We start from the raw sequence: 144179 nt of genomic DNA on the forward strand, positions 1-144179 counted from the left end.
GAGGGAGCCATCTGGCAAGGAGTGTCACCCCTGCAAGCTTTCTTTTCAATGTTTTCCAAAGCCACTGTCCCAAGGGGCTGAAGACTATCTGGCCTTTGTCCTCACCTCGTTCGTAGGCAGCAGTCAGGCTGGATGTGGCCTGGCCATCCTCCTGAGAGTGACATCTTCAGTATCAGAGAAAAGCTTGCCAATCAAGTTAAAAATTCCCCCTCAGTATATGTCATGGGCCATTTCAATGAGTATTGGGTAGGGAGAGTCAGGAGTCTGGGCTAACCCCTCACTTTCATCTGAAAGTGTTCTTGGTTATTTATTGCCTCATAAAATAATACCTAGATTTTGAGGTATGAAACAACAGCAGTTATCTTCTACTGTTATTTCTCATGATTCTGGTGATGGACTGGGCTCAGCAGGTGGTTCTCAGACTGTCACCCAGCTGCCGTGAGACAGGGATGAATGGTGCTCACGCTGGAGTCGTCTTGAAAGCCTCCTCATTCACGTTCTGGCACTGGGACTGGGAAAGTTCAAGCGGCTGGGGCTGGAACAGCCAAGGCTCCCCAACCCTCTCTTTATCTTCCTGTGGTCTGTCCAGGTCCTCTCTGCAGCGTGGTGGCTCAGAGTGGCTGAATTTATCATGTGGTTGCTCAGGGCTCCACAGGCATATGTTCTGAGAGAGAACTAGATAGAAGAGTGTCACCTTTTAAAACCCAGCTTTGAAAGTCACACAGTGTTACTTTTGTTGTGTAGTCAAAGAAGCCCACCCAGAAAGCCCACTCAGGTTCAAAGAGAGGGGTCAGAGATGCCATCTCTTGACTTGAGGAGAGGGGCAGGGTTTCAGAAGATCATGTGAGACAGAATATATTGTAGCGACCAATTTTGAAAAATACAATCTGCCACTGGAAGTTCAATACAATTTTGTTCAATTAAAAAATGATTGTATACCATCTACAGTAATGAAACCAGAAAAGCCAGTGTTCCTGCTGCCTTTCACCTACCAGATCCAATAAGCAGAGACAGGGAGTGAATCTTTATGGGCATTTTATTCAGTGATCTGAGAAGACGGTGGGTTTGTACCCTAACAGATCATCTTAAGTTACATTTTAAACCACCTCCTTTTTAAAAAAGATTTCATTTATTTATTTTTAGATAGTGGAAGGGAGGGAGAAAGAGATGAAGAGAAACACCAATGTGTGGTTGCCTCTCATGCACCTCCCACTGGGGCCTGGCCCACAACCCAGGCATGTGCCCTAGGCTGGGAATCAAACCAGGGAAACTCCAGGGCTAAGTCAACTCTTTTTTATAAGGAGAAGAAAAGTGTAGGAAAGGAGATTGGAATTCAGGGGAAAAGTTAATGAGATAAAAAGCTGCAGCATTCTTTCATCTGTGTCCTGGGCAGTGGGCCTCTCCCCCTGGAGCACAATGGCTCAGATGCCACCCTGATTGCCGCAGTCCTCCTGAGGCACACAGGGGGAGCTGTTCGGGGCTCCTGGAGTCAAGGTGGGTCGTACCTTCAGTTCCTGAAACAATAGCTTTTTACGTACTCTGATTACTAAGCTTATTAGTTATTACGTGAAACTTAAATTTTTCCAACATATGAATCCTCCATCAGTAACAGCTATTGATACTGATGTTGGGGGTCCAGAACGAGTTATCCTACAATGTAATGTATCTCTATGGTATGCAGATTGTTTTGAGCTAAGGGCAACTTTAGCCTCAGGCTCAGGAGAAACTTCTGTCCCTCCCTTGACTACTAGGAAGAACTTAAATTAGGGTCCTGGCCCATAATGGGAGATTATCAGAGATAAATTCTCTTTACTAAACATCTGCTTTCCTCAAAGCCCTCAAGGAATCTTACCTCATCCCTAGCTCGAAATGTCTTATATACCTGATCTCCTTTCCATATCTGAACCTTTTCTGTATGTGGGGTCTCTATGCAAAGTTTCCATGCATACATATGTATCAGATTTGGTTATTTTCTTTTGTTAATGTGTCTCATGTTTATTCGAACATTATATCAGCCAGAAGAACCTTGAGGGTAGAGGAAGTTTTTTCCTCTCCTGTACCACTCTATGCAAGTCTCTAACTCATAGAACTATTGTAAGGATTAATTGATTATATGTAAAGCACTTAGAATACTGACTGACACCTAAGGATGTGCATTATACATGGGTATGATGATTACATACCATGGGTATAATAATGGGGTATCATCCTGTGTATAATGAGCACAAAAACGTGGGTGCACATTATACACAGCAAAATACAGCATATACAGGACCCAGCACAAATAACATCGCTTTTTGATTGCAAAATCTTTTATTATAAAATCACAAGCATGTAATTCTATAATAACAATATCACTCAAGCATGCCATATGACATTTTAGGTGAAATATTCAAATTGTTGTCCATCTCATGTGAGATATTCATGTACCCCACCAACCACACTCAAGCAAGCTTTACTTCTGCCAGATGCTTTATATATTAGCTATATTCTACAGTAAAGAAAAATGAGAAGTAATTAACCCTAGTGCTAAACAACTACCCTTCCCCACCTTCCAATTTTCAGTTGTCCATTCTGCTATTCATTTTTTTTTTAAACATTCTTGGTTTATCTTCTTGTTTTGGTGGAAAACACCATCTGAAAGCTTCATAAGAAAAGATAAATGGGAGATAAATTATATAAAATCTTGCATGCCTGAAAATATCTTTATTCCCACACTGGAATGATAGTTTAGGTAGGTCTGAAAATCTACATTGGAAATAATTTTCCCTTACAATTATATAGGCATTATCACATTGTCTTTCAGTTTCACGTGTTGCTAAGAACCACCTGGTTCTTGATCCTTTGTGTGAAACCTCATTTTTTCCCTCTGGGTGCTTATAAGACCTTCTCAATATTTTCAGTCATCTGAAATTTTATCATGAAGTCTTTGGCATGGTTTGTTTTTGACCACAGTGCTGGGTTTGGCAAGTACTTGCAATGTGGAAATGTATGTCCCTTAGTTCTAAAAATATATAGTTGAGTTATTCAATTGATTTCTTCTCCTCTGTTTCCCAGATGTCCTGAGCTGACTTTCCAATTTTCTTATTTTCTTTTTAGGGGCCCAACAGGCTGCCCCAAAGGACCCACAATGGCATATTGATTTCTTTGAATTACAGCTACTTGACAAGCAACCAGTGCCAGAAGGGCACTTTGATCCTACCCTTGATTCCTTCAATGCAGAAATTAAATTTCCCATGAAAAATGTGTCCTCCTCACTCCTGAAAGATACACCTTTTGCTAAAGTTAAATAACTCAGAGCCAAAAAAATCTATATAAACAAATCTTGTCTCCTCTTTTTTAATTTACTACTTTGTTTAAATTCCTCACTAAGAATAGTCAATATTGGACTTCCAGTCAAGATGGCAGCATAGGCAGACACTGCTCGCCTCTTTGCACAACCACATCAAAAGTACAGCTAAATGACCTTTGCTGATGCCACATGAAACAGAAGAATTGCCCAGCCAAGCCCAGTCCAAGTTCAGACCGCCAAAATCACAAGACATAATAAAATGGTCATTGTTTTAAGTCACCGAGTTTGGGGATGGTTTGTTAGGCAGCCCTAGACAACCAAAATGGTTGAACTATACCTGAAATGTCCCATGCTGGAGAGCCTCTGCTTTATCCTCTGCAAAGAATGTTTCCAATTTTCCGCCCACGTAGGAGAGAGGCAGTGGCAGCTGCGCAGTGTGGGAAGGAGTTGGAAGAGTCTCGCGGCTTCCTGTCCAGACCTAACAAAAAGAGCCTCTTGTTTGTAGTGCTAACTGTACACACACTTTCAGAACTACCTGATGCAGGAAATTCCTGGGTATCCTGAGAAATTCTACAATACCAAGTTGTGTCTTGGCTTTTCCTACTACTGGCTTAGAAGTCAGGTTTCTAAGGTCTGTGGAAGTTCATTATCACCTGTCAATCTGCTTTCCAGATTTCCAGAATTTTGTTATTTTTCCTCTCTTGGTCCCTTGTCATTGTGAGATTAAAAACAAAACAAAAACAAAACGACTCTTTTTTTAGATGGATTTCCAGGGGGAGCTGAGGCAAATGCATGTGTTCATTCTGCTATCTTTAATTTCAAGTCTCCTTTGAGTCTTTAATTTCAACAATTACATTAATTTTTAAAACACTCTATCTTAGGTCAGGTTCCGCAAAGCTGAGCTTGAGAGAGGGATTCTCTCGTGTAAGTGCCTCAGTGAAGGAATATTCTCAGGAGAAACTGTCAGTGAGAGAAGTAGGATATGCAGAGGAGGGAGCAGAACAAAGATGTGGTTTCTGCTGAATTTAACTTCAGTCTAAGCCCTTGGGAACTCTGGAATAGGAAGGGTCTCACAGGTTTATTCCTGGCCTATTGTACCCTGTAAAAGTTAGCTTCTGACTGTGGTTTCCCAGCCTGGTCTGGGGGGAAGTTATGGGGAGAAAAGGGAAGCTGGGAGCTGGGTGCCCCTGTCCAGAAAAGGATTTGAGCAGGGTGCTAACAGCATTTGCTTCACTCCTCACCTTTCTTTCTTTTTTTTTTTTTTAGGTTAGGCTAATTGTTATTTTTAAAGGGATGTAATAGTCTCTGATCTCTCTATGGAAATGAACTATCCTTTTTAAATTTTTTCCTACTGTTTGTCATGTTAATTTTGCTTCCTCCTTGTTTCATAAACTGAAACTCAGAAACTTTAAGTTTGCAAGCAGAGAAAAGGAGCAAAACCAGGTTTAGAATCCGCATCAGCCTGATCCTTGCTTTGAAGTGTGTTGTACTCCCTCCTTTAGCTACATCTGAATGAAATCACTTAATATTACCTATCCACCTTTAAAGGTGCTAATAGCCACTTGGATTTTGGTTTGTTGGATAGCAAACACACTTCCCAAAGCTACGTACCCTTTGTTAAAATCAGAATTTGCCTGTGGACTTAGTGGATTCATTCTGCAAGCATTCACTGAGCACTTACTTTGGGGAAGGGGAGTGGGGAAGGGGGTGGAGAAGGGAGTAGGGAGAAGGGCGGTGCACAGGTATTAGGAGCAGGTGCAAAGATGACCTAGACTCAGTGCCTTCAGGAGGCCTGTGTCCAGTTGAGGAGACAGATAAAAACACATCCAGGGGTGTTCAATCTGCGGCTCAGCATGTCTATGAATGCGGCCCAACACAAAATCATAAATTTACTTAAAACATTATGAGATTTTTTTGTGACTATGTGTTGCAACGTATTTAATATGGGGCCCAAGACAGCACTTCTTCCAGTGTGGCCGAGACACCGAAAGGTTGGACACCCCTGTGGGGAATGCTGCGCCACGGCTGAACCCAGGAGCTGCTGACCAGTACAAAACCCTGGGGACTTAACAGGCAAAGAGGAAAAATCTTGGACTGCTGCTAACTCTGTCTCCAAAGGTTTCCCCAAGGGAAGGAACTCATTTTTCCTCAAGAGAGAAGTGGAACTCCTGGGAACTTTTGAAGTGTATGTTTTAATGTACACGAGTGAAAAGAATTGTGCCATTCTGTTATGACTTTCCACTTTTTCGGCCACGGGCTCGGCGTGAGCCCTGCAGTGAAAGAGAAAGCTCAGTTTTTCCAGGAAGAAGCTTTGACTCGCAGCGGGACTCCCGGCTCCAGCGCAGAGCTGGGTGAGGCGGAGAGAGGCCCGGGGACTCTCGGAGGTTGTGGGGTGCCCCCTCCTGGGAGACGCAGAGGGTACAGGGGCTCCGATAATGCCCGGCAGCAGCGGGGCTGGGCGGTGCCGGTCGGGCTGGGCGATCCGGACGCCAGGAGAGCACAACCTGCCACTTCCCGGGGAGCAGGCACGTGCCAGGTGCGCCCTGGACCTGGACCTGGGAGCGACGCCGTCCCAATCCCTGGCTCCAGGTGCGCCTCGCCCCGGACGACTTTCCGGTCTCTGAGTAGAGAGACAACCAGGAACTCGGGCTCAGTCTCCACCCCGAAGTGGGGCGGGTCCACCCGGGATAAGATCAGCTGCCCAGCCCTGACGAGGGTGTGACCTCCCTAGCCGCTGAGGAGGAGCGCAACCACGTCTTGGCACAACCGGTAAGGGGACTGCGGACCCCGGGGTCCTGCACAAAGAGGAGGGGGCGCGGCAGCCCAAGGGCACCTCGCGGGGCTGGCCAGGCTTGCGCCGTGCCCAGGAGGGGGTTCCCGTCACTGGCCTGTGGGCGGTCGGGCTCGTGCGGCACTGGGTGGAGCGAGAGGCCTCGGGTCGGCACTCGCTCCCGGTGGACAAGAGGCAAACACGGCCTTAATCCAGAAAGACCTCCAGAGCGGTGTATACAGCTCACTATTCCAATGAGAGACCGCAGCCGTTATTTACTGAGTGCATGTGCCAAGCACTGTGCTGGGTTTGGGCGTTAAAAACAAAGGATTGAGTTCATATTCCCTGGAGCTGACTCATTCCAACAAGTTTTACTTATTAATTCTTTCCTTGCTTCTTTTAAGAAACTTACTTCATTCTCCTACTTTCTTAACCATTCTCTCCTTTTTGTGTATCTAATGCTCTCAGCACAATGCCTGGTATAGGGGACTCTGTGATTATTGTTATTTAATTTGTAATTATTTTGAGATCCATGACTTAAATCTGCCAGTGTCTCAGTCTTGCTCTTTGTCATGGCTTTGACCAGTTGGAGACTTTCAGATCAAAGAGATTATTGCTTTTCAACTATGTGTCCAACTTTTGTGGGAAGAATGGATAGAATCACCTCTTCTCAATGATCCATCCCATTGTCCATCAACTCTAGAAGCTTCCATCTCCTTCATACATTGCAAGTGACTATTGATAGCCAGGCCAGGGACTTCTCAGATGACAGAGAGGTGGAAGAGCAAGCAGGAGAAGAAGGAGAAAGGATTTAGAAAATGAGTAACAATAGCCACCTGCTTACTTCCCAGAGCCTTGTCTGGCCAAGGCCAGATCCCTTACATGGATCTTAGGTCAAATTTCTATTGTTTTGGGGAACACACACATAGACACAAGCATGCACAGACACACAACTACTGAATCAAGGGTGCCTAGGATTTTCCCTCCTATATGGTCTTGCCTTTGTTAGGGATAATTGTTCTCCAAAATTCATTTTAAGCACAGTCCAATTGAATCATGCCAGCTTTCAGTGTCTGAAGACCAAGCCTCCTGGTCATCCCCACACTCATATCCTGTGGCCCGTTTCCTTGCTTATGTCTAGTTACTCAGTTGTTTTCTCCATCTTGCTCATCTGTTTGTAAACTAAGCCTGCTCCTCTCCAAGGGAGGTGGAGGTGAGTGGCAGGCACTGGGGGTGGCAGGTGGTATGCCAGGGAGTACCCAAAGCTTCAGAATAAATAAGGCAGGGAGGTTTTCCTTGGGTGTCAATTTTACCCAAGTACTTGGGGATAAAAGCATTTTTTAAAAATATTTTATTTATTTATTTTTAGAGAGGGGAAGGGAGGGAGAAGGAGAGAAACATCGCCGTGTGGTTGCATTTTGCACACCCCCTGCTGGAGACAGCAACCGAGGCATGTGCCCTGCACTGGGAATTGAACCCATGACCCTTTGGTTCTCAGGCCAGTGCTCAATCCACTGAGCCACACCAGCTGGGGCTAAAAGCATTTTTCCTACAGTCACAGATATATTTGAGAGTAGAATTCAAAGTTTAGATACCTTTTTAATATAAAACAAGAAACTTCAAAAATATTGTTGCTTGGCTTTTCAGCTGTGATTGGCCCAAATCTAGCCATCGAGGGTTTGCTTTCTATTGCAATTAGGGCAATTAGGGCAGCAGTTCCATAGGCACTCCAGGGTCTTCCCCCAGGGACTTGGAATAGCAGTCATCCTAGGTTACTCATTTAATCTTTATCTCAACCTGAGGTGGGATTATTAACCTGGTTTTACAGATGAGGATCCCAAGGCTCCGAGCTGTGGTCGCTGGCCAAGGTCAGGCCACTGTAAACAGATCTAGTCTCTCTGCCCTACTGTGGCTCCATCAGTGCTTGTTTCATGGTGATCTGAGGTTTGGATTTGTGGCCTCCAGGCTTGACCAAATGATTTTTCTCTTTCTCTTTAGCTTTATTCCTGTCAAGCTGACATATGAAATGTAGTTAAAAGAACTGAAGCCACTAGAGAGGGTAGATTGAGGTGGGTGCGGGGACACCTGTTAATGGCCCTAAATGCTTGAGAGGCTTGGCATGTGAATGTGGGAATCAGCTCACACTTTGTGGTGCTGAGCAGAGCTGGTGAAGAGTTTTTGGGATGGTAGCTTCTGGTCAAATTCAGGGAAGTGACTTGAAACCCATAGGCTAGGTGGGCTTGGAGTTTACAAGAGCTCTCTCACCAGAGATATCTAGGCAGAGGTATCCACAGCCCCTTTGTGATGAAGCTGTGAAGGGCAGAAGGCTAAATTAAGACAACTTTTAAAGCCGTAGTTTCCAAACTTCAGGTACGTCCCCCAGGAAGCTTGCACAACATGCTGATTTTTGGCCCCCCCCTACAAATTCATACCTAGTATGACAGGGTGGGGCTCAGAAATCTGCATATTTAAGAGGCTCCCTGGATGATTGTAATTCATGTGTTTCTTGGACCCTGCATTGACAAACTAAGCCTTAGAAACACTTGTATGAATATGTGCATGCTTGACAAGTAAACATAGTAAACAAAACATAGGCCTGTCATTATGCTATAAATTCTAGGTAATGTGGTAAATGCTGACATTTTCCCCATTCTCAAGCTCTTTATTGTACCTCTTTAGTATACCATTATATCCCATAGCTTTACAGTGCTTAATACCTCTAAACCAATAAGGATCGCCAACAAAGGTTTTTTGTTTGTTTTGAAACGTAATTGAAACTGAGATGGATTACTATATTAAGATTAATTTTCCTAAAATAAGTAAGTACTAGGGATGTAAAGTACAATCTGATGACAATAGCTCAGGGGTTCCCAATCTCCAGACCACAGAGGACCAGTGCTGCCCCAGGCCTGTTAGGAACCAGGCCACACAGCAGGAGGTGAGCTTGAATGTAATGTGCTTGAATCATCCCTAAACCATCCCCTTCCCCCGCCCGGGTTCGAGGAAAAATTGTCTTCCATGAAACCGGTCCCTGATGCCAAAAAATTTGGGGACCGTTGCAATAGCTAACACTGCTGTATGATATGTAAGAAAGATGTTAAGAGTAAATCCTGACTTATCTTCACGAGGAGAAAAATATTTTTTCTTTTCTCCTTTTAAAAAATTTTATCTATTAGATGATAGGTATTAGCAGAACCTATTGTAGTAATCATTTCACAGTATGTGTAAATTAAACAAATAAAAATAAAGTTTAATTTTCCAAGGAATTGAGGATTTCTATTTAAGACCTGTTGGTTTTATGGGAGTAACTTGGTGTTCATTTGTGTTTGAACTGGACTGAGAGCTTTTGCTGTGGAAACCTGAACCACCACCTCTGAAGAATTCTTTTTAAAGGTTCAAGATGTTTGAGGTTAGGCAATTGCCATATTGCTGGTGTTCATTTGTGTTTGAACTCGACTGAGAGCTTTCGCTATGGGAACCTGAACTACCACGTCTGAAGAATTCTTTTTAAAGGTTTAAGACATTTGAGGTTAGCAAATTACCATATTGCTTCTCAGTCCAGGCCACTAGACATAAAAATCATAGTGAATGTTTTATCCATAATCAGCAGCAGAGATAAATTACAGGTAAAGGCAAGACTGTAAATTACTCTGAAAAGACCTTTATTTTGCTTTTTTACCACTTTTGTAATTTTAATTTTGAATCTGTAAAGTTAACATAGATATTAAAAATTGCCATTTGTTTCTTAATACAATGTTAAGTTCTGGAAAAGACCTTTAACTTTCTACCTCAACACTATTAACCCTTTAAGCCTAGACGTAATGTAGCATGAGCAGCCTGACTTGTAACAGAGAGAAGTTCCCACGAATGACCAGAGTCACTGCGGATTCAAAACTCTGGTTTAGGGCGCTCACCTCCCCCCTTCCAAGAGGTAACAGTAAGTTACCAGAAATAAATGTAGAGAGGCTCTGTGGTGAGCAGGAGCAAAGTCCTTGACTTAAGTGTAATTGAGGCTTCTCCCCCGGGGCAGATCTTTTATGGGTACAAGCTTAGTGGCATAATCAGCCCTAAGCATCCTCCCTCTCCCTCCAGGACACTCAGGAACTCGTTTTCTAGGCACCGTTTAGCTTCAACTTCTGCTCCTCTTACTTTTTGATGCTGAACAAAGGCTCATTGACTCGGTGATTCTTATCCTTGTTAGAGTCACAGACCCCTTTGAGAATCTGATTAAAGCCATGAATCCTCTCTTGAGAAAAACACATTTGACATTTTTCATACAGTTTCAAGGGGTTTAAGGATACCCTTCTAAACCCAATCATGGACACATATTGGTTACGTAGACATCTTGTTGGGAATTGCCCTGGCGCTGGCCAGGTGGCTCAGTTGGTGGGAGCATCGTCCCTACACCAAACGTTCGCGTGGTTCGATCCCAGGTTGAGGCATGTATGGGAGGCAACTGATCAATGTTTCTCTTTCACATTGATGTTCCTCTCCCCCCTCTTCCGCTCTCTCTAAAATCAATAAACATATCCTCAAGTGAGGATTAAAAAAAAAATTACTCTGGACAGCCCAGGCTGTGGGCTGCTGTGCTGATGGCCACCACCCTCGGCCATCACAGATGACATCAACAGTGGCGCAGCAGAATGCCCAGCTAGTTAAGAACTACAAAGGAAAATATTTCAATTAAAGATGATTTGATATATCTTCTCAGCCATTTGGGTAAGATCAAGTGTAAAGATCACTTGATAACCAAAAAAAAAAAAAATTCTCTAAAATTTGGCAATGTTTGTCAAAATTTTTAAAAATGTATTTACCTTCATTCTACCAATTTGAATTCTAGGAATTTATTCCGAAGATAGACATGTGTGTAGAGACATGTATACAGGGGTATATGCATTGCAGCCTTGTTTGTAGCAGCAAAAGGTTATAAAGGACTTAAATATCTATCAGTAAGATGTTGATTAAATTATGGAATACCCATTGCAAGTGCAATATTATGCAGCTCTTAAAAAGTGGTGCAGATTGTTAGGAATAGGTATAGCATGATATAGAAGATACTTTTTTCCTTAAAAAAGCAAAATGTAGGTTTGCATGGTATGCTACCATTTCTGTAGATAAGAGTAATAGAGGCTGTCTATATTCTTATATGCTTATTAATGTGTTAAATATTCTGAAACGATATACAGGAAGATTATAACAGTGATTGTCCCAGCTTGCGGGGTGACGTTCTTAGAAACATCACTGTATACCTTTTTGTACTAGTTGAATATTTTTATCACGTGTTATCAATTTTTAATTAATTTTAATCCTCACCTGAGGATATTTTCTTTAATTGATTCTAGAGAGAAAGGAAGCAGGATGGGATGCGGGGAGGGAGAGAAACATCAGTGTGAGAGAGAAACATCAATCAGTTGTCTCCTGTACGTAACCTGAGTTGGGATCGAACCTGCAACCTGGGTATATACCCTGACCAGGAATGGAACCCACAACCTTTTAGTGTATGGCACAAGGCTCCAACCAACTGAGCCACCTGGGTAGGGCATGTATTATCAATTTTTAAAAAATAGAGAGTTACCAATATCAGCTGTTCATTTTAATATTGTGAAGAGGAAAAATGAAAAAGAAATGAAGAATATGTAATTATCAAATTTTCCAACCTGAAAATTAATGTATGATGACATACTTTATTATTTGAGTACAAAGAGCTAACATGCAGTTATGCTTTAGTTTCCAATGGGATGAAGTAGCAATCGCTCATTCTTGTCATACATTTCAGTTGGATTATTTATTCATTTGGCTTTACTTAGCTGGTTCCAAAAAGACCCGTAAGGTCCTTGGAACTGCATGGTGGGGACAGCTCTGTATTTAAATGATCTGATTGGTTCTACAGGTCTTTAGCTGCAGAAGCAGAGAGAGGAAGTAGATGGGATAAGTCACAGCCTGTAGACAAGACAGACCTGCTAGGGCAGGGCCCTTTGTTAGAGAAAATCCTAGCACTGATACAGGTCATGGGGCCCTGAGGGATTGGCCTTGACTCAGAGCCTGGACTCTCCTCTTCAGTCAGACTGTAGCTTAGTCTAGCGATTTCCAAACTTTTTCATCTCATGGCACCCATAAACTAATTACTAAAATTCTGCAGCACACCAGAAAATATATTTTTTGCCGAACTACAACAAAAAGTAGGCATAATTTTAATTCATTCACACCGGGCGCCTATTGTGTTGACTGTTGTCATTGTTTTATGTGGGGGACTCCGTCGTGCGGAGTCCTCCGATTCGTTGCAGATGAAATAACAGGTCGTTCCAGACACTCTCGATCTGCCAGGAAAAGGGGATGGAGATTCCCTCTAGTGGGGAATGCCCCGAACCCCTGTGCTCAATGGCTTATATTGAGAGGATTGCAGGCCAGGGATAGGCAGCAGGAATGTATAGGTAATCTATCTACATCAGCGGCTTCAGTTTACAGAGAATAGATATTGTTTAAAGATGACAGTGGCAGGAACACACCTAACTGCTCCAGGACAGAGTTGAGCAAACATGGTGCCAGGTGGGTTCTGAGTCAGGGTCCAGGAGTTTTGTAAATTTCTTTCCCAGCCTTGAGCTGGTTAACTGATACAAGATTAACAGAGCTTGAGGGAGAAACAAAGCATGGTTCAGGGGGTGTAATTTACTTCTGATTTCCCCTGGGGGCCCATGGAGTCATTATGTTGCCTTGCCTGCCTCCAGCATTACCGGTATTCTGGCCAAGGCTTATGGGTCCTTTCCCAAGCCCCAGCTCGCATGGGGCCACAGTTCCCAATACCACTCAAAGCGGCTCCCAAAGTCCAGGGGAAAAGATGTCAGTGTCCCTGACTAAACAGTCAGGTATTGCAGGTTTAAAAATTTCTTGTGGTGCACCAGTTGAAAACCGCTGCCTTATCTGTGAGGGCTTTGCCTTTCTGCATGCTGGAACCCCATGCTGCAGGTATTAATAACTGATTCACCAAATGTGTCTATGAGTCTGCCCCTATGCAAAACACCTGAGATGTTATTTTATTAAATTTCCATCCATTTTAAGCAGTTGCTACTAGTATCATCCACATTGTACACATGAGGAAACTGAGGCACAAAGAGGTTGAGTAATTTGCTTGAGGTCACATACCAGCAAGTGGAAGGGCTAGGATTGAACTTGGCAGTCTGGTTCTATATCCTGTGCCACCCTGTTAAAATGTATAACGGGTTAAAAGTGGAGAATCAACCAGAAAAGGCACATCTGGGAGATTAAGCGGACTATGGGACTGGAATCTTTGAGGGGGTAAGAGTAGAGTCTACGTCCACACCACTTGCCCAAAATGAACTTGATGTTGACTTAGGTCATTTTAAGTACCTAGGAGGTCCCAGCTGATATCTGAGAGTGAAAAGCAGACTTTGAACCAGGATAATGTGCTCATGATTCTAGCGGCCCATCCCTGTGGAGCAAGACTTGGGGAAGCATCTAAAGGCAGGACAGGCAGCTTGGGGACAGGTCTTTGGGATCATAGGACTGCATGATATGTGATTTGATACATTATGTACAGGCTGCCCTGGGGATATACCTGACTTCATCATGGGTGGCCTGCAAAGGCTTGCTGGAAGGGAAGCCTTTACATTGAGGGTGGGATGAGAGAAGAAAGGCTTATACACAGGCACGGGGATGAGAAAGCAAGACCTGTCCATCAGAGCAAGGCTGGCTCCTGAGGGCAGAGCAGGAGGGCCCTTAGAAATGAAGGTCATTCTGTAGGCTTCTGGAAGACAGAGTCCTGGAAGGGAGACAGGTCCTAGAAAGTCCAAGTCCCCATATTAGGAACTGCAGGCCTGGATTGTAAATCCTATTTTATTTTGCATCTGCTCCAGTGCTTAGCACAGTTTTGTAATAAACATGTTTTTAAATGAAATGAGGAAAAGAGTTTTCCTGGGTACCACCACTGGGTACCAGGAAGGACCTTGAGGCACAAATTCAGCCTTGGAGAAACAAGACATCCTGCTTCCCGGTCCTCTCCCTGGCTGACTCTTTAAGGTTCAGCTTGGGTGGTTTCCTTCCCTGATTGACTTAGTCTGGGTGAAGGGCCTGTTCCGTGTGCTCCTGTCTCTCTCTGCAATTCCTCCATCACAGGCATGTTCATACCTTACTGTGTCTTAATACAGCCCCTGAGACTTCCACTCAGCACTGAGCTCTTCTGAGGGCCGGGGCCATAAGGCACCCATCCCCTGGCCTAGCACATAGTGGGTGCTTACCAAAGGGGTGCTGAATGAATGTACAATTTCCCATGGATGGAAAATTTAGTCCAACCTTCAAGCTCAGCCTTCTCCAACATGACCCATTTTTGAAAATTGCTTTTCCAGCCTTTGTCTCCTCCTGCTCTCTCAACGTCCTTAGTCTCCCGCCCAACTCCAATCTAAGTGCTCTTTTCCAAGTAAGTCTTGCCATTCGCGATCTTAGCTGATGTTTCCTTTTTACTGTCCTCTCTGCTTGCAAAACTCTCTTCCTCTTGAATTCTTATGGTCTTTCTAAGCCTTAATCGACTGAGAGCTCTTTGAATCTCTGGAGGGGGGAGGAGATGACTTGTTTCCCCCACACTCTGCAACTCTGATAATAGTTAACCACTTGATGCTTTTGTCATTGGATTAGTTATATACCTGTTTTGTTTCTTTTACTAGCTTACATGCTCCTTGAGAGCAAGATCATGGCTGCTTCTTCTTTGTTTTTTTCACAATGTCTAGTACCTGATGGGAGTAAAATAAATATTTAAGTAAGGAATCAGAGTGGCTGTACACGGAGTGACCTGCAGTTTTGGAAGTGGGGTCTCATGCAGAGACCACCTGTGTGAGACTCAGGGTCTGGAACATGGTGTGAGGAGAGTAACTGGGGGTTCTTACTGAAACCTGATTAAATAAGACCTCTGGAATCAACCCAAGATTTACTCAAGCTCTATAGTGTAGCATCCCAAAAATCTGTAGTATTTCTAAATTCCCCCCGAGTGATTGTTGTGCACAGTAAAGTTTGAGAACTTTTCCTAGATATCATGCTAACAGTCTATATTAAACAGGATCTTTTTGAAGCCATAGCTTCAGCCCAAGTGTCTCGATAATATCCAAGCCCAGCAGAAAGGGGGGAGCTGAGTCTGTCTTTCAAGGGAAATTCTTTCTCAACACCTTTTGGTAGGGTTGTCTGTATTTCTCATTGGCCAGGAGTGGTTCACGTGGCCACTTATAAACCATGGGTGGTAGTTGGAAGGGGTTTGCCCTGGAACAATCATTTTTCTCCTGGGGTGAGTGCCAGCTTCCTGGTTTGCCAAGCCCAGCCCCTAAAGTCATTAAGGGTCTCTCAGTGAGGAAGGAGGCTATAACGTGGTTGACATTATTGCTAATGTCCGCAGAAATCTGGCTCTATGGTGACTACTGTCTCAATTTTATGCCAGAATAAACTAGCCCTGCGGGTGGAGATACACCGGCCGGGCAGGGCAGGGCCAGGGAGTCTGCCCTTCCCCTAGGATCCCCAGCCTGCCTCCTCCAGGGCTGAATAATCTCCTGGACGGACTGCCAGCTCCCCCACGTGGGAAGAGAATTGAATTCGGAGTTTCGCAGACATTGTGAAATAGCAGATCAGGCCTACCAGGAGTGATGCACGTTTGCAGGGGATGGTTTTGAGAACTCTATACTGTTTAAATGATTTTTGGCAAACACATTTCCTGAGTCATATTTATGCAGATATTTTTAATGTTAATGATATGTCTCCCCACCTCCCATTAATATAATTCTCCATGGATTTTTTGGTTTGCTTTTATTTTTTCCCCCATTCCTTATACTTTATGTAAGATCATGAATGGAAATCTACACTTATGAAATGCCATGGGGTGGTTTCGTCACAGGGGGGCACAGGTAACCAGGTCCTTGGTGATCACGGACAAAAAAATTGAACAGAACGTAAAAATTTATAGCAAAAACCAAGAAAAAGCAGATTTATTAAGCCACACAGAACATGGGAGCAGGCCAACTCTGAGCAGAGCAGAGCAGAGCCTAACAGGGCCTGACCTCAGGGAGCTATTTAATAAAAGCCAGAAGGCTTTTATTCTTTTAGGGCAGGTCTCTCCTGGCTAGTTTTGGCAGGCTTTTATTGCTCATGTACAAGTAGTTATATTGTTACTGCGCATGTGGTCTCCCATGATTTCCTTGATTGGCCATCGGGAAGCGGGGGGGGGGGGTCCCCACAATGCTAATTTATTACAATGATATTATAATGAAGCAGGGGTCAGGTAGCATCTTCTGTGCAGGTGCATTCCTGATTCACTAGGATTCAGTGCTTTTCCAGTAAGCAGGAACTATCAGTCTTAGAACAGGGTCTCCATCCTTTATCTTAGCCCTGGAGCACCTCTGGAATTTCCTCCTTTCTGACTGTCTCCTGCTTCAGTTTGGGAACCTTTTCAGGCATCAGTAGCTGGAATCTAGAAATATTACAACAGAGCAGTGATTCTCAAATTAGGGACTTTGTAAGAATCACCTGGAGGGCTTCTTAAAAAACAGGTTGCTGGGCCCCACCCCCAGAGTTTTGGATTCTGTGGGTCTGGGCTTGGTTTGGAGAATCAGCACTTTGACCAAGTTCCCAGCTGATGCTATTGGTCAGGGAACCACTTCCACAGTGGTGGAGTTGTGTGAGCTTTTAGGTTGAAATACCGTCCTGGATGTATTGAAAAGATAAACATTACGAGATTTTAATCTGTTTATGGTACATTCTATCCTTTCCCCGGTCCTTATTAACGGTGCCCCGGGGCCTCACCACCAGGTCTGTCCTTTGAGTGGATGGGATTCCCATCTGTTGCACTTTGGAACCTGGGCTACACTTATTCCTTGAAAGCGAGTAGGTGGAGACACATCCACATACTCCCCCTCTAGGCCAAGCATGATTGTCTGAGCACCAAAGGTGGCCCTAAATGTTGGTCTTTAAATCCAGGTTTTAGCCCTGGCTGGTGTGGCTCTGTGGATTGAGGAGCACCAGCCTGCAAACTGAAAGGTCACTGGTTCAATTCCCAGTCAGGGCACATGGCTGAGTTTTGGGCCAGGTCCCCAGCTGGGGGCATATGAGAGGCAACCGATAGATGTTTCTCACTCACATTGATATTTCTCTCCCTCTCTGTCTCCCTCCCTTCCCCTCCCTCTAAAAATAAGTAAGATCTTTAAATCTGGTTTTCACCTTAAAAAGAAATGAAATTCAAATATGTGCTCAAACATGGATGAACCTTCCAAACATTATACCAAGTGAAATAATCCAGACACAAAAGGACAAATATATAATTCCATGTATATGAAGTACCTAGAATAGTCACATGCATAGAGAGAGAAAGTAGAATTATGGTGATTAGGGGTTAGGATGAGGGGGAAAAGGGGAGTTAGTGTTTAATGGGTACAGGGTCTCTGTTGGGGATCATGGCAAAGTTCTGGGATTTGATCGTGGTGATGGTCGCATGCCATTGTGAATGCAATTAATGCCACTGGGTTGTACACTTAAAAATGGTTAAAATGGTAAATTTTGTTATATGTATTTTACTAGCATTAAAAACAAATCATGCTTTTGTTAGCGTGGTTGGTAATGTGGTCTGTGAAAAAATTCACAAAGAGAAGAAAGTGCTCTGTAGAGAGTAAATATTTTATTCACTCTCCAAGAAAGGAGCAGGGCATGGTGTAGAGACACCAGCATCGAGGGGTGGGGGCTTTGAGCTTTCATTGGATTGTAATGGGATTAAAAATGGGAGGGGGGTGTCATTGTGTGGCCCCTGGACTGTTAGGACTTCGTGACCCGAGGCTGAGGTTTGTTCCAACTTTATCTTTTACCTGTGGCTGTAGGAAGCAGTCAGTCACTAGTCACTCTGTTCTTGCTTTCCAGTAATTTCCAGTCCTGGAGGTGTAAGCTCAGAAGAGTAAAATGACAAGTGTCATGTTTAACAAGGTCATAGGCCTGCTCCACAAAAGGGTAGCAGATGGCGCTGACTTTATCCGTTCAGCTTTCATTACTGTCCTGTGTCCTAGTGGTGTGCCAGAGTGTCTTTTGCAATTCTTGTTATCAGCCCATCAGAGCTGATTGTTAAATTTGCAGGGGTTTGTCTATTATGTCTGTGTGGTGAAAATACTATATAATGGTTTACTACTGCCTATCCGTTCCCACCTCCAGGTTCAGTGTCATCACACTGAAAAGCAGTTATGCTGGAAGTATCTACCCCAAAGAAATAGCTGTAAGTCAGGGTTTTCTCTCCTTGGAGAGCCGGCGGTTAATTTATCAGCTCACCCTTCCTCTTACCATGTCACATTGGTGGGGCAGGGTGGGAATAATTTTGTAGAAATAGAGCCCCAGCTATTTGGGATCTTCTGTCTAAACATTCTTTCATTGAATTCTAGCCTTTTCTAAATAGCTGTGCCTTTGAGTGTTTTTGAGGTTCCTAAAAAAAAAGTTGTGGCCAAGTTTAGTGGGGCGAGGGGGACAAGTGAACCAGGTGTAAGAGAGTTAGTTACTTTAACCTCCTGGGCAAAGAGATGCCTCAACTGGAACATGAAAAGGGTGGGAGAAAAACTAGTAGAAATAAAATTCACTCTTCTAGCAATGGGAAGAAGACACTTTAAAAAAAGGTTTTTTATGGACAATTTTTAACATATATCCAAATAGGGAAAACAAAAATTAATTCCCCTTTGACCTATTCATCATGCAGCTCAACAATTATCAACATTTCACCAAAAAAAGGATTTTTCTAACTATTGAGGTAATGAGTACAAAGAAAAAGATGAGTAAGTGTGATTTAAAATTTTTCCACTAAATTTTACTATACTAAAAAGAGAATATTAAATTAGAAAAATCATAAGTTTTAGATATAAAATATTAAATTTTATAATAGATGCATGATTTCTATAAATGTTAGCAAAGCACCAAGATCTTAAAAATGGGCACAAAATGAAAACAGATAACTTATAAATCAGAATACGAGCAGAAAAATAAGAGAGATTCAGCGTTACTACAACTATTTTAAAGAAAAATCAGATTAAACCCATAATAGGGTTCAATATTATATCTAAACATTAAATTAAGAATAAATAAAGCAAGCAAATTAATGGCTGGCTGGGTTTTGGATATCCTTATAAATTTGGAGGACAACTGGAAATATTTATAATCATCATAATCATGTCACAAGGAATAGGTCTAAAAAATAAAATATTTACAAAGGTAATTACTGTAAAGATTATTGTCATGGTATAAAAAAATACCCTAACAACCAATTGTAGGGACATTGAATAAATTATAATACATCAGTATGATGGGGGAGTATAAAATTAGTAAAATGATAAATATGGTGATTGTGTGGAAAATGGAAAAGAGGAGAAAGTAGGACATAAAATTACATACATACTGTGATCACAACTGTGCTACAAAATTGGAACAAACAGAAAATGCAAGTAAATGATCTAAGGTTACATTGTTTTCAAATGTCCTTTTCAGGGCTTAAAGTTGACTTAATCATTTACAAAATAAAATGAAAGGAGGAAATAGATGATTACAAAAGGCCTTATTAGTCTGTAAAATTCTATGAAAGTTAATCTTTTCCATTTGTAGGCAGTGGACAGATCCATAATTTTCAGCCTTGAAATGGAAAATTCTGCCCCCACCCACGTTCGGCTGGGCTTGGGAAACAAGTTTATCAGACATCCAGGCAACTTAAATAAGAACAGCTGAACAAAAGGACAGTTAATAGTAACAAGTAAAGTTCGCACAGATTGTCCAGGGTCTGTACTTAATTGTTACCATCATAAAATCCTGAAGCTGCTCAAGCAGAAATTAAACCAGACAATAAATTTTCTGCCATGTACATTTTTTACTCCTAATTAAATAAAAGATATTTTAAAAAAAGATAATCAGCATTTTCCGTTTCATCTTTTTTTGTGTTTTCTTGAGGTGCTACTATTAAATTTCCTATGGTTTCTGCAGATAATCTGTACTCTTTTAGGATTCATGCTAAAATTTTATTTTTATGAAAAAAAATTTAGTTGAAACCAAACAGTAGTGAAAAGAATGATGTTTAGATATAATTTGTCAAGCTCTCTTAAATACACATGTGTGTTTTAAAATCTAAAATCTCTTGCCATCTGATTTAATAGAGAGAGGGATGAAGAGGGTGACCGTAGAAAATTAATCTTCAACTCGATGTGCTGAGTGTAGAGTAAGTAAGCCGAAGTCTTTAGTCTCAGAGGGTTTATTGATATTATTGTGGTAATTTTTCTTCTTCTATTTGGAATGTTTATGTTATTGTGTAAAATATTGAAGATGCCCAATAGTTTCCTGAATCTTTCTTTTGTATTAGGTGGATTATTTTCAGGAATAGTCTTTTCCTTTAAATACTCTATGGCTTTATTCCCTTCTCCTTATTCTCTAGCATTTTGTCATAGTGTGTTTTTCTTGTTGGTGGAGGAAGCTGCTGGAGCCCTAAGCAGTTCCTCTTGGGGAACCCACACATGGACTCACCTACGCAGATTCCCTCCCTTTGAGCTCCAGCACCAGGGTCCCAGCTTGAAGGGCACCAGTGGCATACAGGGAGAGACAGGTGTCTGGCATCAAGACGAGCAGAGGCCACTGTCCCTTTGCTGAGCTCTTCCTTTCCACAGAGCCAGTAGACTGGTGCCAAATCTGAGACTCCATCAACCTGGCTAACACTGTGTGACCCACCTTGGAGATCCACAGAAGCTCTACCCCACCCAACTATGGGCCTACCCGCACTGCTTTTCCATAAGAATGGCTTGTCTTGGCTCCTAAATCCTCTCAAACAAGCAACAGCTGGCTTCAGTGAACCCTGGCAGCAGCCAGATTAGAGTCACAGTTTGGCTTTACCTGGGGATCTCCAGGCCCAGCACAAGTAGCAGCCATCTCAGATTGCTTTACAGCTCAGGCAGGGTGCCCTGGGAAAACAAGGGGGGTGGCTAACCTTGGCCTGCACCCCAGGGCCAGCGCACCCAGTGGACAGCTACAGACCACATCTGAGCACCACCACCCTGCCCCTGCACAGCTGATCCTCCATGGAGGACAGAGATTGGTGGTCAGTGGTCACAGCCAGTCCTTGCAACTGCCTGGCCTGGGTAAATCCCTCCCATTGATTTGCCAACAGCAACCAAGTCTCAAATACAAGTGGAGGCTGTACTCAGCCCACACGAAGGATGCATCTTGAGTACCCAGCTTGGGTGATAGGGGAGGCTGTGCCACTGGACACTACAGGACACCTACTATATTAGGCCACACTACCCAGACACAGAGTCAAAGCAGTTCTACCTAATACAGAGAAACAAACACAGGGAGGCTGCCTAAACAAGGAGACAAAGAACATGGCCCAAATGAAAGAACAGATCAAAACTCCAGAAAAAAGAGCTAAATGAAATGGACATAAGCAACCTATCAGACACAGAGTTCAAAACACTGATTATAAGGATGCTCAAGGAACTTAGTGAGGACCTCAGAAGCATAAAAAAGACCCAGTCATAAATGAAGGATACACTAATTGAAATAAAGAACAGTTTTACCGGGAAACAACAGTAGAATGGATGAAGCTGAGAATCAAATCAATGATTTTGGAACATAAGGGAGCAAAAAACAACCGTGCAGAACAACAAAAAGAGAGAAGAATAAAAAAAGTGAGAATAGTATAAACAGCCTGTGGGACGACTTTAAGAGGTCCAACATTTGCCTCATAGGGATGCCAGAAGGAGAAGAGAAATAGCAAGAAATTGGAAATCTATCTGAAAAAATAGTGAAAGAAAACTTCCCTAATTTGGTGAAGGAAATAGACATACAAGTCCAGGAAGCACAGAGAGTCCCAATTATGATGGATGCAAAGAGTCCCACTCCAAGACACAGCATTATTAAAAGGCCAAAGGTTAAAGATAAAGGGGGACTGTTAAAAGCAAGAGATAATAAGTTAGTTACCAGAAGGTTGCCAGATGGGGACGGTATGGGGGAAAATGGGTGAAGAGGATTAAAAAGTACAGATAGGTTGTTACAGAATAGCCATGGGGATGTAAAGTACAATAAAGAAAATGGAGATGCCAAAGAATTTATAGACATGACCCATGGGCATGAACAATGATGGGGGGACTGCCTGAGGGAGTAGGGGTTGCTGGTTGGAGGGGGGCAAAGTAGGAAAATTCAGGACAACTGATTTTTAGCATAATCAATAAAATATAGTTTTAAAAATTATATATATGTATATGTATGTATGTATAGTGCTTCCCATCATGCATTTCTGCCAGTGTTCTTCAGATTGGTCATCTTTCCCTGTATTTACCACCACAGTGTCCACCGCAACACCTCTTGGTTGGTTTGGGAGCGAAAAGGGTCAGTAGCAAGTTAACCTCACAGCTCCTCAACTCAGGCGATTTGGCAGGGTTGGGGTTTTCTTTATGGATCCCCACATCTCATTATATAGAGCTGATGGAGGGGTATAACCCATCTCCTTCCGCTCTCTCTGCCTTAAGTTAGTTTCAGTTCCTCTCAGCTTCTCACATTATCTCATGTCAGTCCTAGTCTTTTTGGTTTTGTCTTGACTTTCTTCTTTTGCCTTCCCGTGCCTTCATGAGGTTTTTAATGAAAAATTGGGAGAGGCTGCATCAGAAATAGCAAGTTCCTTATATGAAGCAGAAATCTCCCTGTGGAAGATTTTTAACAGTTCTGTTTTTGTATCCTTCTGCCAGAGTCAACTGGGACTCTGGAAAGATTTGGAAATAAAACCCTGCCCTGGCCCACTGAAGGAGCAGCTGAATCAGGCAGAAGGGGAACTGCCCACAAAGCTAGAATATTTGCAGGGCATAGGAGGCTTCAGAACAAAATGGAACATTTGAGAGCAGTGTTTATTCTCAGCTCACTGCCAGATCTCCAAGGCTGAGGCAGTGTGAATCTATGAAGGTAAACTCAGCTGCTTTTCCTGTTCATTGGGGAAGTGTTTTCTCCCCTCATGGGCAAACTGAACTGGTGGATTTGGTAGGGAAATGACTGAACTGCATAATACGTGTTTTCCTACCTACAGGCAAATAAGACCTAGCAGGACAACAGGAAGCCTGGCTGCATGTCTGACTTGCTCACTGGCTCACTGCAAATCCCTTCCCTACTACACAGTAACTGCCTCCTTTCCACGAGGGATATGTTCCAAGACCTCAGTGGATGCTTGAACCTGCAGATAGTACTGAACCTGATACACCTGCATACCTACCTATGATAAAGTTTAATTTGTAAATTAGTAAGAGATTAACAATGACTAATAATAGAACAGAACAATTACAACAACATACTGTAATAAAAGTTATGTGAATGTGCCCCCTGCCTCTTTCTCATAACTGAGATAGCAACTACGTGACTAACAGGCACATAGCACATAGAACATGGACACCCTGGACTTAAGGGTGATTCACGGCCCGGGTGGGACAGAATTGGACCATGCGAGGTTTCATCGTGCTGCTCAGAACTGTACAAAATGTAACACTTATGAATTGTTTATTTCTGGAATTTTCCATCCAATATTTTTGGACTGCGGTTGACCGTGGGTAATTGAAACCTCAGAAAGTGACACTGTGGATGAGGGAAGACAACTGTACTTTAGTTCTTTTTATGCAGGTCTAGTCTGTCTGTTCCCTTCCTGCACCGTAAGATTTCTTTGTGTGCTTATATCTCAGCCTTGGAATTGCTCTCTCACCTGTGGTTAGCTTAACATTTCGATCTTATCAACTCTGAGATCAAAAGAATAGTTGCGCTTTAAGTCCGAAGGGGCAGTGCCTCTAACAGCCTAAGCCACTGCCATCTAGGGCTTGAGAAATCATGCCATAGCTATGCCGAATCCATAGCTTTGAATGAAAGCCCATCATGTTTTTGATTTGTAGGAAAAGCTAGAAGAGCTATTTCTGGCATTTCTTCTTTGACATGCTACCAGTGCATGCTGCATAATATGGTTATATTGATGTGGCTAGGATAAACGTAATCAAAAGAGTTGTTGCCCTGGCTGAATGTCTCAGTTGGTTGGAGCATTGTCCCACACCCTAAAAAGGTTGCAATTCAACCCCCAGGCAGGGCATGTACCTAGGTTGCCAGTTAGACCCCCAAGTCGGGGCATGTATGGGAGACAATCTGTCGACGTTTCTCTCTCACATCAATGTTTTCTTTCTTTCTCTTGCTCTCTCTCCCCCTTCCCTTGTCCCTAAAACCAGTAAATGTATCCTCAAGTGAGGATTAAAAAACTTTTTTTAAAGGATTATTTCTAACCCCCTTTGACACTATCTCCAGAGCACAGAACAAAGAATACAAGGCGGGCTTTCCTGATGCTGAGCCATTTAGCAGTGGCCAGGCCTGTCCCAGGGAGGAGTGAGTCCCATGAGCAGAAGGAGAATGACTGAAGCCTGGGAGGTGACATTAAGAAGGGTGTGGAGAGCCTTGCAATAGGAAGACAGTTCAGCTGAGTCATCGCCAACAGCCTCCAGGATCTTTTTTTTTTTTTTTTTTGGACAACTTCCTGTATGAAGGGTAGATAGGTGGAAATTGAAGTGTGTGTTTTAGTGCCTGGAGAGGTACCAGGCATGGGTAGGCATTGACATAATGTTTGTTGAATGAATGAACAGGAAACATTAGTGAAACTGTCTTACTGGTCTCATGATCGTGAGCAATAATCAGCATTACCAACACATCAGCTTCTTGTTTCTATGGTCACTGACCTAAGAGGAGGGGAATCCAGTTTGCCTGCAATCAAAAGACAGAATAGTTCAAACACACAGACACCAACAAAAAACCAGCTCACTGGAATTCCCAAGATCTCCAGTTCACATGTGGTCACTCAGATAACAAAAGAATATCACTTTGGAAAATGTCAAGCACTGACCTCTGTGAGTTGACTACAGTACCCAGAGAAACAAGGTAGGTTAGCTAGATATTTATAAAGTGTATTAGAATATGCTTTGATTTGTGCCCTACAGGAAGCTTCTGTCTGTGGAAACTGAGGTACCATGTGACGCAGGAAGACGGTTAGCAAGGCAGGCATTGAACGAAGAGTGCGGGACCCACCCAGCACTCCGAGCAATCGTTTGGGTCATCTCGTCACTCCTTCTATTTTTCTAATTTTAGTGACTCCAAAATGTATTGAGTAGACTAATTAGGATAATGCGGAGAAGTATTTAACAGATGTTCCTTCCCTCCTTCCCCCTGCCTTTTAGACAAAGGAATCATTGGAGTAGAGTAAAAACTTTAATAGACTGGTATATGTGGAAATGCTGGAAAAGGAATGAGGATACTTTTAATTATATGTAAAATATATTTTTAATATTATTTGTGGATCAAAATTGCTATTACTGTTGTCCCCACACTGCTGTGAATAAGTGGCTAAAATTTGGACAAAAGTCTCAGTAATTTACTTGCCAGGTACTAGGCTGGGATAAATTCTTTCCTAAGATTACTTAGGCAGGTTTCCAAATTCGTCTGTATTGATTTAGCTTACACACTTTGCCTTTGATCAAATGTTTGCAATTCCTTATTTCTCTAGACTCAAACCCCACCTCTGCAACTTCCTTTACTTTTAGAAGGATCTTAAGTTCCAAGGAAAAAAGTTGCTTTCATTAGTTTTGAAAGCCTTAGTGCATGGGTGGGGCCCAGTCACACCCTCCACAAATCTGCAGACTAGAAGTTTAAATTTATCATGCTGTGGGATGTAAGATGAAACCATGTACCAAAGAAAAATGGTGAATGACTCACTCACATGTGGTCTTCTGAGAGAGAGGGATTCAGTATGAGTGTGCCACAAGGACAGCAAATCCCTTCGTAGGGAACGCTCTGATTGCCTGGCCAGGGACGTGGGTCATGTTATGGATCTGAATGGAGGTCACCAAGTTAAGCTGGAATCTCAAGAACCAGTATATGGTACCAGGATGCTGCCATAGTGCCAAATCCAACAAGACCAGGGAAAGTGTATTCATCAGCACATCAAGAAGGGGTTCAACGGTTAGAGACAGATTTATTTTTACAGGCTTACTACACACACACACACACACACACACACACACACACATACACATGCACTCACACACAAATACACACTGCTAATTTATTAATTTGCATTGAGAAATATATTTGTTACTTAGTCAAAAATCTTTATGCTCCAGTACATTGTAGACAGGTGCACATGGAACCCTAGTCCAGAGGTTGCTTGGCATACATGCAAGTAGAGCAAAGCATTTTAGATGGGTAAAATTCATCTTCACAGTGGGCCATTGGATCCTGGGGCCAAACCACTCTTTCCTTAGAACAGGGCTTTGAATAATATTTCTGAGTAAGTCTCTTTGAGGATTTTGTATGGAGCTTGTGTTGCACATGGACACAAGTTCTTTAAAATACGCTAATACCTTTCAGCAAGTTGGCTTCAGCTCAGGAACCAGTCTTTCTCATTGAAATGCGTTTGTATATCTTTGTTTTGATGGTTATTTGCTGATTTTACTAGTCTAATGCTCAGCAAACAATCTCATTTTCCTGCTTTCTAAATTCTGGGTGTGTGGGGAGGGATGCACCATGTGGCTGTCTCCATGTATGGTCTACTTTAGTATTACCTGAAACCAGAGGTTCTTGTTCCACGTACCTGCTGTCTGCCATAGGGACGTAAGAAACTTTATACTTATAGAGTCAGCACATGGCTTTCAATTTCTGGCAGTGATACAATAGGGCAATTTGTGCGATGGTGTAATAATTATCCTTCTAGACATTCAACCTGAGAACAATATGGATATGCGCTCAACATACCAAATTTTTCTTTATTAATCCGCCATAAAATATTTCTGCAAATTTTTGTAATCCTACCTGAAATAGGTTGACTGTATATACAACTTATTATTCCTTTATGTAACTGCTGTTGAAATAGTTCTCTCATGTTTAGTTCCTAGCTTTTTTTCAGTTGCTCCAAAACTGTATCTTAAGTCCTGGCCATGTAGCTTAGTTGGTTAGAGTGCCGTCCCCATATGCCAAGGCTGCGGGTTTAATCCCCAGGCAGGACACTGGAGAATTGACCAATGAATGCATAACTAAGTGAAACAACAAATTCATGTTCTTGCTCTCTTCCCTCTCTCTCTCCAAAATCAATAAATAAAAAAATAAATAAAAACTTTGTCTTAAAATCTTCAGGAACCCTACTATGGGTCCTCATTGCAGAATTCTATAGCGTAAAGAAGTGACAATTTTCCACCCACATACAGTGTAACACTTGAGTTTTTTTAGACGTCACAGACATATGGGCCCTTCAGCCTTCATCTGTGTACCTTGAAGAGTCCTGATGCTTTCAGGGTCATTTGAACCACACCCAGGCCTGAGTATGTTTGTGCTTTACAGGTGCCAAAGCTCAGCCACAGTTGTTAAATACTTTGCTCCACCTGTGAGCAGCAAAGGAGTTTTTCAGACCCTGACAAAAGTCTGAGTCACTGTGAATTTGGTCATACTGTTCAGCTTATGGAACTGTAGGCTGGCCTTCAGAGAGAGAGAGAGAGAGAGAAAGAATGAATCGAGGAGGCTGAGGCAGAAAAGGATTCCTGTAAAGAATCCCTCGCTCTGCAGGGCGATGGACGTGTGGGAGGACTTACAAGTGGATCTTCGCGGGGAGAAGGGCCTCTCATCATTTGGGGCGGACCATTTTGTGCAATTAAGCAGGGGTCTGCTTAATTACTTTTATTAGAGGAGGGATATGTGGGGTTCCTTCCCCTCTTTCCACTGCTGCGCCATCCTTGCCAAGAGTTACTGAGACCTTCCTGGGTGCCAGCCACTGCGCTAATAAACCTGTGTATGGATCAACTTTACATGGATTGTCTGATAATCCAATCAAAGAACCAAGGAGTACCATTTTTTACATTCATTTCTCTGAACTAATTAGAAACTACTTTGGTACTAGTAAATAATAAATATAACAGCTGTCTCTATATGAATGGGCTTATGTGTGTGCTGTCCAAGTTTCAAAATAAATTGTCTGGCTAAAAGTACTCTGTTTAAGTATGATACATTTTTTCCTTTAGTAAAATGTTTCTAGCTCATTGAATAATAACTCTCAGTTATTTCCAGGAAGCTTTGCTCAAGCAGTCGTTCCACTCCTTGATGTAGTCAAAGGGACTGAAAGTATTTGTGTTGAAGGCTGGCTTTTGTGGGAGGTGTCCCCTTTCCCTGTCCCCCCACTCATGTCATTTAGTCCAAAACTACATGGAAACAAAGCGAGGGCCCTTGCTCCTAAAAGCCGTGTCTGCCAGGTTATCAACCAATCAGCAGCAATTCAGTCCAACTCACATATTAATTACATTAATGATGAATAGGGGAGCATTTTGATAACTTGTATGATGTGAAACAGAGCCTATAGATGAAAGTGTGGCTAAAGCCCATGAAAGTCTCAAAAAGCCCTGCCCTTGGCTTACCCCAGCACATCCCGGGCAAAGGTGACAAAGGCACCCCTTCCTGCCTCCACAGATGGTCTTGGCTCTACTCCATCCCCATCGCATGCCACTCTGGCCCTCGTTCTTGCTCCTTCTGTTCAAACACAGCAAGTTTCCTCTTGCCCCAGGGCCTTTGCACTAACTGCGCCCTCTGCCTGAAGCCAGTCTCCAGAACTTTGACTAGCCCCTTCTTAGCTAAATTTCAGCTCGATGTTATCTCCTCAGTAGCCCTGTCCAGTCCAGCTGCTTCCCAGTAATCTGATCACATCACCCTCCAAACCAGCGTTCGGCAAACTTTTTCTGCGAAAGGCCAGGTATTAAATAGTTTCAGCTTTATGAGCAACACAGTCTGTCACAACTAGCCTGTTCTACACTGTAGCATGAAAGAAGCCATAGACAATGTGTAAACAAATGGGTGTGGCCATGCTCCTGTAAGTCTGTCTATGAAGACTGAAATTTGAATTTCATACAATTTTCACATGTCATAAACTATTCTTCTGATTTTTTTGGTCAATTATTGAAAATGTAGAAACCGTCCTTAGCTTGTACACTGTACAAAAACAGGATTTGACCCATGAACTGATTCCTTCTCCATATCATGATTCTATTGTATTTCCATCTTACTGGTATCTGAAATTATTTTATTTACTCATTTGTTTATATGTTGTCTATCTCTCCTGGCAGACTGTAAGCCTCCCTGAAGACAAGTTCTTTGTCTTATTCACTGTATCATCTCTAGCAACTAGAGTGGTACCTGGAATGTGAAGGTGCTTTATGAATATTGGGTGATTGGATGAATAAATCTATATTATTTCATGAGCCACTAAATCCAACAAAGTCCTCCTTCCACATCTTTCCCATGTATGTCCTCTTCCAGGCACCACAACCTACACAGGTCTTTGCCTCTGTCTGTCTGTCCCTATAGTAGTATTGAAACTGAGGGCAACCAAGTCTGGGGCTCCTGCTGTCTGCCACTGCTCAGCCAAAAAGCAGAGACAGGGATTGGGCTATAATTGCACTTTTATTAATATCAGCAGTCTGAGAAGGTGGCAGGTAAAAAAACCCTAACATCCACCTTACCTTGAGCTTTCAGAAGCAAGTTTATGTAGGGGAAATACAGGGATTTGGGAGGAGGAATTCCTAGGGGGAGCACAGACCTGCTGTCTCTTTTGGGAGGGGAAGCTGAAAGGGGTGTCACACAGCTTCTTGTTCAGTGTTATCTCCCCTGTTTGCATTCGCCTTCCTCACTTCCCCAGACATTTGTGATTTATGGTGGGTGGGGTGGGGGGCGGTGTTGGGAGGGGAGGTTATATACTCTGGTCAGGGAGGAGAAGTAAGAGGTATAAACCATTTCCTCTTAAGTGTCCTTGGTTAGGAGAGATGAGGTCTTGGGATTCACCAGCTGGCTGTAAATTGCTCACATTGCTTGACGTTGTTTAATTTTCTTGGCTCAGTTTCCCCATTCCACTTGCCCAGGAATTTTCCTAGGTTCTTATTGTCTTGCCTCAGTACATGAGCCTTCTTGACTCCTTGTCTCCAGGCTACCCTATAGTATAGTTCCTTGCTTAAATAAAGTATGTCTTTTACTCTATCGTTTCTCTGCTAACACCAAAACCTTTTCACACCTTTCCTATTACCACAGTATAAAGTCCAGCTCCTCAGAGGGACCCTTACTGATCAGTTCCCTGCCTGCTTTTCCAGCCATATTTCTGAGCCTTCCCTGGAAAGAGCCCTCTGCTCCAGCGGCCTCACCTCCTCACTGTCTCTGAAGCCACTGCACCTTCCCACCTTTGCCCAGGCTGTGTGCCAGTCCCCGTTAGCATTCCCCTCAGACAGGAGTTATATTCCCCTGTGTAATATGCGGTAAGTCTGTACTGAGTGATGGGGAACAGGACGGACGGACCTGAGCCTAAGGAAAGCCAGAAGATGAAAAACGAATATGGCCAAATGTGACCTAATGAGTAACAAAGTGGGTTAAGGAGGATTTAGTTATTTTGAGAATAATTGAAAGGTGCTGCTTGGTAGGGTTGCCGAGGCTAGTGCTTTTGAAACTACTCTGCAGACAACTATTTAAGGACTCTTGTTAAAATGCAGATTCTGTCTTTAAATGTGGGGTAGGGCTTGAGATTTTTGCATTTTTAACAAGCTCCCAGGTGGTGCCTATGCTTCTGACTCTAGGAAGATTCTTTGAGTATCAAGAATCTAACCAAATGCTTAGGAAATAAACTTTTCCATAGGACTTAGATATGGAAACAGGAAGTCAGTTGGCCTGTCTGTATATCATGAGAACACCCAAGAGTCCTAGACAACAATAAAGACATTTCTTGCATTCTGAATGACTGAACCAGTGTGTGATGATTGAAGTCTTCTTGGTGAAGGAGGGGTTGCTAAAGGGAACTAATGAGTGTGTTAGGCTGAAGCTTAAAGGGAGAAGCACCTTGCCCTGGCTGGTGTGGTTCCCTGGATTGAGCGCTGGCCTGCAAACCAAAGGGTCGCTGGTTCAGTTCCTAATTGAGGCACATGCCTGGGTTGTGGGCCAGGTCCCCAGTGGTGGGGCGTGCAAGAGGCAACCACACATTGATGTTAAGAATAAAAAGAAAAAAATAAGTAAATAAGAGGAAGAAGCACGTTTAAATCGTGAGATGGTGGCAGTGAAAGTGGCCATTGAGAAATGGCCTACCATCTCTCTCTCTCTCTCTCTCTCTCTCTCTCTCTCTCTCTCTCTCTCTCTGTCACACACACACACACACACACGCACGCACGCACGCACACGCGCATGCACTGGTGTAAGCTGGAGTGCAGTACTTTCCACTTGAAGTAGCTGGATTATCTCTTCTCTCCAAGGAGGCACCTCTTCTCATCCACTGGAATGTACAGTTCAGAAATCTAAGTTTTACTTGAGTACAAGTAATGTACTTCACTGCAACAAAATAATAGGAATCATTTCTGTAACGTGTGTCTCCAGACAGAAGAGTGGTTAGGGAAGTATTTTGCTGGTATAATAAACTTGCCTGTTTCAACAGTTTCTCTTTAATTATTAGCCTGGCCCTTGTAGCTTTGACTAATCAATAGCTGGCCTTTTGATGAAACTGGGTGTTATTTCCCTGTGGTTTAACCTCATGCAAATTGTGAACTATCCAGATTGATGATTTTCCATCATCACTAATTTTCCCTCTGCTTTTATCACAGAAGAACTTCTGCTTGGGTGACTGAACTCTGATCTCGTCAGAGAGACATGGCCATGGTAAGTTGCGGGGTGCCTCGCCCTACCTGGTGCCAGCCGCAGACAGGTACAGGATGCTTACTCAGTGACAGATGGTTTACTCAGAGCCTTGTTTGCTCAGCAGGGGGGAGGGAGGAAGAAATGAAAGGCAGTTCCTTTTTTAAAGCATCATTTTGATCTCTTTCATGGGTGGTGAATAACTGGACCCTGAAAGTTCATTCAAAGAGAATCCTTTGAATCCTTCTAACATCCTGCAATACAGAATCAAGTTGTAGTTCATTATAGAAAAGTTAGAAAAAGAAAAAATGAAAATTCTGTCGATTACCACCAGCACACGAGTGCCATCTACATTTTGGTGTAACCCCATCATTACGGATTCATCAAAAAGGGTGCATCTCTCCATGTGGGCTTGTCCTCTGCCCCTCTGCTTTGGGCTGTGATTGGACTCCTTAGAGCTTGGTTATCTGATCTTTGAGATAGGCAGGGAATCTGATCCCTTTGAGAATTCTATGAAGTTCAATGCTGAAATGGAAACTGAGCTTCTTAGCTGCAAACCTAAGGCTGGTCATCTGCTCTTCTCCCACCCAAATAAGGTTTCTGAATAGGCAGGTAATTCTGATCCCTGCTATTCTTGGAGGGAATAATAGAAGCAGAATCTTATACCTGGAGAGAAACTAGAGATCCTGCCAGATATAGATGCCTTCCTTTAAGAAGATAGATGTGTAAACTATCCTGAACAAGTAATATACTCTTAAAATTTTTTTTTGTGTTAGACATTCTAGAACTTTCTTCATCATCCCTGACAGTCAAAGACTTACTCATGTCTGCTGCAAGTCACTTAACGCTTTAATTTACAATTCATTTCTTCTTGATAGAGTCTCCCTGAACATGGAGAACATTTACTCAGAAATGTTTACGGTGCCCTTACTTTTTGCCAGACGCGGTATTTGGCTCTGGGGACTCAAAATTCATGGGATACTCTTCCTGTCCTTAACAAGCTCACAGCTTTCCTGCATGCGATGACTATAATCAAGTGATCCTTTGATGTACTTTCCACTCGAGGAAACTTGCCTCAGTGATCTCACCTTCCCTCCTAGGACCTGTTTTCCCATCATTGACTGTTACTTATGGAACAGATAAAGGAAATTTTTAAAGGAAATGAAGAACACTCAATAGTCACAATATTGTAATTCCCAATTATTTTCCATCATTTTATTTTAGACCCTACTCACATGTATAATGGTTTTTAAATATTGTATTAGTAATAAAAGCATAAATAACAGTTAGGTATGTATTTTTACTCTTCACGATGTTAACATGTTAATACATTTTGTAGCTTATTACAATTTACTCTAGATGGTGAAAGTATGGCTGTTTTAAATTTTTTTTTCTTTTATTTATTGGTTTTAGCAAGAGAGAGAGAGACAGAGACAGAGACATATCGATTTGTTGTTTCACTTATTTATTCACTCATTGGTTGACTCCTGTACACGCCCTCACTAAGAATTGAACCCACAATCTTGGCATATGGGGACGACGGTCTAACCAACTGAGCTACCCAGCTAGTGCTGAAAGTATGGATAATTTAATTTCCTTCTGAAATTAAAAAAATTTGTTTACTGCCTTGACCAGCGTGGCTCAGTTGGTCGGGCATCGTCCCACAAAGCGAAAGGTTGCTGGTTCCACTCCCAGTCCGTGCACGTGCCCGGGCGGGGCGCATATGGCAGGCAGCCAATCCATGTTTCTCTCTCCCATCGATGTTCCTTTCCCTCTTTCTCCCTCCTTCCCTTCCTTTCTAAAAATAAATAAATATATAAAATATTTGTAAAAATGTTCCAAATCTCTACAATGATTAAATGTTCCTAAAAGAAACACATGCTTTAAAGCCTCCTGTACTGAAGTATTCTGTAAAAATTTTATAGAGGTATAATTTACATGTAGTGAAATACAGAGCTTTTAAGGTTACTGGTAGATGAGTTTTGACAAATATGTGTCCTATATAATACATTCTTTTATCAAGATATAACATTTCATCACTCCAGGGAGTTCATTCATGCCCCTTCCAGGTCCCCACTCTGTTCCTCACCCCACACCAGAAATGCAACCACTTTTCTGATTGTTATCACCATAGAGAGTAATTGTTTTACCTGTTCTAGAAGATCCCATCAATGGTAACACAGAGCATGTACTCTTTTTGCCTGGCTTCTATTACTGAGCATTATATTTGTTTGCAATCCATCCGTGTTGCTATAATTATCAGCAGTTTGTTCCTCCATTGCTTTTATTGCTGATTAGTATCCCATTATATTGTATTCCAGTCTTTTTGACTTTTATCATCTTCATTATCATTTTAATAACTGAAGAATATTTCACTGATTGTGATGTAACACCCATTTTAGCTATTCATTTTTTGTCACTCTTCACCACATCCTTCCTGTTCCCTTTGCCTGCTGCCACAAGAAACTTTCCTGAGGTGGAATCCCCTGCCTTCCCAGAACAAATAATGGTACATTATGCCCTGGGATTTAATCAATATGGATAGTTTAGAGGTAACAGGAATAAATTTCCCAAGCTTATCTTTTTCCTGGAAAAAAAAGAGACTAAGAGTGCTAATTGATAAGCTGAACCATGTTTGCAAATTTCTCTTATCAATTCATCTTGTTAGATATTAATTTAAATCCCTTAGTAGTGTCCCTCAGTAATACAGTTTGCTTTAAAGCTGAATGTAGTGTTTGAGTATCATCCAGGTGTTTTCCAACACTGGAGTTCCAAAAGAACCTTGTGAAATGCTCAACTCAAGAAGCTGTTTCATGGTAGGGCCAGGGGCTGAATTAGGTCATGTTGGAATTTTGATAGCAAATCACCATTATGCTTATTATTGCTCATGTGTAGTAGAAGAAAAGAAGTGCCTGTGTTAATTCCCTAGGGTTGCATAACAAAGTACCACAACCTGGGTGACTTAATAGAAATTTGTTTCCTCACAGTTCCAAAGCCCAGAAGTCCAAAATCAAGGATTGGCACAGCCACAATCTCTCTGAAACTTATGGGAGACTCCTTCCTTTTCTTTCTAGCTTCTGGTGGTTTGCTGGTAATCTTTTTAGCTTTTTTTTTTTTTACTTTTATTTTTAAATCATTTTTATTCTATTACAGCTGTCTCAATTTTCCCCCCTTTGCCCTCCAGGTTTGCTGGTGATCTTTAAGTGTCCCTTGGCTTGCAGCTGCCGAACTCCCACCTCTGCCGTAATCGGCATGTGGTGTCCTCTCTGAGTGTCTCTGTCTTCGCATGCTGGCTTCTTATAAGGGCACCAGTCATATTGGATTAAGGAATCAATCTACTCCAATAAGACCTCATCTTAATCCAATCAATTCTATTTACAATGGCCCTATGTCCAAATAAGATCACATTCTGACTTACTGGGGTTAGGACTTCAACATATCTTTTTTTGGGGGGAGGTCGGGGGGTAGGGAGTACAGTTCAACCCATAACAGCACCCAAGGAAGTTAACGTCATGGATTTCTACTTTCTTCTGTCAGGTGTATAAGAATGATACTAAGTGCTGGATGCTGACCATGTCTGGGAGGTGAAATCCTGGTCTTTCAGCAGATGAGGCCCACACTCTCTGGTACCCGAGGCCTTTGGATGGACTTGATGTGGACTAGAGCAAGCCCGAGAGGTGTAGGCCAAGGCGGACTAGCTCAAAGAGCTCAAGTCTGATCAGACTAGAGAACTAACGGCCTTTGGGTATAAAAATTCTTCATGCTTTTAGATGGTCCATATTCCATCGTTGGATCAAATTTAATCATTAGAAAGCCTTAGATCTATCCTACATGGTTTTTGCCATCTTGTACAAATACTCTATTCTGGATCCTGCTTTTAACATTATCCCATAGGCTTGCCTTAGGGATTTTAACAGAAATACACACACACATACACGAATATCACTATTACTGTTTATTGTGGAAATGTTGTTGAAGTTATATTTGATGATGATGATGATGATGATGATAGCCACTGAGTGTTTTCGAGTTTACTCTTTGCTGGGTTCTGTGCTCAGTACTTTGCTATATTATCCTGCTTCATTATTACAACAACCCTCTGTGTTGATATCATTATTCTTAATATACAAGTGAGAAAAATTAAACTTCCCCTAGGCCATACAGCTAAAAAAAGTTGAAGCCAAGATTCAAACTCTGGTCTATCCTACTCCAATTTCTGTGTTTCTTCCTGCTAAGCTTTACTACTTCTCGCTATAGTCTATAAAAAAGTAAAATAGCCTTGGCTGGTGTGGCTTAGTGGATTGAGCACCAGCCTGTGAACTGAAAAGTCACCAGTTCAATTCCCAGTCAGGGTTCCCGGTCAACATGCCTGGGTTGCAGACCGGGTCCCTGGCTGGGGGCGTGCGAGAGGCAACCAACTGATGTTTCTCTCGCACATCGGTGTTTCTCTCCCTTTCTTGCTCCCTCCCTTCCCCTCTCTCTGAAAATAAATAAATAAAATATTTCAAAAAAAAAGGTAAAGTAGAATACATTACCATCATCAGACCTAAAAATGGTAACACTGATTTTTTAATGTCATCAATATCATCGGTTTTCAAATTTTCAATTGTCTCATAAGCGTCATTTTTTTTTACTATTTGATTCAAGATCCAAATAAGGTTCACCTATTATGATTATTGATACACCTTTTTAGTCTCTTTTTAGCTGTAGTTCCTCTCCATCTCTCTTTTTTCTAATTCTTCTTGCAATTTATTTGTCTACAACCCTGTGGGGTGCGTGTTAGCATTTTCCTCTCTTCAATTCACTGTAAGTCGATATTTGGCTCCAGATGCTTGATAGGATTCTGGTTTGATTTCCACCCCCATCTTCTGTGTGTGTTGGTGGGGGGCAAGGACAAGGTTACTGCATAGGTTGTTGTGTAACTTATTTTACCTTCTTCCTCTTTGCCCAGCAGCTTGAGCCACACTGGCCCCTGTCCTGCTGCTCCCATGAAAGCTAGTTCCAGCCTCAGGGCCTTTGCCTTAGCTGCTTCCTCTGCCTGTGGCACTCTCCCCCACTGATCTTTGCATGGTCAGCTGCTTCATGTCATTCGGAGCTCAGCCTAAATGTCACTCCACAGAGCAGCTCCTCCAGGACCCCTCTGTCTACTCTGGAGCACTTCTCGCCACCAGACACTAGGCGGAATATTTATTTGTTGACTTGTTTACTATCTGCCTTTCTGTCCCTCCCTCCTCCCTCCACCAAACTAGACTGTCAGCTCCACGGAAGCAAGAGCTTCATCTCTCATGGTCCCTACTGTATTCCTAACACCTAGATAGTGTCTGGCCCACAGTAGGTGCTCAGTAAATTTTGCTGAATGAGATGCCTCCGTGTTGGTAAGATGCTGCCTCTTGGTCACCTCTTTCTCTATCTTTAGGAAACCAAAGGAGGCACCATCAAAGCTGCTTCAGTATTCAATGCCACTGAAGATGCCCAGACCCTGAGGAAGGCCATGAAAGGGTTTGGTAAGTGCCCTGCTCCCTTGTCTGTTATGCATCACAGTGTCACACAGAGAGTGCGGTGTCCACTAGCCATTTGTGAATAGGCCTCACTCTAAGAAAACGCAATGGGAACAAGTTGGCTTTCCAGGAAAAATTAGAAGGGCCTTAATTACTCATTTTACTACAGAACTTTTAACGTAATGTTCTCATTCTCTATTTTCCCAATTATTTCAACCTGTTTTGTATTACCAGATTTTGAAATCTATATATGAATATTTAGAAATGTGTTTGTTTTCCAGTTAGTGCTAGATGTGTATAGTGCCATTAAGGTTTACACAGCACTTTCACAAATATTGCCTCAGTTGTTATATACAGTGACCCTGTGACCTAGTGGAAGCAGCTATTGCTACTGTTATTTTCAGCCCATTGTACAAATGGGAAACTGAGACCCAGAGAAGGGAAGTAACACAATAAGTCACATAGTAAGTAGAATGGAGCCATGAGTCACACTCAGCAGAGCCCAGTGCCAAGCTCAGGCTTGCCACTCCAGTCCACATTCTTTCCCTTGAGTCCCTCTGCCTGTCGCTGTGATAGGCACAGCTGCACAGTACTAGTGTGCAGCGCGTGGGGATTCATGGGAGAAGGCTGTATGTACACAACCAGAAGGGCGTATCATCCAGTGAACTACCTTCCATTTAGCTCAACCAGGGCACAGGCTTCCTGCAGCTGAGCACATTCATGCAGGGTGCACGGCAGGCTACCTTGGCTTAGGTCCTTGCCTGAGGGGACCTTTGGCCAGAGAAGTGCTCCCCGGTTGTAGATGCTATATAGAATCTCCTTGAGGTTTTGATTAAAATCTTGACCATGAGGCCTTAGTTCTCAGTTTTTCTATCTAAGAAGTGTTCATATTACTTAGCCCCAATGCTCCTAACTGCGACAGCAACAATAACAATAATAGTGAACATTTATTAAGCTCTACTACGTGTCGGACACAATGTGTTCCATGGATTATCTGTTTTAATCCTGATAGCCATTTTACTGATGAGAAAGTTGAGATTTAGGGAAATTTGCTAACTTGCCCAAGGTCTTAGAACTAGTCAGTGTTAGAGTCAGGATTCTAGGCAATTCCAGGTAGTCTGACCTCAGAGCTGGAGTTTGAGCCACTGTGCTCTCGTGCTGCCCAGCTCTGAACAGGACATTGTTCTAGATCTATGTATTTATCGCCTCATTTTTCCTTTTTCATAAATAAAATGGAAAAGGTACTTGGCCCACTTTTTATTTTCAGGTTAATCTGATTCTTTGGTATATGCCAAGAACAGCATAATTCAGAACGTGGACCACATGACATTCAGAATTCTCAAAATCAGCCGGTGCTTTTCAGTGCCTGCTGTGTGGAGGCAAACACAAGGTAGATGGTTGGAGAAGACAAGGGTTGTAAAACTTAATCCTTGTGGTCAACTAGTCCATGGATGCTAGGTGGCTAAGGCAAATAGAGACCAGTTCATAATATGAGAGATACAGAAGGGGCACAAATAAGATCCGATTAGGATTCAGAGAGGAAAGCTGAACCACCACATTGTACTTGGAGGCTTCAAGAAAAACTTCCTGAAGAATGTCGAATTTAAGGTGGGCCTTGGGAAATAAGTTGAGTTTTAATACACAGAGCTAAGAGAGAATGTGTGTCAGCTGAAGGGAATAATAGCAGAGACATGGGATGTGTTTGGATCATCCCGTTTTCCAGTTTAGCTGAGGCCTAGGGGAGTCATGGTAAATACATGGAAAGGGGGCTTGTAGCAGGAGGTGCTTGCAAAGCAGGAGTTGGCTGGTTGGGAACTTTCTGGAAGGCCAGCTATAGAATCACAGACACGGAGGGTAGGATGGCCCAAAGGCATTGGCCAGGAAACAACCAATGCCAGAACCATGATGCTAAATGGAGGGGGTTAGTGAGACATAAACCAATAGACTGGTAGTGAAGTAGGTCAAGAGAATGGAGTACAGTACAGCTGGGTCAAGTACAATAATTCAAGAGCTTTGTCTGTGGATTTGGCTGTCTGATATCCTTTTATATGGATCTTTATTTACAGTACTGAATGCAATGTTATAGAGAGTCTCAAATGTCAGACTGCAGTGCCTATAATAAAGCCAGCAAACAGTGGAGAGCCTTTGTGTATTCCTGGGCAGGGGAGGGACACTGTGAGGTTTTCTTTATAGGAAATTAATCTGGCCAAACTTTAGAAAAATCTGTTAGTAAGAATACTAGTTAGCAGAATTTTGCAGTTGTTTAAGAAAAAACCCTGAGCCCTGGCTGGTGTGGTTCAGTGGACTGAGTGCCAGCTGTGAATCAAAGGGTAGCTGGTTTGATTCCCAGCCAGGGCACGTGCCTGGATTGCAGGCCAGGTCCCCACTAGGGGATGTATGAGAGGCACCCACACATTGATGTTTCTCTCTCTCTTTTTCTCCCTCCATTCCCCTCTCTAAAAATAAATAAATGAAATCTTTTTTAGAGTGAATTTTCTAAAAAAAAAAGAAAAAGAAAAAACTCTGAAATCCTGAATGGTAGTGGTAGTGGTAGTGGTAGGAATTCAAAAGAGGGAACAGATGCAAAAAAGATAGCATGGCTAGAGTTTGCATGATTTAGCAGGAAATTTGAATGTGGAGGAAGAAAGAGGGTAGAAAATCAAGCTATTTCGAGAGTTTGAACTTGACTGACTATGAAAAGGGTTGTGTCTCTCACAGCAAATAGGGTAAGCAAAAGGCAATGAACCCTCTCTCCCCAGCTGAGATTTCTGAAGGAGAAAAGAATGGCTGTATCTATTACCCTCCTTAAAAAAGAGAGAGAACAGAAAAGTGGGTGCCGACAGTATGTAAACAAAGTTCTGTGGCTTCTTCCCTACACCTCACATTTTTCTGGATTTCTGATCTTTCAAAGAATAACCCTGGAGAATCTATATTGTTTAATTTCTCCCTGAAATGTTTCAGTAGAATTTCTTCTGTAATCCATCACAAATCCCCACACAGCACAATAAGGAAGCAGAAAACTCACAAAATGTATACGAACATCCACCTGTTAACAAAGACGAGGGACCAATTTGAGAAATCAAAATAAATTACCCTGTAAAAAAGCTGCTGCTGCCAAAACAAATGGGCAAACACAGCTTAGGACACTTCTAATTTGTAATTCATATTATAGTTTTGGTATTATATTGCATCATGGAAATTTATGGGCAATCATTAAAAAAAGGAGCCATCTGAGATCAGGAAAGACAGCTTGGAAATGAAAAACACAATTACCAATGTTAAAACACAGTAGATACAGTGAGCAGCCAATTTAGACTCTGCAAAGTGCCAAATCAGTAAATTAAAAGGCAAATTTGAATTGCTTTACAACTCAGAGAAAATTATAAAGAGGTTAAAAACAAGAAGAGAAAGAGTTAGAACATGAAAACAGACACACGAGATCCAAAAAACAAGATAAGAATTTCCAGAGGAAGGGGAAAAGCATGCTCCCAGTCAATGCTTATTGACTAGTAAGTGCTAGGCATTGTGCCAAGTCAGCGATTTCCAACCAGTGTGATCTCATGGCACACAGAAACTAATTACTAAAATTCTGTGACACACCAAACATATATATTACATTTTTTGTCTATCTGACAAAAACAGATATAATTTTTATTGATTTACAAACAAAATAATAGCAATCACCTACCCTTTTTGCTGTAAAGTGACTTTTTAAAAAATCAGGCGTATGTAAGGATTTCTGGTACCAAGAATTAACCAGACTCAACCTTATTCAGCGTGACCAATAAGATACAGCTGTATTAAATGACCTATGTATTCATGGTTCAAGACAGGGCATCCACACCCAACAGATATTGTTGTATTGGCTGTTGTCATTTTTTGTTTGACGATCTAAGGGAAAAAAGGTCAGTGCCCCTGACTAAATAAATAGTCAGGTATTGCATGTTTTAAAAATCCTTGCAGCACACTGGTGGAAAATCACTGTGCTAAGTGATTCACTTAATTGTTCTCTTTAACACTTGGAGCAGCCTTATGATCACTCACATTTATAGATAAGGAAGAAACTAATGCTCAGAGAAGTTAACTATTTTGTTTGGTGGTATATAGCTAATTAAAGGAGAGGCTGAGACTCAAACCTAGTGTCTGTTTCCCCCCAAAATGGATAAATCCTCTGAGCAAACCTCTTCTTTGCTTAGAAAGCTCGCTGCATGTGTTTGGGTGACTTCAGTTTCCACAGAGGAACCCATTTTCTCACTCCTCTCTCAAATCATACTCACTCACTGCCTTTACTACATTGCCAGGCACCGATGAAGACGCCATTATCAATGTCCTCGCCTACCGCAACACGGCCCAGCGCCAGGAAATCAGGACGGCCTACAAAACCACCATCGGCAGGGTAGGTCAGTCTCTCTGATCTAGATTCAGGATGTGGCCCTGTGTTTTTGAAAGAGGAATGCTTTGCCTTGTTTGAAGATACTCTTGAAATAAAATGGTTTCAACATCTTCCTCACTTGTCCTTAACAAGAAGTGATTTCAGGGATCTCTGGATTCACAGAGCTCAGGGCCCAGCTTGGTCTGTCCCACCCAAGTCCTCTCAGGGACCTGGCTGTTGAATGGACTCAACCAACACCCTCTGAGCACCGGGCAGGGCTGAGCTTCCAGTGTTGCTTCCTTAACCCTGATTAGGCTTCTTTTAGGCAACTGTGGGTGAAGACCCTCCACACTGACTAAAATATTTAAATCCAATTTGTTTTAAATAGGCTCTCCTAGGATTAAGGGTCTATTAAACCCATTTGTAGCATATATGCATTCCTTTGATGATTCCCAATTGGGGCTTATCTGTGTGTGTACTTGTCTGTGTGTAAATTATTAATGTATGCAGTCAGAAGTTGTCCACTCACCACGGTTTCCCCTTCTGGTTTGAATCCCACACCCCTCAGGGGCCCTCCCTCAGTCTCCATTTTCAATGACTCACTTACCTGAGTCATTACACCCTATCTCCCCATATCACTGAGCACCTATCTGTGTGATTAGCAAGAATCTTTTTATTGAGGAAACACCAAGGAGTTCTCCATGTCTCAGAATCCAGGACCTCTGATAAGTAGTTCTTTCTTGAGATAATTTACAGTCAGACTGTGGCTACTACTCAAAGACAGTCATTAAACTGCTGGGTGGGACAGGGATAGGGCTGGCTCAGCCGTCCAGGGCACTGCATGCAAACCTTGCTGACCACCCCGTAGGGAATGGGATTACCCATAGCCCAGACTATCCTCTGACCATGTGAACTCTTCCCCATTCCCAAAGACATTTAATGAGCACAAGTAGGCATGAATGTGCACGTGACATGGGAACTAGAGACCTAAAGCATGTTGCCACACACGTTCAGGACTGATTATTCCAAACTTCAGGACTAAGTCAATCCAATGGCAGTTTGTTAAAATGACCAATGTTAATGGATTAAGCACTAATTCATTCATTCATTCATTTGATGTGTGGATGTAGCATAAAAATATTCACAATAGATTGAAATACTGTGTTATAGAATCCGGTTTGTCGGGGTCAGAGATCTGCACGTGAATAGCAACTTCACTCCCTATTTGTTGGTTGCTCTTAAGCTGGTTATTAAACTCCCTGACCTAGAAATGTGAATAAATGTCTTTAGAATTCATTAGTTTGTCCAAATAATTACATTTTTTTTTTAGGAATTGAGCCTTAAGAAATAATTATGAATGACGAAAGAGATACAACTAAATGCCTGTGCATACAACACTAGAAAGGAAAAACAGGAAACAGGTTAAAGAAATTGTATTGCTTCTACATATGGAAATTTCTGCAGCTATTAAAAATGTTATAGGTGAAGACTCAGACACAGAGAACAGAATGACAGTTGACAGGGGTGGGGATTGGGGGACTGGGTAGAAAAGGTGAAGGGATTAAGTACAAATTGGTAGTTACAGAACAGTCACAGAGATGTAATTACAGCTTAGGGAATATAGTCAATAATATCCTAATAATTATGAATGGGGTCAGGTGAGTACTTGAAATATCAAGGGGACTACTCTGTTAAGTGCATGATTGTCTAACCACTATGCTGTGTATCTGAAACCAATACAGAATGATATTGAATGTAAACTATAATTGAAAAAATGTTGTAAGTGAATATTGACTTGGAAATATATTCAGAATATATTGTTTAAGTGTGCAAATACATTTAAGTCAATATCTATAAACTTTTTGATCACTTTTTGAGCCTTTATAGTCTTAAATTATTAAGGATTTTTTTTTGTTTTGTGGATTATATTTATTGATATTTAATAAATATTAGAAATTAAAAGTTAGGGCATTTTAAAATATGTATTTGACCTGTTGCTCAGCTAGCTCAGTCGGTAGAGCATGAGACTCTTAAAATATGTATTTGTTAATTTATTAATAACAATGCCATCACATGTTAATATAAATAACATTCTTATGAAAAATAGCTACAAATTTCAAAAAAATGTTAGTGAGAAGATTGGCATTGCTTTATATTTTTCAGATTTCTGTGTTGTCTGGCTTGGCAACTGACTTCTCTGTCTACTTTGTCATTGTTTGCTACATGTGGTTTTGTTGAAGTATATGAAGAAAACTTGGTCTTGTACAGATATGTAGTTGGAAAAGGGAGGATTATTTTAGTAGCCTTTTAATGTAATTATAGGTTTGTAGATATATGAAATATTCTTTGGAAAACTTAACTGTATGATTATGAGAGAATGACAATGAAGAGGTGAATAATGTCTTAGCATTATAATAAAGATAGTTTTGACCGTGCAGGTCCCCTGAAAGGGTCACAGAGACACCAAGGGCCACACTTTGAGAGTGGCTGGTTTAAGTTACTGTAGCAGTCAGTCAAGCAAGTGCCTTTCTTGCATTGCAGGACCTGATAGATGACTTGAAGTCAGAACTGAGTGGCAACTTTGAGCGTGCGATTGTGGGAATGATGACGCCCACCGTGCTGTACGACGTGGAGGAGCTGCGCAGGGCCATGAAGGTCTGTGCGTTTCTCCGCTCATATCCTCTCTGCTGCCAATGCAGACACTGACCAGCTTTGTCAAGAAACCATGACAAAGGCCCTCTGAGAGTGGGAAGGATGAGGGATAGAAGAAAGATTTTCCTTCATTGATGACAACTTTAAAACATGGCATTACATTATAGCATTAGTGATTTGCAAGTTTTTTTCCAAAAAGTTACTGAATCATTCTTTCTTCCCTGTGGCTCCGTAGGGAGTGATTACGGTGCTTCTCTTGCAGTTTCAAGAAATTTTCTTGCCATGTCAGCTACTTTTGAGATATGAAACTTTACAACTGACACCTTAGAGGCCACTGGGTCTGCTGTAGGCTCAGAAGTGGAAAAAAAAAAGGTTCTCTGCCTTCCTAGATATCAGATCCACTACTCTCCTCAATCATGTCAATAAATACCCAGCCTTATGGATAGTTTGGTGGGACTAGGCTCTTGAAAAACAATGATGTAACAGCCTTTACCAGAAGATTCTGCCCTTCAAGGAAAAGTACAGGGGAGGTCAAGGGAAGAATAAGCACTCAGGGGGCAGAAACTGTGCCTAGCCTGGCACAATAATCAACACTTAAAAACAGCCCATAAATGTTTGTTATTAATAATAATGATTACAGTAAATACACTGGAATTTGGGACAATTGAAAATAAGCCAACCTGGTAGCTAGAACCCTGTGGGTTGTCTTGATTCTTTGCAGATTTCTGGTTATATTCCTTCTCTGTCTAAGACTCAACTTTGTGAACTGACTCACCAAGGCCTCTCCTCTGCATTTCCCGATTAGGGAGCAGGCACAGATGAAGGCTGCTTGATTGAGATCCTGGCCTCCCGGACGCCCGAGGAGATTCGGCGCATAAACCAGACCTACCAGCTGCGTATGTAGCATTCTGAAGGGGCCTTGGCTGAGGTTTCATTGTGATCTGAGAACTAGACTAGCAGCAGAATGTTACCCACTGATCAGACTTCTTCATAGAGAGAAACACTGACTGAGGGATCCTCAGGTCTGAGCTATGCTTTTAGGCAGATCCCTGTTCAGGCAAATGATTGTCTGTTGGTTTCTCAAGACTCCTCAAGTGAACATGCTACTCTACCTGGGTTTCCCAGTGACTAAGGTACCTCATACCTGTTATTAACCTGAAAGCTGGAAAGTTGGTCCTTATTATCAGAGAATTGAAGGCGCTTGTTCAAAAATGGTGGCACCAGCGAATCTTAGCCTTCCAGGGAATGGCCCAGCGGCGTCATCTCACCCAACTTTCTGCCTTCATTCAGACTGGAGTGTATCATGTCCTCCAGCTATCTCAGAACGATAGCTATTATTCCCCTCTTGAAAATCTCCGGAGGCTGATACATATGAAGAGACTTTAAAAGATGCATGCTTTTTTTTTTTTTTTTTTGTCCTAGGAATATAATAAAAAATTTATAAAGGTTTCAATCTCACAGTGTTTATTCAGTATTTATTATATTAGCTAAAAATGTCCAACAGTTTAGCATATTAGCTAAACAAAATATGGTACACCTTTGCAGCAGACTATTATGTAGGCATCAAATGTATATTGAAGGATATTATTAAATTACAGTAAATAGTATGATGTATGGATAAGTGAAAAAGACAAATCATAAAATAGTATGCGATGATTTCATTGTTTTAAAGAAAGAAAAATAATATGGGTATGTGGGGCAAAATTAGGAAGGGTATTCACCAAAATATCCTCAATAAGTATTGTATCTGGGTGATTAGATTATGGTGAGTTGTTTTATTTTTAATTCCCCCACTCCACCTCTGCATTTTACTTATTTTTTCCTACATTTTCTGTAGTAAACATGTATTACTTTGGTAGAAAGAAAACAAAAAAAGATAATAGTAGTTTGGTAAGTGTTTAGAGAAGTCTATTCTAAATCTTGGGATTTGGGCTCTGGCACCGATCCCCATATCTGCTGAATGCGGGTTTTCTGCCCCGAGAAGCACATCTAGAGGGCTGTGAAGGGTTGGAGCTTCTCTTGGGGAAGCCCTCAGGTGAAGGACATGGCAGAAAAAGCACATGCTAGAATTTGGGCTTGACAGCCCCCAGTTTGTTGCAAAACACACTTCTAAAACTCCAGTGTATTCGCTTTCCAATGGTTACTGTCCTCTGCGTCACTGAAAACTACGTTTAGGACAGACTCCTAACAGTAGGAACAGTAAGGCTTACATCCCCAGCCTTCTCAGCCTCCCATTTCAAGCAACCAGAACATCTTGTTTTCACTATGATGACAAGATAGACTTATCTTGACCATTTTAAAAGAGTTTTCTTCGAAAAACCTCACAAGGATCTGCTTCATTAAACAGGCTGGTCCTGGAGGTGACAGAAAGCGCTGGAGTGTGACACAGTGTTGAGCAGGACTCTTTATCCTGATATGGCTAATTATACTCTCTTGCCAGAATACGGGCGGAGCCTTGAAGATGACATTCGCTCTGACACATCCTTCATGTTCCAGAGGGTCCTGGTGTCTCTGTCTGCTGTGAGTGGCGCCCTCTGCTGGCTGCTTCTGTTTGGGATTTGGGTTTATTGACATGCTTACTCTCTACCCCCTTTTCTGGGCTTTCTTTTCCTTTTAACTTCCTAAATGTTCCCCAGGCGTTTTCTTGAGCCTTGCTGATGTTTTCTCTTCTCTTTAGAAACTCTGGTTAGTCGTGTACACCATTTGTGCTAATTTATATATACAAGTACCTAATGTCTGCCCAGTCTCCTTATTACTTAGTGCATTGAGAGTTATGAGGATGATTAAGAGGAAGTTCCCAGGCTTTGGGGGTTTATATATCATCATAAGGAACTATATCAGGTACACAGTTGCTATAATAAAGGCTTGAAACATAAGAACCTAAGGAGAGACACAGAGTAAAAGGACGGTTCAAGGAGAATTTTGGTTGCAGGAACCAAAAAAAGGCTTCATGGCAGAGATTCAGGACTTGGAGGCTGCTAGAATTTCAAGAAGCAGAGGTGTGGGTGGGCACATTTCCAGGCAGGAAGAAGGCAAGAAGGAGGCAAGAAGGTGAGAAACAAGGAGTGTGATCTGGGATCAAGGGGCTAAGCAGCCAGGCCGGTTATTATAGAAGCGACGTGGAAGGATGGGCAGGGATTCTACGTTGGGAGGAGTTTACACTTTCTTTGGAGAACAGTAGGGAGCCACTGAAAGTTTGGGAGCAGTAGAATCATGTGATTAGAACCACATTTTTAGAAGAAGAACATAATAGTCATGTGTAAGATGAACTGTAATAGCAAGGAACTAGAGACTGGGAGACCAAATAGAAAGTTGCCTCCTTATCCTATAGAGAAATAAAATGGGACGGGGCTAGTGTGGGGTCAGGGGTGCAAGAAGGGAGAAGATGGTTACACAAGATATTTCACATAACTTTCCAACTATGTCTTTATCCCTGACCTCCTTCCTCAGTGTGAGACTCATTTCTCGCTGCTTTTTAGATGTTTACTTGTGTATACTCTGCCGTCACCTCAAAAGAGTCCTCCTTAACCAAACCTGAACTCCAAATCAGCTCTTCCTGACTTGTCTTTTTCTGTTAATGTTGTTGCTGTTCAAAGCAAAACCCTGTAAATCATCTCCCACCTTGCTCTGCCTCTGATATTTACTTAATAATGCAGCCAGCTTTTCTTACTTCTTACCCATTTTTCCTCCTGGACCTACCGTTTCGCTGTACCATGCCTAGACCATAGAATATTGAAACAGCACAGCAATAAAAATAATCCAGCAAACCAGAGGAAAGTAGCCTGTTTTGCTGCTGTTCAGATTCCACCATGATATCAACCCTACCCTCCCCGTGAACTGGTGATGGTGAGGGGTGGGGGTGTTGTCATGGGTCCTTAAGCCCCATTGCTGGTCCCAGACACTCTTGATTCTCCTCTGTTCCCAGCTCCTGTTTGGCAGAATTTATCAATGTTGACTTGCTGGTTCCAAAGGCATGAATCAGCTGGAAAGGGGCAGGACAGGGGGCAGGCAGGGAAGGGGAGAAGAAGTCAACAAGCAGCGTTCATTCCCCTTCCCTTTCTAATGTTGCAGGGATGGTGCAGCAGGGGCTCTCCCCTGGTAATGTTCTCTAGGCTCTATTCAGAGCCATGGGAAAAATGCAGGCACACTCAAAGGACAGCTGTCCTCTGTCACTAGGCTGGAAGTGTGACCCCTTGTGGCATTCTGTCTTAGGATGTCGTTGCGTTCCCAGGCTTTCTGTGTACCCAGATCTTCATGCCTACTCTCTCATTCTCTTTGGTTTGTTTTTCTCATCCTCAGGGTGGCAGGGATGAAAGCAATTACCTGGATGATGCTCTCGTGAGACAGGATGCTCAGGTGAGCAGAACTGCAGCTGCTTTCTTCTCTTTTGCCAGTAAGACAGTCCTTAGTTGGTGGACCCCCACTTATATTTCAGTGTAGCTTGGTCTGTCTGGGATATGTTATGAAGAAGATCCTCACAGATGACCTTTAACAGCAGAAGTTTCTTTCAGAAGTACCCAGGGCTTGGGGATAGTATGAGGCATCATTATATAAGCACCCCTGGATTCTAGATTTCTCGACATTGGGACCATGGTGTTGTCACCCCAAAAAACCGTGGAGTGTTTTCTGAATCTCTTGGAGGTGAAGAGAGCTGCCTTTGTTTTGTTTAACTTGCATTTTTACTTCCCCAAAGAGAACAAAGAGGACCTGTGTGAAACAGCTTGGCTCAGTGTGTACCCTGTTGAGTAAAATTAATACCAAACCCGAAGAGGCAGGTGCTTCCTTGGTACCCAGTCCACTCATGACTGCTGTGGCACCACCTCCTGGTTATTCACTGTGGCCAGATAACACTGATAATAATAGCTAATAAAAAGTGGGCCTTTTACCAGGTACCAAACACCGTTCTAGCTCTTGATATGAAGTATCCTTGTAGTAACCCTATAAAGTAGTATTGTTATCGCCATTTTGTGTACAAGGAAACTGAGGCTCGGAAAAGTCAAATTCATTGCTCAAGTTGGTACAAATAATAAATGGCAGAACTGGGATTTGAACCTAGGCAATTTGGACCTAGACCTTGTACTCTTAACCCATATACAACCATTCAGTATGCGGAGGTATGAACCACTATGGATTACGCAGGAAGGAACCTGTTGCTTTCACTAGAAGAGAGAGGGGTATGTCATAAGAGTTCTGAGGACATGCCTGGGTTGCAGGCCAGGTCCTCTGTTAGGAGCATGTGAGAGACAACCAGTGATGTTTCTCTGGATACATCAATGTTGCTGTCCCTCTCTTTCTTCCTCCCTTCCCCTCTCTCTAAAAATAAATAAATAAGTAAGTATAATCTTTTTAAAATATCCCCTTCAGCCCTTTTGCTAGATGGCACAGATTTGAATCCCTTCTCGGGGGAAAAGCCAGGAAATACAAAAATAGGGAAAACTCTGCATCCACGCTGGAAACTATGGAGGAGGGCCATTCAAATGAAGGAGCACCTAAAAAATCAGCATTCCAGGAGAACCAAAGCTGCCTGACCTGTTATCACCTAGCCTCAAATCAGTGTTGCTTCCACCATACTTTCGTTGATTGAAGTAGACAAGGCCTGCTGAGATTCAAATTTGAAAAACACTGCATTAGGTGAACACTTCATGCCCTCCCAGCTTTAAAATTTCATGATTCTGTGAATTGATACTGAAGCAGTACGGGAATTAAAGAAGTGAAGAAACAGAGAGGCAAGCCCAATGAGTGACAAAATGTGTAACTTGAAGGGCATTTTGAGAAATTTAACAAGCTAGCTGCTGATTGTAAATGAATAATAGGGTTTTAAAACTTTTTTAAAAGTAAAATACAGATAACATAGCCCTGGCTGGGTGGCTCAGCTGATTGGAGCATTGTTCTGTGCATCAAAATGGTGCAGGTTTGATTCCTGGTCAGGGCACTTACCTAGGTTACAGGTCTGATCCCCATTGGGGCGCATATGGGAGTCAACTGATTGATGTTTCTCTCTCACATCAACGTTTCTCCCTAAAATCAATAAGCATATCCTTGAGTGAGGATTAAAAAAATAGATGTAACAAAATTTATCATCTTAACCATTTTTAAGTGTACAGTTCAGTAGTGTTAACTATATGCATGCTGTGCAAACAATGTCCAGAACTTTTCATTTTGCAAAACTGAAACTCTACCCGTTAAACAACTCCTCATTTTCCTCACTCCCCAGCCAAATACTTTGTGTTTCTATGTGTGACTTCTACTCTAGACACTTTGTGTAAGTGAAATCATAATATTTCTCTTTTTGTGACTGGCTTATTTCACTCAGCCTAATGTCCTCATGGTTCATCCATGTTGTGGCACATGTGAGAATTTCTCTTCTTTTTAAGGCTACATAGTATTCTGTTGTATGTACGTAGCACATCTTGTTTCTTCATTCATATGTTGATAGACATTTGGGTTGCTTCCATCTTTTGGCTGTTGTGAGTATGCTGCTGTGAACATGAACATACAAATATCTTGTTAAGATTCTGCTTTGAATTCTTTTGGATATACATCCAGAAATCATATTGCTGGTAATTCTTTTTTAAATTTTTTGAAGAACAGCCATAATGTTTTCTATAGAGGCTACATCATTTTACATTCCCACCAACAATGCACAAGGATTCCAGTTTCTCCACAACCTGGTCAATACTTGTTATTTATTTTTAAATAGCAGCCTCCCTAATGGGTGTGAGGTGATATGAACAGTAGTTTTGAGCTATCAATAGTATAGTTAGACTGACAAGAATCAATTTCTTATACTCCTACCTGGTTGGAATGTAAGCAATTACTGATGGACCTCAGCTCCACTATGAGAACTTTGTAGCCCCAAACAAATCACAGCTCATTTCACTTTTTTAAAAAAGATTTATTTATTTTTAAAGAGGAAAAGGGAGGGAAAAAGAGAGGAAGAGAAACATCAATGTGTGGTTACCTCTCATTTGCCCCCAACTGGGAACCTGGCCTGCAACCCAGGCATGTGCCCTGACTGGGAATTGAACCAGTGACCCTTTGGTTAACAGGCCAACACTCAGTCCACTGAGCCACACCAGCCAGGGCACACAGCTCATTTTAGAGCAGTATTATACAATAGAACTTTCTGCAATGTGCAAAATGTTCTACACCTGCACTGTCTTTTATGGGTAGCCTCTCGCCACATGTGGTCACTGAGCACTTGGAATGTAGCTAGGATACTAAGGAGCTGAATTTTATTTTTTATTTAATTTTAATTAATTAAAATTTAAATAGCCACATGTGGTTAGTGGCTACTGTATGGGATAGCCCAAATCTAGGGCATTTCTTTTACCTCTTAAGGTAGAACAATGTAGTCTGCATGTAGGAAGCCGCTGGTGTTTGCCCTGACTCAGATTTTATAGGGTCTCACTAGGTGTATACCTAAGGAAAAACCCTGAGTCATTATCACTCACTGCCAATACCACTTCCACCCCCAGCACTAGCAAAATAAAATTAAGCCAGTTTGGCTCTTTAAAGTTCTGGAAATATGTGGACATGTTCTGGCACCTTCTCTGTGGTGTTTTAAACTTGTGCTTTGTTTGGCTTCAGGACCTGTATGAGGCTGGAGAGAAGAGATGGGGGACAGATGAGGTGAAATTCCTAACTGTTCTGTGTTCCCGGAATCGAAACCACTTGTTGCATGGTAAGGCACTTGGGTCATCTTCCAAAGGAACTGTTGGAAGATGGTGAAAACTGTATTGCTCATAATTAATTAATAACCTTTCCCCTTTTTACTTCGTACAAAAACTGATTGTCCTGAACTGTCTTAGATGTTTCACCTTGGAAATGTATGAGTGCAATGATGTGCATGAGGGCCAATTCCTGAAAGATTAATTATGAATAGTTAGCAGACATATTCCCAGAAGTGTGGCATTCCTGATTAGAGGAAACTGACCTTTATAGTCAATCCATTTCCTAAAGTAGCTCTATTTAAATTGAGTTACATAAAAAACAATCTTCAGTACATCAGCAAGCAAGAAAATAGAAATGTTGGTTGACATTTATTCCTATTTAACATCCAAGTTGTAAAACTAATAGAAATGATCTCTTTAGGGGGTATGTTGCATCAGATGAATAGTGGATAATTTAAATTTTATTTCCTATGTGGAATGTTTCTAATTTGCTTCTGATAATGCTAGTCCATATAATGTGCTTTTAACTTCTTTGGGAAAAATATACCAAACAATTGCAGAATATTTGTTGTCAAGTTTATTTTCTTCTTGTAAGCAGCAATAAGAGTTTAATAAGATATTTCATTTTTTTTATAAGCTCTTTAGGTCTTCATACTATGTCATAATTGTATAAATCCACCACACCCTTATAATCACAGTTTACAAAACTTGTGGGAAATTTGAGAATGAGTTTGCTAAATTGAAAACAGAGTAATTGAAAAATTACAACCCATTGGGAAGTTGCAATTATTTCAAATATTCCACAGTGGGAAGAAACAGGTGATTACTCCTGTTAATAAATGTCATGCGCTATATACCACCAAATGCATAGGTTTCTGACTTCCTATTTCTTTTTCTTTCCTTGCCTGATTACTAATAACACAAATCTCCCCCTGGTGGTATTTTCTAAGAACTACATGTCCCCGTAAATCAATTTCATGCAAATACATTTGTAACCAAGTTCACTTCCAGGCACAAGTCAATAAATAGTTGAGTAGTTAAAAAATAATCTGCTCATAAACCACTGGAAGAAAAATCTTTTTAGCACTACTTGGATAAAGAAAACTTTGTAAGTTTCTTACCAAACAACAAAAATAGAATTCATAACTAAGGTTTTGTTCCCTCTCTTTCTGGTATCGTGCTAAGCATATTATTAGCATTGTTTGTTGCAGCATCCCAGTGGAGCCGCCATCATTATCCCTGTTTTGCAATGAAAAAGACTGAGGCTTAGAAAATAGTTCAATTAGGTGTTTGTATTCCAAGCAATATACACTGACTCCAACTTGTTTGTTTGTTTGTTTTTTTAATAAAAAGGGAAATAATATAGAACGGGACAGGAACGAAAATGGAAATATTGGTGGCTCATTGAATTGAAGGGAGAACTAAGGCTCTAGGAAGAACAGAAATCAAAGCAGTTCTGTGGATCTCAGTAGAAGGGAGTCTTGGATTTTATTTCTCAGGCAGTTTCCCAAGGTCTGGTCTCATGAAGAATGCTGATTCTTGAACCCCTGCCTCAGACTGGCTGACTTAGAGCATCCCCTGAGAGTGATACCCAGGAAGTTTAACAGGCTTCCCAGGTGATTCTTACGTTCTTTGAAGGTAAAGCTGACTCAGTGCTTTTGGTTATGCCCATGGTCTATCTGCTCAATTTTAAAAATTCCAGAAGGGTAAGACCGATTGGTCCTGGTTGGATGAACTGCTCACTCGTTTGGTAGAGCTTATGGTGTATGTTGGAGGACAGGGATGTCCTTGGATTGACAGCCTTGTGAGAACCACACTGCTGGAGGGTGAGGAGCCTCCCAAAGAGGGCGATGTTAAGAAGATAAAACAAATATCCAACTAAGAGGGCAGCAGGAGAGGAATATGTTCATCATACTCAAAAATACTTGGCAAATATGATTTTACTCAGGAACAAAATTAACTAACCAATAGAGACAGACTCATAGTGAGAGAGCAGGCTGATAGCTGTGGGCAGAGAGGGGATTGACGGGTTGGGTTGTGGGGGGGAGGGATTGAGCAAAAGGGAAAAGTGTGGTGATTGTGGGGGTGCGGGAGGAAAATGGGGAGAGGTGGATGAGGGCATAGTGGGGATAAATGGTGATGCAAGGAGACTTGACTTGGGGTGGTGAACACACAACAGAGTGAACACACAATATAGTGTGCAGATGATGGGTGGTGGAATTGTGCACCAGAAACCTGTATAATTTTGCTAACCAATGTCACCCCAATAAATTCAAAAAAAGGAAAAACTACTTGGGAAAAAGTTTAAAAAATGTAATTACATTAAAGTCTATTAAAAGATGCAACCGGCTGTTATCAAATGTGGCTCAGTTTTAAAGAAGTTGAATTGTTCTAGTTTTGATGAGCCGAAAGGAAGATGAATATACCAACAATTGCCAAGGCCAAAATTACAAAAAAGACACATTCAGCTTATTAAGGAAATGATGAGAAAAGAAAGCAAATCTTTCCAAAGGCTATCTCCATTTCACGTGTGAGAAAACAGGGTCTCAGAAAAGGGAAAGGACTGGCCTGATGTCCACCTCTCCTCAGGCCCATTCCATTTAACATATCCTTCCTGGATTTTCACTCACACTGCTAATTGATTCCCTCTTGAAATGTGCCAAAGAATAGTGTGATCTAGTTAAAAGATGCTCGTTCTCTCCATAAATTTTAGTTTCCTCTGTTTTTTTATTATTATTTTTATAATAATTTATTATTATTATTAATTCCACTTTGTTATTGTTTGTAGTGTTTGATGAATACAAAAGGATATCACAGAAGGATATTGAACAGAGTATTAAATCTGAAACATCTGGTAGCTTTGAAGATGCTCTGCTGGCCATAGGTAAGCTGGTGGGGGTTGTCTATGTTTATAGACTTCTCTCTTTGTTATTAGTTTGTAGTCATGGGATGTAGAATTCCTCTTTTTTTTTTTGCAGTTTAAAAAATTTTGTTTAAATCACTCATGGTGTGAGCCATAATTTTATTTTTTAATTATATTTTATTGATTATGCTATTACAGTTGTCCCAATTTTCTCCCCTTTGCCCCCACCCACCCCGCACCGCCACCTCCCTCAGGCAGTCCCCACCATTACTCATGTCCATGGGCCATGCCTGGGTTCTTTGGCTACTCCATTTCCTATATTGTACTTTACATCCCCATGGCTATTCTGTAACTAGCAGTTTGTGCTTCTTAATCCCCTCACCTCTTCACCTATTCACCTACACCCTCCTCCCATCTGGAAACCATGAAAACGCTCTCTGTATCCACAATTCTATCTTTGTCCTTCTTGTTTGCTTAGTTTGTTTTCTAGATTCAATTGTTGATAAGTAGGTATTTATTGCCACTTTATTGTTCATAGTTTTGAGCTGCTCTTTTTCTTAAATAAGTCCTTTTAACATTTCATGTAATAATAGTTTGGTGATGATGAACTCCTTTAGTTTTTTCTTGTCTGTGAAGCTCTTTATCTGCCTTTGAATTCTAAATATCTTTCCTGAGTTGAGCAATCTTGGTTGTAGGTCCTGGCTTTTCATCACTTTAAATATTTCTTGCCAACCCTTTAGCCTGCAAAGTTTCTTTTGAGAAATCAGCTGATGGTCTTTTGGGAATTCCCCTGTAGGTAACTAACTTCTTTTCTCTCTCTGCTTTTAAGATTCTCTCTTGCCCTGACTGGCATGGCTCAGTGGGTTGAGCACTGGCCTGCAAACCAAAAGGTCACCTGTTCAATTCCCAGTAAGGACACGTGCCTAGGTTGCAGGCCAGGTCCCTGGTTGAGCGTGTGTAAGAGACAACCAATCCATGTTTCTCACGCACATCAATGTTTCTCTCCGTTTCTTTCTCCCTCCCTTCCCCTCTCTCTAAAATTAAATAAATAAACAATCTTTAAAAGAAAAAGATTCTCTCTTTATCTTTGACCTTTAGCAATTTAATTATGATGTGTCTTGGAGTGGCCATCTTTGTATCCATCTTGTTTGGGACTTCGTGCTCCTGGACTTGCACGTCTATTTTCTTCACCAAATTAGGGAAATCTTCTTTCATTATTCTTTTCAAATAGATTTCCAATTTCTCCGTCTGTCTCTTCTTCTGGCATCCTTATGATGCGAACATTGGACCGCTTGAATTTGTCCCAGAAGCTGCTTATACTATCCTCATTTTTTTGGATTCTTTTTCCTTGTTTTTGTGCTTATTGGTTGTATTTTGCTTCTTTATGTTCCAAATCGTTGATTTGATTCTCGGCTTCATCTGCTCTACTATTGATTCCCTGTAAATTGTTCTTTATTTCAATTAGCGTATCCTTTGTTTCTGACTGAGTCTTTTTTATGCTGTTGAGGTCCTCACTAAATTCATTGAGCATCCTTATAACCAAGGTTTTGGAACTCCACATCTAATAGATTGCTTATCTCCATTTTTTTTAGTTCTTTTTTGGGAGTTTTGATCTTTTTTTTTTCATTTGGGCCATGTTTCTTTGTCTCCTCATTTTCGCAGCCCTCCTGTGTTTGTTTCTATGTAATAGGTAGAGCTGCTTTGATTCCATGTCTTGGTAGTGTGGCCTAATGTAGTAGGTGTCCTGTAGTGTCCAGTGGCACAGCCTCCCCTATCCCCCAAGCTGGGTACTCCAGGTCACCCTTTGTGTGGGCTGAGTACACCCTCCTCTTGTAGTTGAGCCATGTTTGCTGTTGAAAGATCAGTGGGAGGGGTTTACCCAGGCCAGTCAGCTGCAAGGACTGGCTATGACCACTGACACCAACCTCCACCCTCTGTGGAGGATCAGCTGTGAGGGGGCAGGGTGGTGGTGCTCCAACTTGGTATGTAGCTTTCTGCTGGGTGCACAGGCTCTGGGGTTTCCCCTGTGGTGCAGGCCAAGGTCAGCCCCAACCTGTGTTTTGCCCAGGGCCACCCTGCCTGAGCTATAAAGCAATCTGAGATGGCTGCTACTTGTGCTGGGCTTGGAGATTCTCAGGTGAAGCTGAGCTGTGAATCAAGGCTGGTTGCTGCCAGTGCCAGGCCTGGGGCTACTTAGTGAAAGATATGGAGGTTGGGGACTCTCTGAGGCTGGCTGTTGCTTGTTTGAGAGGATTCAGGAAGTTGTGAAGCAGGAGCCAAGATGAGCCACTCATATGGAAAAGACTTGAGTGGGTCTGTAAGCTGGGTGGGACAGAGTCTCTGGGGATCTCCAGGGTTGGGCAAATAGAGTTAGCCAGGTTGAAGGAGTCTCAGATAGGGCACCACTCTGCTCACTAAGTGGCTTGTGGGTAGAAGGTTCAGAAATGAGACAACTGTCTTTACTCACCTTTCTGCCTTGATGCCAGACACTTCAGTGCCTCCCTGTATGCCATCAGTGCCTTTTAAGCTACTACCCTGGCGCTGGAGCTCAGGAGGGAGTCAATCTGAGTAAGTCTGTGTGTGGGTTCTTTAAGAGGAACTGCTTGGGATTCCAGCAGTTTGTTCTACCGACTTAATCCCCAGTGGTTTTTTAGCCAGAAGTTGTGGGGACTTATCTTCCTGGCACTGTAACCCTGGGTTGGGGGGTTTGGTATGGGGCTGGGACTTCTTGCACCCAGGATATCCCTCCCAAATTTTTTTCAATCACACTTGGATATAGGACCAGCCCGTTCCTCATCTTTGCCCCTCCTACCAGTCTGGGTGGATGTGGTTTCTTTAATTCGGTAGTTATCAAATTTCCATTTAACTTGATTTCTGACAGTTTTGTGTGATGGTTCTATATTTTATTTATAATTTTGATATGGTTGTGCAAGGAGATGATCTGTGTTTAGCTATGCTGCCATCTTAACCAGAAGTCATGATCCAGAATTTTAAACAAGAAATATTATATACTACCTGGTTGTTACTGTACCATGTGTATTTATATATTTTATTTCCTCTGTGCCTTTATATTTCAGGATACGGGAGAGATAATCTTATAATCTTATACTAGCTGCATCTTGTAGGTCTGGGAATCGTTAGAACAAATAACTTCATATGGTAGAGATGGTAATCATTTTTAAACTATATGCTGCCATTTGCTTTAATGGCCTTTATTAATTACTTCTCCAGGAATTTGATAATAAATTAGGAGTTCTTCCCATCTGCGAAAGTGCTTTCAGCATAGCCTGTGTTCATAAAACCCTGCTGGCTAAAATCTTTCTGACAAAGAGATAGTACTTCATATTTTGTAGACACAGAAAACAGCTATCATGTTTTTCTCATAGATTTTATCTGTAATTTTTTTTTTTTATCTCTTGACAGTAAAGTGCATGAGGAACAAATCTGCATATTTTGCTGAAAGGCTTTACAAATCTATGAAGGTAAAAGGCTTTTTTTTAGCATTTGAATGACTCTGACATGTCTTTTGTCCAAATTAGATAAAATCAGTCTGGTATATTCCATTCAATGTATCAACTACTTCACTGAGTGCCTGCTAATGATAATACTAGGTAATACTGAGTACGAATGTGTGATCATTCTTCGTAATCCTTTATACATATAGATTAGTTTTATCCCCACAATAGCCTTATGGAGCATGTACTATTATTAAACCCCACTTTATAGACGAGAAAACTGAGGCTTAGAGAGGATATGCAGTTTGCCCAGGGTCCTCAGTGAAGAACTAACGGAGCAGGGATGTAAACACTGGCAGTCTGGCTTCAGAGCTCAAGCTCCTAACCATGCATTGTACTCTGTGCCAGTAACCCTTGCTGGGAACCATGGTGGTGCAGGAAAGATCAAAATGTAGTGGTTGCTCTCAAAGAACTTTCTAGCCTTGAGGGGAAGGCAGGTATGTGCAAAACACCAATAAGAATAAAATAGAATGCCAGACAGTAGTGGAGGATCCATATATTACAGAAACACAGAGGATAGGAAATTTTTTTCAAACATTTGTTTAGGAGACATAGATCAGAAAAGAACATGTAAAGAAGCTGTTAATGTTTGAGCAGGACCTTAAAAGAAGTTTTCCGTTGGAGGGTTTTCATGGGAGGAAAGATGATAAGGCTGGGGAGAAAAGGATGACATGCCATTGAGGAGGAAAGAATCAGTGCAAGTGAGGTTTGCAGGCTGGAGTATGCAGGGTATGTCTCTAGAGTGGCAGAGAGTTCTCCTCCTCTCAGAACAAAGAGTATTGGAAAGAGAAGTTGGTGAAGCCTTGAACACCATGGTAAGGAGGAATATTCCACATACCTCTAAGGTTGTGGCACAAAGAACATCATCAGAAGAGTTGTGCATAGTCTCTCCTTGACAGATTGAAGAAGAGCACTCTCTGGAAGCCATTACACTTTGATATGCTGGGATCCTGTTTTCTTCCCTAGGGCTTGGGTACCGATGATGACACCCTCATCAGAGTAATGGTTTCTCGAGCGGAGATTGACATGTTGGACATCCGGGCAAACTTCAAGAGGCTCTATGGAAAGTCTCTGTACTCCTTCATCAAGGTAGGGAGTTTTGCCCTGGCCCAAGGGAAAGCTCTGAAGAAAGGATGGGGCTCTGGCCTAGGAATTTAGACTTCTTATCCTCTCCTTGGCAGATATCATTCCCCATAAAGACGGTACTCTAATTCAGATATTTCCAGTCTCTCTCCTTTCACACTGATGTTTAAATCTCTGCCAGGTTCAAAACTGGAAATGTTTGCATTGTAAATATACTAATTATTTCATGTTGACCCCAAACACAGAAAAATTATATTTTAAGAGCACAATTTCTCTGTCTAACTGCTTACAATGAAAGAGAAGCAACTGAATCAGTCCTCCAGAATCCTATCCAGGGCCAGCTGAGGTCTACTGAAAATATGGGAAAGCACATTCATTATCCTGGATGGCAGTTCTTCACCTGGCACAGACTCCTAGGCAGGCTAACATGACATGGTATTGATGAGAAATGAGTCGCAGCCCTAAAAATCCCTCAATACTTGGATTTTGCTTCTTGAGGATTATGAAACCATGAATATGCAACCTAAACCCATTTCCCTAGAAGCTGCTTTTGCCTGCACAACAAACTTCAAATCAGGATGTTATCTGTAAATTAAATATTCTGAATCCTACTGAGAGTTTGGAGAGGTACAACCATTTGGTGATCAGAGCTGCAGATTTTCATGGTAGCATTATCTATACAGCCTATCAGGTAACTTTATTTTGCAGAGCTGAAATATAGCCAGATGTAAATAGAGTAGTTTAAAGAATCATAGATGACCATAAGTGAAGTTATGGAAAAATATATTTATAACGTATAATATAAGGTTAATATCCCTGTATTAAGAGCTTCTACAAATCACTAAAGAAAAAGAAAGAAAACCTCAAAAACAAAACTGGGAAAGGATATTAAACATATACTTCATGAAAGATGAAATGGCCAATTTATTGAAAATATTTAATCTCACTAGTATTCAATGAGTTGCAAATAACAAAATCATGTTTTACCTAATACCATCACAAAATTTAAAGAGTTTCTACCCAACATAGGGAAGAGCTTGGGAAAAACTCACCATCTTTTATGGAAGGACTATAAACAGGTCTAGCCTTTCTGGAGGCAATTTGGCAATACTGAAAACTGAACTCTACCCCTTACTTAGCCATTATATGTTTAGGAATTTCTTTAGAGACGATAAAATAAAAGCGCATTAATCCACAGAATGGGAGAAGATATTTGCAAATCATAACTGATAGGTAAGGTTTATTATCCGGAATTATAAAGAACTACAACTCAATAACAAAAAACATAAACAAACCAATTTAAAAAAACAAGGATTTGAATAGACATTTCTCCAGGGAAGTTATACAATTGACAAATCAGGAAATGAAAAGATGGCCAACAACAGTAATCATTAGGAAATGCATATCAAAACACAATGAAATACCACTTCATACATACTAGGATGACTATATTTTTTTTAAAAAAAGGAAAATAATAAATATTGGCGAGAATATGGAGAAACTAGAACATTATGCATTGCTGGTTGGACTAGAAAATGGTGCAGCCACTGTAGAAGAGAGTTTGGTGCTTCCTCAAACAATTAGACACAGAACTGCCATATGGCCCAGTAACTCCACTCCCAGGTATATACTCAAAAGAAATGAAAGCAGGGACTCAAACAGATATTTCTGTGCCAATGAAAACATTATCCACAATAGCCAAGAGGTGCAAACAACCTAAGTGTCCATCAACAGGTGAATGGACAATCAAAATGTGGTATATACATACCTCAAAAGAATGAAATTTCTGAAACATGGATGAACCTTCAAAAAATGCTAAGTGAAATAAACCACACACAAAAAGACAAATAGTGTATGATTTTACTTACATAATATGTATAGAATAGTAAACTTTTACAAACAGAAAGTAAGGAAGGGGAAAAATGGGGAGTTACTGCTTTCTGGTGATAAAGTTTCTGTTTGGGGTCATAAAACAGTTTTGGAAATAGCAATGAGGGTTGCACAACATTGTGAATGTAAATAATGCCACTGAATTATACACTTAAAGTGACTAAAATGGCAAATTTTGTTATATACATATTTTACATTTTTAAAAATCTATGAAAGAATCTGAATAAAATTGTTTCATGAAATGTGAAAAAATACACTACATATTATATTTTCATTATAGCATTATTTATGTTATTTACATTATTTTATATTATTTATATTTGACTAAATAACATGGCATACTTTTATAGTATATAATTTATTACATATTTTTCTTTTTATTAACCAATGGGGGATGACTTAAATATGTTACAGGAAATCCATACAATGTAATATTATACAGACACTAAAATGATGTGGTACAAAAATATAGAGTGGGGCAAAAGTAGATTTACAGTTATGAGTATGCAAAACACAGTTTATTCTTATACTATTATTGATTAATTATTGTCTTATTTTACATATGAACAACTGTAAACCTACTTTTGCCCCATCCTGTATTGATTGGCCTGGGGAAATATCACTATAAATAAATTTATATTACATGTTTGTATATATATAAATACGTAAATATATGTGTGTATACACACACCACTCTGGAAAAGATTAAAAATAAGGAATATATTGTCCATTCAAAGAACACAGTAGAAATATAAAATATGTAAGTAACAGAAAACATGACAGAAATAAGGTAAAAATGTAAATTACAATAAAAATAAGTGAACTCAGGTAATATAAAAATATAAAATCCAATTTCATGCTGTTTATAAGGAACAGCTAAAATACAGTGACATGTAAGAAGCTTATAAAAAGGTCAGGAAAAGACCATTTGACAAATACAAAAAAGAAAGTGGGAATTATACTATAAGTAGAAAAAAACAATTTAAGGAGAAAATGCGCTGACTAGGAGAAAGTGGGTCACTTTATGCTGATAAAAGCAATGATTCACAACAAAGATTAAATTCTCATGAAATTTCAGGTGCCAAATATTATTGCATTCAAATATATAAATAAGAAATGTGTGGCTCCAAAAGAAGACATTGATGGAAATACTATGCAAGGGATTTTAAAATATCCTTATATTTTGGCAGATCAAAGAGACAAAGTATAAACAAGAATATATTAAGTTTCTTTTAATAGATGTAAATTAAACTTTGAACGCTATAAACACAGATTTCATCTTTTGTAGTGCCCATGAGGCACTAACAAAAATTGATCTATTAATTGGACCATAAAAATTTCTATGTAGAAATTATACCACCCCTGGAAAGCTATTTTTGCAACCCATATCAAAAGGCTTAAGAAAATACATGATTATTAATCCAGTAATTCCCATTTTATGAAAATTTATCCTGAGTAATTCATCAAGAAAATTCACAAAAAATTTATAATATACTTACTGCAAAAATTAACTATACTATGCTTATTACACTATAATAGTGCAAAATTGGAAACTATAAATATCCAACAATGGGGAGGTGATCAAATAAATTATTTTACCTATGTACAGTGTACTCTGGTAATCATTGAAGAATGATGCTGTAGAAAAATATTTAATGAATTAAAATAGAGAAGTATTCAGGCTATATTAAGTAAAATATCAGAATACAGAATGCTACAGTCCCATCCCATAGGAAAGTATATGCATAGAAAAAAGTCTGGAAGGATATGCACAAACCAAAATGTTAAGAATAGTTATCTCTACATGGTGGAATTATGGATGATTTTTATGTTTTCTTTTATGTCTTTACTTTTCCCATTGAACAAATATTACTTTTGTAATAAAAAGTAACAAATGTTATTTTAAAAAAACTCTGAGAAAAATCCAGACAAGCTTTACAAAGAACCTAGGTGACTTTAAGCTGTGCATTCTATTTTAAAACCCATTTATCTGACTATAACTTTGCTTCCCTGTCCTCAGGGTGACACATCTGGAGACTACAGGAAGGTCCTGCTTATTCTCTGTGGAGGAGATGATTAAAATAAAATCTTGGAAAGATAAGAGGATTCCCAAAACCTTGATATTGTTTAACTTCATTTTTCTACACTGCTATTAGCATTATCTAAGATGCTAATTTCCAAATTAAAACGCTTACAGATGCCTCCTAGGATATAAACTGCATTATTATTCATCTATAATTATAACTCATGATGCTTTAAAGCTGTACTTGCATTTCAAAGCTTATAAAAACTAAAAGGAGATTTAAAATTAGAAATAATAATATATTCCATGTTTTTAACAGATCTCTTCTTCATTTGTGTTTCACAGAAATTGGAATATATTAAATTATTTCATATTTTCTTCTTGGTGAAAAATCTATTAAAGTGGAGCACTGGAAAACTGTTCTAAAGTCACTTTTCTTCCCTAATTTTATTTTTGGAATGGCTAGTAATTTCTTGATTTGAGATTGTGAGCTTCTAGTTAGTAAGAGTATCTATCTAATTTGCTATTTCACATAGTCATAGTTTGAAAGCATCCACAAATGTCCTTTGTTTAGGTTTTGTTCATTGCATTAGTTGGTCTTTGCTGGGTTTGATGTGAGATACTTCTTCCATCACATCTTATGTTAACATCACTTAATCTCTCCAAGTTTAAGTATACCAAAATCACCAAGTTGTCTGAATAAATTAAATTCTTACTGGTTATACAGATCATGTGTGTCTGGTCACCGAACATAAATGCTGAACATTCCACAATATCATGGTTAATGTCTTAATCCAGTTTGCAGATAAATGTAATGCTCTGAATTTTAACCTAAATTTTTTTGTGCTAAAAATAATTTTTAAGTCATTTTGGATTTTGTTGATTTGTAGTAATTTACATTTACATTGTGCCTTTCAACTCTAGAATTATTCTGAAGCGTATATGGATTTAATTCAAAAGTTCAGTTTGTATACATCATGGAAAAATAATTATAATAAAACATGGTATCTTTAAAATGAGCCATATTCTTTGTCTAACTTTTTTGCTTGCGAGTTTTTTCATCCTGGACCCGGAAAGGTATTTTTGAAGGACTTGTGTTAGTCAGTTTCCATTTGGAACTACAACATTAAACAAACATAACATATTTAACCTTATGTGAACCTACTGCTGTAAAACTAATATTCACATATACCAAGTGGTGTTACTACTTAATGATATAAAATAATGTATTTAATTTATTCTCTGAAAATGAGTGATGCTCTTCATTCTAAGTAGAACATACATATTAAATAAGAATATTTGTCTTCTTTGTTTGTTCTATACTAACTACTGTATCTTGTTGGGTGAAATAATCAGGATTTGTTTTTTAATTTGTTTCTACTTGCTTATTATAATTGGTGAAAACTATTATGAATACTTAGTAATTCTAGTTGATTATAGGAAAAAGTACTGCTGCTTTGATACCTATCCAAAAGAATATGGAATTTCCAAATAATTTTATTTGGTTTTGGGAGCACTGCAATATTTTGGTAGTTTATTTTTGATTTTTAAAGAGAGGGGAAGGGAGGGAGAAAGAAAGGAAAAGGAAACATGGATGTGAGAGAGAAACATCAATTGGTTTGCCTTCTGTATGCGCCTTAACCAGGACCAAACCAGCAACCAAGCATGTGCCCTGACCAGGAATCGAACCAGCAACCTTTCAGTTTGCAGGGCAATACCCAACCCACTGAACCACACTGGCCAAGGCTTTTTTTTTTTTTTTTTTTTTTGGTAGTTTTATCTTTAAATTGTAAATGACTTAGCCAAAATTTTATTTATTTTTATTATATTTTATTGGTTATGCTATCACAGTTGTCCCGATTTTTCCCCCTTTGTCTCTGTCCACCCAGCACCCCCTACTCCCTCAGGCAATCCCTACACCATTGTTCATGTTCATGGGTCATATATGTAAGTTCTTTGGCTACTCCATTTCCTATTCTGTACTTTACATCCCCATGGCTATTCTGTGACTACCTATTTGTTCTTCTTAATCCCCTCACCTCTTCATTCACTCTCTCCCTCTCCCCTCAATCTAGCAACTATCTGGTAACTGATTTCTTTTCTCTTGCTGCTTTTAAGAGTCCCTCTTTATCTTTAACCTTTGGCCTTTTAATTATGATGTGTCTTGGAGTAGGCTCTTTGAATCCATCATAACTGGGACACTCTGTGCTTCCTGGACTTTCATGCCTTTCCTTCACCAAGTTAGGGAAGTTTTCTTTCACTATTGTTTTGATAGATCTCCAATTTCTTGCTTTTTCTCTTCTCCTTCTGGCACCCCTATGATGCAAATGTTTGACCTCTTGAAGTTGTCCCAGAGACTGTTTATACTATCCTCATTTTTAGGGGGGTTCTTTTTCCTTCTTGTTGTTCTGATTGGTTGCTTTTTGCTTCCTTATGTTCCAAATCATTGATTTGATTCTCGGCTTCATCCACTATATTGCTGTTTTCCTGTAAATTGTTCCTTATTTCAATTAGTGTAGCCTTTGTTTCTAACTGAGTCTTTTTTATGCTTCTGAGGTCCTCACTAAATACGTTAAGCATTCTTATAACCAGTGTTTTGAACTCTGTGTCTGATAGGTTGCTTATCTCCATTTCATTTAGCTCTTTTTTTGGAGTTTTGATCTTTTCTTTCATTTGGGCCATGTTTCTTTGTCTCCTCATTTTGGCAGCCCTCCTATTTTTTTTTCTTTCTATGTATTAGGTAGAGCTGCTTTGATTCCGTGTCTTGGTAGTGTGACCTAATGTAATAGGTGTCCTATAGTGTCCAGTGGCACAGCCTCCCCTATCACCCAAGTTGGGTACTCCAGGTCACCCTTTGTGTGGGCTGAGTACACCCTCCTCTTGCAGTTGAGCCATGCTTGCTGTTGGAAGATCAGTGGGAGGAATTTACCCGGGCCAGTCAGCTGCAAGGACTGGCTGTGACCACTGACCACCAACCTTTGCCCTCCATGGAGGATCAGCTGTCTTAGCCAAAATTTTAAAACAAATTACATTTGTTGACTGGAAGTTTTCTAGAGGGCAATATAAAGCCACCCTGGAGGAATGCTTGTTATATGGAACAAGGGTGACGTAATACAAAGTAGGACAAAAGTAGGTTTACCTTGTGACTACACAAGAGTTTATTCTTGTACTATTATGTATTTATTATTATTTTCATATGAACAACAGTAAACCTACTTTTGCCCCACACTGTGTAATTATGAAGCAACTTTATTTTTCTCTCCCACTCTCCACTTTTATTTATTTATTGGGTCCAATTCTTCTGTCTTGAGGTGAAAATTCAGACCGAGGGTAGAGTCATAACTCTTTTGGTCACTCTTAGATTATAAAAAATCCTACTGTGCAATGCATTAATGTCATAAAACAATGTCATTTCAGTAATTAATATGTCCAGTCAAAATTACAAACTTGATTTTAGTTATGGCTTCTTCCCTCATTCAGTTCTGGCCTATTGCTGGCTTTTGGGGAAGGAGTATGTATGGTAGGCTTCTCTTTGTCCACCTAGGCTTCCTTCCATATCCTACTCCCTGCCCCCAACCCCCCCCCCCCCCACCTCCAAGCCCCCAACCTAGCCAGGGCTGTAGTAGAAGAGTGGAGAGTAAGGGGAACAGGAAAGTTCTTACCTGACCGTGCTCTGGCATTGATGGTCAGTGCTGTGTGATGTTGGCAGATGTTTAAAGCTGATTCTTACAGGCATTCTCTTGCATTCTTTTATCAACCCCATCCCCCGGGAACTACTCATCTTTGGTTCTTTTGGCAAGGCAAATGCAGTTCTCCTTTTTCAGCCTTTAGGAATTTGATGATACCTTTAGGTTCTCTATGTTGAAATGTGTTTGTCCTTCCAACCAGGCCACTTGCACATGCTGTATGTCTTATGGTGACTCACACTTGCACACCCTTTGTGTTGATGAATTCTGGGCATGCAAGCTATCATTCCCTGCTTCTCTTCTAGCCCCTCCCCGCAAGCTGCCCAGCCAGCTTTTCTCACTTGATTTCTCAGTGTAACATACCAGTCAATTGGGGCCCCAAAACTACATATATTATTGGTGCAAGCATCTCAGAGAGCAATTCCACAACAGTTAATAAAAGTTGAAAGTTCCCAGCAAATTACTTCTCAGGATCTGCTTGGTGAATCTCTGGCACGTGGTGTTCATTACTGCTCTACAAGAGCAATAAAGTAGGGAAAATCCTAATTCCTTCAGTAAGGAAAAAAACCCCACAAATTATGGGTTAGTCATAGAGTGAACAGTGAAAATAGTTTTAACTAGAGACTTGTCAACTGGATAAGTCTCAAAAGTATAATTTTGAGAGAAGAGAAAGGTAAAGAATGATAGGTTTAATTACATGTCTGAATGTGCAAAGGAAAATATATTGCTAATGTGTATATGTATAAGAACTTGCATGGGAATAATGTTATACACCATTCTCAAGATAGTGGTCACTAAAGGAGAAGGTGAGAGTCTGAAATGGAAAGAGAGCTTCTACCTATCTGTATTCTATATAAAAGAATTAAAGTGAGTATAATTTGTTTTTATTAAAATTTGCTATCATAGTTGTGTTGGGTCCTTGGATACTTACCATATTACTCTGAGTAATTCATTATAAATATTTTCTTTATAAATAGCAAGAGGGAATCAGGGAGTGAAAGCTGTCTGTCCGGAGTCCATAACAAGGGTTGCATTCTCTAGGGGGACACCCGTAATATTTAGATACCTATAAATTTTCCTCAGGCCTCCAAAAGATACTTCAAGCCTTGACACCCCCAGCAGGGACCCTATTCAGACGTCCCACTGCCGCTGGGTGCAAGGGAAAGGAGTACAGGGATCATTTGCCATTAATACGTGTAGGAAGCGTAGAGTTGGTATTTAAGAAACCCAAGGGCCTAGCATTCTAAAGCTCACATTCTAGGTCTTCTTCCCTTAGAAAGCTAGGCCCCGCCCCCGCAGGGTGCGACTCCCGCACGTGGAGATTCTTCCAAGGAAGATCTCAAACACTACACCTTTTTTTGGGCTTCTAACTTAGCACAGGGCCCATTAGACCTTTGGAGCTCAAATAACTTTTGCAGAAAGTATGAATAAGTTGCAATTCCCGGCCTCGTTAACCAACGGGGTTTGTGAAATAATGCTAAAAGCCAGATAGGCCCCCCAAATTTAGGCGGGTATGACACTGGCAGACCACAGCGCAGAAAAGCACCAGCCCTCAACCTCGTAGCGTTCGGCGCCAGCTTCACCCGCCACGCACACCCACCTTTCCCCGCCCCTTCCGGAGGCTCGCCGAGCGCATGCGCCGTCCTGTCCGCGCTTAATTGCGAAAGCGAGGGGGCAAGGTCCTGTAGTCCGGAGAAGCCGCGAGGATAGACGCAGCGGGTGGGGCGGTGGATGGAGGCGGTGGCGTCCACTGCAACGGTTGGGGCTGCGGGTGAGAAAGTAGCTGTGTAGGCACCTGGAGAGCGGCGGCGGTGGGGACTGCATGGCGGGAGACCCTGTCCGCTGGGTTCACTGAGGTGCGCTCCCTGAAAACCCTGGGAGCCGTAGCTCATGGGCTCGCTGAGCAGCCGAGTGCTGCGCCAGCCAGGTCGAACCCGTGCCCAGCAGGAGCCGGGTTCCGGGACTGGGGGCTCGGCCCGGAGGCCGGAGACTGGCGGCGACGCGGCCGGCCAGGGCTTCTGTTACTGCCCCGGCAGCCGCAAGCGCAAGCGGAGCAGCGGGGCCCTCTGCTATTGTCACCCCGACTCCGAGACAGACGAGGATGAGGAAGAAGGGGACGAGCAGCAGCGGCTCCTCAACACCCCTCGGAGGTACGTGGTGGGACGCGCCCGCACCTGTTGGGTGGCTTCAGCGGCCTGGCCAGGGGACTAGCCTGGCGTCCGGTGTGCTTGGGGGGTGCGGCATTCTCCCTGCCTGTGAGGAGCCGACGTGTCCTTGACAAGGTAAATGTAGGAACCGGTCCGATGCTGGGCGGATGGGGACCGCCTTGGGAGACGCTTGGTATTCTGGGTTACAAACCACAGACGCTCCAGGATGATGTTATGGCCCCAAGATGAGACTCAGAAACGCCAAGCCGAAGCTTGCGTCTCGTTAAATCTTAAGACACGACTGGCGGGCCGGTCTTCCGTGATACATCTTTGTCCTCTCTGAGTGGGCGGCAGTAGAATAAGTTGTTTTGCATCCGGCTGACTTAAATGGTACAGACGAGTAAATTTAGTTCCAGATGGGCACTCCCGTTGTCGTCCACTCAGTGTAGCGGAAATGATTGGTTCTCCTTAACTGTAAAGGTGAAGTTTATCAATAGTGTACATATGTTCCTTACTAGAAACAGTCTTTCAGCGTCCCTAATGCTTCAGTGTTCACTGTGGATATGTGTTGCAGCTTGCTCAACCTTTTTTCGAAGAGTTGAAACAACCAGGATATTTATTTGTGAACTAGATGTAGTTTCTAAGTGGAATGTTTTCACATAAACAATCTGGTTGCTCAGTTTTTTTTTTTTTAATTTTTATTTTTTATTTTAGAGAGGGGGAAGGGAGGGACAAAGAGAGGGAGAGAAACATGATCAATTGCTGTCATACCGAACCCACAACCCAGACATGTGCCCAGTCGGGAATCCTGGGCCACCTTTCGGTTTGCCAGCTGACACCCACCAACTGACTGAGGTCACGTAGATTTAATTTTCTTAATGAAATTTTAAAATGATTCAAAATGTTTTTGCTACACAAGCATTATGTATTGTAAAATAAAAGTATTATAGAGAACTTATGTTAGTTTGACTTATAAAACTCTTCATACAGTTCTGTGTAAGAATGTCCAAGAATGGACTCCCATGTCAAACTGTTCCCTTTTTGGAAAGTCAGCATAATATAGTTTTAACAGCTCATATTCTGAGTTTAGCCTGTATTCTGCACATAATAGCCTTATTTCCTCATAAGTAAAATGGAGATACTTATAATTGACTGATAAGGTTTCAGAAATATTAGTATGCATACAATGTACAATGAACAGTGCCTGGTATAGAAGCAGTCAGTAAACATTATCTCCTTGATGAATTGACTCTATTATCATTACAAAATGCCTCTCTTCATCTCTAGTAATATAGTTACTACCACTTAATATTAATAATTGTTTAAAAGATGTATCATTTTCCATCCTTTCCCTTTTTACCTATGTCTTTATATTTAAAGTGGTAGCTTGTAGCCCCAGCTGGTGTGGCTCAGTGGGTTAAGTGCTGGTCTGTGAACCAAAGGGTTGCTGGGTTGCGGGCTAGGTCTCTGGTTGGGGGCATGTGAGAGGCAACTGCACATCAGTGTTTCTCTCCATTTTTCTCTCTCTCCTCCCCTCTCTCTAAATAAATAAATTAATTAAAAAAATTTTTAAAGTGGTATCTTGTGGATAGCATATAATTAGGTCTTGGTTGGATTTTTTGTTTGTTTTTAACTTTTAAATCCAATAGGATAATCCCTGCCTTTTAATTAGTATTTAGGCCACTTAGATTTAGTATGTCGTTGTTGAAATATATATGTTAGGGTCCATTTGAAAGAGAGAAATTACACAGTAATTTGAGTGGTGAAAATTTAATATAACTATTAATAGCAAGTAACTGGAAATTAACTACTGACTGTAAACTACTAAGGTAAAGAGATCTCTAAAAAATACAGACTGTAGAGAACAGTCACTGCTTCTAGGGCTGAGACAGAATACCCAAGGAAGAAACAAATTTGGAATAGGGCTGCCATATCCAGGCTGAGATTCTGATGTTGAAATAGGTGTGGCTGTAGCTCAGAAATAGTGGAGTTGGGTGGGATGAGGTAGGCTGGGGCTGGCAAGCAGGAAACTGCCCACTAAGATGTTGACAAAATTTGCTTAGAGGCTGCCTGGTTTACAAAGCTGAAAATATTTACTGTCTAGGCCTTTACACAAGAAGTTAGCCAACCCCTGGATTATATGAGTGGACTGGAATGCAAAGTCTTTAAAGCAAACTTTTATTAGAAAATGCACATCAGAGTTTAGTATGTGCATCTCAGTAGAAGATGCCTGTCTTATTTAGCTCAGTATGGATGAAGGGCGTTAAGAAAACTTTAAGGCCCTAGCCGGGAAACTGAGTTGGTTAGAGCATTGTCATGATATATCAAGATTTCCAGTCAGGGCACATACAAGAAGCAACCAATGAATGCATAAATAAGTGGAACAACAAATTGATGTTTCTTTCTCTCTCTCTCTTAAAAAAAAAGAAAAAGAAAAATTAACACCTAGAATTTTGGTACTAATACACTTTAGAGGTTGTCTAGTGTGCTATCCCACTTTAACCAACTGTTTCTTGAAAAGCTTTGGCTTCCAGGCCCACATTCCACCTCATACCTTTTGTCAATTGTATGTTTTACTCTACATTAACAAGATTATTAAAACTCAGCTTTTCGGCAAGCAGATCTTGAATGTTTTGTCCCTAGATTGTCTCTAAATATTGAAATCTAGCAACAGTATTTGTTGTTATAACTGTGTAAACAATGTTCACTGCAGAGTCAAGTAGTGTTCTAGGACTATAAATCATACTTTATGGGCCCAATGTCATAACTTGCACCCTCTGTTTTTCTTTTGGAGAAATTTTCTAACCTCATATTTAAATGGAATCTCTTTCTTACATTCCATCAAGTGTATTAAGTCAGACCCTGTTTCCATGTGTATCTTATTGAGATAAAGCTTTTTTTAAATTGCTTTATTTTCCTGGAGTTTCTATCTTTTTTTAAAATTATATTTTATTGTTAATACTACTACAGTTGTCCCAATTTTTTCCCATTTGTCCCCCTCTACCCAACCCCACCTCCACTCCCTCAGGCAATCTCCATACTGTTGTCCATGTCCATGGGTCCTGCATATATGTTCTTTGGCTACTCTATTCCCTGTGCTGTATTTTATAATCCCATGACTATTCTGTAAGTACCAATTTCTACTTCTTAATCCCTTCCCCTTTTTCACCCATCCCCCCCGACCCCCTCCCATCTGCCAACCATCAAAACTGTTTTTCTGTTTCTGTTCTGCTTGTTTGTTTATTTTGTTTTTTTAGATTCAATTGTTGACAGATATGTATTTATTGCCATTTTATTGTTCATATTTTCGATATTCTTCTTCTTAAAGAAGACCCTTTAACATTTCATATAATACTGATGTGGTATGATGAACTCCCTTAGCTTTTTCTTGCCTGGGAAGCTCTTTATCCATCCTTCAATTCTAAATGATAGCTTTTCTGGGTAGAGTAATCTTGGTTGTAGGTCCTTGCTTTTCATCACTTTGAAATGTTTTTTGCCATTCCCTTCTAGTCTGCAAAGTTTCTTTTGAGAAATCAGTTGACAATCTTATGGGACTCCTCTGTAGGTAACTAAATGCTTTTCTATTGCTGCTTTTAAGATTCTCTCAAAGAGAATCTTTGAAAATCTCCCAAAGATTTTTAATCTTTGGCATTTCAATTATATATTTTTAACCTTTGGCATTTCAATTATGATATGTCTTGGAGTGGGCCTCTTTGCATCCATCTTGTTTGGGACTCTGCTTCCTTGGCTTGTATGTCTGTTTCTTTCACCAAGTTAGGGAAGTTTTCAATCATTTTCAAATAGATTTCCAATTTCTTACTCTTTCTCTTCTCCTTCTGGCACCCCTATGATGCAAATCTTGGAGTGCTTGAAGTTGTCCCACATACTGTACACTATCCTCACTTTTTTGGATTCTTTTTTCTTCTTGCTGTTCTGATTGGTTATTTTTTGCTTCCTTATGTTCCAAATTGCTGATCTGATTCTTGGCTTCATCCACTCTACTATCGATTCCCTATAAATTGTTCTTTATTTCAATTAGTGTACCCTTTGTTTCTGACTGAGTCTTTTTTATGCTGCTGAGGTCCTCACCAAGTTCCTTGAGCATCCTTATAACCAGTGTTTTGAACTCTGCATCTGATAGATTACTCATCTCCATTTAGTTTAGTTCTTTTTCTGGAGTTTTGATCCGGTTTTTCATTTGGGTCACATTTCTTTGTTTCCTCATTTTGGCAGCCTCCCTGTGTTTGTTTTTATATGTTATGTAGAGCTACTATGTCTCCCAGGCTTGATAGAGTAGCTTAATGTAGTAGGTGTCTGGTAGGGCCCAGTGGCACAGCCTCCCCTATTACCCAAGCTGGGCACTTGATGTGCACCCACTGTTGGGTTCTCTAAATTCTTCTGTTGTAGTGGAGCCTTGATTGCTGTTGGCACGTCCAGCATCAGCCACTGCTTGTGCTCTGTCCAAGGTTATACAGCATTAGCTACAAAGCAATCTGCAGATGGTTGCTACTTGTGTTGGGCTTGGAGGTGCCCAGGAGAGGCCAAGCTGTGAACTAAGGTCAGCTTCTGCTAGTGCCGGGCCTGTGGCAACTTAATGAGAGGCGTTCTTGTTTGAAAGAAGTTAGAAAAATCTGAAGCATGGGACAAGACAAGCTATTAATATGGAAAAGCCAGTGGAAACAGCTTGGGTAAATCTGAAAGTTGGGTGGGCCCGGGCCTAAGGGAATCTCTAGGGTGGGTCAGAAAGAATGAGCCAGGTTGACAGAGTCTCAGATATGGCACTCATGTGCTGGCTCTTTGGCTCTGTGGGAGGAGGGCTCAGAAAAGGAACAGTGGCCTCTGCCAGCATTTCTGTCTGGGAGAAAGCTGCCCCCCCCAGCTCTCACACTGATGCTGGACAATTCATTTCCTCCCCATATGTCTCTTATGCCTTTCAATCAGAGTGCAATGAGAAATTCGATGCTGGTCTAATTTTCTAATAATAATAATAAAATATATATATATATTTTTTTTTTTTTAAAGAGAGAAGGGAAGGGAGAGAGAAAGAGAAACGTCAATATGTGAGAGAAATGTCAGTCAGTTGCCTCTCACATACAGCCCAACTGGGGACCAGGCCTGCAACCCAGGCATGTTCCCTGACCAGGAATCAAACCTGTGACCTTTTGCTTTGTGGGCCAACGCTCAGCCAACTGAGCCACACTGGTCAGGGTTAATTTTCTTTTCTTTCTAGATGACCATTTTATTTTCTTTCTGGAACTTTTGCAATCTCTTTATTTTTATTTATTTATTTTTGCTATTTTGGGATTTAACTAGAATGTTACAAGTTAATGACCTTGGTACTTGGTATATCCTTACGATCTTACTTTAGTTGGAAGAAACTTTTTTCCATTAATTTCTTCCATAAATTTCATTCTCCTGTTATCTTTGTTTTCTTTCTTGGATCTCTTTTTATTGGATTTTGAATTCCTTGGATTGTACCTCTTTTCTTTTTTATCTTTCTAGGTCTTTTTTGCTTTATATTATGAGAAATTTTGTAATTCAGCCTCTCTTTTGGCTTTTTAATGTCAGTAACCATGTTTTTAGTATCTAAGCTCTTTAATTTTCTTGTTCTAAGTAATGCTTTATCATAGCATCCTGTCATTTTATAAAGGTAATATTCTCAATCTCTGGATGTATTCATTAGAGTGTTTTTGTTTTGTTTGGTTGCTGTGTTTTATTTTCATTGAATTATGTTTCCTCCGGTTGGGTGATCCTTGGTTGTCTGCTTATATTTAAGAAAAACTGGGGTGAGGGGGCGGTGTTAATTGATTAAATAGATCTGATTCTACAAAACCTCCCCTTTGTTAGTTGACTGCTGACTGCTAGTTGGATATGGTTGGGGCATGCTTTGTTTTAGAGCAAAGATTCCCAAACTGTGTTTACAGTACCTTTGGTGTCTCATTAGTTTTCTTCATGGCACCTTGGGTCCTAAAGAAATACCTCATAGTTAGGTCCAACCAACTTAATAGTAGTAGACTGTGTGATAGCTGAAAGATGTTGCTGTGTTTCCTTCAAATTTGGAATATTCCACATGCCTACCTGAGTTTGCTGTGACGCTCTAGGTGCTTTGACACACAGTTTGGGAACCGTGATTTAGGGTTAATAAATTGGGAGCTACCAGGCCACAGATTCTTCATATGCCAGAATGAGGACTGCTTTGTCTGAGGCACAGCCACCTACAGTAAAGTCGGATCTTTTTGATAGATTTGTTTTATTTCTTTCTACAAGAGCCTTGGAATCTTTATACCTTCGTTATCTGTACTCTGTGTTCATAGAGAGTGGAGAAGGCCTTTAAGGGACCAAGTTTCCCACTTTCTGCCTCACTTTTCTACTTTTACCTTTTGTTTCCCCTGAGACCTCATCTTCCCAGCACACGCACACATACGCACAGGTTCTGACGGGCAAATGGCTTAAGCCTGCCTCCCTCATGACATATTTTAGACTGTAGGTTTTGATGTTTTTTTCCATTCCACTCTATTTTCTAACTTCCAGATCCATAGAATTCTCTCATTAGATGGTAAATCCACCCTCACTTTTTTGCTTTTGTGGGCTTATTCCTTTTTGTACTTTTAATCTTTTAATGTAAGTTGGGGAGGGTGCTCTCAGGTATTTGAAACTTTATTGTCTCATTTATTTCTCAACAGTAACTTGTTGAAGTGGGTACTATTGACACCCTCTTTACCTGTGGGGTAACTGATCTGTGGTGAAGCTGGGACTCAAACTCCAGTGTGGCTACCACCAAAGCATGTGTTAAAGATTTTATTTATTTATTTTTAGAGAATAGGGAAAGGAGGGAAAAAGAAAGGAAGAGAAACATGAATGTGTGGTTGCCTCCCATGCACCCCTCACTGGGGGCCTGGCCCGCAACCCAGGCGTTTGCCCTGACTGTGAATTGAACTGGCAACTCTGGTTCAGAGGTCAGCACTCAATCCACTGAGCCACACCAGCCAGGACAGCATGTGCTATTTTCATTGCCCTTTGGGAAGAAATGTTAAATATACTGTTTCAAGACACCATATGAAACAATTATTTCATTTTTAAAAGACTAAAATTTTTTCACTTTTAGGAAAGCTGTCAGTCTTGGCCAGGAATATAAAAGATATTGATCATCCTCTACCCAGCTTTTGTCCTACTTCCTGGAACATCTTATGCAATGATTATCAAACTTAAAAAAAGTTTCTTTGTTTAAATTAAACCTTATGCAGAATTCCAAGATGTTTACAGATAGAGTATGTGATGCTGCTCTTGTTGAAGCTAGATAGCATGCCCAGCGCTTCCTTCTCAGTTCTCCCTGGTAGCCGCTTTTCCATGAGTATCGTTTTGAGAACTTTTGGTCTAAGGCTGCTAACAAATTGTCCAATTGGGGAGTAGGGAGAGGAGAGGGCATTTTAACTTGTTTTTAGAATAGTTTAGTACCAAACTAAGATTAAATGTAAATTATTTTTAAAATTACTTGGGCAGGTGAAGTTTTTACTCATGTTCTCCATTTTGTAATTGTATAGTAGTGTTGTTGGTGAATTGAAACCCTCCACAGTGCTTATTTCTAAATAAGGAAATACGTAAAAATCACTCTTAACTTGTCTTAATTTATTGAATGAGTAATTCACCTAGTTCAGAAATCAAAAATTGTAAAAAGATGCGAAAGGTCTCCCTCTTGTGCTTCCCCCATCTATCCTCCATTACCCCTTTTGGGAAGAGATTACCTCAGAGATAACCACTACTACTAGGTTTTTAATTCATTCTTCCATACATGAACAAATTTAAATATACACTACCCCTCTGTTGTTTTACACAAGTTGTCTCTATTTAATAGAAATTGAACAAAAGGAATATTTTGAGTTATTTGCAAAATCAGTAAAAAGTTCAGTTTTACACATGTGTAACAGTTGCATTTCTTTTAACAGGAAAAAATTAAAGAGTACATCCAAATATATTTATCAAACATTATTTTTGAATGGTGAAAATAGTGACATTAAGATTTGTGCTCTAGGAGAAGAGTGGAGCTTACACAAAATATATTTATGTCAAGTAAGTATTTTTCTGTTTGAATAACCAAGGTAGTAATTAAAAAAAAAAACCTCGTCTTTTAAGTCTTGTTCTTTATATTTGCACTTCACAATAATATTTACATAGCAGTGGTTAAGTCCTAGCATCTGATAAAAAGTTTTGTTAGAAATGTGGCAAACATTGTTAGTGAAAACTTAGTTTGGTCTACAAAAGCAGATTTTGAATTTTCATTGTTATACCAGCCTAGGAATCAATACCTTTTGTAATTACTTCAGTTAGGTGGTAATTTTGGTGCCATCTGTTGACAAAAGGGAAAAATTATGGTTAAAAAAATGATTAACATTAAAGTTAAGGTCGCTGAATTTGTTTAATATGTAAATGATTATTTAATTGGGTGAATCCAGCTGCAGTGTTGCTTTGTAGTTAAAGTTGAAAGTTCTTGGCACTTAGTCTTTCTTCTATCCTGGAAAATGCAGTTAAGTTAAAGACAACATTTTAAAAAGTATATAGACTAGTTATTTAGCTGATCTACCTATTTCATTTTTGTGCTGATAATATTACTATCTGCCACCCCATTTTAAAGATTCAAAACTTTCAAAATAAAAGAAAATATTGCTCTAATAGCTCAAATATTTTATTTTTTCATCAAATCTGTCTTTTCTTCAAATCATTGTTCTAGGCACTGGGAATAGAGCAGTGAACAATTCAGTTCTTATCCTGTGGAGCTTAATATTTTTTCCTCTCTTTTTCACCATTTGACAATAATTACTGGTAAGACAGTATAGTTTAAGATTTTTTTAGTAGAAATATTTGAAAGAAAATTTCCTCTAACATTTTAATTACAGTTTTTTTATTTAATTTTTTTGAACAGTTTTGTTTTGCCTTAAAGTATGTAGCCTAGGGAATATGTCGGAATATTGGTCTCAATTTGAGCTTATGGTCCATATCTTTGTTTTTAATCTCTCAAAAGCAGTTTTGTGAATTTAAGAATGAAATGCCTCTTTCCCTCTCAAGAGAAACTGTACTGATTATAGTGCAAGCCACGTGCCAAACCATACAGAAACTGTGTGTTTTATTTACTGCTATGTTCATAGTGCCTTGTATATATTAAACACTCAGAAAAAAATTTTAAATAAATTAGTTCATATTTGATTCATTCCAAAGTAAATCTGAATGTGAGAGGTGCTATCTAGTAAGTAACTAAAGATTGCATCCATTCTGGAACCTTTCCAAGAATTCGGGTTCATCCTGGAAATTTTCTGATTAGATAAAACTAAATGGATTTTCCCTAATTACTTGGGAATCATCCTGTTAGTACTGACTTGGGACTGGTCTGGACCCTTTACATCCACTGAGGTATAATAAGAATTTAACAGTTTGAGAGCTTTTAGTCTGGTCTCTTCCTTGGTACATTTTAATTTATCCACTTTGTATGTTGTCATATGTTTATAAGAGATACTTAAATAGATATATAATATGATTTCTAAGTTTGAATTTAGAATGTCATTGACAAGGTAAACATGTACATGTAATATACTCAGAAATTGTTTCTAAGTAAAAAGCTAATAAAGTTCAAATATATTACTGTATAGATATTCAGTTCAGATAGTGATATGAGAATTTGGTTTAGTTTTCATTAAAATACTACTAAACTGAAAATACTTTGAAATACCTAAAGTGTCCTTATCTCAATTTCTTTTCTCCTATAGATATGTTTGGCAATTCTTTTTCTCCTGAAGTAGTATGATGGATTAGTTTTGATAGAATAGTTGGCTTAAAGTTAAAAATGGGGAAATAATTTGGAAGACACAGAGAGTAATACATACTCATTGTTTTCTTTTTAAGTCTGGCTACTTTTCCAGTATGTTCAGTGGTTCTTGGAAAGAATCTGGCATGAATACTATTGAACTGGAGATTCCTGACCAGAATATTGATGTAGAAGGTAACTACACCATAATCATTACTATTATGCAAAATAATGAAAACATAATCTTTTTATTCTTTTGATAGAAAATAAATATTTTCTTCTAACTTTGGAAGCTAGAAAAAAGCTCCATTTAATACCCTAAGGTGACAACATTTTGTTGGTTTACTCCATAGTTTATCAGTTCTGTTCTACCTGTCCCTAATCTTTTCAGTTATGTGGGCCATATCAATCTTTATACTTATTTTTGTAAATATATCTGCCTGGTATATGGAGGATGTGGGGTATAGGAAGGGAAAATATGACCATTTATTTTAATTACATAGAAAAGCTAGAAATAATATGCATTGATTATTCCCTGTATATGAAGACCTTTCCTGGGAACATTAGGATATGAATTATATAATCAGTGTTGATTCGGAGCTATAAAAGTTCTTGGATGAGGAAGTTGAGATCCAGAGGATTTTAGGGGCTTATTTTAGGTTTCAGAGCAGTTGAATGAGCCCAGAGTAGACTATAGTACTCCTAATTGCTATTTCAGTGCTCTTTCTGCACCCCTTTAATAGCTCAAGTTGAAGTATCCAGTACTCACCACAGACAAAGAGAAAAGTTAAGAATATTTATAAAGCAAACGATGTGGGACATAGAAAAAGTATAGTGGAGAGAAGGATGGACAGACTTAGATAGGTTTGGTGGCTGGGTGAGAGTGTGGCATGGGTAAGACGAGGAGCTGATCCACAGTGGTGAAGCACCGAAAGCCATCAGGGTTAAGATTATTATTGTGTCTGTACTTGTACTTAATAATTGGTCTGCTCAGGGGTGTCTTTAAAAAATGTTTTCCAAGGGTTCCTGAATCCTGACCACTACTAAATGTCAAGATTAGGCCTAGAAGAATCCAGCTCAATTTGTTAAAATAAATGGAAATAAATTAACACGATTAATCAGTAAACTATTATTAGCATTTAATTAGTGATACTTTTCTTATTATTTTAAGTACATACTAGATTTAGACATATGTCTTAGTGTATAAAGATAGTCATTCTTATTTTTTTAACACGCTTAAAGATACAATTGTTATTTCGTTTTACATGTCTACTTTTGCCTTCAGCACTGCAGGTTGCATTTGGGTCACTGTATCGAGATGATGTCTTAATAAAGCCCAGTCGAGTTGTTGCCATTTTGGCAGCAGCTTGTATGCTACAGTTGGTAAGTATGCACATTATTCAAAGAAAGTATCACAGTTGTATCTTTGTTTCAAAGGATCTATTTCAGAAACAAAAATTTAGCTTTTTACAGTTTTTAAAATAAAAATGAATTGTATAAATATGCCATTTGTGATATCATCTACAGGGCTTAACCAAAAGCAATTTATTACAACCAAAGGAATCATGATGTCTTTGTAAGATGAATGCAAGCCATTTCTTTATAGACATCTAAGAATGACTATAATGTGGAAAAAAAATTTACTTGTCTAAGTCCATTTACATATTCTCTTCATTAACGACTTATTTTGACTGTTATGAAGCAGATGGCTGATAATTACTAATTCATTTAGTTCAGGGGTTCAAAAAACATCAGGTGCCTACAATGTAAACTTTTTCTGATTATGAAATAACTGTGTATAAATGTACCTGACCTGTTGGTAGAAGGACAGAAGTTACTGAGCATTGTACCAGATCAGGTAAAAAGATCCAAAAGAAATTAAGATGTTGTTCCCACTTTTATAAGTTCACAATATAATGAGTGTTGAATGGGAGAGGGAAGCTTGATATGCAGACCCAAAGGTAATACAAGAGCTGTCCAGTATTGTAGGTACAATAATAAATATCTGATAGGATTTTGTGGATGCACAGAGCGGTCATTTCAACCTGGTGTTGTCAAAATTGTGTTTGAGGCTGAGTCCTGAAAACTGAAAAATGTATTTATTTTGCAAAGTAAGAAGAGAGGGGAAGAAGAGCATTTCAGACATTAAACTAAGGCCTAGTGATATGAAACCGGAGAATTAGAGAACCTGAGTGGAACATGGCTCTAGCATAGAATATAAGGAAGGTTGGAGAGAGGGAGGCAAAGGCCAGATCATGAAAGTCCTCTATACCTTTTTAAATGTTTAGACTTTATGTTTGAGTACTTTTGGAAGATTGTCATCAGGAGAAAGACAAAGTTATGTTTTGGAAAGAATGCTTAAGAAACAGTGTGAAGCATGGATTGAAGGAAAGTTGAGTATAAACCCTAATGTAATAATCCAAATGAGAGTCTAAATTAGGGTGTGGCATTAAGAATGGAAAGGAAAAACTAAACACCAGAGAGATTAGACAGGGATAATCCACTGGCTTAATGACAAAGGAGATGTTAAGAGGAAAGGGGAAGAGAGTCTAGAATGAATTTCAGGTAAGTTAAAATCCTAGTGTAGTCAAGGATTTATTTTGATCTTTAACAAAAGTTAATTAAGTTTCCTTTTACGTTGCATTTGTATACTGACTTATTTGAAGTTAGTTAATAGCTTGCAAAATGTACTTAGTTGAGGATATTTGATTTTTAAAATGTTTTGATCCTTATAATTCTTATTTCCACTAAGTATACTTTATTTTCTAACTTTAGTCCTTTTTGATTTTGTTCTAAATCCACTTTCTGCATTATCTTTATGACTTAACTATTTAACCTAATAATATACTTGCATGAATATATTTCAGAAATTCAAGTAAAAAGTGAGAGTATTCATTCCATATACTGAATGAAGTTCGTTTGAAATCTTCTATGTAAACATTTTAGATTAAAATTTCAATGTGTTTAAAACAATAATATATTCGAATCAGGTGTATCAGATATTGATAAGTGTTTTAAACTTTAGTAAACACTTTCTGATGATTCATAGTTTACCTGCCTAGCCCATCACATGGTTATATAAAGAGATCTTAATTGAAAAAGATCTGGCAAAACAGACCGAATGTTGCTTAAATTAGCAAAGGTCCCAGGGAAGGCAAGAATAGACAAGGGAGAGAATAACAATATTCACTTCTACCTTACTACTTTTATTCCCTCCCCTCCATTTTCAGTTCCAAGTATTTAGTTGAATACTTTTTTGGATTTTTTTCAGTATTTTTACTGCACTTATGAAAAACTTAGGTTTGCTGCACTTAATGAGTTTTCTTTCTTTTCTTTCTTCCTTTTTTTATACTTTTTAATACGTAAAAGCACATGTTCAGAGCTAATTTTTCCCACATGAAATGGGCCTTTCCAGTGCTTATTTATATTTGCAGGATGGTTTAATACAGCAGTGTGGTGAGACAATGAAGGAAACAATTAATGTGAAAACTGTATGTGGCTATTACACATCAGCAGGGACCTATGGATTAGATTCTGTAAAGAAAAAGTGAGTTACCCTTTTTGCTTTTCCTTCCATCTCACTTTTGGGAATTTGGCTGCTTTGGTTTTCTAAAAGAATGTATAGTGATAAGAAAGAAAGATAAAAAAGGGCATAGAATTTTGTTATAAAAAGGTCTTTTTATATTTGGACAAATTAATAAACTTCTCAAAAGTGTTGTCTTTGTAAGTGACCATGAGTGGATTATACATGCTTATAGAAACTATGGTCACTCTTTACAGTAGACTTTTCTATAAAATCTTTTCCAAGTTGTAGGCATACTAGACATCATATCACTGCAGCTACTGATAATGTTTTTAACTCTTGAGAATTGTAGTATCCATTTTTAAATTATAAAGAAGGTAATGGAAGTATGTAAACCCTTTCATAAACCAATTAACACGAACTTGAAATGAGGTTTTTGTTAATTAGCAATGCTTTTATTAATATAAAGGGAATACTCCCTTAATAACTGCTGACAAAAATAATACTAAATTTTCAGTTGTTAAATTAAAAATTTTAAGCATGTCCTAGCAAGACTAATATTATGTTTTTATTTTAACTGTAAGTCATACTTAATAAATCATAAATATGTGAAATATAATGCAATAATTCCATATTTTAATTTCAGGTGCCTTGAATGGCTTCTAAATAATTTGATGACTCATCAGAATGTTGAACTTTTTAAAGAACTCAGGTATTTGAATTTTAAATAACTTTATAATCATTTTAAAATACTGTTTTTCATTTTCTAAAATGTGCAAGACATTTTTGTATAAAACAAATTATTACTTATGAAAAAGTGAACAATTTAAAGAACAGTATCTTTACTACATCCATGAACTGATGAAACGCTATACAAATTTCTTTGTTGTAAATGATATAATGTGTATTATGTCAACTGTTTTTACCAATTTTAATAGAAAAATTCATTGCTGCTATAAAATTATAGAAAATTCTCAAGTGTTACCTCACTTTTGCTGGGCTCTTAAAGAACCTAAAAGTTTATTTTTAAAACTATGTTTACCACTGAGAAATTAAGTTTGAGGAAATTATACATTTTTGATAAGCCTAATGAATAAATTCACTATAAGGCTGGCCTTTTGAATTAAGTCTGCTTACTGTTCCTTTCTTCCTTCCTTCTACAAAGATTAATACTTCTAGAATGTCTGCTATGTATAAAGATACTCTGTTAGGGGCTCTGAACGATGCAGAGCTGATTATATCATGTTCTCTGCCCTCAAGAAGATTATTTGTAGTAATGAGGGAATCTGAGAAATTCTGAGTGGGAGGCCACCCAGAATCTTTGAGAGGCCAGTAGGCTTTATAGTCATTTTCAGGCTTGCTTTTCCTTTATAGTGGCACTCTTCGAACAAGGGTACAAGTGTCCTTAGGTATTATGTGACATTCCAATAGAAATGTACAAAACCAATTACTTAGCTTCCTGGGATGTCAGTTTTACTGAGCAGGAGGGTGGGGGAAGCATGGAGAGACATAGGAGATAATTAAACACTTTTATGTTTAAATACAATATGGAAAAGAGAGAATTCAGATTTTTTCGAACTTTCAAAATAAAATACAAGAATTAATAGAAATGTCATTTTTATGGGTAGGCCACCTTCTAGATTCCTATGTTCTATCTTTTTCTTTGCCCTTAAGAAGTACTTTGGTAGAAGAGTTTGAGAAGCAATATTTTACAAAAAAGAAAAAGAAGAAAAATCATCCCCTAGTGATGTTATAGCATAAACAAAGCTCTGCGTATGTTTGGTTTGAAAATCATTAGATATAGACTTCTGGCTAAGATGGAGGCGTAGGTAGATAAGCCTTGCTTCCTTGCACAACCAAAAGAAGGACAAGAACCAATTTCAAAACAAAAAAACAAACTACCAGAAAATTGAACTGTATAGAAGTCTGCTAATGAAGGAGTTTAAGAAGAAAAATTCATCCAGACTGGTAGGAGAGACAGGGACAGGCAGCCCAGGTAGCTGGCAGACCATGTGGGCAAAGCTCTAGCAGGTGGACCAGGCAGTCCCACATTCTCATGCAGATAAACTGGGAAGAACAACTGGGTCGTGAGACAGACCATGCAACCCACGTTTCCAGTGTACAGGAAAAAAACCTCAAATTTTCTGGCTGTAAAAACGTGTGAGGGTTGCAGCAGCTGGAGAAACTCCCAGCCTCACAGGAGAGTCCATTGGAGAGTGCATTGGAGTCCTACAAGGTACACAAACCCACCCACCTAGGAATGAACACCAGAAGGGTCCAATTCGCTTGTGGGTAGCAGGGCAAGTGACTGAAAGCAGGGCAAGAGCTGAGAAAGTGGCACCGTTCCCTCTCTGGCCCCTCCCCCACATACAGCATCATAACTCAGTGAAGGGGGTTGCCCTGCCCTGGCAAATACCTGAGGTTCCACTCCTTACAGTGTAACAGGAGCACCAAGGCAAAGAAATATGGCCCAAATAAAAGAACAGATCAAAACTCCAGAAAAAGAACTAAGCGACGAGGAGGTAGCCACCTATCAGATGCAGAGTTGAAAACACTGGTAATCAGGATGCTGAAAGAAATGATTGAGTATGGACACAAAATAAAGGAAGAAGTGAAAGCTATACAAAGTGAAATAAAGAAAAATATACAGGGAACCAACAGTGAAGGGAAGGAAACCTGGACTCAAATCAATGATTTGGAACAGAAGAAAGAAATAAACGCTCAACTGGAACAGAATGAAGGAACGAGAATTCAAAAAAAAAAAAATGAGAATCTTAGGAACCTCTGGGACAAATTTAAATATTCCATCTGAATCATAGAGATTACCAGAAGGAGAAGAGGAAGAGCAAGAAATTGAAAATGTATTTGAAAAAATAATGAAGGAGAATGAGAAATTCCCCGATCTGGTGAAGGAAATACACATGAAAGTCCAGGAAGCTCAGAGAGTCCCAACGAAGTTGGATACAAGGAGGAACACATCAAGATGCATCACAATTAAACTACCCAAGATTAAAGATAAGGAGAGAATCTTAAAAGCAGCAAGAGAAAAGGGGACAGTTACCTACAAAGGAGTTCCCATAAGACTATCAGCTGATTTCTCCAAAGAAACCTTACAGTCACAAAGGGGCTGGAAAGAAGTATTCAAAAGTCATGAAAGACAAGGACCTACATCCAAGATTACTCTATCCAGCAAAGGTATCATGTAGAATGGAAGGGCAGATAAAGTGCCTCCCAGACAAGGTAAAGTTAAAGGAGTTCATCATCGCCAAGCCCTTATTATATGAAATGTTAAAGGGACTTATCTAAGAAAAAGAAGACAAAATCTACAAACAGCAAAATGACAACAAACTCACAACTATCAACAATGGAACCTAAAAAACAAAAACAAACCAAGGAAACAACTAGAACAGAACAGAATCACAGAAATGGACATCACATGGAGTGTTATCAGCAGGGAGGAGGAGGGGGGAAGAAGGGGGAAAGGTACAGGGAATAAGAAGCATAATTGTTAAGTAGAAAATAGGGGGAGGTTAAGAATAGTATAGGAAATAGAGAAGCCAAAGAACTTATATGCACGACCCATGGATATAAACTAAGGGGGAGGGGGATGGTGAAGGGAGGGTGGGTGCAGAGCAAAGGGGGATAAAGGGAAGGAAAAAAGTGGGAGAATTGTAATAGCATAATTAATAAAATATACTAAAAAAATAAAAATAAAACAAGCATTATATAGTAAAAAAAATCATTGGAAACATTAATTTTTTCTTTTATAATTCCTTATTGAGCATTTTCAAAACAAAGGTGAATCATAGTCATTTTAAAAACTCTGACTTAAAGGAAGGAAAGAAAAAGGAAAACAACTGGTGATACTATTTTCACTTGGAATTTAAACTAACACATATTTCTTGATCTTACTCTCTTCTATAATAATAAAATTATGTTTTATGACTAAACAGTTCTTTTAAGCCTGTAGTGTAAAGGTTATGTTGAAGATCTCTTAGTTTCATTGTATTCTGACAAGTGTTTTTGGGGTTTTTTTAACATTGAACGGAGAGAAGAGGAAAAAGAGAGAAGGCTGTCACTTTATCAGAGCATACCCAAAGTTATCTTATTGGGACCTTGCTTTAACTGGATTAATTAGTAGACAAGAACACTTTTTGTTTTTCTAACAGTGAAAAAGAAAAAGAAAACAACCAGTCTTCACAGCACACTATCTGAAGTATCCCTCTGTTCAGATTGTTTTCTAAGATTCTTTGTCTTGGGCAAAAAGGCTGATTTAATATATTTTTAAAGATTTTATTTATTTATTTTTAAACAAAGAGGAAGGGAGGGAGAAAGAGGGAAACAGCAGTGTGTGATTGCCTCTTGTATACCCCTGCTGGGAACCTGGCCCGCAACCCAGGCATGTGCCCTGACTGGGAATTGAACTCGTAACCCTTTGGTTCTCAGGCCGGCACTCATTCCACTGAGCCACATCAGCCAGGGCAAGACTGGTTTAATTTTTAATTCCACATTTTCTTTTAGCCTGTTTATGAAGATAAACTTACTACCTCTATTTTACCTTTTCTAGTATAAATGTCATGAAACAGCTGATTGGTTCATCTAACTTATTTGTGATGCAAGTGGAGATGGATGTATACACAGCTCTTAAAAAGGTATTGAATAATACAATGTATTTAGGATGTCACCGCAGCATTGATTAATAGTGAAAAACTGGAAACAGTGTCCAGTGACAGGGAATGTGTATAAATGTAAGAAAAGTAAAAGGAATTATGTCAAAATGTTAAAAAAAAAAGTCATTATGTTTAGGGATTTGGTGTTAAGATGAATGATTTTAATTTCATTCTTCATACCCTTCTGTCCTAGATTCCATTTCTGTTTTTCCAGATTTTTTCAACAATATGTTATTGTTATGTTATTTACATAATAAGAAATACTGAATGTTTTACAGTTGACTCTTGAACAACTCTGGCAGTTGGGGGCATTGAAACCGACCTCCCCCAACCCTGCAGTCAAAAATGTTGACTTCCCCAAAACTTAGCTACTCAGAACTACTAATAGCCTACTGTTGACCAAAACGAAGCCTTACCAATAACATAAACAGTCAATGAAAACCTATTTTGTATGTCATGTATTCTATATTTTTACAATAAAGTAAGCTAGAGAAAATAAAATATTATGAAGAAAATCATAAGGAGGAGAAAACAAATTGTAGTATTTATTGAAAAAATATCCACAAATAAATGGACTTGAACAGTTCAAACCTGTGTTGTTCAAGGGTCAACTGTATATGGTTTCCAGAAATGTTTTCAGAGTTGAGCTTTAGTTGCATTAGTGAATATGATGAAATTTTCACACATACTTTTTCTGGAAAATGTTAAAATTTTTCTTCTAAAGATTTTATTTGCACTGCAGGCACATGTTTTACCTCATCCTTTTCAAAGTTTCAACATTTTATTTTAAGATTTATTTATGTATTTTTAGAGAGAGGGAAAGGGAAGGAGGAAGAGAGGGAGAGAAACATCAATGTGTGGTTGCCACTCACACGCCCTCTACTGGGGACCTGGCCTGCAGCCTAGGCATGTGGCCTGACTGGGAATTGAACCAACAACTCTTTGGTTCGGAGGCTGGCACTCATTCCATTGAGACACACCAGCCAGGGCAGTTTTCAACATTTTAATTGTAATTTTATTTTTACATCTCTCTGAAAAGACAAATGGATTACTCTTTTTTTGTATTTTTTTATTTCTTAAATTGTTATTATTATTATTCTTGTTCTATAGATACTAAGACTTAGAGTTCTTAACAATTACTAAGTGGCAAATGTTTATCAGACCTGGCCAGGTATGATGAGTCCAAATGCATTGCTTTTCCCACTGCATAATTTTGCCTTCAGCCTTTTGTCCCCAGCATGAAATCTACATTTAAAATAGTTGTGAAATCTGGGAATGAAACACCATCTAGTTATAACATTGTAGTTTTTTGTGTTTAAGGTAGGATGAGATTCTTTCACTATTTTTCCTCAAGGAAGTTTAGTAACAGGGTTATCTAATCATTAGAGGAGTGGTACAGCTCATTTCTCTCTGAACCATTGGTAGCATTCATACTTTCTTACTGTTGTAACTGCTGTTATGCCAGAATGAAAATACTTACTGTGTTCCAAGCACTGTTCAAAGTATTTTACACGTATTAATTCTTTTAATATCCTGTGAGGTAGACATGTTATCCTGCTCATTAAACTAATGAAGAAATTCAGGCCCAGAGAAATTAGGTAATTTGCCCAGCTTTTAAGTAGTAGGGTCAGGATTTAAAAGTCCATGCTCTTTGCTACTATGCATACTGTCTCCACAGCAATAAGACAATAAGAAACACTAAGAGAGTGTTAATTTACTTTTTTGTCTCACATAGTATGTAGTAAAATTGAGTTAATTGGTGAGTAGAATAAATTAGTATAAAATTAGTATAAATTTTGTAATGTAATAGATATTAAACCTTTTACCTTTTTAATAGTGTAACCACAGTGTATTTGAGACCACAAATACTTTCAATGAGTAATTTATTCTTTATCACACACTCACTTAGTTTTTATTATTGGACAGTGATTAATGCCATGATTACTTTAAAGCTTGCAAGCAAGCCAGGTAATGGTTCTTCGTCTTTCAATTGCTTGTAATGAAAATTAAAATTTTTAGATATTATGTTTTAAGATGGAAGGAGTTTGAAAATTTAAAATCATAATATGATGAAATCTTGTCATTTTTTTCTCATTTACTTTTTTAACCTAGTGGATGTTCCTTCAACTTGTGCCTTCTTGGAATGGATCTCTAAAACAGCTTTTGACTGAAACAGATGTCTGGTTTTCTAAGAGGAGAAAAGGTATACCTGAAATTTTTATTGAGAACTTACTTGTTTTTGTAATTGAAAGTTATTAAAATCATTATAGACCTAGAGAATTTTAGTGCTGGAGAGGACCTTTGCAATTCTCTAATTCAGTCCTCATTTCCACTGAGGAAATTGAGGCTGTATAAGAAAAATGCCTCAGTTAACTGAATTATTACTTCTTGAACCATGTTTTGATTCCCCCAAACTATTGCTTTTCTCATTTTATCACCAACAGATGTTGCTAACTGAGTTTATCTTTTGTTTGACCACATTGAATGTTTCCTAACAAATTAAATCCTGTGTATCAAGCAACAATTCTTAACACAGGGGGACCCATGGACAGGCTTTTGTGTGTTCTCTAAAATACTGAAAGTGGATGCAAAATTTTATATGTCTGTCTGTGTGTGTGTGTGTGTGTGTGTGTGTGTGTGTGTGTTCGTTCCATTTTGGGGGGCAGGGGCATGGTAGATTTTCCATACCTTTTATCAGATTCCCAGGGAATGCTGATCTAAAATTGGTTAAGATCAAATGCCTTAAAGTCTTTCTTATCTGGACAGAGGTAGAGCATGCAATATATTTATTTTTTACTTTGGTAAAGGATACAAGAAAAAAATTTAATGGCCCTCAGGTGTAAGGAAGTAAATAAGTCATAATCCTTAGTTCATGATTTTCCTACTTTACAGTCATTTTTGTCCATTTATGGCCACCTTTTTTATTTTTAGTACTATATCAAACCTCCATAAATTAATCCCCAAGTACTAGAACATTAATAACTGCAGTCTGTTCATATGCTTATTGTGTGTTGTGTTCCTTTGACTTTCCCCTTTGACTTGCCTTGAATTTTGAGTTTGATATTCCCTTGTTTAAAAAAAAAAAAGTTATTGCATGTATGTATGTATTAACATAATATAGTAGTATGCTGGTAAACTGGCTCTCTGAAAAAATTAAATCCTGATTCCTAGCATGTTTTAAATTAATTTTACAAATTCTCCCAGTGTGACTGATTTCAAGCTCCCAACATGACATCACTGCTTGTGGAGTTGGGAAGAAATACACCTGCTTCTGTGAGCCAGTAGGAGCCCGCTCCAGCATACTCCGGGGCAATAATCATTTTGTTTTAGTAGTTACTGAACCATTTCATATTGTGGACTTGACTTGATTTTTATTTCCTTAAAACAAAGAGACCGAATAGCTCTTTATGTGTTTATTGGCCATATGTTTCCTCCTATGCGAAATATCTGTTTAGGTTGTTTTCCTATTTTATTTTTATTTATTTATTTTGTTTTCCTATTTTAATATTGTATTTCTTTTCGTAATGATTTGTAAGTATTTTTTATATATTCTTGAAATCAATTCTCTGTCATAAATATGTGTTGCATTTTTATAGAGTCTGTAAGTTATCGTTTTTACTTCCTTAAAGGTGTCTTTTAATTAAAAGAAGTTTTTAATTTTAAAATTTAGGGCTCTTTGTGCCTTGTTTAAGTAAGTTTTGTAGAATTATTTTATGTAGTGAGATTTCCTAGCTTAGAGTCAGATAAATTATTTTTCTATCATGCTCATGAACCAAAAATGCCCAAAGGACCATTTACAAGGAAAAAATTTAAACAGAGAGAGAGATAAAAACTGAAAGAGATGAGGAGTGTGGAGAAGCTCGGAAGACAAAGGGACTCTGTAGAAACAGATGTTAGGTAAATGTTAACATAAACTTATCTTCATTTGAGCTCCAGATGGATTAACCACAGCAGTTTATCATGAGGGAAATTATTCTGTAGCCAAAGTGGCAGAAACCAGAATAAGAATCTATGGTTCACTTCTGGTTTTCGCACTCTAGGGTCTCCAACCCAGCTTTCATAGTATAAAAGTATACAGTTTAAGATAACTTTTCAGGGAGATACTTATTGCATAAAGCAAAATATATATCTAATGTTCTCAGGATTTTGAGGTCATTTCATACTGTTCTAAAATTATAAAAGTGATGAATACTGAGGAAATAAAACAGAAAAAAATCACTTGTCCCCTCACCCATTATATTTTGGTATATTTCTCTTAGGTTTTTGTAATTATTTGACTTTTTAGATATATATCAATCAGGACTACAAAAAACAATAGAAATTCAGAAAAATATTTTAGACAAAATTTTTAGACAATTATATGGTATATAGGTTGCTGTTGAATTTGGCAGGTATATTTATTATAGCCACATTTCAAAAAGTTAGAATCTTTAAAAATTTTTTTAATGCCATGAATTCTTACAAAAATAAATGAGGAAATCTCTTCTATCACCTTTAATAAAAAGCTTCATGAAATAATTTCCAGATTTCTATGAGACAGTCTAGAATTAGATTTTTATAACTTGTTCATGTGATGGAACATCCCTAAGAACATAATGGTATTTTTATTTATGTACTTTTTAAATCCTCACCTGAGAATATGTTTATTGATTTTAGAGAGTGAGGAAAGGGAAAGAGTGAGAAACTTCAGTGTAAGAGACAAACATTGATCTGCTGCCTCCCATATGCACCTCGATCTGGGGATTGAACCCTCAACCTTAGGTCTGTGCTCTGACCTGAGATCAAACCTGCAGCCTTTTGGTGTATGGGACAATGCTCCAAACAAATGAGCCACCCGGCCAGAGCTATAAGGGTGTTTTTAGTACACTCCATGAAATTGGCACATATAATTCGACATAAGAATTTGAACTAACTAAAAAGACAAGACATGTAATCAAGTTACATGCCTGTAGCATAAGTAAGTAAACTATTAATTTTTTAAAATGAGTTTAACTGCTTTCTTGTTTGCTTTATCTGAGGCTAGGCCAGGTACCAAAGAAATACAAAAAAAAAAAGGGATAAAAATTTTAAAATTGTGAAAATTCTTTTCATTAACTTGACTGTCTTCTTGCAGTTTTAAGGGGAAAAAAATGTAATGGGCAATACCTGTTTCACAGCAAACCTGTGTTTCATGTGAAGCATAGTTTGAGGCATAATAGTCTATAATAGCAGCTCTCAACTTTTTTTCCCTATCTTTAATAGCAACAGGACTGAGTGTGTGCCCATGGGTAGACCTTGTTGAATAGAAAACAGACTAGGCCTTTTGCCCTAGTTTAATAGCAGTAACTCTAGACCTTGCCTTCCCATTCATGAAAGCACATTGCAATGCAACTGAGAGTAACTGTTTTTAGAAATAACAAGTTCTCCCAAAAAGGAAAAAATATATATACTTTTTAGATTTTGTATAATTTTTATTTTTCAATTACAGTTGACATACAATATTAGTTTTATGAGTACAGCTCAGTGATTAGACATTATGTAACTTACTAAGTGCCCATCTGACACTATATATCATTATTACAATATTATTGACTCTATTCCCTGTGCTGTACTTTACATCTCTGTGACTATTCTATAACTGCCAATTAGTACTTCTTAATCCCTTCGTCTTTTTTACCTGTCCCCTCAACCCCTCTCCCATTTAGCAACCGTCAGAATGTTCTCTGTACCTATGAGTCTGTTTCTGTTCTGTCTGTTCATTTATTTTGTTTTTTAGATGTTTTGTCTGGTATAAATATTGTTACTTCAATTTTTTGTTTGTTTCCATTTTCATGAAATATCTAGTTCCATACCTTTATTTTCAGTCTGTGTGTGTCTTTCACTCTAAAGTGAGTCTCTTGTAGACATCCTATATAGGGTCTTGTTTTGTTATTCATTCAGCCTTCATGTCTCTTGACTTGAACATTTAATCCATTTGTATTTAAAGTAATTGTTGATAGATATGTATTTATTGCCATTTTATTATTCATGTTTTTTATCTTTTTTTTTTCTTCTTAAAGAAGACCATTTAACATGTCTTATAATACTGGTTTGGGGGTGATGAACTCCTTTAGCTTTTTCATGTCTGAAAAGCTCTTCAATCTTTCCTTTGATTTTAAATGACAGCTTTTCCAGGTAGAATAATGTTGGTTGCAGGTCCTTGCTTTTCATCACTTTGAATGTTTCTTGCCAATCCTTTCTGGTCTGCAAAGTTTTGGTTGAGAAATCAGCTGGACGGTCTCATTCATAGTAGCTCCCTTGTAGATAACTGCTTTTCTTTTGTTGCTTTTAATACTCTCTCTTTATCTTTAACTTTTCACATTTCAATTATGATGTGTCTTGGTGAGGGCCTCTTTGGGTTCACCTTGTTTGGGACTCCTTGTGCTTCTTGGACTGGTATGTCTTATTTCCTTCATCAGGTTAGGGAAGTTTTCCATCATTTTTTCATATAGGTTTTCAATTCCTTGCTTTTCTCTTCTCCTTCTGATACCACCATGATGTAAATGTTGGTACGCTTGAAGTTGTCCCAGAGGCTCCTTATAGTATCCTCATTTGGGGAGATTCTTTTTTCTTTCTGCTGTTCTAAATTGGGTGTTTTCTGCTTCCTTATTTTCCAAATCTCTGATTTGATCCACTGCTTCATCTACTCCACTGTTGATTCCCTGTAGTGTATTCTTCATTTCAGTTAGTATATTTTTCATTTCTGACTAGTTCTTTTTTATGTTTTCTATCTCTGTTTTTATTTTTCTTATCTCTTTGTTGATGTTCTCAGTAAATTCATGTACTCTTCCCCTAAGTTCATTGATCAGTCTTAGAACCAGTGTTTTAAACTAGGCATCTAGTAGATTGTTTGTCTCCATTTTGTTTAGTTCTTTTTCTGGAGTTTGTTCTGCTCTGTCATTTGGGCCATGTTTCTTTGTCTCCTCATTTTGGCTGTCTTCTTGTGTTTGTTTCTGTGTGTTAGGTAGACCTATTATATCTCTCAGGCTTGGTAGAGTGGCCTTAGGTGGTAGGTGTCCTTGTAGGGTCCGGTGGCACAGCCTCCCTGATTACCAGAGCTGGGCACTCCACACCTGTCCCCATGTGGGCTGTGTATACCCTCCTGTTGTAGTTGAGTCTTGAATGCTGTTGGCACCTCAAGGGGAGGGATTTACCCCCCAAACCAATCAGCTGCACGGACTGGCTGCAACCACCATGGAGGACCAGCTGTGCAGGGGCTGACCCCACAGAGCAGGACTTATTTCAGCAGGTTTCTCATGTCCACTGAGTCTTTCCCCTGAGTATGTCACTTGTAGAGGTGGTTGGGTAGTGCTTTGACATAGTTGAAGATGTCCACCAGGTGTGCTGGCCCTGAGACCTCCCAGTAGGTTCAGGCCAAAATCAGCTGCCACCTGTGCCCTGCCTGGGGCCACCGACCATGGGCTACAAAGTGTTCTGCAGATGACTGCTACTTGTGCTGGGCTTGGAGGTGCCCAGAAGAGACCAAGCAGCAACTAAGGCAGGCTGCTGCTAGTGTCAGGCCTGGGGCCATTTAGTGAGAGGTACATGGCATGCCAAGGCCAGCCACTTGATTGAGAGATTTTAGCAAAGTCCGAAGCATGAACCAAGACAGGCCATTTGCATGGAAAAGCCACTGGAAATGCCTTGGATGGGCCTGCAAGTTGGGTGTGGTGGGGTCTTAAAATCAGAAGTATGGGACTAACAGTGTTTGGCAGATTGACAGAGACTTAGGGCTTTCACCTGCCAGCTCTGTGGGAGGATGGCCCAAAAAAGGAACAGTGGCCTCTTGTCAGCACTTCTGTCTGAGAGAAAACAGCTCCTTTAGCTCTCCCCATAATGCCAGACCACTCAGTTCTTCCCAGTATGTCCCTGGTCCCCCAGTGCTGGAATTCAGAAGTGAGACCTCGTAAGTCCATGTATTGGCCCTTTAAGTGGAACAGCTGTGACTCCAGAAGCCCTCTGTCTCAGCCACAATCCAAACTGGTTTTTACAGCTAGAAGTTATGGAAACTTCTCTTCCTGTCAGTGGAACCCTGGGCTGTGGGACCTGGTATGGGGCTGGGACTCTTCCCTCCTTAGGGAGGACCTCTGCATCCAACATATTCCTCCTGATTATTATCTGCCACTTTGTGGGCGTGGGACCAGCCCATTCCATGTCTCCTCCCCTCCTACCAGTCTCTATGTGGCTTCTTTTTTACATCTTTAGTTTGTAGGACTTCTGTTCAGCTAGATTTCAGGTGGTTCTGAATAATAGTTGTTTTGTAGTTTAGTTGTAATTTTGATATGGTAGTGGGAGGATTCGAGTACTGCGTCTACCTACTCTGCCATGTTGACTGGTTAAGCCATATACTTTTTTTTATTAAAGATTTTATTTATATATTTATTTTTAGAGAAAGGGAAAGAGAGGGAGGGAGGGAGAGAGAGAAACATCAATGTGTGGTTGCCTCTTGCGTGCCCCTATTGGGGACCTGGCCCGCAGCCCAGCCATGGGCCCTGACTGGGGATGGAACTGGCAACTCTTTGGTTTGCAGACCAGCGTTCAATCCACTGAGCCACACCAGCCAGGGCAAGCCATATACTTCTTAAACATGAATTATTTTAATAGTAAATACCACCCATGTTTAACAAATCTATGGCTACAATGTTTATGTGTCTTATTTTGTATTTGAATAGGAGGGTTAATAAATTAACTAATGTTCATCACATGTAGCTAGAACATAGGCTAAAAGAATCCCAAGAGACATTTCATGACCTGTATATCTTTTGAAGACCTTTGAGTGAGGCATTTGGGCTCTAGAGTTCCATTGGACATTTCAGTGCCTTGGAAAGGGTAACCTGGAGAGAGACCATAATCCTATCATTCTCAAGCATTCCACCTTGCTGAACTGTAAGCTCCAAACCCCAGAAAGGCAAACAACTGAATTGTAAAGGGTCTGCTTAGGACCAGAGTTAATTTCCTGGGGCTTTTTTCCTAAATCTGCACAAGTTTTTATCCACACATCTGAGGTTTATAAAATTCTCAAAAACTTTGAAACTGGCTGATTTGTAGTCCAATAAATGTACTTGTGTGTGTGTGTGTGTCCCTGAACCCATAAAAATGTTTAAGAAAAAGTAAATTAGTAGATTTGAAAAGAATGGCGATTTAATTTAAACTATTTTTTATAGATTTTGAAGGTATGACCTTCCTTGAAACTGAGCAAGGAAAACCATTTGTGTCAGTATTCAGACATTTAAGGTTACAGTATATTATCAGTGATTTGGCCTCTGCAAGAATTATTGAACAAGATTCTCTAGTACCTTCAGGTAAGAATATATGATGAAATTATGATTTTAAGTAGTATCTATCTGATTATAATAGTAATATATATCATAGAAAAGAATAATTAATAGGAATTATCCGTAATCCCAAGAAGGTACAAAATTTTATATGAAAGCTGAATGAATCATAACTGTAATTTTCTGTGTTCACATTACATATCTTGGGTATTTTCCCATATCATTAAATCCTCTCCATAATATTGAAGTAGCTATGTAGTTTTCTATAATATGGATGTTCTTTAATTTGATTAATAGTACACTATTTTGAACCATACTTACAAAAATGGTTTTGTAGAAATATGTAAAGGTTATAACTGCTTTTTCTATTAATAATCCTTAAATTTGCTTCTTTTTTTCCTTACTCTAATCTTAAACCTCATGTCAAAGCAAATGTAATATCTTTACCAATTATAATTTAAATTTTTTGAAACAATATTCTAAGTTAAATTTCTAGTACTTGTATAAGATTCAGTTTAGTACTATATATGCATATAAGAAGTATAAAATGTTTGTTTGAAGATTTATTTGTAAATTTGTATACATTAGTTAATAGGTTTGTCTGAAAAGTTGTAATTATCTGATACTTCAATTTTTATATATCCATGTGTTTATAAATTGTTCTCGTAGTCTGTATACTTATTTAGAAAGGTATTCAATGGAAAGCAAACCTAGAAGAACACTTCTGCTATATTAGAAAGGAATGCATTTTTATAAAATCATTCTAATAGGTTTATAGACACTTTTATATTAATTTTACAAAAATTATTTTTATAATATTAATTTTAGAGAGCCAAGATGAGGGGGTATGTATTATATTTGCATGGTTTTTAGACACAATTTCTCTGAAGATAATATTCACTATAGCATAACAGTTCTATAGTAGTTTTAGTACAGGTAATATACACCAGACCCCAGCAATGGTGTAATACGAGATACCAAGGCCAATTACCCTCTAATCATACTTCTTTTTAAGCCTCTTTAGAAATGAATTTTGGAAGAGGTTTAAAAAGGGAAGTCCACTCAAAAGTAATTTAATGGTGTGTTTGTGATACAAGTGGTAAGCTTTATATTTTTGGAATGCAAGGTGGGTATTTTTAGTCTGAAGTATTTTATTCAATGGACAATGGAAAAGAATTCAGACCCTATATTTTTGACTATATTTCAGCCATTTTTTTCTGACTTAAAATTATAGTAGCGCTTTTTTCATTTTAGTATACCCCATCTTACAGTTATAAATAGATAAATAGGTTTTCCTATTGTTTCAAAAGCAAACTATAAATTAAAATTATATCCCATGCTGTCTGTGAGGGGCTACAAAGTGGCCACATAACTCAAATGATCTAGACAGCTGGTATGGGCTCTCAATAGCAGTATATCCTAGGTTCAAAATAAAAAAATTTTGATTACCTAGCTAAAATTCATTGATCATTTTTTCAGAATAGTGCCAAACACATGTTAACCTTATTCAAAGTTATGCATTCTGGAGAATTTTACTACCTCCATTTTGACCACTTTTAGGTCAAAAATCTCAGAGATATGTTTAATTCCAAGTTAAATTAGCATTTTGTTTAGAAACATTCTATATTAGGGGTCAACTGTATCAAGAAGAGTTGAACTCCGTTATTTAAAGAAATTAAATCTATCTTAAGTCAGATCATTAAGTCTGTTTTATTCTGTATCCTCCTTGTCATACTTCCCTCTCCCTGGATACCTCTGACCTATCTTATTCTTCCCAAACCTTTCTGTTTTGTGCTCTGGAACTAGGATCAACAAGCTCCCATATCATCCATCTCTTCCCTCCATTTATTTAGCTTTCCCAGAGGATACTATTTTCTCTCTATTGAGGACTTTATGTCTTTTGAGACACCCTGCCCCAGTATAGGGGTAGGAGGCCAGATAGTCCTAATCCTTCAATGCCCTTTCCAAACATTATTGCATGTAATCCAACTAACCCTCTATCCTTTTTTCTCTTGGCTTCTTCACATTCATTTACAACTTGGTCACTTGACTTACTGTCTACCTCTCCACTCCTGTACAGTCACATAATGAGTTTATATGACCATTCCATTTAATACTCTAGTTTCCTAGTAATTTGACCCCAACTCCAGTAACATTTATGTTTGCTGAATATTAGGCACTCACTACCCATGGAAACACCATGAACCTTGTAACCCAGAATTTCTTAACATCAGATATCTGATCGTTTCCAGGCTATATATAGCCTAGCATGTTCACAGCCTATCCCTTTACACTGTTATCTGACTTCCAATCCATTTTAAACCCCTCATTTTCTACCAGTCTTTCAGACATCACCTGCTATTTTCAGCCCTGGATTTCATGACAGATCATGTGAGCCACTCTCTCACAATTGCCTTCAACTCCTTGTTCTTTATTTGGCAAATCCAAAAACTAAATTAAACCTTCTTTGTTCCTATACCCTCTGTTCTGTGCTGGCTACTGCTGCAGAGCATTCTACAACTTTCCTATTGGTGCCACTGCAAATTCACATTTCAACACTAAGCTTGGGTTTTGGGACTCCTTATGCTACTTTTGCCTGATAAATTCTCTTTTTCATTCTCTTTAGCAATCATATCAGACCTCTGCCACTCTGTTCAAGCTTCTATCTAATCACCTCACTGTCAGCATGGAAACTCTCCTGCCTTTTTATATAAGTTTGAGGTAATCAGGCAATAATTTGTCCTAAGTTGAGGTGCTTCTTCTCTTTTCACGCCAGCCTTCTATCTTGTTCATAATATTACCACTTCCTGTTTGTTCTGGAATTTTGCTTTATCATATAATCTCTATCTTGAACCTTTTCCCCACCTATTTGCCCTCACCCTATACAGTATGGTCAGATTTCGTTTATTAAAAAGCAAAACAAAATACTTTCCTTTGACTCTGAATCTCCCACTATAGCAACTATTCTTTCCTTTCTAAGATACCTTCTTCTGTGTAAACTATAGATGCCATCTCTATCTCCTTACTTTCAGTCATTTCTCTACTCACTGGTGTGTCTTCCCCTCACTATTTCACTACTTCACTTAACTAGCAAAAGTTAAGATTGGACCTTCCTGCAAACTCTAGTGGCCTTATTTTAGAAATGCTATACTCTGCTGATCCTTTCCCTCTCTCTCTCTCTGACTCTTTCTTCTCTTGTTCTTTTGTGGGCTTTCCTTACTCTGCCCACCTCTTAACTTCCTGAGGGTGCCTTTGGCCCACTGATCTTTTCATTCTGTATAGGGCCCCAGAGTGACCTCCTTCATTCATATGATTTATTAAGATTCCATTTCTGACCTCTCCCTTTAGTTTCACACTTAGATATCCAACTGCTGGCTACAAATTGCTTCAGTTCATCTGTTCAAACAGTATTTATCTTTCCCTTATAGTCCCAATCCCTGCCTTTTTATTTTCTTCCTGTGTTCTCTATATTAGTAATTAACATTAATAGCCTGGCCTCACAAAAAAGACAGAATCCTGGAAATCATAGTGTATTCTGCCTAAACTCTTTTTCCACATCCATTTACTGGCCCTGTAAATATTTTTCATAGATAATTCTCAAAATCACTTCCTTCCCTTGCTGACCACCATTCCCTCATTTAAGACATTGTCATCTCTTGCTAGATTACTGTAGCACAGAATGTGTGTGTTCTTGTTGGACTCTGAGGGCCATATGTTTTTTATCTCTTTCTCTCCAGTATATGGCACAGTGCTTGACAAAAGTTGGTGTGAACTAAAAGTTTCTAAAACAATATATTAACGTACATATAGTCTAATAGTGTATTAACTCCATCAAATAATTTTGGGTTCTAGACCCTAACTGAAGAATTTTAAAAGAGAGGGGAGAAATAAACAAATATGTATAGATTCTTCATTGTCCTAGGTAATATACCAGATTATGTATTTAACATCTATTATGTAACATAATCTTTAAAATTTGTCCCCATTTTTTAGTTGAAGAGAGGCATAACTGTCCTGTCATACAGCTAATGAGAAGCAGAGCTCAAATGCAACCAAATCTTTCTTGCTCTAAAGTCCATTTTGCTTTCACTGTATCTCACTGGTTACTTAAAAGAATTCTATATTTATTCTCTTCAAGTTTATGTATCCAGTTGTAGAAACTTGACCAAAAGTAACTCAATAATTTTGAATTATCATTCTTTTGAGTATGCTTATTAATTTTTTGGCTTTTCATAACAAAGTAATAAAGGAGATATATTGTCCCTTATTTTGCTTTGAAAACAAGAAAATGGGTATTCTTGTAACATTTTATATCAGGAGTTACTGAGGTGGGAATAATGGGGAAACCTAATGCTTAATATTTTTGTAAGTTAAAAAGGTAATAGTTAAAGCAGTATGAGTTTGTGAAAATAAATTACTTAAAATGAAAAGGTATATAAACCCATGTAATTAATTTTATTCGGAAAATAGCTTTAAATTATTCAGTACAGTAAATTTGTCATGTTTTTGAACTAGATTTTTAGGCTATACATGAGTATCTTTGACTTCTTCATGAGTTTGTACTAATACTTTATACCTAAATGTTCTGTACAAAATATTTTTATTCACACAAGAATTTTTTATCATATAAACTTTTTCTCCTTCACCTTCATGATATACATCTGACTTATGTGTTTCATGAAATAGTTCAACTTGTAGGCTGTTTTTTGCCACAAGCTTTACTCATTATAAATAGATTTTTGTCTGTGTATATACCTGAAAATACACTTTTTCATTTTTTTTCACTTAAACAGTAAAATGCTGGGCAAGTTAGGAACATACTTCTTTGTTTTTTAAAGTTCATAAATCTAAGACATTACATTTTCAGGTAGTGTGTTTTTGGAGGCCCTCTTCCCCATATTGTTTGTCTAAGATGAGAAATAATCTAAAATCATTCTGACTGTTCTGTTAGAAAAATACTGGATTTGCATTCAAAACTGCCATAGACTAGGTCTGCAGGTGCTGATCCATGGATGGGCCGATTCTGAGTTTTTGTTTTGGACTTTGATCAGATAAAGTGTAAAGTATTTAAACTGGTTTTCACTGAGTGAAAGCTTCTTGATGGCACCTTTTCATAATTTTTCCACTGAACACTAACTCTCTGCCAAAAAGGATTCTGGTAAACTCTGCCCAGTGTAGCCACCTTTTGGAGCTATGACTGCATATAATCATTTTTGAAACTCTGTCTAAAGGAACAGATCTCACTTACTTTCATCTCACGTTTTCCAAACTCATTTTAGCAGGGATTCATTTTTGTTTTTTTCTGTATCAGCTGTCAATGTTACATTTGAACTAGTGTTCTGTTGACTTATTTTTGGACAGCTGCTGCAGGATGAAATACCAATGAGAAGAAAGATTTCTTTTTGTTTTTTTAGATTAAGGCAGGAAAGGAGGGTCAAATATATGTACCCATTTTTTTAACTTATTAAAATCCTTTTGGTTTTAAAGGAGATTATTTAAAGGTTTTTGGAATTAAATTTTAAAACATTTTCATGGGATATATCTTACATGATATTTGAGAATATATACATGTAACTCTTTAATTCCAAATTTATAAGTGAATCACAAAAAGCCATATTCTATCTATAGATAAGTGAATTTCAAACTGCAAACATAATCATTAGTGAGTTGAGAAATCATTATGGGAAAGGATCAGCTTTTTAAAAGAATAAAATAAAGTAGAACAAAATTTTTACATCTGAATACATTGCAAATAAGATACACAGTATGTGTGTATGTATACTGAGTCATATAAATTTTGCCGCTAGTCTTTACCTACTGAAGACAAATGGTCTATGGCCTACATATTTAGCAGTTAACTCCTTACAATAGCAAGAATGAAGCATTCAAAAATGTATTTTAGAGAATTTGAAGGAAAGATACCAATCAGTGTAAGTCATCTGGCTACCTTTATTAGAGACTTATAAAATGAAAATCCAGCTTTTAATTACACTAGGGTTACCCTTCCTTTATTTTAGGTAGAGATTGAGCACTTAAAGAGAAAAAAATTATCCTTTTGGTTGGGATTCAATAGGAGCAGAAAAATAAATGTGGTGCTAAGCCCATTCTACTTCCTTTTTTAATATGTCTATGTATTTATCTAAAATAATTAAAACTCTAGCTTACACAGATTTGTTTTGTGGGGAGAAATTCCACTTATTATTAAAGAAAAATATCTATAATTTTTATTCCATTAGAATAATTTCAATTAGAATATTTTATTTTTAATAATAGTTATCTAAGTCTAATATGCCAAAATTATTTCTTTAGTGTGCATGATTCATCTGCTAATTTAAAGATGGTTTATTTCCCATTAATTAGTTATTTTTAGATAATAGAGGAACAATTCGTTAGTTTTCTATTAAAATTTTGTAAAAACTGAAAATATTTCCTTAAGGTATGTTTCTAACAAGTAAAAATTATAAGTTATGAAAAGGAAACTATTAAATGAAGGAATATACTTTTAACAAAAGATTTAAATTCTAATTTAAATGTTTATAATCTAAGTAGAAGCTATCCTAAGGCAAAGCAAGATAGCACTTACCACTTTGAAAATCATTAAGCCTTAGTTTTATAGCATGTCTAAAATATAAGCTACCAGCTTTAATATTGCTATTCTAAACTTGAATTTAGAAATAGTAACAATTTCATTAATTCCTTTATATTCTTCCATGCTTCTTCTTATTCTTATAATTATATTTATTTATTTTTACATTGTAGGATGGCTGTCTTCTGTGTATAAACAGCAGTGGCTTGCCATGCTCCGGGCAGAACAAGACAATGAGGTGGGGTAAGTATATCATATCATTGCTCATTAGAAAAAAAACTTTGGCTATAAATTTTTAAGTGCGTTCATTATATTGAAAAATCAGTAACAATATTGAAAAATTGAGTGCTATTAAAGTGAAAGTAGAGTACAGTATTATACACATATTTTGCCGTGTGTAATGCTGCTCTTATGTATAACGTGCACCCACGTTTTTGTGCATGTTATACACAGAATTATGCCCATTATTATTTCCATGATATGTAATTATATCTATATATGGTGCACATCCTTATTGCTCAAAAATTTGGGCAAAAAGGTGTGCATTACATGTGACAAAATATAGTAATCAGCTTTAATTCTTATATTTCTGTAGCATCATTAATCTTGTATATATTTCTTTGGTCATTTAATAAAATGAAATGTTTGAATTGTCATTTGCTATATTACTGAAATTGAGTAATTCATATACTTTGTTTCACCTAGTGTTATGATTTCCTTTCAACATATTGAAATATTTCTTGGAATAATGTTTTCATAAAGCATGATTTTCAAACTATGTATAGGTAAAACTAATTTTCTTATTTGTGGTAGTATTGTCAGATTCTGATTAATAGTTTTTTTAAAGATATTTGAGTCTAAAATTAATTAACATCATCTGGTTACAGATGCTTTACCCAAAAGCACATGATCCCCTACAAAATGTTTTTGGAAAAGAAAATTATCTCTTTCAATTCGTAGTGCTTTGAAGTTTACAAAAGTACTTTCACATTTATTATTTGATCTTAATACTAGCTCCTTGAAAGGAAGAGTGAAGAAACAATCTAAATGTGGTATATAGAAGAGGTCTTAAGAAGTTGAGACCTAGAACCCTTTTAACCCATTTTTATATAACAAAGATCTTACTAAGATAATGACCTTGTTATGTTTATATCCAGACAGTGAGTATATGAAAATGGTGTATGAACTCATGATAATGATTATGAGATTGTCCAGGGTTTTTAGTTCTGCTTTATTTTTTTAACTATTTTTATTGTTTACACTGTTACAGATGTCCCTGTTTTCTCCCCCTTTGCTCACTTCCCCCGGCCTTTGCTCCCCCTTCCCTTAGGCCATCACCACACTGTTTTATGTGTCTTTGGGTTATGGATGTATGTTCTTCGGCCAATCCCACTTTATTTAATTTATATCTCATCTTAGTCCAAATAGAGTCACAGCATACTTTTCTTGCACAAACATAATAAGATTGTTGAAAGAGAAATAATAAATCAAAAACTAAAATATGAAAGTTAATTCTTTAATAGGATTCAGATTTGAAGCATTTTGTAATAGATGAAATTCTTTATAAATCATTCTACTTCTTTTGTGTATTCAGTTCTTCAAATCTTTTTTAAAGATTTTTCTCATCTGTATCTTTATTGACTTTAATACAGAGTCTCACCTAAGGGATTGAGCTAGAATAGGTGGTTTTTTTGTCCTTAGGAATATATAATTAAATATACTGTCCCTAATGGAGCTTTGTCCACGATATTAAACATCTGCTCACTCCTACAGGGCTACTAAAGTGAGGACTAGATTTAATCAGTGCATTCTTATTTTTATCTACACCACAAAGAGTTTGTATTTTAAATCTAGCAGCAAGTTTTTCTGTTCTTTTTAACTCAAAATTCTTTTCAATTATTAGTTGCCTATTTCCTATGAGATTACATGTTCTATGTATACTTCTAGGCCTCAAGAAATCAATAAAGAAGAACTAGAGGCAAATAGCATGAGGTGTGGTAGAAAGCTTGCCAAAGATGGTGAGGTAAGTATGGCTTGTGATTCTTAATTCTCATACAAATTGTTCTACCATTAGTGCAAAATACACTTTCAGTTATAATCATGACACCTATCATATCCCAAAAGAGTTTTTTGACAAAGTTTCTGTAGCATGATCTCCTGGGCAAGAAGTTATACATTCAGTGGTGATTAATTATTCGGCCTTGCATCAGAGTGTTGAACTTCATGGGTCCAGATAAAAGAGAAGAGAATCCCTCAGCAATACAGAAATTAAGATAAATAAGCAATTATATAGGAGATGTTACATAGTGTTAAAAGTGATCCTATTTTACAATTACCCTAAGTCAAAAGCATTCAAACCCCTTAATTGCTAACCACATTAAGGATTACATTTTTCATTACCATACAGTATACATGTACATAAGTGAAACTAAAGTATTATGAATCAATTCTGCTACTGTGTCCAAAGATCCTATTTTCTATTTAATTTTTTAAAAAAGCTGATTAGCCCTGGGTGATGTGGCTCAGTGGATTGAGTGCTGGCCTGTGAACCAAAAGATTGCAGGTTCAGTTCCTAGTTAGGGCACATGCCTCGGTTGTGGGCCAGGTCCTCAGCTGGGCATGTAGGAGAGATTGATGTTTCTCTCCCTCTCTTTCTTCCTCCCTTCCCCTCTAAATAAATAAATAAATAAATAATATCTTTAAAAAGCTGGTTGTGCCCTGGTCAGTGTGGCTCAGTTGGAATGTTGTGCCATAACCACAAGGTTGCAGTTTCAATTCCCAATCATGGCACATACTGAAGTTGCAGGTTTGATCCCGGGTCTAGGCACATACTATCCTCAGTTCAGGTGAATACGGGAGGCAGCCAGTTGATGTTTCTCTCTTCCATTGATGTTTCTCTAAAAGCAATGAAAAAATGACCATAGGTGAGGATTAAAAAGAAAATTTTTTTAAGCTGATTGTGATTCATTAAACTGATTTTACAATCCACTTATGGGACAGGAACTACATTTTTAAAAACTCCATCCTCTTCAAAATCTCCCTGTCAAACATACCATTTTTAGACTTTACCTCCTATTGTCTTTTTAGCATTCTCCCTCTAGTACCTATCTCCAACAGTTTTTTTTTTAACTCCACTGAGGTGTACAATACATTGTCTTACTACCTTTTCCCCATCACCCTCTCACCACATCCCTACTTCTTTCTTTACTTGACTTATAGTCTATGTTCCATCTTAAAATATGTCCCTTGGCTTGTACTGTTAATGTCCCTCTGTCAAACTCACCTGGCTAAACCCCAGTTCTTACTAAAATCCCAACTTTCCATGCACTCTTTGCCTGCTTCCAAACAGATGAATGTGACTAAAGAAAAACACCATTTTCAAGCAAGTGCTTATAAATTTCAAGCAAGTCTTTAGAGTGTTGCATGGTGATCCTTCTAAATTCCCCTAGTGAATTTATTCTCCTACTCTTTCAGTAACTCTCATACTTTTCAAAAGGGCAGTGCTACTACCCCCATTCTTACTGATGACCTTATTTCTTCATTTGGAAAATAAAATCAAGAGGAAGAGAACCTGTACTTCTTCCTACCAATAATTCTACTACTCTAGCTGCATCTGTAACTATGTTCCATGCTTTTCCTTTAATAAGAATAAGTGAACCATCTGCATCTATCCTAGTCCATCCTCTCCTGGACTCCATTCCTTCTCACCATTTCAAAAGCTTTGTTCCTACAGTTATCACCTCCCCTCTTATCTCCCCTGACATTCTGTTCCATTCCCTTCCTTTCCATTCCATTGCATTCGGTGTGTATTATTTATTTTCTCCTTCCACACAAACATATAAACATATTAAAATGTGCATTCTAGTAGGGCAGAAACTTAATTTACTGATATTTCTTCAATGCCTAGAGCAGTATCTGGCACATAATATGTGGTCTGTAAATATTGGTGAACTATTGAATTAGTGTTGTAATTCAGAGTGTCAACCAAATACTTGAAGCCCTAACTTTACGTCACGGTACCACACCATCTTAAGTCTCTCATTATTAAGCATTAGAATAAACATACACATGAATCTCCTGATGGTATTTAAAATTACTCAGTTGCGTATCTGTTGGTTACTTAAAGTATTTGAGTATTTTTAAAACAAGGAAAATTTTAATGGGTTCTTACTACCTCCATCCAGACTCCTAGTCCCCTAAGCTAGACCTACCTAGAGTTGCAGTGAAAAGCCATATTACTTATGATAGAATTATGTCATGGAGATATAATTAAATAGGTCATGAAGAGACGGTATTAAGGAAGTACCTTAAGGAACAATGATCATAGAGGCTGCTTTTTTGGCTTTGGTATATACTATATGTATGGTAAACCTTTGTATATATTTACAGGTATATTTTGTGTGAGAAGCCTTAAGGGAAAGGCACTGACAAGAAGATGGACTCATGAGAGATAAATATTTGGAATGAGTTAGAGAAAGAAAAAACATTTTGAACTTCGACTTGCTAGCATCATAAACTGAAGTAAATCTTTCTCTTTTGTATTTCTTAGTACTGCTGGCGGTGGACAGGTTTTAACTTCGGCTTTGACCTGCTTGTAACTTATACCAATCGATACATCATTTTCAAACGCAATACACTGAACCAGCCATGTAGTGGATCTGTCAGTTTACAACCTCGAAGGAGCATAGCATTTAGGTAGGTTGAGATTTCCACACCCCGTTCCAACTCACTCCTGGAGAAATATTAAAAAATGATAATTTACACCAATAATAGTAGAACTTCAGCTACAATATCTATGAATGTGCAAAGAAGTGATAAGACTCCATTCCTATAATGTATTAATAAGGAAAATCATAAGATCTAGATCTGGTATGTCAGAGAGAAAGAATAGGCCATAATATGAATGATAAAGGATTGATACATGGCTTGAACCTGAAGCTGCTGCCTTGCTGATATTTCTGGCAAATAAAAAGTCCAAACTGGAAATACAACAACGTATTTTTCCACAAAAACATGCCTAGTATTATCTTTCACTTTCTGTAAGATTTAATACGTCCAACTTTGCCTGAGAGTTTTACTGGCAGTATTTTTCAGGAGAGGATGCTGACAAATTGGAAAATAGCTTAATAAACAAATTTTTTTTAAGGCCCCATATTTATACTTACCATATACCATATACAAAAGTTAACTCAAAATGGAGCAAAGTGCTAAACATAAGAGCTAAAACTATATAATAACTCTTCGAAAAAAATATTGGGGGGAATGTCATTGACATTGGATTTGGCAGTGATTTCTATGATATGACATCAGAACACAGGCAGCAAAAGAAAAAGGTTAATTGAACTTCATCAAAATTAAAAACTGTACATCAAAGGGCATTATCAATAGAGTAAAAAGACAACCCGCAGAATGAGAAAAAATATTTGCTAACCATATATCTGATAAGGAGTTAATATCTAGAATTCATAAAAAAAGTCCTAAAATTCCACAACAAAAACAAACAAGCAACCAGATTCAAAAACAGGCAGAGAACTCATTTAAATAAACTTTCTCCATAGAAGATAGACAAATGGTCAATAAGCACATGAAAAGATGCTCAATAATACTAACCATCAGGGATATGCAAATCAAAACCATAATGAGATACTACCTCACACCCACTAGGATGGCTAATGTCAAAAACAAAGCAGTGTTGGTGAGGATGTAGAGAAACCAGACCCTTGTACATTGCTGGTAGGAATGTAAAATTGTGCATCTTTTGTGGAAAATGGCATGGTATTTCCTCAAAAATTAAACAGAATTACTCTGAGATCCAGCAGTGCTTCTTCTGGATATTTACACAAAATAATTGAAAGCAGGGACTTGAACAGATATTTGTATACTCATTTTTATAATAGCATTATTCACAATAGCCAAAGGTAGAGGAGACACAGTGTCCATTGACAGATGAACAGATAAACACAATGTGGCATGTCCATGCAGTGGAATATCAGTCAGCCATGAAATGGAAGGAAATCCTGACCGTGCTACCTTGAGGACATTATGCTGCGTGAAATAAGCCAGTCACAAAAGAACAAACACTGTATTATTCCACTCACACGAGGTATCTAGAGTAGACAAGTTCACAAAGGCAGAAAGTAGGATAGTGGCTGTCAGGGTCTGAGGAAAGGGGAAATGGGGAATTCGTATTTACTGAGTACAGGATTTCAAGCAGGGCAAATGAAAAAGTTCGGAAGATGGATGGTGGTGGTGATTGCAGAACAATGTGAATGTATTTAATACCAACTGTACACTTCGAAGTGGTTAAAATGGTAAATTTTATGTATATACTATCACCACAAAAAGGTACTTAAAATTATTTTTATATCTCAGATATGTGTAGTAGCACAAGCTTGTAAATCTAAATGGAATCACTTTATAGTTTGAAAAGACTTTTTAAAGTCTTTTATCAAAACATAAAAGACTTAGAGAATATGGAAGACAAAATTAAATATTAAAGTGAGGAAAGGCTTATTTAAATTAATCTGTGGTTTAAAAATTTGAATGTTTATTTTTTGTGTTTTTTTTAATCCTAGATTACGTTTGGCCTCTTTTGATAGTAGTGGAAAACTAATATGTAGCAGAACAACTGGCTATCAAATACTTACACTTGAAAAGGATCAGGTATGTTTGATTACTTTTCTGTTGTTTCATTATAGTATTTGTCTTTTGAAACCTCTTCTTAATTAGAATTAAAATTCTTAAGTAGCATTAATACTTGACTTAAAGATTGATTTGAAAGTTTTTCTTGAAGGTAAAGATGGAAGTACCATGTTTACTTCTGCGTAGTTTACCCCATTCTGCTAGAAGTGCAACTAAGACCAAAAAAAACCCCCCCACACACAATTTGATTTTGAGGGGCAGGAACAGCTTTAATAGGGCAATAATTGTTTATCCTAAATATTATCTTCAAAAAGTTAAGACTCTTAGTTGCTTCATTCATTGTGTTCATAAGTAAATTTATTTATGCATTGATACTGATATGCATCAGATACTTTGAAGACAGTCCAGTATGTTTCTATATAGTTCCTGAATATTAAAAGAACATTATCCTCTACCACATTAGGTTTCTTTTTATTTATTTCTTTTAGAGAGAGGGTAAAGGAGGGAGGAAGAGAGGAAGAGAAACATCAATGTGTGAGATAAACACCGATTGGTTGTCTCTTGCTCTCACACGTCCCCTCCTGGGGACCTGGCTCTCAACCCAGGCCTGTGCCCTGACTGGGAATAGAACCGGCAGTCTTTCAGTTTACAGGCTGGTGCTCAATCCACTGAGCCACACCAGCCAGGGCTAGCACAACGGGTTTCTAAAATAACAGACACCTGTAACATTCCCAAATTCTCTAAAGCCATTTGTTTCTTCATTTTTCACATACATGTTGAAGTTTCAAAATGTCATGATGAGAAAGTAAACCATTTTCAAAAAGTAAAATGAGAACCATTAATATATTGCTGAAGTTTATTGCTATTAAAACTAACCACCATTCCAAAGAACATGTTCTTTTATTAAAGGGTTCAGAACCTATAGTTCATATAAATTATTAGAAGTGAACAATTTTCCTCAAATTAAAGAGACTCTCATGAAACATCAGAATTTAACATTATAAGAAACACTGAAAATGAGAGTTTTAGCCTTCCATATTCTGTGACAGATTCTGACAGACGGTCTACCAACCACTGTAGGAACCATGGTAACAAAGTTGACTCTCTCAAGTGGTGGAAAGTATTTGAGATGGTAAATATATCGTAAGAAAGTTCAAATGTGCCTATATTGGAATTCTCTATTGTGCCCTCTGGAGCTGCATAGAAAGTGACTGTCTTTACCTTGTACCTGGAACTTCATAAAAAATATTGTCATGGCTCAAAGCAGCCAGAGACTTAAAAAGCAAGACATGACCAAGATAGTAGTTGTATTCCAAGCATTCCTGATTTGCTCATTCAGCAAATGTTTGTGTCTGTACCTCATGCTGGTTTCTGTGCTAGGAGTAGAGGAAATAGAGAGGAGTTTATGTTAGATATCTTAGTTTAAGTAGATTGGTAGAGATGAGCTCAGAATAGTGTGTAATGTTGAAAGAGAAGTCTCTAATGCTTACTATGAGATTGGAGGCCAGGTGTGGTTATTGGGGGAGTAGGAGAAGGGAAGACAGTTCAGGGAAAACCTCCTCTCCTGGAAAAATTGGCAAGTGAATGGATACCTGAATGGAGGCTCGAATGATGCATAAGATGGAGACAAGGGAGCACATAGAGCACACGGATCATTCAAGGAATTGAAAGAGGTTTGTAGGAGTTCAGTGGGACTAGAGCCAGAACGTGATAGGCTATGGGTGGAGTTTGAACTTTTTCCTGACATCTATCAAGAGAGATGGAAAGACTTTATTTGGGGAATTTTATATGTGTGTTTCATACAGGTTATAGATGTTTGCTATGGAAAATTAGAAAACGTAAGTGAAAATAAAAATCACACAAACTCCACTTAGAGATGACACCAAAATTAGATCTTACTGTTAACTATTTGTAACCTGCTTTTTTCCCACTTTGTTGTACATAGCTTTTCTTGTCAATAAATATATATCCACGTACCATTTTTATTACTGCATACTATTAATTGTTGTGGATATACCATAATTTAAATAATTCTTGCTTTTTTTGTTTTCTGGGTTTTTTTCCCACTTACTATAAAAAGTGTATATGCTATGTCTTTGTACATTTTTCTGATTTTTTTAATGATAAATTCCAAAAAGTAAATTTCTTGTCAGATAGTGTATATATTTTCTAATAGCCAAATTGCCTTCCAGTAATACTATCCAAATTACATTCCCTCCAGCAGGAGAGTACACCCAGCATTGGTATATTATCATTCTTTCTAATCTTTCCCCAATATAAAAAGTAGAAACAAATTATATTTAATTTAATTTCCTTGGTTACTGGTATAGTTGGGGTTTTTGTATGCTTATTGGACATATTTTATAAATTAACAATTTATATTGTTTATGTTTATATTTTTATTAAGGTGTTTTTTCTTGTTAATTTTTTTTTTCTAAGATTTCACTTATTTATTTTTAGAGAGGGGAATGGAGAGAAACATCAATGTGTGGTTGCCTCTTGGGCGCCCCACACTGGGGACCTGGCCCACAAACCAGGCATGTGCCCTGACTGGGAAACGAACTGGCAACCATTGAGTTCGTAGGCGGGCACTCAGGCTACTGAACCGCATCAGCCAGGGCTGTTTTCTTGTTAATTTTTAACAGCTTTGATATTTTAAGAGTTAATAACATCTGTGATATGCTGTCGTTTTCCCATTTTGTCATTTGTCTCTCAAACTTCTTGAAATTATCAATTTATTTAATTTCTTCTTTTGGTGTGATGCTTGGTCCTAATAATTAGGATTATATAAATAGTCATCTGTACTTTTTCTACTTTTATTTAATGATTCACATTTGAGTATTTTTATGATATACTTGAAGTGTATCAGATGTATCAGTGTATTTGAAATGCTATTTTTATCATGTACTAAATCCATATATACTTGGCTTCATTTCTAAACTTTGTTATATTTTATTGATTTCCTTGTTGTGGAGACAGCAACACATTGTTTTTAGACTAACTTTAAAATTAATTTTAATACCTAGTCATACAAACCCATTTTCATTCTTCTCTCTTCAAAAATCTTTGGGTTCTTTGTGCATGATTATTCTGTATGGGGTACAGAATCATTTTGTCAAGTTTCCTCTCAAAAATTCCTGTGAGTGCAACTGAACACAGGCCCAGCTGCCTGCTGATACAAAAGCCAATACTTGAGAGGCAGGTGCTCATGTAAAGGAAAGTGGTTTATTTGCAGATGCTGACCATTTGGAAGATGGGAGACTCATGTCTCAAACCCCATTTTGTGGAAAATGGGGGACTTACGTCACAAAGCCCATTTCCCCCCTCCTTGGAGGCAGAGGTTTTTTATAAGAAGGGAGAGAGGAATATAACAAAGAGATTAAGGGAGGGGGTGCAAAGTTCTCTACATGCAGACAAGCACAGCCATTTAGTGATGGCCTGGTGTGTGTCATCCTGGTTTAGTCACCTTGACTTCTCATTATCCTGGCTTCACATCCTTCTGGCTTCACAGTTGAAGGTCAGCAAATTTTCCAAAGCTGAGATTCTTGACGGTTGGAGTCTGTATCTTTTGAAGTTAGTTCCTAGGATTCATATACAAACATGCTGTTCATGTATAAGCCACATATTAGAGTCAGCACTTATAGAAACAATGTCAAAAGAATGGTGGTTGGGTTGCAATTTCCCACCATTACAACTTTCCACTGTTACATAAGGACTTTGATTTATACTTGTTAAATATATACAGTAATTTGCAGAAAATTGATATCTTCCTTTCTGGAATATGGTTTTTTTCCTACATTTATTTAGTTTTCTCTTACATCGCTAAAATTTATCATTTGTCCCCCCATATTATTTCTATATATTTCCTGAAAGTATAATGCTAAGTATTTTATATTTTAATTGCTAATATGAAATGAATTATTTTCCTAATAGTTTTTGATGACATAAAAGAAAGCTAGTGATTTTTTTGCATATTGTATAACTCTGTATAGGACTGTGCTCACTAGATGTGCATTAAGAAGGGTCTCTCAGCAATGTGTGAGAAGGGTTAGAGACATGATAATGGCAGGAAGACAACTTAGAAGCTATTGCTATAATCCAGATGAGAAATGATGAGAACCTTAACTTAAGGAAGGTAGCAGTGGGGATGAAGAATTGTTGATGGGTTCTAGAAACAAAGTAGTACAGTTGAAAGAATTTGCTTTCTTATTGTGTGTGAGGGTAAAAAAGGAAGTAGTTAAAAGTAATCCTGGTTTTCTGACTTGGACAACTTGATTTATAGTAGTTTTTCCTGAGATTTGAATTATTAAAATGAAAATGAATGTAACTTAAAGTGAGGATGAAGGGATGGTGAATTCAGTTTAGGTATATTTAGTTTGAGGGCATTAAGGTGAAAATTTGATAGGTGCGTGGGTCAGTGGGTCTGGAGTTTACAGGCACTGTCTGGGCTAGAAATAATGATTGAATGAGATAACCTACAGGAAGTGTGTAGAGAAGTGTGTTTCCAACGACAGGTTGGAAACCTAGGGAACACTGGTATTTAAGAGGTGGGCAAGAAAAGTAATCTGGTAAGACATTCAAGAGCTGAGATGGGGAGTCAATTTAGTAAATGTGCCTTCACTTGGGTTATTGATACAAACTCTGACTATGCCACAGTGACTCAGGCATCAGAAGTCCACCTATGCTTTTGGCATCAGTCCTCTCTGCTAGCACCATCAGCCCAGATGATTGCCTCACCTGACCCATCATCTTATCCATCTTACTCACTTTCCCTGTTTCAGAGATTACAGCGAAATCGCACATGTGGGCGGGTGGGCGGAGGGAGACACATTTTGTATTCCTGCCTTCTTTGTCCAAATATATCTTGCTGCTCCCCCAACACAGAAGCTATATCCAAGTGAGACTACATTAGTCATGCAAATATTTCAGTTTCAATCCATTTTTATTCCAGGAATACATTCCAGAAGCACCTACTTCAGTAAGAAACTTTAAACTCTATATTTAAATAGTGATTAGTGGCATATTCTCCAAAATATATATAATAAGGTGAAAATAATGCATATTATTGCAGAGAATGTATCCAGATATTAAAGAAGTAGAAGTTATCATTTCAGTACTCCTGCTTTTACTCTAATGATTTATTTTGTTCACCAAGTGTGTAAAGGGTTCCAAACAGAGATCTGTAACGTGAGTGCTGGTGACATTCCTGGCTCTCAGGTGTATTATCAACTCCTGTCTCTTTGGAATTTCAAGGCACTCTCTGAATTTGAAATTGATTTTCCATGGTATTTTATATTCCAAGAGATAAATAACATGTCTGCATTAGAGACAGTGGGAAATCGTAGATAAGAATGGGAACCGTGATTGTTGGTAATAATGACTCCCCACCTTCATCCTAATTTTTTGCTGTATGCCTAAGGGCCTCCAAATTGAAGCCAAATGAGAAGTCTACATATTTTTGGACTCTTTCTGTTCATAAAATATGTAGGTACTTGATAGAAATTTTTCAGTGATGAAAATAGCTACTGTTATTGAGTACTTCATATACAGCTTGCTTTGCTGAGCCCTCTGTGTCATTGTCTTCTGTAATCCTATGAAGTGGGTACTCTTATTGTCCTCATTTTACAGTGAGGAAGCTGCAGTTGACAAGGTTGGTGACTTGCCCCAAGTCACGCAGCTAGTGGGTGGGAGTTCTGAGATTTGAGCAGTGGCTCTTATACCCCAGGTGCAAGCCCTTATCCAGCAAACTATTTTCTTCAGTTCATTAAATTCAACAATTTGGTTTTGTTTGTTGGTGTGTTTTTTTTTTTAATGTTGTATCTACTTGCCATTAAAGCAACAAATTTGTTTTATAGGAACAAGTAGTGATGAATTTGGACAGCAGGCTTCTGATCTTCCCTTTATATATCTGCTGTAATTTCCTGTATATATCACCAGAAAAAAGAACTGAAAATAATCGTCATCCAGAAAATCCAGAAAACTGAGGATCTTATCAATCGGAAACAGTGGCACTTTGAAAACTTTTTCAGCCAGCTTTAATTTAATGGCCCTATGATGTTCACATCTAAGGTGACTAACAATGACAAAGGCCTTATGAACTGTACAGGTAACACAAAAGGCTATTCTTCATTTCCATACATATATTAAAAAAAATTTAAAGCCAAGAAGATACCTGTCAATCCATTTTTGCTATAAAGATGTCAGCTCATGCATTTTAATTTAGAATCAGTAGAAAATCACTACACGTAAATTTCACATTTCTCTGCCACCAAATATAGAGTTAATTTTTAGCTTGAACTTTGATCCTACCTAATGTTAATATGCCTCAGTTATCCATCTGTAAATTTATTTTTACTTGTCTAAAAGAATACTAAAGAAATAATTTGAAAGGCTATTAATGATCTTTCAGTTGATGTGTTTAAGGCTGTCATTTAAATTTTTTCAATTGCTCTTCATGATTCCTTCTAATATCCATTCAGTATGTAGTTGTTTTTAATCATTAAATACTTTTCTCATGGCTTTGGAGACTAAGCTAAGGAAACTTTTTATTTAACTTACCCATTTGTATGCTATTTTGTTTCGCTTTTAATTTAGCTTTCTTAGGCTTTTAACAACAAAAACAACAGCAGCAACAAATCAGCTTCAGACTTTCAGATGAACTGGAATAGGAGAAAACCAGTGTGACTCTGAGTATATTCCTTTGCCTTACATGGTCTTTTCTTTGACATTCTGTACAACTTTATTATTAGGTCATAAGATTATTTATGTACCGAATATTACACTTTAAACATTTCATAGTCTCTGATCTTTGGAATTATTTATGTTCAAATTTTGGTTGGGAATCCTATTTCCTACTTAAACTCAGGACTTTATAACCTCTGAATTGAGTGCCTTTGAGTTACACATGCTAATAGAAGTTTCATAGTAATTGTAAATAAGTCGGAGGATGTCATAGAAGCTGGAAATAAAGCATTAATGTAAAAGTAGAACTTATTTTTGTCAAAAATGGGCTGTACACTTGTCATGATTTATATATGTTGGCTTCTTGTGGTTCCTATTACTTTGAAAATAGCCATGCTTATTGTCTTTCCAGTCAAAGTGAATACTCTTTTGTGGTTAATGTGTATTTTTAGTATGTTTAAAAAAATGGCAGTCACTTTTATGTATCTGTACATATAATAAATACCCATTTGGAAAAAGAATAAATAAGCTCTTTTATGAAATAGATTTAAAAAAAAACTTAGTTGAAACCAAAATTTCTTTCTTTTATGTTAGATATTTTTCAATTAGATTTAACTTTTGGAATTTATTGATCTTTTTTCTTCCCAGTAATATGTATATAGATTTATAAATTGCTTTTGTCCTTTCAAAATTCATCATCCTGGTTAATTTAAAGGCAGCTTTTGAATGCCTCCCCCTTCTCTGTCCCTAGACCTGGAGTTTTAAGGGTTTCTAATACAATAATTGAGCTGCATCAAGAGGCTGCATTTCTTATTTTTATATTTGGCTACAATTATATCTTATAAGATGCCTTTGGTTTTTTTCTTCTTGCTGCATCAGAGATTCCTTACCCTTTATATATTAAAACATGTAAATACCCATCTTGAAGTTGTTTTTTTTCAATAAAACTTAACATTATTGATAAAACCTCTTTCTTTTTAATTATTGAAATACATTTGTCTCCATTTTCACTCCACCACTTTCCCCTGCCCCTCCCACCCTTAATTCTTCCTCATTTTGCCTTTGTCCGTGGGTCCTTTATACATGTTCCTCCACTTGACCCTTCCTCCTCTTTTCCCATTACCCCCTCCCTCCTTCCCTTTCGTTACTGTCACTTTGTTCAATGTTGCTGGTTTTATTTTTCATGCTTGTTTGTTTTCTTGATTAGGTTCCACTCATAGGTGAGATCATACGGTATTTGTCTTTCACCCCTGGCTTATTTCACTTAGCATAATCCTCTCCAGTTCCATCCACGCTGTTGTGAAGGGTAGTAGCACTTTCTTTATGCTGCGTAGTATTCCATTGTGTAAATATACCATAGAGTTGTCCACTCATTTATTGATGGGCACTTAGGTTGCTTCCAGGACTTGGCTATTGTGCTGCTATGAACATTGGGGTACATAGGTTCTTTTGAATTAGTGTTTTGGGATTCTTAGGGTATGATCCAGCAGTGGAATCGCTGGGTCAAAGGGCAGTTCCATTTTTAGCTTTTTGAGGAAATTCCACACTGTTTTCCACAGTGGCTGCACCAGTCTGCATCCCCACCAAGTGTCCTAGGGTTCCCTTTTCTCCACAGCCTCACGAGCATTTGTTTGTTGATCTGTTTATGATGGCCATTCTGACAGTGTGAAGTGGTATCTCATTGTGGTTTTAATCTGCACTTCTCTGATGGCTAGTGATGCTGAGCATCCTTTCAGATGTCTCTGGGCCCCCTCTATGTCCTCCTTGGAGAAGTGTCTCCTCAGGTCCTTTGCCCATTTTTTTAATTGGATTGTTTGTCTTCCTGGAGTGGAGTAGTGTGAGCTCTTTAATATATTTTGGAGATCAAACCCTTGTCCGAGGGATCATTAGCAAATATATTTTCCCATATGGTTGGTTCCCTTTTCATTTTGCTGATGTTTTCTTTAGTGATGCAGAAGCTTCTTATTTTGATGAAGTCCCATTTGTTTATTCTTTCCTTTTATGTCCCTTGCTCTAGGGGACATATGGGTGAAAATATTGCTGCTTGGAATATCTGAGGGTTTCTTGCCTATGTTCTCCTCTAGGACTTTTATGGTGTTGCAACTTATATTTAAGTCTTTTATCCATCTTGAGTTTATTTCTGTGTAAGTTGGTGTAAGTTGGTGGTCGAATTTCATTTTTTTGCATGTAGCTGTCCGGCTCTCCCAACACTATTTGTTGAAGAGGCTATTTTTACTCCATTTTATGCTTCTGCCCCCTTGGTCAAATATTAATTGACTATAGAGACGTAGGTTTATTTCTGGGCTCTCTTCTGTTCCATTGATCTATGTGTCTGTTCTTATGCCAGTACCAGACTGTTTTGATTACAGTGGCCTTGTAATATAGTTTGATGTCAGGAATTGTGATCCCTCCTATTTTGTTCTTCTTTCTCAAAATTGCTGCAGCTATTTGGGTCATTTATGATTCCATAAAAATTTTTGAAATATTTGTTTTATATCTGCGAAATACATCATTGGTATTTTAATAGAGATTATGTTAAATCTATAAACTGCTTTGGGTAGTATGTACATTTTGACGATGTTAATTCTTCCAATCCATGAACACAACATACGCTTCCTATTTTTTTAGTCTTTCTTAATTTCTTTTTTCAATGTTGGGTAGTTTTCTGAGTACAGGTCTTTTACAGCTCTTTGGTTAAGTTTTTTCCTAGGTACTTTATTTTTCTTGTTGCTATAGCAAGTGGGATTTTTTTCCTGATTTCTGATTCTGATATTTCATTGTTGGTGTACAAAAATGTCTTCGATTTCTGAATATTGACTTTGTATCCTGTTGTTTTGCCGAATTCACTTATTAAGTCGAGTAGTTTTTTGGTGGAGTCTATGGAGTTTTCTATGTACAATATCATGTCATCTGCAAACAATGGCAGTTTTACTTCCGCCTTTCCAGTTTGGATGCCTTTTATTTCTTTTTCACGTCTGATCACTATGGCTAGGACTTTCAATACTATGTTGAATAGAAGTGGTGAAAGCGGACATCCTTGTCTTGTTCCTGATCTTAGTGGGAAAGCTTTTAGTTTTTGCCTGTTGCGTATGATGTTGGCTATAGATTTTTCATATATGGCTTTTATTATGTTGAGATGTGTCCCCTTTATTCCCACTTTGCTGAGTGTTTTTATCATAAATGGGTGCTGTACCTTATCAAATCTTTTTCTGCCTCAATTGTTATGATAATGTGATTTTTGTCTTTCCTTTTGTGTATGTGATGTATTACGTTTATTGATTTGCAAATATTGAACCATCTTTGCATCCCTGGGATGAATCCCACTTGATCATGGTGGATGATCTTTTTAAAGTATTGCAGTTTGCCAATTATTGGTTGAGGATTTTCGTGTGTATGTTCATCAGCAATATTGGCCTGTAGTTTTCTTTCTTTGTTGTGTCTTTATCTGGTTTTGGGATTAGGATGATGATGGCTTCATAAAAAGAGTTTGGGAGCCTTCCCTCTTCTTGGATTTTTTTTTGGAATAGTCTGGGAGGGATAGGGGTTAGCTCTTCCTTAAATGTTTTGTAAAATTTTCCTGTGGAACCATCCAGTCCAGGGCTTTTGTGTGCTGGGAGTTTTTTCATTACTGCTTCATTTTTACCAGCTGTTATCGGGATGTTCAGGCTTTCTGCTGCTTCTTCATTCAGTGTTGGAAGGTTATATTTCTCTAGAAATTTCTCCATTTCACCCAGGTTTTCAAATTTCTTGGCATATAATTGCTCATAGTAATTTCTTAAAATCCTTTGTATTTGTCTGGTATCAGTTGTAATTTCTCCTCTTTCATTTCTGATATTTATTTGGGTCCTCTCCCTTTTTTTCCTGATGAGTCTGCTTAAAGGCTTGTCGATTTTGTTTCTCTTTTCAAAGAACCAGCTCCTGGATTTGTTGATCCTTTGAATTGTTCTTTTAGTCTCTATGTCATTCAGTTCTGCTCTGATCTTGATTATTTCCTTCCTTCTACTCGCTCTGGGCTTTGTTTGTTGTTTCTCTAGTTCTTGAAGATGAGGGTTAGGTTGTTTATTTGAAATGTGTTGGGGACCACTTTTTTTGGTATCTGAAACTGTAGCTCCACGCAAGCAAGGCCTTGAAAGAGGCCTGTAAGTCAGAACACTGGGAATGCTGGCGGCAGGCATGATCCGATGCTAGCACCAAGGGTTCCTGTGGGAAATCAGGCCTGAAGAATGCATCGTACCCTTTGAAGCTTGCTTTGCTTTGTATAGCCCTGTTAATATAAACCAAATGTTTAAGCTCCAAACAGGAGTGAATTCCTGAAACAGGAGCGATACCTTAACGACCATCTGGCATCAGCATGTCTAACAGACCCTGACCTGAGGCAAATCTCTGTGTTTCTTCAATTGTTATCTATGAACCATATATGTTTTCTGTAAACACAGCCTTTAGGCATTGATTGATGAGTTTTGCATGCATGCTGTATACCCCTGCACAAACGGATTCCAATAAAAGCCACTTCAGGGAAGGGTTCAGTGCCTTCTCCACTAGAGGGAATCACCACCCACATTCCTGCCAGACTGATTGTGTCTGGGATGATTCATTTCTTCAACCACAGCCAGGAGAACTCCACGGGCCAGGGTCTCCTTCATCTGGCACCCAAACAGAGACAGAAGCTACAAGCCATCATCGTGGAAGGCACACCTATTCAGAGAGGATTCAGCACATTCGTCCCATGGTAAGGGACAGTGGCACCAGCGCTTTTGGTTGTGCCACTGGTGTGTCTAAGGAGAATGGGGAATTTCTTCCAGGGCCACCTCTTGTGCCCGTTCAGTTTCCATCTTCCTTTTCCTCCCTCCGCTTTCAGGTATACTAGGAAGTAACCATCAGCTAAATAACTAGAGGTTAGGACTTGAATGAGTGCTCGGCCCCAGCCGGACTCTGAAGATAAGAGACATTTCCTCCCTCTGGCCTGAATTCCTGGGTGTCTCTACATGAGTGAGGGCCTTATGGCGATGTCTGGGGTCAATCCCTAAGATGTGCTGGGGTCTTACAGGGAACTCCAATCACTGTAATATAACTTTTGGCTCATCCAGAGACATGTGATATAAGAGTTGGTCACCCAGCACTCCAAGCCCCACTGGCAGTTTTAGACAGTCAGGAGAAACCAAGACATGTAAGAGAGGCAGGGATGACCAAAGGGGTAATGGCCTTTGGGAGCCTTCCTTACAAGCAGCATACTTCAACCCCCTACATTTATCTCATTCCCTAGCAATTAGTCAGAAGAGGCTTACAGAGTTAGATAGGCGGACCAGAAGCAAGAGAAGGCAAAACCAAAAGTAAAAATACCCCAGCTGCCAAAATGGGCTCAGGACTTTCTAAGGAGCAGGAGATATATTTTTGACTGCTTCAGCAGCTTCTTAAGGCTGTGGGATGTTATGTTAAAAAACAGAAGTTAATTAACATGACAGAGAGTAGTGAGCTACTGCCCGTGGTCCTGATAAAGGCTCTCTAGATTTAGAAGTATGGAAAAAAGGGGGGCAGAAACTACAATGGCATCAGGAAAATGGGACCCATAGAGGACATCAGAATTCATTAACCTGGAGCCTATATAGAAGGGCTTTCGCTCCTACTGATACTAGAAACCCTCATAATCAGGAAATCTTAGACACAAAAGAAGGGACCTATTGGATGGTGATGGCCATAGTAACCGAACCTAATAATAAAAACCTGCCTCACAAATGGAGGAGGAAGGCTTCCTTCCCAGCCCTCCTTCAGCTCCACTATAGGACAGCTTGCCGGAGGATCCACCTCCTCCCTCTCCTCCTTTATTAGATTCACCTCCAGCCCATAGCCAGACTACTACTGCCATGCAGCAATGTCCCTGAGAGGCTGTGAAAGCTGGAGGCTGGAAAGCTTTGTCTGCCTTCCCTGTTGTCACTAAACAGTGTGGGCAGCCAACATATGAACCTTTGCCTTTTGAAATATACACAGATTTTAAAAAGAGTATTAAACACAATGGGCTTCAGTCACCATACACTGTGGGGCTCATGTCAGCCATCACTGATGGATATTGGATAGCCCCTTGTGATGGGATTGCCTTAGCTAGGACTGTCCTTTCACCCACCCAGTTTACTGTATGGCATTCAGAATATACTAATCACTGTCATCGCCAAGTAGCTGAGAATAACAGAAGAGGAAACCCAGTCCATCTTAACATGCTGCTTCTTGGAACTGATTGATATGAATCTGCTGAAGAGCAGGCGAAAATGGACCCTCACGCTTTCTCCCAATGCTCCTAGGCTGTTTTCCGTGTTCTGAAGGTAGTTCCAGAAGTGAAAGTCCAGGGGGTCAGGCTCCTTCATTAATATTCGGCAAGGAGCCACGGAGGCTATTTAGATTTTATTTACAGACTACAAGAAGCAATACAAAAAACAGGTTAAGAGGAGGCAGCCAAGACCCTTTTATTTCGATTAGCTTATGAAAATGTAAATGATGATCCTAAGGCTGTACTTAATCCTCTCAGGCTAACCACCACTGATATTAGTCAATTTATCAAGGCTTGCCAAAACGTTGGCATGAAACAGCATCGAGTCACTTTGCTAGTGGCTTCAATAAAGGGGGAAGTTAAATGCTTTAATTTTGGCAGACCGGGACACACCCATTGGGAATGCCAAAACAGACAACAGAATAACCGAAAAAAATCACCCAGTAAAGATTGCAATAAAAAATAAAAATAATAATATATAATAGCATAAATAATATAATAAATAATATAAATATTAACTATATAAATTTATAAATACATAAATATATGAGTATGTATATATGTATGTGTATGTGTTTATATTATATGGAATGTAAATATATAAAAATGTAAACAGCATAAATAATATACAAATAAAAATAATAATAATAGGAGAATCAAGATGGTGGAGGAGTGAGTGGAAGTCACACTGACTTCCTCCCAGGAAATATCTGGGATTACAACTAAATTGTGGAGAAATCACCTGGAACAAACAACTGAACAATAGTGAGAGAGGAGCCTTTTACCCTCAGACAGACAGAAGAATCAGCTTTAGCACAACCTGACTGATAAGGAGTGTGGTAGAGACTTGGGAATGTGGGTGGGATGCCCACGGGCAGCAGCACAAGACAAATATTGAAATGGCCAGTTGGATCCCCCTGAGAAGAGCAGGGTCTAAACCATAAGCAGGGATCTCCAGCCTACAGCATCAGAGCCCCAAAAGTACACAGAAAACAGCCAGCCGCAAAAAGCGGCAGGGTTGCTCTCTGCCAGACATGGGTGGCTAGAGATGCAAAGAGGCGTTTAAAGGTGCAACACATACATTTTTATTTGCAGCCACTTACCCTGGGCTCTGGCAAAGGCGGGAGAGAAGAGTGGGCTAGCGATGCCTGAGGAGAGACTGCAGAAGGAGGCTTTGGGGAGAGGATTGAGGGGATAGCTGGCGGGATCCCAGTGCTGAGTCATCCCCCAGATGCCAGCAACCATCTTGCTCAGTCAAGACCACGCCCCTTAGCCCCGGGAGTGTGAGAGGACACAATAATCCTGCCCCCAGAAGGGGCTTTGCCCCACCCTGTGATGTCTCTAAGCCGACCTGCTGAGTGTGGAGTGACTAGATTAACAGCTGAAGGAGACAGCCACAGACAGTAGATTCCTGAAAGCCTCGAACAGACTGCCTAAGGTCAGACAGGGTCAACATCTGACATCATCAGAGGCAGATCCCGAAAGAAAAAACAACAGTCTCCTACCATAGACGTTCACACCACAAAGTCAGGAAGTCAAGACAGATCAATTTAAGAAGCAGAAGCAAAAGAGAAGAGCCTCACAGATAATGGGAAGACAAAGAAACACCCGCCAGTGGAAGGGAAAGGAGGAAGCCCCAGAAAGAGAACTAAATGAAATAGAGGCAAGTAAATTATCAGATATTGAGTTCAAAACAATGGTTCCAAGGAAGCTCAGTGAGTTTAGAGAGAATTACCAGAAACTACAGGGAAACAACTAGGAACTTGCTGCAAGCTATATCAGCATGAAAAAGGATATAGAAACTATCAATAAGAGACCAGAGGATTCGATCCTCTGCTTCATCTAGCCTGATTTTGATTCCTTCCACCGTGTTCTTCAATTCAGAAACAGTATTCTTCATTTCCTCTTGACTCTTTGATAGTTTCTATGTCCTTTTTCATGCTGATATAATTTGCAGTAAGTTCCTCATAGTTTCCCTGTAGTTTTTAGTAATTCTCACCGAGCTCATATAACCATTGTTTTGAACTCAATATCTGATAGTTTACTTGCCTCTATTTCATTTAGTTCTCTTTCTGGGGATTCCTCCTTTCCCTTCCACTGGGGGGTGTTTCTTTGTCTTCCTATTATCTGTGAGGCTCTTCTTTTTTGCTTCTGCTTCTTAAATTGATCTGTCTTGACTTCCTGACTTTGTGGTGTAAACTTCTATGGTAGGAGACCCTTGAGATTCAGTGGTGTAGTCTCCTTGATCTCCTGAACTTGCTAAGCTCTTTGGATGCCTTTTATGCCATTTATGTTGACTCTCTGGAAGGAACTGGGTTTCAATTGTTGTTTGGTGGGTCCCACCCTCCAGCTGGTTGACTGAGGGTCACTCTGCCCGCCACATCTTGTGTGTTTTTGTGCAGGTGCTGCCAGAACATAACCACAAAATCCAGGAAACAAACCCACATCTGCAAAAATAACTGCTCCCTGCAATCCCACTACCAACAGCAAATGAACCAGTATTAAAAGGATATAAAGAGATTAAAACTATGATAAGAAAGGAGGGAAATAAACTATTAATGTAAAATCTAATGACTTAATATGCACAAATTTGATGGACCAGAAATGAACGTTAAAAAGCTATGCAGTAAAGAAAATATTATTAATCGTGGAGAAGACCACAGTGGACTTCATCTCAGTAGCATCTAGTGTTTACCCGTGTTTTTTCTTTCTGCATCTGCCTCTGATGATGTCAGATGTTGACCCTGTCTGACCTTAGGCAGTCTGTTCGAGACTTTCAGGAATCTACTGTCTGTGGCTGTCTCCTTCAGCTGTTAATCTAGTCACTCTGCACTCAGCAGTTGGGCTTAGGCTCCACAGAGCGGGGAAGAGTCCCTCTTGGGGGTGTGGCTATTGTTCCCTCCTCACGCTGCTGCCAGTTAGGGGAGTGGTCTGCCTGAGCAAGATGGTTGCTGGCATCTGGGGGATGACTCAGCACTGGGATCCCGCCAGCTATCCCCTCAATCCTCTCCCCAAAGCCTCCTTCTGCAGTCTCTCCTCAGGCATCGCTAGCCCACTCTTCTCCCGCCTTTGCCAGAGCCCAGGGTAAGTGGCTGCAAATAAAAATGTATGTGTTGCACCTTTAAACGCCTCTTTGCATCTCTAGCCACCCATGTCTGGCAGAGAGCAACCCTGCCGCTTTTTGCGGCTGGCTGTTTTCTGTGTACTTTTGGGGCTCTGATGCTGTAGGCTGGAGATCCCCACTTATGACCTTGCTCTTCTCAGAGGGATCCTATCGGCTGTTTAAATATCCCTCTGGTGCTGCCACCCATGGGCATCCAGCCTGTCTTCTCGAGTCTCTACCACACTCTCTACCAGTTAGGTTGTGCTAAAGCTGATTCTTCTGTCTGTCTGAGGGTAAAAGGCTCCTCTCTCACTATTGTTCAGTTGTTTGTTCCAGGTGATTTCTCCACAATTTAGTTGTAATTTGAGATTGGTCCTGGGAGGTGGTCAGTGTGACTTCCATTCACTCTTCCATCATCTTGCCTTCTCTTGAAGTATTTTACTAATTGAATTTTTTCAGATCTTGGGAGGAAAGTTCATTAGTTTTGAGTATATTAATGAATTAACTATTTAATTTCACTGATATAAACTAACCAAATTGGAATTAGGTATGGTTCTTGTCCATTGGTTCTTTCCTGGCCAAATTGCTTGTGTCATCCACAAACAGAATAATTATTTCTTTAGTAACAAGTAGGTTGTGTTCTTATTTGAGAAATTGGTAATTAGTACTTCACATTGATAGCAAATTTTATCTTTCCTACCAAATACTTTAATGTTTGCATACTTTTTACTCTTTTCAATAGGAATATTTGCAATAAAGTATTGATAATGTCAGCCGACATACCATATAAACTATTATATATGAAAGCTTTTGTCTTATAGCCATTGCCAAGTCTTTTTCTTAAGGTGCTAGAACTAGAAAACAATACTAAGTAATATTATTTTAGGTTGGCTGTTGGTAAAGAAGTCCTCCTTACGAGAAAATGTTCTGGAACCTCATGTTAAATGATTAAAGAGGGATATGAATGCACCTCACCTTTAAAATATATATATATATAATATATATAAATAAAATATATAAATATATATATTTTGGCTTGAAACTTAGCAAGCCAAAATTAAATGAAAACTAGTAGTCACTAGCTTTTTTTTTTTTTACCAAGTATTTAGCATCCCACATTTTATCAAGTTTGAAGTCTTTAAATAGTATTACTATCGTTAATGAACAATTTTCAACATCACATGCAAAAATAGGTTCCCAAAAGTCACTGTGGTTATCTGAAATTTAAGTTAATTAAAAATAAATAAAATTTAAGATGTAATTCCTCAGTTGCAATAGGCACATTGCAAGTGCTTAGTAATCACATGTAACCATATCAGACAGTGCAGATATAGACTATTTCCATCATTGCAGAAAGCTCTATCAAATTGATTTGTCTGAGAATATTGGACTGTCAAATATCAAAACTATGTGAAAAGCTTTACTCCCCTAATGATGAATCCACATAAAGATAGAAAAGATAACAGAGCCAGGGTGCAAATGATAACTTGTCAATCACCTAATATGATATGTTGAGTCATAATTTCAAGCAATGTGGATCTTATCGCTTGACTACATTGAACAACAAAAGGCATAGTACAGTTCCCTCCTCAACCAGACAGTCTGAAACCCCCCAAGGTCCAAGTTACAGGGATATAAAAGCAAAATCTCAACCATTGTCAATCACTATTAAGTGACCAGACTACATTTTAATTAGGGTAAATACTACTGACTCAACTGCAGGCATCCATATGGAATGATGAAATAGGATACTTTTGTGAAGGCTGGTGATTTTATACAAAACAGGACTAGCAAAGGTAAAACAAAATGTAACCAAGGCTAGAGATAGTACATTTGTAGAGAATCAGAGACGGTTAAACACAGTTTGCCTTTATTGAAGAAAAAAAAACCAGTTGGGAAAAAAATTTATATGCACGTGGATCACAGGTGTTGATCTTACCCCACCCTCCCCACTCAAACTATCTAAATAGCCTTTAGAAGGAGAGAACTTTAAACCATGTATTGGAAACATAAAGGGTTTTCTTCCAGATACAATGCTGAAGACGTACAATGCTGAAGATATGCATTGCTGGATAATCTACATCTTGAGAGAGGGCAACTTGATCAGTAAATAAGGAAGCTCTAGCAAAACCCAATTTCTATCCCATATCTTAAAGGGGAGGAGCCATTTGGAGACATACCATTTCTTTTCCTGGCAAAGATTGATCTCAGGATGTCCCTTTATGGAACTTAACTCTTGGTTTTTCCCTTTCTCTCCTTTACTTTTTCTTTTTTCCCCACTCACTCATACCAGTATTTAAATGGGCTTAAGTTTCTTCCATCTTTGAAACTCCATCAGTCACACATTCACCTCTTTCCACTATCATATTTTTCCCTGCATCATCAAACTTCAAAGGGTTCTCCAAATTGTCTTCACTTTAAAAGCCTTCACAACTCAACTTCACTAAAACTTTGAGTCAACAAACAGTTGCTAAATCCTATAGGTTCCATGTGTTTGGGGTCCCCCCCCCCACTCCTTTTAATGAACATTTAAAATTAACCACTTTGTTCCCCTTTGAAAAAGCAGCCTTTTCTTAAACTTCTCTGATATCATACTCCCCCAGTCTTCCTTCTGTTTTTCTGGACATTCCTTAGTCTTCTTTGGGGTCCTTCCTCTGGTTATCTCCAGCCCATTTTCTTTCCTGAGCTTGTGCCAGGTGAGTGATTTCAGGCACTCTGAGGGCTTCAGATGAACATCTGTATTATAATGATTGCTTTTTTGTAGTTCCAACCTAGATCTCTCTTCTGAGTTTCCAGATACACATCTAGCTGGCATCTCCTCTTGGGTGTTCAAAATGACACCTGAAATTAGCGTGTCCTGATCTTGTTATGGGAGAAACTTGGTTCTTGCTGACGCAATGAACAATTACAGATCAGCAAGTCTATTAGTATGTAAGGAGGGTTTATTAGTGATATACTCTCATAGAAAAGAACAGGCCTTGCCAAGGTGGGCGGTGAAAGGCATAGGTTCAGGGAAGGGCAAGGTAAGGGCATCAGGTGCTTTGTTCTGAGGTCTTCAATAGTTGGCAGGATGGGGGTGAAGAAGTTACATATTGATTGGTGCCAGCTTCCCCCAGGGGGATGTAACTATCCAAATGTAGGTATGTATGCAGGTCTGTTAGCTGGAACCCTTATCTTGCTCTAGACCACATCTGTTCACCTTGTTGTAAAACAGATATGTGACAGGAGGCAGTTAAAGTTGAGGCAGTTTCGCAAAGTTATTTATTGGCTCTTTTTGTAAGCATGAGGAACGCCCTAGTAAAACAGACAGGGACCAGAGATAGTCAATTAACCAAAGTGGTTTTATGGGCTTCTTTGAGTGCTGTGGACCCTCTCCCACCTTCTAGGCCTTGGGATGAATACAGTTTCAAAAGCTTTCTTTCCTAGATAGTGTAAATGATACCTACAGAATTTCGAGGGCTCCCCTCCTCTAGGGCTAGCATGCTGTTTCTTGCGATGTTGGGACACCTGGCAATATTATTGGACAAGGCTCAGGGATACTGAGTTAGTGAGTGAGACATGTCTCCCTTCTCCTCCCTGGCCTGGTTTGCTATCCTATCTAATGATCTGAATGTATCTTCTTACCCAGAATTCATCTTACCTCCCTTATCAAATAATGCTATCACCTACCTAGTTTCACAAATCAGGAACCTGAATGTCATTCTTAAATCTCATTCCCTCATCCTCTGCAACCAAAAATCAGAAAGTTTTTCTAGTTTCACCATCTATTTCTCAAATTTAAGTACTTTCTACCATACCTACTTATACCATTTTAGTATAGGCCAGTGTAATTTCCAATCTAGATTATTATACCAACCTATTATTATATTCCCCCAGTCAGGTCTCTACATTACCCAGTGTTCTCTTAATAAACTCAAACCTGATTCCCTCCCATCCTTAAAACCTTTTAAGGCTCCCTATTGCCTTTATCTCAAGGTAACTGTCATAGTTTACAAGTCTATTCTAGACTTGCCTTTACGTTTCCACTCCTTGTTCCCTAAGTGGCTGCCATACTTACAGTTCTCTGCATAGCCCATCCTCACCTTTGCATGTGCAGCCTCCTGTGCTGACAATCTCTTCCACCTCCCTCTACCACAAACTTCACCCCATTTAACCTGGCTAATTTCTGCTTATCCTTAAGACCTTGTTTGAACATCATTTTGCTTCTGGAAATGTCTCTTGGCAACGCTTCTCCTCAAAACCAGTTAGGTAGCAGTCTTATGTGCCCTGATAATGTTCTGCCTCCATCAGTGCACGTTAATACTGTTTACTTGTTTGTAACCCTCAGTGGCCAGGAGTCTACCCAAGAGCAGGCATATCTTTTTCACTGATTAATCATCTGGTACACAGGTGTGCAATAAATGTTCGTGTGAATAATTGTTTTAATCATGCCTTTTTCTTTCTTTGTTTTCTGATGTTTTGATAACTTGGAAGCGCGCCTTTCAACTGGCAACCTATGTCCTCCAACCACCTTCTTTACCAAACTCTTACAAACCAGACGATATTCGTCGGCCCTAACTCCAGGGCCAGGTACCAAATAACTCCGGACAGCCCCTACGTCCCAAAATCTGCTGAAATTATTCAAACTCGCCAGTCACAAATAAACTTCCTTACTCTGCCTCTCCCATTCTTTCCTACAAAAACCACAAGAAGTCTCTTATCCATGCTTTCCCCTCGCTCCCTCTGCCTCCTGACCCACCCAGGTGCTTCCCCGTGTGGACTTAAAATGATTGCGAATGCTACGTTTAGAATTGGTTTAGTAAGAAATCTTTTGTGCATGTGGACAAGAACTAGAAAGAAAAATGGGAGGGGCGGATACAGGTTTTTTCCAGATTTCTGTAATAACATCAATTAGCACAGTTTAATGCCCACCGTGAACACAAAATCCAAGGCGAAAATTGGGTCGGAGGAGCAGAGATAACAACTTGGTCCTCAACAGCATCTCTGAACTCAGACGGACGCCACGTGAATGAGTAGAACTGGTTTAGCTCGACCTCACTTCTTTAGAAGCCGGAACCCCTGCGAATCGTTTGAACGTTTTCCAGTCGGCAGTGAAAGCGCAGTTCCGGCCCTCCCGGAAGTTGTCGTACAGTAGTTTCCGGGGCAGTGTGAGGTATAGGCGCTCTCGGAATGGGTCGCAGCCGCAGCCGCTCCCCGCGGAGGGGTGAGTCCAGAAGCATTTCGAAGGGTCTGGGGCTCGGTTGGAGGTTTCTCTTTTTTTAAGTGACTAGGACAGCAGAGACAAATCCCCTACTCCTGAGAAAAGCGGTGTATGTGTAGGGGGTGGGGCGATGTGGATGAGGGAACGAACACCGGTTTTTAGAGCCATGTTTTTCCCCTAATAAATTGGCGTTTCACTGACTATTTGTCAACCTCCTATAGTAACTCTTGTTATTCTTGTGACTGGCTAACTGAGAATCGGACCACGGTCCCCTCATTTAATTTCGGGTCAAATGTGTGCAAGTCATCCAACCTTTCTGAGACCGAATTCCCGTAATTAGACACTGGAGGTCCTATTACCTAGCTTTAAAAACTGATGGGAGAATTAATGTCACATTCCATAACACTCAGCATGTGGTTAGGCCTGGATCTTAAATGCTCCATGTTAGGCTCCTCTAGTTTATTGTAATAGGGAAGTTGATACTTAGAATTTTGCGTCCAAGGAGTGCACGTCAAAGGTCTGCTGGTCCCCACGGCCATAAATGAAGCACAGCGATGTAAAGCACACAGGACTTGGAGCAGAAGATCTGACTTAGAGCTCGGCTCTGCCCCCTGTCACTTTTTACGACCTTAAACTGGTCAAGACCTGATGTTCTTAAAAGTTAAATGGAGCTACGATCCACATATGGCTATTGAGCCCTTAAAGTGTGCTCAGTCAGAACTACGAAGTGCTGTGTAACTGTAGCACCAGATTACCTTAACTTCCTACGAAAAAGAAAGTAAAAAATCTCAAAAGTGTTTATATTGATTATATGTTTATAATAGTTTGGAAATTTTTATATATTTTCAAATAACATTCTGTTAAAATTAAGTTCACCTGTTTTTTACTTTTTTAATGTGGCTACTAGAAATGGCTCGCATTGTATTTGTATTGGACAGCGCAACGGTAAGTATTTGAGGTAATTTCGGCTCTGCAATGTTGTGTTTGTATTAGAGCGTAGGCGGTCCCGGTCCACCTCTCGGGAGAGAGAACGCAGGCGCCGAGAAAGGTCGCGGTCCCGGGAAAGAGACAGGAGGCGGAGCCGCTCTCGATCCCCGCACAGAAGACGTTCCAGATAAGTGCAAAAAATAACCAGGGGTTTTGCCACGAATCGCAGAAAAACTAATTAACTTTGTTTTTTATCACTTATAAGGCAATTTAAGTGTCATGAAATGAGGTAATCCTACCTCATTCTAACCCTAACATTCCCATTGGTAAATGGGTTAATAAGTCTCTACTCATAGAGTTGCCTTCAGGAGTAAAGAGAAATGATAAGGGAAAAGCACTTAACATGGTCCTTGGCAAGGCAAAGAAATAAGGGTTTGTTTTGTTTTATATTAACTTTTTTGTGATAGTGGTTTATTCACGTATATAACCAAGAATGTGAGATCTTGGAAGAACCTTAAAATGAACTCTTGATTCTTAGGAAGCATCAATTGCTATTTAAGTCACCTTTTTGTGTGTGTATGTGGAATTGTTAGAAACTGTGTAGTTACATTTTTCTGCCTTACAGAAAAATTATTGGCCCTAACTAACAATCTGGGCCTAGGCAGAACCTTCTAACTTCCTTTTCTGTAAGAGCTGGACCCATGGTTCTCTGGAGCTTGGCTTTTCAGTCTTTACCTTTCAGGCACTTGTTTGCATCTGTGCTGATTGACACAAGTGGCCAGGTATGTCTCTGTTTCTGACATCTTTACTTATTAAAATATTAGGTCCCCAAGGCGACATAGATCCACATCTCCTTCCCCTTCTCGACTGAAAGAAAGAAGAGATGAAGAAAAGAAAGAAGCAAAAGAAACAAAGAGCAAAGAACGTCAGATTACTGGTAATGTTATTAGATAAATAACTGTAAGGAGACTGCAGGTTTGTTTGGGTAACTTCAGTCATTTTGATAAAATTATAAAAGTGTAATTTTTTAACATTGAAATATATTAAGTTTTTTATAGTATTCATTGCATATGGTTTTGAGATTTTGTTTTAATTGTACTTTAGTGAATTCCTGGTTATCTATGGTACTCCTGATATAGGAAGGAAGGTTAAAAATGTGAGCATATTCTATTTTGAAAGTACCCTCCAAACAAGTGTCATGTCTGATATTAAAGGTGGTCCTGCCTGAAGGCTTCAAGTGTGTTCTTTTAAGCAGTCTCTTCTTTGGAAGGTAGAGAGCACATTCCTTCCCTGCACCGTAAGCTACATTGGGCCCAAATTGAAGAGGGATTTTTTTTTGTTAGACTCAGGTATTTAACTAATTGTTTTATATGTTCTCTGCTGGGAAGATGGAATGCCTATTAATCTATTGCCACCTTTCCTTTTATATATATAAACTGATAAGAGTTTTAAAAATTATAACTTACTTTTGCAGAGGAAGACTTGGAGGGCAAAACAGAGGAAGAAATAGAAATGATGAAGTTAATGGGATTTGCTTCCTTTGACTCCACAAAAGTAAGCAAAATACGCAGCCCATTGAGCATTCTGAGTTGAATTAATTCATTATGACTGTTCCATTTTTCCATATTCTTTTACTATTGCTAGTGTAATTTCTTCCATTGATACAAGTTTATCCAGTTAAAAGGCAATAACTATCTGTATGAAGGGCTTTGATGAAAGCACAGAGAAGGAAGCAGTGAGGTGCTGTTAGAATCCAGGGAGTGTTTGCCTGGGATGATGTTGAGTTAGATGTTAAAAGGCCAGTACAAAAAAGAGGAGGAAGGTCATTGAAGTAGAAGGAAGAGCTCATGAAAATGCCACGTAGGCATAAAGGAGCATAGTGTATTGTGGGAAGTTCAAATTCAGTGACTGGTAAAAGGATGTTGATGGGCTAGTGGCTACAGTGAGGCTGGAAATAGAGGTAGGAAGCAAATCACAGAGGGCTTTTGCTACTCTTAGCCATGTTAAGGAATTTAGAATTGATTCTTTACGTGTTGAAGAGAGAATGCAGTGATTTTTAAGAAAAGGAGAGAGAGGATTGTATGTGTGTTTTAGAAAGATGACCTAGGGCAGCACTGGAGCACAGATGGGAGGCAGGTTAGACTGGGGTCAGGGAGAACTGCTGAGTTGTGCAAGTGAAAGATGATAAAGGCCTGAATTGACAGGAGGGGCTGGAATGTTGAAACCATTCAGGAGCCTGAGTTAGTGGTGGTAGGAGTGGGAGCGAGCAGTCAGTGATGGCTCTGAGGTGATAGGCTAAAAGACTGGGTGGTAGGGTTAACCAAGAAAGGGCTATGGGAAAGGGAAGGGTTATGAAACAAAAGAGGGGAATTCAGCTGCCAGATAAAGATGACATTGGGTAGCTGCACACATATCTCATAGATCAGAAGGTGGTGGAGTGGAGATTGAATGCTGTCTAGCCTTCATCATAACACTGGAAAGGATAGGGAAATGGGGGAGGAAAAAGGGAGGGATTGTGGAAAGACAGATAAAGTCAATTATAGGGAAGAAGAGAGGAGAGAGTAGAGAGAGAGACAGGGAGATAAGGGTAAAGAGAGAAATAGGGGAGAGGGGTGTTGGGGAGGGGAAATGAAAGGGGAGGAGGAAGGTGGGAGCTAGTAAGGATACACAGAGGGAGAGTGTGTGTGGAGGGAGAATATACTTTTAAAACTTCCCTTTTGTAGAATTTTAAGTCTGTTTAGTTTTATAAATGGAAATTGAGATTTTAGAGAAAAATAATCCACTTGTTCTTATTTTGTATTTCATTGAGTTGTGATCAGAGTGGTGTAATTTCACATGCTGTAGGAGTTTCTAACCAATGTGATTGTGTAGGGCGCACATGTTTTTTTAAAATGACAGTATAACCCTGGCTGGTGTGGCTCAGTTGATTGAGCACCCGCTTGCTAACCAAAAGGTCACTGGTTCAGTTCCCGCCAGGGCACATGCCTGGCTTGCAGGCCAGGTCCCCAGTTGGGTGCCTGCAAGAGACAACCCATCTGTGTTTCTCTCACATATTGGTATTTCTTTTCCTCTCTTTCTCCCTCCCTACTTACCTGGCAGGGGAGATACCATGATCATGAAAGTAGTTTTCCCAGGGTGAGCCTTATCCTTTGCATTCCAGATGTACTGACCCCTATGATTTCCCCAAAGGTGGGAAACTGACTGCGTACTTTGTGGGAGTAGGGGACTGCGTTTGCATTCTCCCCTGGCAAAAAAAAAAAAGGACAATGTATAACTAAGGCATGACTGTTTTGAAGTGAGAAAATTAAGACTCAGCTCTTATTCTCACAAATGGTTATGTAAACCCCATTTTGGAGTTTAATGCAGTTTATCTATCAGCTTTTTTCCCTTGAATATTTGTTTTCCAAAGAATATTTTATAAGTGAAACAATTTACTAATATATATGTAGGATGCATAATAATATCTCTGAAGTAAAGCAACGATAATTTTATTCTTTTTAGAAGACTACAGAGGGAACTTATCAGAATTATTTTCTTTTTTGAGGAGTGGGGTTACAGTTGCCCAGTGTTTGAAATTCCTGAGAATCATATGTAAAGATAAAATCTCACTTTGTTTTAAAATGTAGTCTATACTGTAGATGTTTATTTATAAAGGAAAAATTAGGTGTAAATTTATAGATCCCATAAAAATTATGGAGTACTATCAGAACAAATGATATCAGTTGTTTTTTAATGACATCTACAAGGATGCTAATTTAGTTTATATGCCATTGGTTTCATATGATTATCACTTATAAGCTCACTTGTGTTTTTCAGTAATGTGTACCTTGTTATATTTCATCACTGATCTATAATGGGACCTCTTCATATACCAGTATAGTCATTTATTTTCTCACATTTTAGAAAAATTTAAAGTTAGGTTATATTTATTAATGGATCATTTTTTATCACATTATGTAAATGAAAATAGGGCTATTATTCAAATCCACAAATAGTTTTCAAAAATTATTACGACTTTAGCGATTGAACTTAGTAAAAATGTAAGCATTATTTACTTTTTTTCCCAACTCATGCCTACCTTCTGTTCTTTGAGGTCAAATCATACACATCTAATAATTTACCCAGTATTCTTCTCTTCCCCAAAATGTAGTGAAAACAGGAATAGAAAATTAAGACCAAATATATTTATTTTAGCCCCACTTCAAATATGTACCTCATTTGTACAGGCCTTTAGGCCAGTGAATAGGAGTCCTTTTTTTACCCTCACACAGGTGTCTAATAAGTATGCTACACAGATAGGGTACATTCCCATGAGTAACAATAGGGGAAGGAGGAGGTTGAGAGAAGGTGGGGGTGTGTGTGTATGAAAGAGAGAGAAAGAGAAAGTGAGCAACCAGTGATACTCACAAACTTAGCAGTCGTTTTCTGAGCACCTGCAAGTTCAATGGCCTAGGATATGAGAATGCAAAGGTAACTCACAGTCATATCCCTCCATCAAGAAACTGTCAATCTCTTAGGAGAAATAACATCAAGTGTATACTGTACCTCATGATGATGCAGGTTGGAACATGGAGGGTATGGTGAGGAAAACCCAGTTAACATTTGCTGGGACCTAGAGAAGAGGGCCATTCCTGCCAGCTGGGTCATTTGAATTGCACCTTGAACTATGTATAAGAACTGGACAGTTGGAAGATTGGATGGGAGTTGAGCTTGTGATTCAGGCATGGTAAACAGCAGGTGGTGAGTTAGTGAGTTAACTTGGCTGAATCAAAAGACTCATAAAAGAATTAATGAAAAAGAGGGTAGCTACCACGTGAGAAAAGGCCAAGGTACAAGTGACACTCAGCAGTATCATCTGTTTTTCTGTATTCTAATTTTTGATTTAAAAATCCAAATTGCAAGGTCTGTGTGATAAATGGGACTTAGGTAAATGGTGACTGATCTAGCCGTGATTTGAGTTTTTCTAGATAAGCTGTCCTTAACTTGTAAGTGGTTTCAAAGAATTCTTTGACCAAAAAAGGTTAGGATTTGCTACTCTATTTCCCTGCATGCTTTGCATGTAATACATAAACCACGAATGTTTGTTGTTTGAATATTGTATTATTTGCTTACATGTGACTCTAAAAAGGTGCACAGAGTTGTAATACTTGCGAGCTCATGGGATAGCATCAGGATCTGAAAATTCTTTCTCTCATTGGACTGCCTCATTCTTAGATGTATCTTGCCATTTAAGTGTGTCTGTGGGGTCCAGCTCTTTTCATCAAGGCATTTTATGTATCCTTCTGTTTTTATATTTGTTTATTGCTTTTCTCCAGGGAAAAAAGGTGGATGGCTCTGTAAATGCCTATGCCATAAACGTGTCTCAGAAGAGGAAGTACAGGTATGCATAACCCCCATTATTCAGTTTGAACTGATGATATAAATTATGTGCTTGGGAAAGAATTTATTATGGGATAATTGTGTTTGTAGGAAGGGTAGCAGTTTTCCAAACAGTTCTTGTTTTAATTGTCCTTGCCTATAGGCTGGTGTATTAATTTCCAATTTGTCTGTGAACTAATAATTATTATAGAGAAGAGTAGTTGGCTTAATGTTTTAGGACTATATAGATAGTTATTTAAAATACCATTTTTAAAAAGGCTTTAGGCTTTAATTTCATTATAATTATAGATTTAAAATGTACCCCTCCTGAATTACTTACCTAGATTGATTATGTAAGGATTTCAATGTAAATACAGTCCTTTGTTAAGCATAGAGATTTTATTAATACCACAGGACAAACCAACTCATAGTTGAAATCCGAATGAATTCCTGATGAACGGAAGAGTCAAGACAGCTTCAAACATTACCTCCACCTTTATTGCTGATAAAAGAATAACATTCCAGTTAATTTAGATATGAATAATGGGCTTTGAAAATGCTGAGTTAAGGAACCAGAATAATCATCAATATTCCTTTGTAAAGTTACCTTCAAATAAAGTTTTAGGGAAAGAGCGGGATGTCAGGCCTCCAAGTGGGAACCTCTGTGTTGTGTGCAACAAAAGAGCAGTTTCAAAATGGGTAGTGTTGAGAAGGGCAAGATTTTTGTCCAGAAGTGTGCCCAGTGCCATACTGTGGAAAAGGGAAGCAAGCACAAGACTAGGCCAAGTCTCCATGGTCTGTTTGGGCAAAAGACAGGTCAGGCCCCTGGATATTCTTACACAGATGCCAACAAGAACAAGGGCATGACCTGGGGAGAGGCTGCACGGATGGAGTATTTGGAGAATCCCATCTAGTATATTCCTGGAACAAAACCAATCCCCGCTGGCGTTAAGAAGAGTACAGAAAGGGAAGACTTGATAGCTTATTTCAAAAAAAGCTACTAATGAGTAGTAGCTGGCCACTGCCTTATTTATTACAAATGTCTCATGACTTTTTTTTAATGTGGACCATATTTACATTGATCTCATACAGTAGAATTCAGTTCATTTCTGGCTCATAGAACATTTATTTTGGGAAGTTCTGATTTAAATAAGATGGGCTTGTGGTTAAATGAATATGATCAGCTTTTTGAATTTTGATGGTAATTTTGGTTCATCAAGTGCTATCACTATTTTTCCCTTCTAAAAAGATGATTAGACTTGACTTTATGTTCAGCTTTCACAGAGATGGTGAATGCCATCCCAGAATCTGTAGGAGACTGGTTTTATATTTAGATTTATGTAGCTGGTTATATGAACATGTGTAAATACTGAGGAAATCCCTTCACTGTTTCTTAAAACAAGACTCGCTTGTGTTTCAAATTGTGTTCATTAGCCTGTTAAAAGGCAAGAGCTGTAAGATAAGCTGGCAGTGTCCATTTTATCTTTTAGGTCCTAACTATGCCAATTTAATTAAAATTTCCTGTATCTAAACCGTTGCCTTTTACTTAAAGGCATTTTAGTGTGGTTCATGTAACATATCAAATAAAGAATATTTAATGCTTCTCACATTTTATAAATGATCTACAAGGTCAGATACTTTTAAGATTCAGTGTGGCAAGATGGAGTAGCAAACTTTGTGAATCCTTTAAGTCAGACTAAGTTATAATTCAGAATTGTCTTGAAGAGCTATTCAAAACAACTATAGAATTACTGTATATGTGTGTGATTGGTAATGGTACTTTTGCCAACTCAGTAGAAGGATTAAAGTGGAGGAGAATAGATCATCAACACAAAAGTGTGATTATGTGATCATATGGTTTAAGATAATTAAAATCCAGATTAAAAAATAAAGTTTTATAGAGAAAACCAGTATCGTATGCAATCAGAATTACTTGATGGGTACCTATTTTAGAGATCTCTTTCCTTAAACTAGGTGTTTAGTGTTATGTGAAATAAATAAAGATTTTCAATTCATTTTTTTAAAAGTCTGTGGGATATTCCAAAATAGTTTTGAAAGTACATTTCCATACTTATTTTTGGATTTTATGGAAATCTAAAATGCTTTGGCTTATTTTGAAAGTAAAGTAGTCTTTTCTTAATGTACATTAAGTAATCTTGAATACTTCTTACCCTACACTTGGCCATCTTAAAGGTAATTTATAGGTTTAATCTCTGAAGCATGTCATTATTTTTTGTAAAGGGAGTCCAGAATTTTTTTAAATAAACATTGAATTTCTTTCTACTTGTCGTAGGCAGTACATGAATCGAAAAGGTGGATTCAACAGACCTTTGGATTTCATTGCATGAGAATTGAAATGTTGAAGAATGATTTTTTTCCCCTCATTGTGATCAGAAGAGTGGATTTTATATTTTATATTTCATATGCATCAAAATAGGATCACAGTCCTTCCTCCTTGTAAAGTAAGAAAATTTTATTTATGATGTGTGCCGTTCACTTATCCTGCCTCAGAAGAAGAAAGGTTAAATAATTACTTTTTTTTCTTTTAGGAAATATCATTTGGGGCAATCATTAACCCCATTTTTTTTTTTTCCCTTATTCCTGTGGAAGCTGTATATGTCTTCTTTTTGGATGCTCATTAGGACTTTCTTAAACACATAAAAGTAATTTGGATGTAAGTTACTCAAATAAAACAATATTTGTATCCCTTTGTATTTGATAACTATTTAATTACCACATAAAAGTATCTTCCTAGAAATTTTGTTTTTTTCATACATAAATTTAGATATCATGATTCTTAGTTTAAAAATTAGAAAAATGAAAACATATAACTGGATTTTTTTATCTTCTGAGGGTTTTTTCCTTCAATACTATTTATTACTTTCTCCCCCATTTAAAAAAAATACATGCTTATTTAAAAGAATGGGAGAATGCAAACAGTAAAAGAAAAGCCAAAATCACTCATAATCTATCCCCAGAAGTAATGTTACTATTTCGGTGTATGTCTTTCCAGGTGCCAGTGGGTGTATATTTCTCACTTGCATCCATGAGATCAGTATGTATATGCTGTTCTCGTTTGCTAATCCTTTTTCCCCCATGTGTTGTGAATATTTTTTAAAGATTTTATTTATTTACTTTTAGAGAGATGGGAAGGGAGGAAGAAAGAGAGGGAGAGAAACATCAATGTGCGAGAAATACTGTATTTTGCCTTATATAATGCGTTCCTGCGTATAATGTACATCCATGCTTTAGGCCCAAACTTTCAGGGAAAAAAATCTTTTAATTTTTTAATTCAATTTTGTATTCATTTATATTTAGATACTTGTTTTTTGTATCATAAAGGAATTATAGCATTTATTTTTTAACATTATGGTACAAGAAATTTTATGTAACAATTACAAAACACAAGAACAGATACAAAGTATTTCAGGTACTACCCATGCATAATGCACATTCTTATTTTTCCCTCAAAAATTTGGGCAAAAAAATGCACATTGTAAATGGCAAAATACTGTACATCAATCTCTTGCCTCTCGCACACCCCCAACTGGGGACCTGGCCCACAACCCAGGCATTGCCCTAACCAGGAATTGATCCAGCGACCTTTCAGTTCGCAGGCCAGGCTCAATCTACTGAGCCACACCAGCCAAAGCAATTTTTTAATATTCTCACATATTCTCTGGAAACTTAGCTTTTAGTAGGTACTTGGTTGTAGCATAATTTATCATTAACTAATTCTTTACTTTGATGAACATTGGCTTCCCTCCCATGATTTACTGTGAGTAGTATCTGTGTTACAGGGTTAGTTCTTATATGTGAGATAAAGGTGGGGGAGTGTATGTGTGCATGTGCATGTTTTAAGGCTCTTGATATATGGCTAGAAAGGTAAGACTCAAATCTCACTAGCAAACCATGAGCATTCCCACTTGTGCACTAATATTGGGTGTAATAATTTTTTTAATGTTTCCAATCCGATGAGTAAAATACTATTTGTTTTTTGGGTTTTTTTTTAAAAGATTTTCTTTATTTTTAGAAAAAGGGGAAGGGAGGGAGAAAGAGAAGGAGAGAACAATCAATGTGTGGTTGCCTCTCGTGTGCCCCCCACTGGGGACCTGAGCCACAACCCAGGCATGTGCACTGACTGGGAATTGAACCGGCGACCCTTTGGTTCACAGACCGGCGCTCAATCCACTGAGCCACAGCATCCAGGGCTTGGTGTTTGGTTTCAATTTATTTAATTTTTAGGGAGGAAGAACATTTTAAAAGCATGTTAGTCATTTATATTTCTTTTGTGAAATGTTAATTCCAGATCTTGGATATATTTGCATTTTTACAAGCTTTTTCTTTTGGAAGGAAGCTCTTTTTATATTGAAGATAATAATCATTACCCATTCTGTTTCACATTTCACTGATACTTGACACTCTGTGGTTAGGTTTTAAATTTGAGTTTGTTCTTTTTCTCTTTTTTTTTTAAGTAACTAATACAAACACAATTCAGACAGCATAAAAGGTATACATGTTGATCTAATTGTGTATCCTTTCCGAAATATTCCTCAAGTACACAAAGATATATCCTATTTTTTATTCACGTGTAAGCAAACTTTACACACTATTTTGCACCTAACCTTTTTTCACTTGTACATCTTAAGATTGTTTCTTACTAGTACATGTAATATTGCCACTTTTTTCTTTTTATCACCAAGTAGCATTTATTCCAGAAATTTAGAGAGAAATAATGCAATTCATGGTGTCAATGTGGCTTCTCCTGTATATCCTGGGTTATAGGACTCTGTAAGCTGGTCTTCAGGTGGTTCTTAATGATGGTTCTGTGGTTTAGCTGTAATTTTGATGTGGTCCTGGGACGAGGTGAGCATAGCGTTTACCTACTCCACCGTCTTGCCAGGAAGTTCTGCCTCTTTTTTTTTTAAAGGGCAGCAATTATAGTCCGTCGTAGGATAGACTATAATTTGTTTTAACTAATGCCCCATTGAAGGAAATTCCAGTTGTTTCTAATCTTACTATTTTTAAAAAAGTTCTATAATCACTATTTTTATAAGTACATGATTTTGTAAGTGTCTTTGGCTGGATTTTTAAATCCTTCATTGCATTTGAAACTTGACCATCTATTATAGTTCTTCAAAAGTTCTGGCAAGTTACTCCCCAATAAGAATAGTTTGACTGCATTGTGTAACAGTATGCAGAGCACCTTAGTTCATTTAATCCCTGTGAAATATAGCAGGTATTATTATCTCCATTTCCCAGTGGAAAAAGCTGAGGCTTTTCAGACCATAAAGGCAGAAATTTATACCAATAATGACACCTTCGGTGCCCAGATATTTGAATGTGCGACATCAGTTGCACAGCTTGTAGTACCCATTGCACAAGTGTCACTCCCTCAGACAGTTGGGTTATTTTGCTTGGACTTTTTGCCAACTGAGCTAAATAGAATCCCATACCCCAACTCTCCAAAATCTTGTGTATCTGTAGATTGTCCATGACCAGGATTGTTTCTAACCACATATGTGCACACCCAAGGAGATCAGACCCAATCGTTTTAGTAGGAAAGCTAAAAATTCTGGAATAAAATAATATATCCCAAACTGAATTACAGGTCTTTGGATTTACTAACCTTAGTGTGGTGTTAGTAAAGGTTTGACCTGAGATTTTCAAGGCATCATATTTTGTAAAGAAGTAATCTGAGAATATCTGGTAGTGCAATAGTTTTGTATTCCAACTAACACCAAAAGAAATGGAGAAGGAGGAAGTCTGAAAACTGAGGTAAGACACCTCCGATCTTGAAAAGCCTTGGTTTGAAGGATCTTTCATCCATCAGATTGTCTGATTCTGTAGGAGTAACCAAGGTGGAAGGAACATTCTTGTTTTCTTCGAACAGGCCACTGCCTCTCAGCAGGCATAAATTATGCCAAATCTTCTATTTCTAAGTATCTAATTGTTAAGAGTGTTCCGGGGTTCCATCCCTGGACTTTCCAGTCTCTGCCCATCTATTTGCGTGACTACAAACATCTGTCTTGGTCCTCAAATTTTTACTTCCAGCCTGACCATTTTACTGAATTCCATGCCTAGGTGTGCACCTAGATTATTAGACATCTCAAATTTCTCTCATTTCCATGCCCAGCCTTCTTTGAGGCTTCCTCATCTCAGTAAGTGGCTGATTCCTCCACTGACTTCCTTATTCAGACCAAATCCTTAGGGTCATCCTTAACTCCTTTCCCCAATGTAAATTTTTTTGACTCTATTTTGGATCCACTTTTTTTTTTTTGTTCACATCTATTGAGGTATAATTGACATAAAATTGTAAAATATTTCGAGTATACATTGTAGTGATTTGATAGGTTGAAACTGTTCCCCACCTATACTAACTGAAGCCAGCCCCCTGCCAGGACTGCGGTAGCCTCCTAATAGCTCTCCTCTTACTGCCTCAGTTCATTGCAGCGGAGGTGAACTTTTTAAAATGTGCATCAGATCACATTGCTCCTGCCTCTGGTATTTTTCTGTCACTTAGAATAAAGTCCAGTCCTTACTGGGGGCCAGAAGCCTGAACAGTCTGGACCCTGGCATCCCACAGCCTCGCCCCATGGCTACTGCACTCCGTCAGACGGCTGGCCTCCTTGCTGTTCCTTGAGGATGGGTATGCATCTGCCTTGAGACTTCCTCCTCCTGAAATGTTCCACCCCCACAAACAGCCCTCCTCCAGTTTTGCATGGTAGCTTCTCCATGTTGTTCAGGTCTCTGCTCAAAATAAGGTCGTTCTTGAACACCTTATCCAAAATATCAAACTCCCCTTCCCTCCCTTAATCCTGTTCTACTCTTTATGTTTAAACAATTGAGATAACATGAATCCTTTTAAAATATACCATTTCAGTGGTATATTTTAAAGGAATACTTTAGAATATTCATAGTTATGCATCCATCACCACTAATTCTAAAACATTTCATCACCCCAAAAAGAGATTGTACCCATTAGCAGCCATTCCTC

The 144179-nt window shown here is 38.8% G+C and overlaps 3 protein-coding genes, 1 non-coding gene and 1 pseudogene across 8 annotated transcripts in view; all 5 read left to right on the forward strand.

The window, feature by feature from the left end:
• The first annotated feature begins 5920 nt into the window (after positions 1–5920).
• Positions 5921–64301, forward strand: ANXA4 (annexin A4). 2 transcript variants are annotated; one of them, XM_054593551.1, is made up of 13 exons: positions 5921–6061; positions 31715–31769; positions 37162–37249; positions 41545–41639; positions 44157–44270; positions 45073–45163; positions 46708–46787; positions 48567–48623; positions 51858–51951; positions 54729–54824; positions 58227–58285; positions 59285–59407; positions 63312–64300. In XM_054593551.1, exons 2-13 carry the CDS (start codon positions 31761–31763, stop codon positions 63369–63371), a joined length of 966 nt encoding a protein of 321 aa, XP_054449526.1. In that variant the 5' UTR covers positions 5921–6061; positions 31715–31760; the 3' UTR covers positions 63372–64300. The 2 variants fall into 2 exon arrangements, with proteins under 2 accessions (XP_054449526.1, XP_054449527.1); XM_054593552.1 differs by having other exon boundaries at positions 5961–6061; positions 31718–31769; positions 63312–64301.
• A 4507-nt stretch (positions 64302–68808) lies between these two features.
• Positions 68809–116914, forward strand: GMCL1 (germ cell-less 1, spermatogenesis associated). The gene is made up of 14 exons (XM_054593601.1): positions 68809–69150; positions 77091–77214; positions 79039–79135; positions 80226–80323; positions 82375–82487; positions 83110–83175; positions 87031–87115; positions 89246–89336; positions 96316–96453; positions 103186–103255; positions 104960–105035; positions 107562–107707; positions 109588–109675; positions 115510–116914. The coding sequence occupies exons 1-14, from the start codon at positions 68891–68893 to the stop codon at positions 115636–115638; spliced, it is 1581 nt and encodes a 526-aa protein (XP_054449576.1). The 5' UTR covers positions 68809–68890; the 3' UTR covers positions 115639–116914.
• Positions 116915–130831: 13917 nt separating this feature from the next.
• The window catches only part of SNRNP27 (small nuclear ribonucleoprotein U4/U6.U5 subunit 27), a 16685-nt gene continuing 3337 nt past the window's right edge, over positions 130832–144179 (forward strand). Inside the window, exons 1-7 of one of the 4 annotated variants that reach the window (XR_008530853.1) lie at positions 130832–130900; positions 131891–132009; positions 132647–132761; positions 133299–133378; positions 137140–137204; positions 139476–139644; positions 143706–144179. The exon at positions 143706–144179 is cut by the window's right edge and continues 322 nt beyond it. Coding sequence is in view for 1 of the 4 variants with exons in the window: in XM_054593596.1 (XP_054449571.1) it covers positions 130867–130900; positions 131891–132009; positions 132647–132761; positions 133299–133378; positions 137140–137204; positions 139476–139530 (468 nt within the window). In the remaining 3 variants the exon portion in view is untranslated. Of the gene's footprint in view, positions 130901–131890; positions 132010–132646; positions 132762–133298; positions 133379–137139; positions 137205–139475; positions 139873–143705 lie in introns of those variants that run through there. The other 3 variants (XR_008530854.1, XR_008530852.1, XM_054593596.1) reach the window with 3 other exon arrangements.
• LOC129086869 (U1 spliceosomal RNA) lies at positions 134909–135071 on the forward strand. The gene has a single exon (XR_008530862.1). It is a non-coding gene; the product is annotated as a U1 spliceosomal RNA (small nuclear RNA).
• Positions 137742–138186, forward strand: LOC129086813 (cytochrome c-like; annotated as a pseudogene).

Source organism: Pteronotus mesoamericanus, unplaced genomic scaffold (genome assembly GCF_021234165.1).
Source record: "Pteronotus mesoamericanus isolate MK-2021 breed Mesoamerican mustached bat unplaced genomic scaffold, CSHL_Meso_final scaffold_45, whole genome shotgun sequence".
NCBI lineage: Eukaryota > Metazoa > Chordata > Mammalia > Chiroptera > Mormoopidae > Pteronotus > Pteronotus mesoamericanus.

Excerpts from the sequence above, each read along its gene's own strand:
- ANXA4 (XM_054593551.1), top strand. Across the intron at positions 46,788-48,566 it reads TCCTGGTGTCTCTGTCTGCT|GGTGGCAGGGATGAAAGCAA; the intron begins GTGAGTGGCGCC and ends TCTCATCCTCAG. Across the intron at positions 58,286-59,284 it reads GGCTTTACAAATCTATGAAG|GGCTTGGGTACCGATGATGA; the intron begins GTAAAAGGCTTT and ends TTTCTTCCCTAG.
- GMCL1 (XM_054593601.1), top strand. The coding sequence starts at position 68,891 with ATGGGCTCGCTGAGCAGCCGAGTGCTGCGCCAGCCAGGTCGAACCCGT. Across the intron at positions 82,488-83,109 it reads TTAGATTCTGTAAAGAAAAA|GTGCCTTGAATGGCTTCTAA; the intron begins GTGAGTTACCCT and ends TTTTAATTTCAG. Across the intron at positions 89,337-96,315 it reads GTTTTCTAAGAGGAGAAAAG|ATTTTGAAGGTATGACCTTC; the intron begins GTATACCTGAAA and ends TATTTTTTATAG.